Below are 144,179 nucleotides of genomic sequence, written 5' to 3' on the forward strand. Positions count from 1 at the left end.
CTATTTAAAACTTTGCTGGCGGTGCACTTAGCAGTCCTGTGTTGTTCACGTGGAAACAAATCTTCATTCACTAGGTCCACTTCAACAATAGACAAGAGATAATAGGTGCAGGAGTAGGCCATTCGGCCCTTCGAGCCAGCACCGCCATTCACTGTGATCATGGCTGATCATCCACAATCAGTATCCAGTTCCTGCCTTATCCCCATAACCTTTGATTCCGCTATCTTTAAGAGCTCTATCCATCTCTTTTTTGAAAGCATCCAGAGACTTGGCCTCCACTGCCTTCTGGGGCAGAGCATTCCATATATCCACCACTCTCTGGGTGAAAAAGTTTTTCCTCAACTCTGTTCTAAATGGCCTACCCCTAATTCTTAAACTGTGGCCTCTGGTTCTGGACTCACCCATCAGCGGGAATATGCTTCCTACCTGCAGCGTGTCCAATCCCTTAATAATCTTATATGTTTCAATAAGATCCCCTCTCAGCCTTCTAAATTCCAGAGTATACAGGCCCAGTCGCTCCAATCTTTCCACATACGACAGTCCCGCCATCCCGGAAATTAACCTTGTGAACCTACGCTGCACTCCCTCAATAGCAAGAATGTCCTTCCTCAAATCTGGAGACCAAAACTGCACACAGTACTCTAGGTGTGGTCTTACCAGGGCCCTGTACAGCTGCAGAAGGACCTCTTTGCTCTTATACTCAATTCCCCTTGTTATGAAGGCCAGCATGCCATTAGCTTTCTTCACTGCCTGCTGTACTTGCATGCTTGCTTTCAGTGACTGATGTACAAGAACACCTAGATCTCGTTGTGCTTCCCCTTTTCCTAACTTGACTCCACTTAGATAATAATCTGCCTTCCCGTTCTTACCATCAAAGTGGACAACCTCACATTTATCCACATTAAACTGCATCTGCCCACTCACCCAGCCTGTCCAAGTCACCCTGCATTCTCATAACATCCTCCTCACATTTCACACTGCCACCCAGCTTTGTGTAATTGGCAACTCTGCTAATGTTACTTTTAATTCCCCCATCTAAATCATTAATATATATTATAAACAGCTGTGGTCCCAGCACTGAACCCTGCAGTACCCCACTGGTCACCGCCTGCCATTCCGAAAGGGACCCGTTAATCGCAACTCTTTGTTTTCTGTCAGCCAGCCAATTTTCAATCCATGTCAGTATTCTCAAGCACCCATTTACTTGAATCCTGTGCTATTCCTATGTTTTATTTTGCACAGATTCCACTTGAGTAGAGGATGCAAAAACTTGTAAACGTGCACTAACAGGCTGAAGCTCAGCGTCTATCCATTGTTAAAACATTTGACTGGAGCTCATGAGGTCCATTCAAATGTTTTGACAGTGGAAAGATGAGCTCTTGACCTTACAATATTCCTGGTTATGGCCTTGCATTGTTTGCCTCCACTGCACTTTCTCAGTTACTGTAAATATAACACTATATCCTGCATTCTGTTATTGTTGAGCAGCTTCAACTTCCTGGGTGTCAACATCTCAGAGAATCTATCCTGAGCCCAACACATTGATAAAGTTCACTGTGGAAGATACATACAGTATGGTGGAAGTTTGAGGTGTCAAGGGTCATGACGTGTGTGAAGTTACCATTGCTAGAGAAAAGGTTCTCGGGAAACTGGCAGGTCTGAAGTTAGATAAGTCACCTAAACCAGATGGTGTACACCCCAGGCTCCTGAAAGAGGTAATGATCTTTCAAGAATCACTAGATTCTGGAATCGTTCCGTAAGATTGGAAAATTGCAAATGTCACTCCACTCTTCAAGAAAGGAGAGAGGCAGAAGAAAGGAAACTATAGGCCAGTTAGTCTGACCTCAGTGGTTGGGAAGAGGTTGAAGTCGATTATTAAGAGTACTTGGAGGCATATGATAAAATAAGCCTTAATCATTATGGTTTCTTCAGGGGAGAATCTTGCTTGAACAAATCTGTTGGAATTCTTTGAAAAAGTGACAAGCAGGAAAGACAAAGGAGAATCCATTGATGTTGTATTCTTGGATTTTCAGAAGGCCTTTGACAAGGTGCCACACAGGAGGCTGCTTGACAAAATATGAGTCCATGGTATTACAGGAAAGGTTCTAGCAGGTATAAAGCAGTGGCTGATTAGCAGGAGGTAAAGAGTGGGAATAAGGGGAGTCTTTTCTGACTGGCTGCCGGTGACTAGTGGTGTTCACAGGGGTCTGTGTTGGGACCGGTTCTTTTTACATTATATGTCAATGATTTGGATGATGGAATGGATGGCTTTTTTGCAAAGTTTGTAGATATATGAAGATAACTGGAGGGGCAGGTAGTTTTGAGGAAATAGAGAGGCTACTGAAGGACTTAAACAGATTAGGACAATGGGCAAAGAAATGGCAGATGAAATACAATGTCAGAAAGTGTTTGGCTGTGCACATTGGTTCGAGAAATGGAATGGTTGACTATTTTATAAATAGAGAGAAAATACAAAAACCTGAGGCACAAAGAGACTTGGAAGTCCCTGTGCAGGATTCCCTCAAGGTTCATTTGCATTTGGAGTCCGTGGTGAGGAAGGCAAATGTGATATTAATTTCAAGAAGACTAGAATATAAAAACAAGGATGTAATGTTGAGACTTTATAAAGCACTGGTGAGCACTTGTGAGGAGTTTTGAGCCCCTGATCTTGGAAAGGATGTGCTGAAACTGGAGAGGGTTCAAAGAAGGTTCACAAAAATGATTCCAGGACTAAATGGCTCGTCATATGAAAAACGTTTGATAGCTCTGGGCCTGTATTCACTAGAATTCAGAAGACTGAGGGGTGTGACATCATTGAAACCTATCAGATTGTGAAAGGCGTTGATATAGTTGATGTAGAGACGATGTTTCCTATGATGGGAGAGTTGAAGACCAGAGGACACAGCCTCAGAATAGAGGAGCATCTTTTTAAGAATGTAGATGAGGAGGAATTTTTTTAGCCAAAGAGTGGTGAATCTGTGGAATCCTTTACTATAGGCAGCTGTGGAGGCCAAGTCTTTACATATTTTTCAAGTCAAGTCAAGTCGCTTTTATTGTCATTTCAACCATAACTGCTGGTATAGTACACAGTAAAAATGAAACAACTATCTTCCAGGACCATGGTGCTACATGAAACAACACAAAACCACATTAGACTTCAGGCCTACACGGGACTACATAAAGTGCACAAAACAGTGCAGGACAGTACAATAATTAATAAACAGGACAATAGGTACAGTAAAGGACAAGTTACAGTATAATAATAAATGATGTAAATGTAAATGTAAACAATGTAAACAATGTTTTAGCAGGAATTGAGAAAGAAATGAGCAGAAGGCAGAGGCTGATAGATTCTTTATTCGTCAGGACGTGAAGAGATACAGGGGGAAGGCAGGAGATTGGGGCTGAGAGGAAAATTGGATCAACCATGATGAAGTGGTGGAACAAACTCAATGGGCCAAATGGCCTAATTCTGCTCCTATATCTTATGGTCTTATAAAATCATGAAGAAGGCACATCATTGGTTTTAGTTCCTTCAGTATTTGATGAAATTTGGTACGTCATCAAATATTCTTACACGTTTCTGTAGGTGTATGGTGGAGAATATTCCGATGGAGAGGCAGCAAAGGATTTTGGACTCAGTTAGCTCCATCACAGGCACAATCCTCCCTCACATCAAGGGCATCTGCAGGATGTGATGCTTCTAAATGGCTGCATTCATCACCAAGGACCCTTGCTATTAACGTCAGGGAGGAGGTAAAGGAGACTCAAGAACCCCAATTAATGATTTATGAACAGCTTCTTTCCCTAAGCATCATATTTCTGAATAGTCCATGAACCCATGAACATTACCTCATTATATCTTTTTCGATTTATTTATTTATTTATTTTTGTACTTTTATAATTTTTTATGCCTTTGCACAAAACTACTGCTGCAAAACAACAAATTTTGCACCATAATAAATCTGATTTCCCTTATACTACCTCAGCTTTCTTATCTTTTCAAATTATCTATATAGAGGGCTTGCCAAACTAAGCTTTTTCACTGTACCAAGGTGTTGTGACTATGATCAAAATCACTGGAGAGACACTAAAGCTGGTGATATAGAAGTCTTTATTCAGCACAACAAGCAGCTGTTTTTATGAAGACACTCTTGGTAGAGACTCACAATCTCAAAGTAAAACCACAATGTTATGCCTTTAAGGTCAATGGTGACAGCAGATGATTCAAGACAGTGTAATAGTTACATTGACATCATTTACCTCAGTGTTTCCCTTGAATTACATATCTACAGTGGGAGGCACCTCTGAATGTTCAAATACCTCATCTGGGACACTTCCCTGGATTTATTTACATTTATAATGATGCAAATTCCTTAAACCCATAGTTGATGCATGACAATTAACACAACCCCATTTTCTTTAAATTTGGCTAATGCATATGCAAATATCTCCATTTTGCACATCGTACCTCTTAGCCTATGTGCTTTGAATTTCAATTTACTGCTTGCAACTTACTATGCAAACTGGAGGTTGCTTCTTGCTTGAATTAATAGCTGCTATATTCACGTAACTTCAGAATACATGGTACATGTGACAATAATAATAACAACTCCTCCCAGATATTAAACGTCATCCATCATGGCTGATTTATTATCCCTCTCAATTTCATTCTCCTGCCTTCTCCCCATAACTTTTGACACACTAAATCAAGAACCTATCTACCTCTGCTTACTTAGCCTCCACAGCGATCTGTAATAAAGATTTCCATATATTCACCACATTCTGATGAGAGAAATGCCTCCTCAACTCTGTTCTAAAGGGACGTCCTTCTTTTCTGTGGCTGTGCCTCTGGTCCTAGACTCTCCTACTACAGGAAACATCTCTCCACATCCACTCTATCTAGGCTATTCAATGTTCGATAGGTTTCGATGAGAAACACATGCACTCAAAGCGAGAACGTGCAAACTCCATGCAGACTGCACTGGTGATTAGATAGAATCCAGCTTGCTGGAATTTTGAGGCAGCAATTTCCCGATCCGTGCTATTGCACCTTTCGCTTCAAACTCTGCAACACCTCGGTTTGCTCCTCTCTAAACTGTAGCTGACTCAGCCTTAAAAATTTGCCTGAGTAATCAAAGTTCAAAGTGAATTTATTATCCAGCTACATATATATCACCATATACAACCCAGAGAATGATTTTTGTGGACATACTCATTATTCCATAATAGAATCATTGAAAGACTGTACCAACTTGGGCATTCAGCCAGTCTGCAAAAGACAACAAACTGTGTAAATAACAAAAGAAAGATATAGTAATAATAATAATAATAATAATAATAATAAATAAATAAGCAATAAGTTTTGAGAACATGAGAGGAAGAGTCCTTGAAAATGAGTCTATAGGTTGTGGGAGCATTTCAGTGATGGGTCAAGTGAAATTGAATGAAATTATTCCTTTCCGTTCAAGAGCCTGATGGTTGGGGGGTAGTAATTGTTCCCAAACCTGATGGTGTGAGTCCTGAGGCTCCTGTACCTCCTTCCTGATGGTAGCAGTGAGAAAAGAGCATGTCCTGGATGGAGGGGCTCTATGTTGAAGGATGCTGTTTTCCTGCAAAAATGTTCCTTATAGATATGCTCAATGGAGGGGAGAGCTTTACCCCTGATGGCCTAGGCCGTATCTACTACTTTTTGCAGTGTTTTCCGTTCAAGGGCATTGGCGTTTCTATACCAAGCTGTGATGCAATATATTGTTCCACCACTCACCTATAGAAGTTTGTTGAAGTTTTAGATGTCATGCTGAACCTTTGCAAACTCCCAAGGAAGTAAAGGCACTGCCATGATTTCTTTGGAATTGCACTTGTGTGCTGGGCCCTGGAAAGGTCCTCCAAAATAATAACACTGAGGAATTTAAAGTTGTTGACCCTCTCCACTTCTGATCTTCCAATGAGGCTTGGCTGATGTACCTCAGGCTTCATCCTCCTGAAGTCAACAATCAGCTCCTTGGATTTGCTGACGTTGAGTAAGAGGTTGTTGTTATGATCAATCAGCCAGATCTTCAGTCTCCCTCCTAAATGCTGATTCGTCACCACCTTTGATTCAGCCAATGACAGTGGTGTCATCAGCAAACTTGAATGTGGCATTGGAGCTGTGCTGAGCCACCCTGTCATAAGTGTAAAGCAATTAGAGCAGGGAACTAAGCGCATGGCCTTGTCAATTCTGAGTGAATATCTCCAATATCTACTGTACTTAAAATGGCTGTATCTTCAGTTGCCAAGGCCAAAACTCAAAAAACGCCTTCTCAAATCTCCCCAACTCTCACTCCTCTAAGGATCTCATAAAACTGTCCTCTTTGAACAAGGCTTCTCTTTGTGTCTCCTGTGATTTATATGAGCTTGTTATTAAGAAGCATATGATGACAATCTGAGGTTCTGTACGGCAGAATATAAAAATGTAAGTCTTTTAAAAGGGAAGTACTTTCAGCTTCATGTGCTTCATGTAAAATCAATTTAGACCAGGTCAGCTTTGGAGGAGCTGTACTTGAAGGTGTATTATGAAGTAAAGCCATTCAATATTTACCCCTGATGCCAAATATATTCAAAGGGATGAGATTGAAGATTTAAAATCTTGTATTTTATTGCATGACTTTGGCTGTTGTGCCTTAGAATTTTCATGGTTCTTTAAATCAACCACACCTGGCACAGGGTACAGAAAGCTTTGGAATCCTACCCATTATTCATCCTCTTTAACTTCTTTGGAAAGTAAAATCATACCTGGAATTAATGTAACATTGCACCAGTCCTGGTCCATTTCCAACATACAAGACCATAAGACATAGCAGCAGAATTAGGTCATTCCGCCCATCAAGTCTGTCCTGCCACTCCATACAGCAATAATACAGCAATAATACTTGCTGTATTATTCCTCTCAATCCCATTCTCCTGCCTCCACCACATAGCTTTTGATGCCTGGGCTAATCTAGAACCTATTAATATCTGCTTTAAATATATTCAATAATTTAGCCTCCACGGCCATCTGTAGCAACAAATTCCACAGGTTCACTACCCACAGGCTGAAGAAACTCCTCCTCATATCTGTTCTCAATGGATGACCCTCTATTCTGAGGCTGTGCCCTTTGGTCCGAGATTCACCCACTATAGTAAACATTCTCCCCACATTCACTCTATCTAGGTCATTCATTATTCAATAGGCTTCAATGAGATCCCCACCCATTCATCTAAACTTCAGTGAGTACAGGCCAAGAGCCATCAAACGCTCCTCAGATGTTAACCTTTCATTCCGGGAATCATTCTCGTGAACCTCCTCTGAAACTCTCTAATGCCAGCACATCCTTTTTGAGATAAGGAGCCTAAAACTGCTCACAATACTCCAAGTGCAGTCTGACCAATGCCTTACAAAGGTTCAGTATTACATCCTTGCTTTTTTATTCAAGGCCTCTCAAAATGGATGGTAATATTGCATTTGCTTTTCTTACCATCAACTCAACCTGCAAGTTAACTTTTAAGGAATCTTGTACAGGACTCTCAGGTCCCTTTGCACCTCTGATTTTTAAATTTTCTCTCCATTTAGAAAATAGTCCATGACTTTATTACTTCTTCCAAAGTGCAAGACCACACACTTCCCTACATTGTACGACATCTGGCACTTCTTTGTTCACTATCCCAATCTGCCTAAGTCCTTCTGCAGACTCCCAGTTTATTTAACACTACTTGATCATCCCCAATCTTTGTATCATCTGCAAACTTGGCCAGAGAGCCACCTATTCCATCATCCAAAGCACTGACTTATAATGTGAAAAGAAGCAATCCCAAAACTGACCCCCTGTGGAAAACCACTGGTCACTGGCAGACAAACAGGATAGGCTCCCTTTATTCCCACTCTTTGCCTCCTGTCAATCAATGAATCTACTAAGCATATTAGTACTTTTCCTGTAATACCATGGGCTCTTATCTTGTTAAGTTGCCTTATGTATGGCACCTTAGACTTTCTGACTAACAGACCCCAATCAGTTAAGTTAGACAACCTCTTCTCCTCCACTCTCACCCTGCACACCGGCGTGCCTCAAGGCTGTGTGCTGAGCCCTCTTCTGTACTCCCTTTTCACTTATGACTGCGTTCCTGTACATGGTTCTAACTCCATAATCAAGTTCGCAGACGACACCACTGTGGTTGGTCTGATCAGAGGGGATGATGAGACGGCCTACAGGGACGAGGTCCAGCACCTGGCCACGTGGTGTGCGGACAACAATCTGGCTCTTAACACCCAGAAGACCAAAGAGATCATTGTGGACTTTAGGCACGACAGGAGTCACACTCACGTCCCCATCAACATCAACAGAACTGTAGTGGAGCGTGTATCAGCTTCAAATTCCTTGGTGTCCACGTTTCTGAGGACCTCACCTGTTTCTGAACTCCTCCGTCCTGATCAAAAAGACGCAACAGCACCTTTATTTCCTTTTGGAGCATGAAGAAAGCTCACCTCTGTCCCAGGATACTGACGGACTTTTACCGCTGTACCATTGAGAGCATACTCACCAACTGCATCTCAGTGTGGTATGGCAATTGCTCCGTATCAGACCACAAAGCACTCCAGCATGTGGTGAAAATTGCCCAGCGGATTATCGGCACCCAATTGCCCACCATGGAGAACATCTACCATAAACGCTGCCTGGGCAGGGTGAAAAGCATTATCAGGGATGCAGCTCATCCTAACCATGGACTTTTTACTCTCCTCCCATCTGGTAGGCGCTACAGGAGCCTCCGCTCCTGCACCAGCAGGCACAGGAAGAGCTTCTTCCCTGAGGCTGTGACACTGTTAAACCTCTCATCACAGCGCTAAGCAGTATTGCTTCCGTATTGTACTGTCTCAGTACTTTTATATTTGTGTGCTGTAGCACTTTTTTTATTTGCAGTTATTTTGTAAATAACACCATTCTTTGCATTTCTGGTCAGATGCTAAATGCATTTCATTGGCTTTGTATCTGTACTCGGCATAATGACAATAAAGTTGAATCTAATCTAATTTAATCTAACTAACCATGTCAAAGGCCTTCTGAAAATCCGAGTAACAACACCCATTGACTCTCTTTTGTCTAATCTGCCTGTTATTTCTTCAAAGAATTCCAACAGATTAGTCAGGCAAGACTTCCCCTTGAGGAAATCATGATGACTTCCAAGTACCTCGAAATCTCATCTTTAATAATGAACTCCAACATCTTCTCAACCATTGAAGTCGGGCCAACTGGCTTATAATTTCCTTTCTTCTACCTCCCTCCCTTCTTAAAGCATGAAGTGACATTTGCAATTTTCCAGTCCTCAGAGACTATTCCAGAATCTAGTGATTCTTAAAAGATCATTACTCTCTCAGAAACCTGGGGTGTAGTCCATCTGGTCCAGATGATTTATTTACCTTCAGACATTTCAACTTCCCAAGCACTTTCTCCTTAGTAATAGCAACTACACTCACTTCTGCCCTTGACACCCTTGAATTTCTGGCATATTTCTATGGTCTTCCACAGAGAAGATTGATGCAAAAATAATTATTAAGTTCACCTGCAATTTCTTTGTCCCCCCCAATACTGCCTCTCCAGTGTCATTCTCCAGCAGTCCGATATCCACCCTCACTCTTTATATATCTGAAAAAGCTTTTTGTATCCTCTTTTATATTATTGACCAGCTTACATTAATATTTCATCTTTTCTTTCCTTATGTCTTTTTTAGCTGACTTCTGTTGGTTTTTAAAAGCTTTCCAATCCTCTAACGTCCCACTAATTTTTGCTCTATGATATGCCCTCTCTTTTGCTTTATGCTGCATTTGACTTCCTGTATCAGCAACGGTTGCCTCATCCTCCTTTTAGAACACTGCTTCATCTTTGGGAAGCATCTATCCAGTGCCATCCAAATTGCCCCCAAAATCTCCAGCCATTGCTGTTTTGCCATCATCCCTGCTGGTGTCCTTCCAATCAATTTTGGCCTGTTCCTCTCTCATGCCTCTGTAATTCACTTTACGTGTTACATGTGACTTTATCTTCTTCTTCCCAAACTACAAGGTGAATTCTATCATATTATGATCACTGTCTCCTAAGGGTTTCTTTACCTCAAGCTCCCTAATCAATCCGACTCATTACACAAGCAGTCCAGAAATGTCTTTCCTCTAATGGGCTCAACTGCTCAACCACATGCTTCCCTAAAATGCCATCTTATAAGCATTCTACAAATTCTCTCTCTTGGTATCCAGCACCAGTCTGTACATTCACTGTCTTGCCTTTTTCACAGCTGCATCGATATGTTGGGACCAGGTTAGGTCCTCAGAGATCTTGACACCCAGGAACTTGAAACTGCTCGCTTTCTCCACTTCTGATCCTTCAGTGAAGATTGGTATGTGAAAAAAACTTAACAAAAAAGAATAACATACGATAATGAAAAAAAAATTTTTTATAAAAAAAAGAAGGAAAAAAGAGAACCCCAACTAACTAAAAGAAAAAAAACACTAACTACAAGAGAAAGAAAAATAAAAAAGAAGAAAAAAGAAAAAAACATTAGGAACCAACTCCCAGAGAGCAATCTTACAGTCTTACAATTATACATATATATATAAAGAAGAAAAATCATCAACCGCCAATTCACGTTTATATAAAATAAGATTGGAAGGAAACCATATAAATTAATTCAAATTAAATGATAATATTTGGCAAAAGAGCCCAATCTTCTCTCAAAATTGAATTGAGGATCAAAAGTTCTACTTCTAATTTTTTCCAAGCTAAGACATAACATTACTTGAGAAAACCATTGAATTAATGAAGGGACAGAGGTATCTTTCCATTTCAATAAAATAGCCCTTCTTGCCAACAATGTAATAAATACAATTACATGTTGGTCTAAAGACGAAACATGTTAGGAAATATTTTGGGTAGTCTCTTCTTTGTTAAATAATAACGGAGAATAATTTTAAATTGAATTAAACAGTGATTGGCACATATTGAAGAAGAATTGACCATTTTCAAAACTCGCAACCAATCTGCATTAACAAAGGTCATATTAAGTTCTCTCTCCCAATCTTGTTTAACCCTTAGTGAGAGGTTATCTTTCTGTAGTAAAAATAAATTATAAATTCTACCAATGGAACCTCTCACTAAAGGATTTACATTCAAAATAGTATCCAACAAATCAGATTCTTGCATACATGGAAACTTAGACAAGTATTTTTGTAAAAAATATCTAACCTGAAAATATTGCAGAAAGTGTGTCTGAGAGAGAGAATATTTGCTAATTAACTCTTCAAAAGTCATCAATCGACCATCACAAGATAAATCTGCAAAAGAACGGATCCTGTTATTTCTCCATAAGAGAAAAATGGGATCGGTTATTGAAGGTTTAAATAGAAAATTTCGATGTAAAGAACTAGACAATTTAAATTGTTCAAAATTAAAAGAGTTGCGAAACTGAAACCAAATCCGTGAGGACTGTTTAATAACAAGGTAGAAATTTAAATTTGGAATTTTAGCAAGTTGCAAAGGTAATGGAGCTCCTAATAATGAGGTTAAATGAAATTGTTTGATAGCTTTTAATTCCAAATCAATCCAAGCTGGTTTTTGGCTCTTATCGAGCCAATATAGCCAAAAACATAATTGTCGAATATTAACAGCCCAATAATACAATCTTAAATTAAGTAGTGCAAGTCTACCGTCTTTTTTAGATTTTTGTAAATGATACTTATTAATTCTTGGTTTTTTATTATTCCAAATAAAGGACGAAATAATAGAATACATTTGATCAAAAAAATTTTTAGTTAAAAAGATAGGTATATTTTGAAAACTATATAAAAATCTAGGTAAAATCATCATTTTCACAGCATGAATACAACCTATTAAAGAAAGTGTAAGTGGGTTCCATCCAGAAAATAATTGTTTCATAGAGTCCATTAAAGGAACTACAATAGCTTTATAAAGATCTTTATATTTTTTAGTAATGATAATACCTAAATATTTAAAAGAATTCACAATTCTAAATGGAATATCGTTATATATAAAAACAGGAGCATTTAATGGGAACAATTCACTTTTATTTAAGTTAAGTTTATATCCTGAAAATTTTCCAGAATCATTTAATATTTCCAAAAGATTAGGAATAGATTCTTCAGGGTTCGAAATATAAACCAAAAGATCATCTGCGTAAAGAGAAATCTTATGTGTGGTCCAGTTTAGAGATACCATGAATATTTGAGCTTCATGGAGTGTTATAGCCAAAGGCTGCAGTACAAGATTAAATATTAAAGGACTTAATGGACATCCCTGTCTAGTACCTCGTGAGAGTGAAAAAAAAGGAGACCTGAAATTATTAGTAGCAATAGGATTTTTATAGATCATTTGAATCCACCTAACTAAAATTATTACCAAAACCAAATTTTTCTAATACATTAAACAGATCTGTCTATTCAACTCTATCAAATGCCTTTTCTGCGTCAAGAGAAATAACACATTGGAGTATCTTGGATAGTGTTGAGTATATAATGTTCATCGATCTCCAAACATTGGAGAAAGAGTAACGGCCTTTAATAAAGCCTGTTTGATCCGTAGAGATGATTTTAGTTAAAATGTTTTCCAAATGATTAGCCATTATCTTAGAAAGAATTTTTGTGTCCGCACTTAATAACGAAATAGGTCTATATGATGAACATTCAGTAGGATCTTTATCTTTCTTAAGAATTAAGGAAACAAAAGCTTCATAAAAAAGGAGGTAAATTACCCTTCTCAAAAGATTCTCCTGGACTTGATGGTTATTCGCTAGGATTTTACAAAAAAGTTAAAAATTTACTTTCTCCACATCTGAGATTCTACCAACAATGGTTGTATCATCAGCAAATTTACAGGTGCCTAGCCACTCAGTCGTGGGTATATAGAGAGTAGAGCAGTGGGCTAAGCACACACCCCTGAGCTGCCCCAGTGTTGATCGTCAACGAGGAAAAGATATTATCACCAATCCGCACAGATTGTGATTTTCCGGTTGAGAAGTCGAGGATCCAATTGCAGAGGGAGGTACTGAGGCCTAGGTTCTGCAACTTCTCAATCAGGATTGTGAGAATGATGGTGTTAAATGCTGAGCTATAGTCGAAGAACAGCATCCTGACATAGGTGTTTGTGTTGTCCAGGTGGTCTAAGGTCATGTGAAGAGCCACTTAGATTGCATCTGCCATTGACCTATTGTGGCTATAGGCACATTGCAGTGAGTCGAAATCCTTGCTGAAGCAGGAGTTCGGTCTAGTCATGACCAACCTCTCAAGGCATTTCATCACTGTAGATGTGAGTGCTACATTAAGGCAGCCCACATGATTCTTTTTAGACACTGATATAATTGTCGCTTTATTGAAGCAAGTGGGAACTTCCGCCCATAGCAGTGAGAGATTGAAAATGTGCCTGAATACTCTCGCCGGTTGGTTGGCCCAAGTTTTTAGAGCCTTACCAGGTACGCAGTTGGGGCCTTCCACCTTGCAAGGGTTCACCACCTTTAAAGACAGCCTAACATTGGCCTCCAAGACAGAGATCACCAGGTCACCGGGTGCAGAGGGATCTTCACAGCTGCAGTTATATTCTCCCTTTCAAAGCGGGCATAGAAGGCTTTGAGTTCATCTGGTCGTGAAGCATCACTGCCACTCGTGCTGTTGGGTTTCGCTTTGTAGGAAGTAATGTCCTGCAAACCCTGCCAGAGATGTCGTAATGGAATAAGTAGTTGAGGCAGGTACAATAACAACCTTTATAAGGCTGTTGGACAGGTACATTGATAGGAATAGTTTAGAAGCATATGGGCCAACTGCCGGCAAATCAGAATCAGATTTAATATCACAGGCATATGCTGTGAAATTTCTTAACTTTATGGCAGCAGTATAATGAAACACATGATAAATAAATATAGACAAAAACTGAGTTACATTAAGTATACATATGACTATTAAATAAAATCTGAGTTACATTAAGTTCGTACAGTCTACTAAATAGTTAAGTTAAAATAAGTAGGTGCAAAATAACAGACATAAAAAGTGAGGTAGCGTTCATGGGTTCAATGTCTATGCAGAAATTGGATGGCAGAAGGGAAGAGGTTCTTCCTGACTCACTGAGTGTGTGCCTTCAGGCTTCTATACCTGTAGCTTGGATAGGTATCTTAGTCTGCATGGATCAGTTGGGCTGCAGGGCCTATTTCTGTTCTATACAACCCCGTTTCTCTATCAAACCACCCAATTTCAATCAATGATAATTTTGAGTTGGAAAGTACATCACCATTTCAATAGCACATACTGTCCAATGTTCTCCTCTTGCCCAAGAAATAAATCAGGTAGTCCATCCTCTCATTGCTGCTTGTTACGTTCTGCTGTGTGCAAAACTCACATCATAGCCGTTACTACAAAGAAGCTCACTGAATGTGTAACACCTTTTCCATGCTTTTAATTATGATAGAGCAATATATAGCTTCATTTTACTTTTTGTGGTGGCTAGACAAGGGTGCCAGTGCAACATGGTTGGCTTGCTCTCTTGGCAGCAGAAGCTGCTTGGTTTGGAGGAAATTTTAATGGGGAAAAGGAAATGGTATGTACACAGCAGGAAGAGAGTTAACACCGCAGAAGCTAATTTCAGCTAGGTAACTTACAGACTGTGCAGAGAGTGGAAATTTCATCGCATCAATTGGTTGTAGATTTCAAATATTTTCAATTTATTAGCCTCCTTTGAAACCTTCAACCCCAATGCAGTAATATCTTATCCCTCTCCCCCTTTCATGATGTCTGTTAATGTTGTGTCAGTATGCTGTTTAAAATGTGAACTATATGAAAGCACATCAATTATATATTGGAAAGAAAACACAAAGCTCATGCAAAAAGAATTGGATCTTGGCAGATCTGCTCAGAGACCAAACAGTTTCTCCTGGCAACACTTGATGTTGGTTTTGGAAGGAAAAGAGCCTCCGTTTTCATTTCACTGAATAATTGCTAAGCAACAAAACCATGTAGTTGTCAGGAGTGTTCCATTTGTGGAGTGTGAATTGGTTCTATATGCTTTGGTTTATGAACAAGCCTCTCACTGATTCAGGACTGTCAGGTTGTTTGTCTTCTTTGTTTTATTCATTGTAGGATCTTGACTGTATCTCTTCCCACCCTGTCTCCTGTAAAAACGCAGTTCCCTTTTCTCAGTTCCTTCATCTTTGCTGCATCTGTTCCTATGATGTGGCTTTTAATTCCTGGACATCAGATGCACCCTTCTTCTTCAAAGAACAAGGTTTCTCTTCCTCCTCCATTGAAACTTCCCTCACTTGCATCTCCACCATTTCCTGAATATCCCCAGAACCATCCCATTTTTCCACCGCCGTCACAGTGATAGAGTTCCCCTTGTCCTTACCTACCACCCCGTGAGCCTCCACATCCAACACATCGTTCTACGCATTTTTTGCCATCTCCAAAGGTATCCCACCACCAAACATAAGTTTGCCTTCCCTCTCTCTCTGCTTTCTTTAGGGATCACTCCCTTCATGATTCTCTTGTCCATTCATCCCTCCCAGCACTTCACCCTGCAAGTGGCCAAAGTGCTACACCTGCCCTTTCACCTCTTCCCTCATCTCCTTTCAGGGCACTAAGCAGTCCTTCCAGGTAAGGCAACACTTCACCTGCAAATCTGTTAGGGTCACCTATTGTGTCCTGTGCTCCTGATACGGCCTCCTCTACGCTGGTGAGACCTATTGTAAATTAGAGGACCACTTCATCGAGCATCTCTGCTGCATCCGCCAAAAGTGGAACTTCCCAATGGCCAAACATTTTAATTCTGATTTCCATTCCTGTTCCAACATGTCAGTCCATAACCTCCTCTTGTGCTACGATGAGGCCAATCTCAGGCCAATACTCTATCTGGGTAGTCTCTAACCTGGTGGCATGACTATCAAATTTTCTTTCTGGTAAAAACATTTTTCCCCCTCCACTCTGGCCTCCTACCTCTTCTCACCAGCCTATCAACTCCCTTGGCCCCCCCTTCTCCTGTGGTCCACTCTTCTGTCCTATCAGACTCATTCCTCTCCAGCCCTTTACCTTTCCTACTCACCTGGCTTCACCTATCACCCTCTGGCTATCCTCTTTCCCCTCCCCCCACCATTCTATTCTGGCGTCTTCCCCCTTCCTTTTCAGTCCTGAAGAAGGGTCTTAATCCAAAACATTAAGTGTTCATTCATTTCCCTTGATGCCTGACCTGCTGAGTTCCTCTAGGATTGAATGAATTGGTTAACATGCCACAGACTGAGCAATGATAATTTTACTGAGTTATTTTAGTCTCATTTCTTTTGTGAATTTCCTACCTGGTGATTTTTGCTCGATGCTGAAATACTATGTTGTCAGATCTTATGACTTCAGATATTCTTAACAAGTAGAGACTCAACTCTGAATTGTGGGATAGCATGAATTAGCATGGAATAGCATGGATTAGCATGTATTTTTGGAAGGTGACGTGCTCATCTCAAAGTATTGCTTGTGGGATCTTATTAGCTTCTCTAATGACAATTACAGTCGCTGGGATAGTTTTTAGACTGCTCTATCATAGGCACTAGAACATAAAACATAGAATAGTACAGCACATTACAGTCCCTTTGGCCCACAATGTTGTGCCAACCGTCAAAACCTGCCTCCCATATAACCCCCCATCTTAAATTCCTCCATATACCTGTCTAGTAGTCTCTTAAACTTCACTAGTGTATCTGCCTCCACCACTAACACAGGCAGTGCATTCCATGCACTAACCACTCTCTGAGTAAAAAACCTTCCTCTAATATCCCCCTTGAACTTCCCACCCCTTACCTTAAAGTTATGTCCTCTTGTATTGAGCAGTGGTGCCCTGGGGAAGAGGCGCTGGCTATCCACTCTATCCATTCCTCTTATTATCTTGTACACCTCTATCATGTCTCCTCTCATCCTCCTTCTCTCCAAAGAGTAAAGCCCTAGCTCCCTTAATCTCTGATCATAATGCATACTTTCTAAACCAGGCAGCTTCCTGGTAAATCTCCTCTGTACCCTTTCCAATGCTTCCACATACTTTCTATAGTGAGGTGACCAGAACTGGACACAGTACTCCAATTGTGGCCTAACCAGAGTTTTATAGAGCTGCATCATTACATCGCGACTCTTAAACTCTATCCCTCGACTTATGAAAGCTAACACCCCATAAGCTTTCTTAACTACCCTATCCACCTGTGTGGCAACTTTCAGGGATCTGTGGACATGTACCCCCAGATCCCTCTGCTCCTCCACACTACCAAGTATCTTGCCACTTACTTTGTACTCTGCCTTGGAGTTTGTCCTTCCAAAGTGTACCACTTCACACTTCTCCGGGTTGAACTCCATCTGCCACTTCTCAGCCCACTTCTGCATCCTATCAATGTCTCCCTGCAATCTTTGACAATCCTCTACACTATCTACAACACCACCAACCTATGTGTCGTCTGCAAACTTGCCAACCCACCCCTCTACCCCCACATCCAGGTTGTTAATAAAAATCACGAAAAGTAGAGATCCCAAAACAGATCCTTGTGGGACACCACTAGTCACAATCCTCCAATCTGAAGGTTCTCCCTCCACCACGACCCTCTGCTTTCTGCAGGCAAGCCAATTCTGAATCCACCTGGCCAAACTTCCCTGGATCCATGCCTTCTGACTTTCTGAATAAGCCTACCATGTGGAACCTTGTCAAATGCCTTACTAAGATCCATATAGATCACATCCACTGCACTATCCTCATCTATGTGCCTGGTCACCTTCTCAAAGAGCCCTATCAAGCTTGTTAGACACGATCTTCCCTTCACAAAGCCATGCTGACTGTCCCTGATCAGACCATGATTCTCTAAATGCCCATAGATCCTATCTCTAAGAATCTTTTCCAACAGCTTTCCCACTACAGACGTAAGGCTCACTGGTCTATAATTACCTGGACTATCCCTATTACCTTTTTTGAACAAAGGGACAACATTCGCCTCCCTCCAATCCTCCGGTACCATTCCCGTGGACAACTAGGACATAACGATCCAAGCCAGAGGCTCAGCAATCTCTTCCCTCGCCTCATGGAGCAGCCTGGGGAATATTCCCGTCAGGCCCCGGGGACCTATCTGTCCTAATGTATTTTAACAACTCCAACACCACTTCTCCCTTAATATCAACATGCTCCAAAACATCAACCTCACTCATATTGTCCTCACCATCATCAAGTTCCCTCTCATTGGTGAATACCGAAGAGAAGTATTCATTGAGGACCTCGCTCACTTCCACAGCCTCCAAGCACATCTTCCCACCTTTATCTCTAATCGGTCCTACCTTCACTCCTGTCATCCTTCCATTCTTCACATAATTGAAGAATGCCTTGGGGTTTTCCTTTACCCTACTCACCAAGGCTTTCTCATGCCCCCTCCTTGCTCTTCTCAGCCCCCACTTAAGCTCCTTTCTTGCTTCCCTATATTCCTCAATAGACCCATCTGATCCTTGCTTCCTAAACCTCATGTATGCTGCCTTCTTCCACCTGACTAGGTTTTCCACCTCACTTGTCACCCATGGTTCCTTCACCCTACCATTCTTTATCTTCCTCACCTGGACAAATTTATCCCTGACATCCTGCAAGAGATCTCTAAACATCGACCACATATCCATAGTACATTTCCCTGCAAAAGCATCATCCCAATTCACACCCACAAGTTCTAGTCTTATAGCCTCATAATTTGTCCTTCCCCAATTAAAAATTTTCCTGTCCTCTTTGATTCTATCCTTTTCCATGATAATGCTAAAGGCCAGGGAGCGGTGGTCACTGTCCCCCAGATGCTCACCACTGAGAGATCTGAGACCTGACCCGGTTCATTACCTAGTACTAGATCTAGTATGGCATTCCCCCTAGTCGGCCTGTCCACATACTGTGACAGGAATCCGTCCTGGACACACTTAACAAACTCTGCCCCATCTAAATCCTTAGAACTAATCAAGTGCCAATCAATATTAGGGAAGTTAAAGTCACCCATGATAACAACCCTGTTATTTTTGCACCTTTCCAAAATCTGCCTCCCAATCTGCTCCTCTGTATCTCTGCTGCTACCAGGTGGCCTATAGAATAACCCCAGTAGAGTAACTGCTCCCTTTCTGTTCCCGACTTCCACCCATACTGACTCAAAAGAGGATCCTGCTACATTACCCACCCTTTCTGTAGCTGTAATAGTATCCCTGACCAGTAATGTCACCCCTCCTCCCCCTTTCCCGCCCCCCCCCTCCCTTTCAGAGCACTGAAATCCAGAAATATTGAGAATCCATTCCTGCCCTGGTGCCAGCCAAGTCTCTGTAATGGCCACTACATCATAATTCCATGTATGTATCCAAGCTCTCAGTTCATCACCTTTGTTCCTGATGCTTCTTGCATTGAGGTACACACACTTCAGCCCTTCTGCCTTACTGTCTTTACACCCTTTATTCTGCTTCTCTTTCCTCAAAGCCTCTCTATATGTTAGATCTGGCTTTACTCCATGCACTTCTTTCACTGTTCTATCGCTCCAGGTCCCAACCCCCTTGCAAATTAGTTTAAATCTTCCCGAACCATGCTAGCAAACCTACCTGCAAGGATATTGCTCCCCCTCGGGTTCAGGTGCAACCCATCCAATCTGTATAGGTCCCATCTTCCCCAAAAGAGATCCCAATGATCCAAAAATCTGAAACCCTGCTCCCTGCACCAACTCCTCAGCCACACATTGAACTGCCATCTCCTCCAATTCTTACCATCACTGTCACGTAGCACTGGCAGCAATCCTGAGAACGCCACCCTTGAGGTCCTGTTCTTCAGTCTTCTGCCTAGTTCCCGAAACTCACACTTCAGGACCTCATCCCTCTTCCTGCCTATGTTGTTGGTACCAATATGTATCACGACTTCTGGCTGCTTTCCCTCTTGTACCAGGATGTCGTGCACCCGGTCAGAGACATCCCAGACCCTGGCACCCGGGAGGCAACAAACCATGCGGGTGTCCTTCTCATGTCCACAAAATCTCCTGTCTTCTCCCCTGACTATAGAGTCTCCAATGACGACAGCTCTCCTCTTCTCTGTCCCACCCTTCTGCACCACCGGGTCAGACTCAGTGCCGGAGGCCCTGCCACCGTGGCTCACACCTGGTCGGTCGTCCACACCAACGGTATCCAGGATGGTAAACTTATTATTCAGGGAAATGGTTACAGGGGTGCTCTGCACTACCTGTCTGCTCAACTTCGCTTTCCCCCCTCTGACTGTCACCCAACGAACTGCTTCCGACAGCCTAGGTGTGACTACCTCCCTGTAGCTCTCATCTCTGACTGCCTCATTCTCCCTTATGAGTTGAAGGTCATCCAGCTGCTGCTCTAGATTCCTTACATGGTCTTCCAGATTGCCCAGTCTCAATACTACTGATACTACTCGTCTCAGTAGTATCCAGGACATCTTCAAGGAGCGGTGCTTCAAAAAGTCATTAAGGACCTCTATCACCCAGATCATGCCTTCTTCTCATTGCTACCATTGGGACGGAGGTACAGAAGCCTGAAGGCACTCACTCATTGATTCAGGAACTGCTTCTTCCCCTCAGCCATTGGATTTCTGAATGGACATTGAACCCATGAACACTACCTCACTCCTTTTTTATTTCTATTTTTAGCACTACTTATTTCATTACCTATTTAATATATATATACTTACTGTAATTCAGTTTTTTTCTCTATTATCAAAGGTTCAAAGGTTAATTTATTATCAAAGTACACAACTCTGAAATTTTTCTTCTCCAGTTAGCCATGAAACCAAGAAAGAAAAGAATGGCAGCATTATCAGCTCCGAAAACCCCTCTCCCTGCATAAAAGAACCCAACAGTGGAACAGGCACATCAACCCCCAAATCCCCCTTCCCCACACACAAAAAACGAGAAAGATCGGGTGAAGAACACAAAATATAAAAAGCTATAGGACTGAAAAAAGTCCATAATCCAAAATGCAGAAAACCTGGGTAACCTTCTCCAGGGACAGCGGCAGTCCTCTCTCCTCTTTGATAACAGAGTGATCCCCCAGCGATCAAAAGGCAGTCTCCTCCCTCTGTAGAAGAGTGATCCCACCAGTGATCAAAATTCAGGCAGTTGGCACTCATCGTCTGCATTTGCCTTGATGTTTCGAACTCCCTCGTCACTTTAGTCAGCAAACAATGGAAGCTTTAATCAGTGAAATGCAGTCGAACATTGACTTGTGACCCATTCTACAGCCGTATTGCCATGAGGTTCACACACGCTGTCTTTGCCTCTTGGAATCCCCTTGGAGACTGCAGAGCACCGAAATACTAAAGCGATCTCCGAACTGCAAATCACAGGCTCCAACAGTTCCAGAATCACGTTCAGCAAGAAAAACAAATGTAAAAGACATTAAAAAAAAGTGTCCAGAAGATGTCAACAGAACGAGTGTTGTATGCAGGTACCATCCTGACCATTATAATGTATTACATTGTACTGCTGCCACGAAGTTATCACATCAAAATCTGACACAAAATGCTGGTGGAACGCAGCAGGCCAGGCAGCATCCATAGGAAGAAGCACAGTCGACGTTTCAGTCGACTCAAAGTCCTGACGAAGATGGCCTGAAACGTCCACTGTGCTTCTTCCTATAGATGCTGCCTGGCCTGCTGCGTTCCACCAGCATTTTGTGTGTGTTGCTTGAACTTCCAGCATCTTCAGATTTCCTCGTGTTTGCGACATCAAAATCCGATTCAGAATCAGGTGTACTACCACCGGCATGTGCCGTGAAATTTGTTAACTTAGCAGCAGGAGTTCAATGCGATACATAATCTAGAAGAAGAAGAAAAAACATAATAATAAATAAATAAGCAAATCAATTACTGTATATGCATATTGAATAGATTAAAAACCATGCAAAAACAAAAATAATATATATTAAAAAAGTGAAGTAGTGTTCATAATTTCAATGTCCATTTAGGAATTGGATGGCAGAGGGGAAGAAGCTGTTCCTGAATTGCTGAGTGTGTGCCTTCAGGCTTCTGTACCTCCTACCTGATGGTAACTGTGAGAAAAGGGCATGCCCTGGGTGCTGGAGGTCCTTAATAATGGACACTGCCTTTCTGAGACACCACTCCCTGAGGATGTCCTGGGTACTCTGCAGGCTGGTACCCAAGACATGACATATGTCAGTGATACTAAACCTGATTCTGAAATACTTGAAGACTAACTGCAATAAATCTGACTCGGTGCTGGGTGTTTGGGTAATTTTAATATTCTGCTGCAAACCTATTAAAATACTTTAAAGAATATGTAGATCTGTGATTCACCTTATTGAAAATGATTATTAAAACTGCAATATGCTAGAGTGCATAAATTTGTAGTCATCAATCAGAATCAACATGCAATGAGTGATATGAGTGATGTGTAGTATTTAAAATGTGTTGGTCTAATATCAATTGGTGTTACTAAGTAAGTGCTATTGCTTGAAGATAGAACTGCAAGTTATGATGGAAAGTTCTGATCAGTTGCATGGACAGATAGTTTTAATGTAATATTGAAAAGAAAATGGGAAAAGAAACTAAATTGGAGGGCTTGAAACTAACTCACATAACCGCAGAAGCAGGGGAAGGCCAGGGATGGGGAAGTGGGTCTTTGTACCGATCTATTAATATGGAATGTTTGCACACTCATTAATAACAAAGATTGGAGAGCATTTACAAGCATGTACTGATTTAGTTGTACACTCATCTCACAGAGAAGTGAGTATCTGCATTAAGATACATGGTTGTTAATAACCTAGATCAGTGGTCCCCAACCTCCGGGCCGCGAAGAATGCAGGGATGCAGTGGTAGCCGGGACGCACCCAGCACACCTTTAAGAAAAAAGCCAAAATAAACAAGCTGATTAATTAGGTGCCGCCTGGCACGTAAATGTTGGCCCAGATCAGAGGCGATTGCCGATTTCACTTGCTGGAGTGAATTTCTGGAGTGGTGCTGTTTGTATAGGATATGGTTGCAACTGTATTCTATGATGAAAATAAATCAGCTCAGATGCAGAAAACTGAAAAAATGTGATCCCAGATTTCTATGCATTGTTTTCTCGCCCCACCTTTATGTTTTTGCATGACCTAACTATTTATTTGGTAGTTAAAAGTTATAATTAATTAAATTAGCCAATTATCATCTAAAAACACTCACCAAAACAAGTACTGTGAGGAAAACAAGTATTTTTTTAAAATATTGTGGTGAAAACCAGATTTGAAGTAAATTTTCAGTTACAAAGGTCAAAATAGATGATATCTTGATCATTACACCTCAGAATGGAAAAGTCCAGTTTCTGAAAATGATAACAATCTTTTGATCAGTTAAGATAAATGCTTCATCGTCTGACAGAAGTGTAAGTTGAAGTTGCAGTCAGCTTTCAAACCAGTAGACCACAAAGCCATCATGAAGTCTGAGAAATGAACAGTTCAGTTTTTAAAATACCTGTGGTTCACATGACACTGTGAGTGAACATTGTTTATAACATGTACTAATTTCTGTCTGGGTTGTGGCAACTTTTTATAGAAGGCCCCCACAGATGTCTGTTAAGAACCCTCATGTCTCATTTATAGCTCTTCTCTTTCTGTAGCTGACTGCATTAGAGCTTAAGAACCAAATGAAAACTTAAAATGACAAAAATGAGTTATGAAGCTGCTGCAAAATATTAACTACAAATGAAAAAGGCGGTTTGAAATCAGGGAAGATTGTCAGTGGCGTGCCTCACGCTCAGTGTGGATGAGCAGTTTGAAACCTGTTGATTTGATTTGTCGAAGAGTTTGCATCTGAGGGCACAGTCTCACAATAAAGGGATGTCGCTTTAAAACTGAGGTGAGGAAGAATTTCTTCAGCAAGGAGGTGGTGAATCATTCAGAGAAGGCAGTGAAAGTCAAGTAATTTGGTGTATTTAAGGCAGAAATTGATATGTTCTTGATTGGTAAGGAGATTAATGATTACGGGGAGAAGGTGGAAGAATGGGGTTAAAAAGAATCATCCATGATTGAAGGATGCAGCTGACCGGATGGGTCGAATGGCCCAATTCTGCTCCTATATCGTATTGTCTAATAGAATCAGGAAGAAGCCAAACACCATCTCATAACCGTTCAATGAGGTCATCCTGTAACTTGTCAATATACAACTTGCAACTGATTCTTATGTCCCAAGAAGCCATCATTTTCAGCTTTCAACACACTGTATCTAAGAGTATCTACAGCCTTTTCCCCAAAATTAGTAAAAGGATACTTTTCTGAGAAATTGAGTAGTTATGTACCATTGAGAGCATCCTGACAAGTTGCATCTCCATCTGCTATGGGAGCAGTCGAGCTTCAGACCAGAAGTCTCTACCAAGGACTGTGAGAACAGCCGAGAGGATTATAGGGATATTCCTACCATCCATCAGGGATGTGAAATTTGTTGTTTTAAAGCAGCAGCACTTTGCAATACATAATAATTACAATAAAAGTATATATATTACACACACACACACACACACACACACACACACACACACAAACATTGAAGCAAAAAGAAAGAAGCTTTTCCTGAAATGTTGAGTGCATGTCTTCAGGTTCCTGTACCTCCTCCTCGGTGGTAGCAATGAGATAGTGATGGGGGTCCTTAATGATCGAAGGCACCTTTTGAGGTATTGCCTTTTGAAGGTGCCCTGGATGCTGGGGTGGTTAGTGTCCATAATGGAGCCTGCTGAATTTACAACCTTCTTCAACTTTTTCCAAACCTGTGCAGTGGGCCCTCCATACTAGATGGCGATGCAGCCAGTTAGAAAGCTCTCCTGAGTACATCTGTAAAAATTTGAGTATCTTTAGTGACATACCACTTCACCTCAAACTCCTAACGAAATTAGTTGCTATTGTGCCTTCTTTGTAATTGCATCAATATGTTGGGTGCTGGATAGACCTTCAGAGATGTTGACACCTAGAAACTTGAATTGCTCACTTTGGATCCCTTGTTGAGGACCAGTCTGTGTTCCCTTGACTTCACCTTCCTGACTCCACAATCAAATCCTTGCTCTTATTGATGTTGAGTGCAAGCTGTTGGTGCAACATCACTCAACCAGCTGATCTATTCTGCCCCTGTATGCCTCCTCATCACCATCTAAAGTTCTGCCCACAATAGAATTGTCATCAGCAAGCTTATAGATGGTGTTTGATAACACTCTCATCTCTTAATCAGTGGTTAAAATCCAGACTTGAACTCAAAAATCCAGGCTGTCTCTTCAGTGTAATATTTGGGGATAGTTTTTTAAATGGAGGTACAGTCTTTTGGATCCAATGTTAAAAAGAAGACAAAAGAGTCTTTAGATGCTGGAACTTGCAATAAAGAAAAAGAATACTGGAAGTCTAAGGCAGATTAAGCAGCATCCGTGGAGACAAAAATTGTAATTCAACATTTTGGGTTGAGGTTCTACTTTAGGACTGAATGTTAAATTCTATTCACTCTCTTAGGTGGATTTAAAAGAATTGCATAATCCTGCAGAAGAAAACACTTCTTACAAGAATATTAAACAAATTAATTTCAACAAAGAAATCTCTCATTAATTCCCTTACCCCACATGGTTCCACTTTCTGACAGAACTTTTATCTATTTTTCATGCTTTATATTTCGTAGTTTGGGCTTGGTGGCAGAACTGAAACTTGACTCTAGATTGGTGAATAAGATGGGAGCATTGTTGGCAACTGTCACCAATGTGCACAGAAAGCGCCTTCCTTTGAGAACAATATCTAAGCCAATGAGGCCTTTGCCTCAACCCTCCTCATGGGTATTCCCACACTTTCTGAAAGTAAGTTGAAGCATTCAGATGCAGAACTCAAGGAATGATTTCCCACCATCCAGGCCATGCTCTGTTCTCATTGCTGTCATCAGGAAGAAGGTACGTTAGGCCTTAGGTCCCACACCACCAAGTTCCGGAATAGTTATTACACTTCAATCATCAGGCTGCTGACCAGAGGGAATAACTTCACTCTCCTCAACACTGAACTGATTCTACAACTTACAGTCCCATTGACAAGGGCTCTACAACTCATGTTCTTAGCATTATTTATTTACTTTTTTTTTATTTGCACAGTTTGTCTTCTTTTGTACATTGGTTGGTTATCAGTTTTTGCATGCAGTTTTTCATGGATTACCTTGTATTTCTTTGTTCTACTGTGAATGCCTGCAAGAACATGAATCTCAGGGAAGTATAGGATGACATATACATACTTCGATAATAAACTTACTTTGAACTTTGAAATTTGAAATGATTTATCAAACTTTTGTTATTTGCTGAATGGCGTGGATCTACAGAGTAACAGGTAAAATAAAATATCACTGTGATTCAAATAAATGATGGCTATTACCTCAGCAGAACTTTGTACTTTTATGACCTTTCTGGCTTACTCTTTATTCTTGCTTCTGTTTTCTGTTCCTGAGACAAGCGGCTTTTGTCTCCACAATTTTGCTGGATATCTTCATTTTTAGTCCCGTGTATCCACGCATATTTCTTGATGATAGATATATTAACAAAACCAGTTGCAAATTGCCTTCATTTAGGTGTAGGGTTAAAAAACACATCCCTTCCTTTCTCAAAACACACTAGGATTTCCTTGTTCTTAACAGATGAGATAGTCCAACAATCTCTGGTTGCATCAGTTCGAAAGAGATGCAAGCTGTTCCAACAGCAGATTTGCTCAGTTTTAATCCACAATTTCATTCTTAACAAGATATATGCAGATGCACATTTGTTTTAGTTCAAAATGTCTGCAACATAGCTAAGTAGTTTCTTTGAGGAGGATAATGAATAAACTAAAAATGTCATAGAGTCATAGGAAAGTACAGCACACAAAAGACCCTTTGGCCCATCTAGTCCATGCTGAACAATTTAAACTGCTACTCCCATCGACTTGTACCTGCCCTCCATACCCTACCATCTATATGCCTATCCAAATTTCTCTTAAATGTTGAAATCGAACTCGCATGCATCACTTGTGCTGGCAGCTTGTTCTTCACCCTCATGACCCTCTGAGTGAAGAAGTTTCTGTAAAGGGTAAAGCTGGTGTGAAATATTTTGCACAAGTTAGACTTTTTTAGACAGTGCTGCAGCAGTTACTGAAGTTGCCACATAATTTCAGTGATCTCAGCTTGACACTGACATCAGGTTCTGTCACTGCTGGGTCTGCATATGTGTCCCTCGCTTGGGCGCAATGTTTTCCTCTCAAAATACCACAAATTGCTGGAGGAATTTAACAAGTCAGGCACCATCTATGGAGGTGTAGAAAGAGTCAATGTTTCTCGCCGTGATCCTTCATTAGGGCTGCCCCATTTTCCAAGAACATGCTGTTAAGTAAACTGGCTACTGTCAATGGTCCCTAGTGGTGGGAAGGTCAGGAAGTGCGATAGAATGGGTTGCATGGTGATAAATGGGGAAATAGGATCGATGGAAGTACTCTGACTGCTGCTGCACAACTGATATGTCAAATGAGTCCGGCATTGTATGGAAATATATGATAATAATATGTGGAACAGTTGATAAAATGACACTGTTTAGCATTAGAATAAACCTAACGTATTGCATACTTCCTTAACAAGGATTCCAAAAACAGGCTCTACTCAGTACTGTATAATTGTTTGTTTTTATTTCTCTTGAGAAATATTAAAACACTACATTTTGTATGGCAAATTACTTGTTAGGTTCTTTCATATTGGTTTCATTGCTTATGCTCCGTGGATGCCACTCTCCAGTAAAAGTACTAGATTGAAGAACCATCTCTTTAGTTTCAAATATTGAAAATTGTAAGATATTAAAAGCAATGGAAGAGCTAAAGAATGTTGTTGTGCAGATAAGTATGTCACTTAATTGGAAGTATAAATTTTAACAATGCAAATAAAAGCAGAGAATATAATGTCAGAATGTAATATTGAAATTGGAATGGAATTCAAGAAGGTACATTAAGGTACAGTTTCAGGTTATGCATTATTAGCAAGAAGTCAAAACAATAGGAAAAGATATTTTAACTATGAATAAAAGTTTAGTGATTTGGCTTACTTTAACAGGCTAAGTGAACTGTTCAAGATCTTGAAGAGTTGCACTCGAGAAAACAAAGACTGGTTGGCTTATGAAATTATGATCATACGGACTAGAAGGGCCGAGATGGCCTATTTCTGTGCTGTAATTGTTGTTATATGGTTAAAAGACTGAAGGCCTTTCCTGGAGGTGTGTGTGTGTGTGTGTGTGTACGTCAGAGAGGGGGCAGGTAACTGGGAGGATGGGAAGGAGGTTTGCTTTGCGGTTGTTGTCTTGTTATGTTCTGTTTGTGTTGGTCTAGTGTTGAACATTGTGGAGATGCTATGTTGACGCTGGAATGTTTGGGGACATGTGCGAGCTGCCCCCAACACATCCTGGGGTGTGTTGGTTGTAAATGCAAATGACGTATTCCCCTATATAGTATATTTTGATGTACATGTGATAAATAATTCTGAATCTGAAAGTACTAGATAGTGTGAGGAAGAATTCCTTACAAGCATATTAGATGGAAAATGGAGCAACAGAAAAAGTTGGAGGAACCCTTTTGGTCAGGCAGCATCTGTGGAGGGAAGTGAAAGTTGATTGACTGTAAGTCTTTTTAATATAAGGATTGGATGGTTTTATTCAAGGAGAATAATTAATTGTTATGGGGAATGAAGAGGAAATTCAGTCATTCAAGAAGAATGACTTCCATTTATGCAGCAGCCTTCATTGCCTCACAGTAACCCAAATCATTATCAGCAATAAACTTCTTCTGAAGTACAGTAATGCAAAAAATATGCCCACACTATTGCAAGGCAAGACACCACAAACAAAATATGGTCACCAGATGGAAATACTTTGGTGATATGTTAGGAATAATTATCATCTTGGGCCATGGGTCTAACTCCTCTGCTCGTCAATAAACTTTGCTACTCATTGATCCATGTCTCAACTAATATCTAATAAGATCTTGCAACACACATAAAAATTGCTGGTGAACGCAGCAGGCCAGGCAGCATCTCTAGGAAGAGGTGCAGTCGACGTTTCAGGCCGAGACTCTTCGTCAGGACTAACTGAAGGAAGAGCTAGTAAGAGATTTGAAAGTGGGAGGGAGGGGGGAGATCCAAAATGATAGGAGAAGACAGGGGGGGGGAGGGATGGAGCCAAGAGCTGGACAGGTGATTGGCGAAAGGGATACGAGAGGATCATGGGACAGGAGGCCTAGGAAGAAAGAAAGGGGGAGGGGGGAAGCCCAGAAGAAGGATAAGGAGTCGAGTGAGAGGGACAGAGGGATAAAAAGGAGAGAGAGAGAAAAATTAAAAATAATAATAATAATGAAAAATAAATAAATAAATAAATAAATAAATAAACAAATAAATAAACAGATAATGGATGGGGTACGAAGGGGAAGTGGGGCATTAACGGAAGTTAGAGAAGTCAATGTTCATGCCATCAGGTTGGGGGCTACCCAGACGGAATATAAGGTGTTGTTCCTCCAACCTGAGTGTGGCTTCACCTTGACAATAGAGGAGGTCATGGATAGACACCATTCCCATTCTGACATGTCTGTCCACGGCCTCCTCTACTGTCAAGATGAAGCCACACTCAGGTTGAAGGAACAACACCTTATATTCCATCTGAGTAGCCTCCAACCTGAGGACATGAACATTGACTTCTCTAACTTCCATTAATGCCCCCCTTCCCCTTCGTACCCCATGCATTATTTATTTATTTATTATTATTTTAAATTTTTTTTCTCTCTCTCTCTCTCTCCTTTTTCTCCCTCTGTCCCTCCCACTATACCCCTTGCCCATCCTTTGGGCCTCCCTCCTCCCCCTTTCTTTCTCCCTAGGCCTCCTGTCCCATGATCCTCTCATATGCCTTTTGCCAATCACCTGTCCAGCTCTTGGCTCCATCCCTCCCCCTCCTGTCTTCTCCTATCATTTCGGATCTCCCCCTCCCCCTCCCACTTTCAAATCTCTCACTAGCTCTTCTTTCAGTTAGTCCTGACGAAGGGTCTTGGCCCGAAATGTCGACTGTAACTCTTCCTAGAGATGCTGCCTGGCCTGCTGCGTTCACTAGCAATTTTTATGTGTGTTGCATGAAATTCCAGCATCTGCAGATTTCCTTGTGTTTGTGGCTAATAAGATCTTTGTCATTGTCTTCTTAGTCTGTAAGAGCTGAAATGTTTCTCTGCAGGCTGGATGGGATAGAAGAAATGGAAAATAACTTTTTTGTAGCATGTGTATTTCTCATGGCCGCTTTGAAAATAGCAAATGCCATGGAAACATTTAACAAGAAGTGACAGAGGATCAGAAGATTGTGTGGGTAGAAAATGCAAGGGTAAAGAGACCCTGATGGGAGTTCCTACTGGCCTCCAAGTAGCAGCCAGGATGTGAGTTTCAAATTGCAAAAGGAAATGGAAAAGGTATGTAAGAAAAACATTGTTTCATGAGGGATTTAAATATGCAGGTAGATTGGGAAAACAGGTTGGTGCTGGATCTCAAGAGAAGGAATATGTAGAATGCCAATGAAATAACTTTTTTAGAGCAGCTTGTAGTCAAAACCACTAAGGAAAGGACAGTTCTGGATTTAGTGTTGTGTAATGAACCAGATTTAATCAGTGAACTCAAGGTAAAGAAACTCTTAGGTGACAGTGGACATAACAGAAACATAGAAACATAGAAAACCTACAGCACGATACAGGCCCTGTGGCCCACAACGCTGTGCCGAACATGTACTTACTTTAGAAATTACCTTGGGTTACACATAGCCCTCTATTTTTCTAAGCTCCCTCTACCTATCCAGGAGTCTCTTAAAAGACCCTATCATATCCACCTCCATCACCGTCGCCGGCAGCCCATTCCACACACTCACCACTCTCTGCGTGAAAAACTTACCCCTGACATTTCCTCTCTACCTGCTTCCAAGCACCTTAAAACTGTGCCCTCTTGTGTTAGCCATTTCAGCCCTGAGAAAAAGCCTCTGACTATCCACACAATCAATGACTCTCATCGTCTTATACACCTCTGTCAGGTCACCTCTCATCCTCTGCCATTACAAGGAGAAAAGGCCGAGTTCAACTTATTCTCATATGGCATGCTCCCCAATCCAGGCAACATCCTTTTAAATGTCCTCTGTGTCCTTTCTATAGTTTCCACATCTTTCCTGTAGGTAACCAGAACTGAGCACAGTACTCCAAGTGAGGTCTGACCAGGGTCCTATAGAGCTGTAACGTTACGTCTCGGCGCTTAAACTCAATCCCATGGTTGATGAAGGCCAATGCACCATGTGCCTTCTTAACCACAGAGTCAACCTGTGCAGCAGCTTTGAGTGTCCAATGGACTCAGACCCCAAGATCCCTCTGATCCTCCACACTGCCAAGAATCTTACCATTAATACTATATTCTGCCATCATAGTTGACCTAGCAAAATGAACCACCTCACACTTCTCAGCCCAGTTTTGCATCCTATTGATGCCCCGCTGTAACCTCTGACAGCCCTCCACATTATCCACAACACCCCCAACCTTTGGGTCATCAGCAAATTTACTAACCCATCCCTCCACTTCCTCATCTAGGTCATTTATAAAAATCACAAAGAGTAGGGGTCCCTGATGGAACTACTCTGCAGTTTGAGAGGGTGAAGTTAAAATTAGCTGTATCGGCAATACAGTTGAGCAAATGTAATTACAGAGGCAAGAGGGCTGGTCTTAGTTCATTGGCAGGGATCCTAGCAGAACAACGATGGCAGGAGTTTCTGGGATTAATCCAGAAGGTACTGTATCATTTCTTCCCAAACAAGAGGAAGAGAGAATGAAGTAACTGTGGCTGACAAGGGAAGCCAAAGAAAGCTTAAAAGCAGAAGAGGATATGCAATATTGCAAAAATTAGTGGGAAGGTAGAAGATTGGGAAACTTTTAAAAAATAGAAAGGGAGAAGCAGTCAGAAAATATGAAATGTGAAGGTGTGCTAGTCAATAATATGAGGATATCAAAAGATTTTTTTCAGAGATATAACGAGTAATAGAGAGGCAAAACTGGACATTAGACCACTGGAAAATGGTGAAGTAGTAATAAGGAATAAAGAAATGGCTGAAGAATTGACTAAGAGTTTTGTATCAATCTTAATGCAACATGCCAGAGAGAGTCGGAGGTGGGGTGGGTCGGAAGTAAATGTAGTTGTTATCACCAAGAAGAACATGCTTGGGAAGCTGAAAGGTCTGAAGATGGATTAATCACTTGGACCAGACAGAATACATCACGGTGTTTTGAAAGAGGCGGCTGAAGAGCTTGTGGAGGCATTAGTGGTGGTCTTTCAAGAATCACTGGAATCAGGACTGATTCCAGAGGAGTTGAAAGTTGATCCACTCATTAAGAAGGAAGAAAGACTTTAGTGGTTGGTAGGATTTTAGAGTCCATTATTAAGGATGAGCTTTCTGGGTACTTGGAAGCACATGATAAAAAGCACCAAAGTCAGGATTGTGTCCTTGAAGGGAGATTTTGCCTGACAAATCTGTTGGAATTATTTGAGGAAACAACAAGCAGGATCAACAAAGGAGTGGCAGAGTATGTTTTTTTAATTGAATTTTAGAGCGACTTTTGAGAAGGTGCTGCACGTGAGGCTTTTAAACAATACAGAGTCTGTGGTATTGCAGGAAAGGTACTGAACAGAAGATTGGCTGACTAGCTGAAGACTAAGAGTGGGAATAAAGGGAGCCTTTTCTAGATGGCTACCAGTGACAAGTGGTGATCCACAGGGGTCGGTGTTGGATCGAGTCCTGTTCAGGTTAGATATTAATTATATAGATCATGGAATTGATGTTTTTGGGACCAACTTTGTGGATGGTAACAAGATAGGTGTGGGGAAGGTAGCGTTGAGGAAGCAGGGAGTCTGCAGAAGCACTTGGATAGATTGGGAGAATGGGCAAAGAAGTGGCAGATGGAATATAGCACCTGGAATTGATATGGCCACGCTCTTCGGTAGAAGGAATCAAGGCATAAGCTATTTTTTTAAATTGGAAGAGAGGTGTATAGGGACTTGAGTGTCCGAGAGCAGTATTCCCGAAATGTTAACTTGTATGTTGAGTTGCTAGTAAGGAAGGCAAATGCAATTTTAGCATTTATTTTAAGATGACTAGCATAGGGTGTCATGCTGAGCCTTTATAAGGCCTTTGTCAGACCACATTTGGAGTACCGTGCACAGTTCTGAGCCCCATATGTACTGGTGTTGGAAAGGCTGCAGAGAAGTTTTACAAGAGTGACCCTATGAATCAAAGGCTTAACATATGAGGAGTGTTTGATGGCTCTGGCCTGTACTTGCTGGGATTTAGGATGATGATGGGGTGGCGGGGGGGGGGGGGAATCACATTGAAAACTACTGAATATCAAAAGGCATACACTGAATGTACATGGAGAGGTTGTTTCCAGTAGTGAGAGGGTATAGAACCAGAAGTAACAGCCTCCGAATAAAAGGATGTCCCTTTAGCACAAAAGTGAGAAGTTTCATTTGCCAGAGGTTGGTGAATCTGTGGAATTCATTACCGTAGTCAGTTGTGGAGGCTAAAAGTTATTGGGCATACAGTAGATTCCATTAATTGGGGCAGCCGCTTATTTAGGGCAACTCCTAAAGAACTAAAACTAATTGAGAAAATAGCCAGGATTCCTTTTGTTAATTTGGGACGCTATGCAGCTTAATTGGGACAGGAGACTGTTGCCAGCCAATTTCTAACTAGTGTCAGTCTTGTGCACTTGTGTGTCTGTTGGACAATACAGTATACTTAGAGCAAATTCTTCTTAAATAGCACTGCGTGTGTGTGTGTGTGTGTGTGTGTGTGTGTGTGTTGTGCGTGTTCAAGTCAGTGATTTTTGTCACTGATAGTTGGTGAGGAATAAGCAGTAAAACAATTCAGAACTGATTTGCTCACTACGGTTTCAAACATTCAGGCTTGGAGATGCCAAAAATGGCTGGGAGTGAAAGTGAGATGATTTCACTATTTCAATAAGTAAGGGATTACAAAGAATTTGAAGATATTCCAACCACCTTGAATGTTACAATGAAAATGAAGATAAGGAGGATGTAATTGTTGATAGCATTGTACAAAGACAATCCATTATCTGCAGTAGGTGTCTGTGCTGATTTTATTTATTTACAGTCAATCGTAAGAACATGGATGAATTCTTCCGTAGATAACTAATAAGAACTAAAACACAGTTTTATAGTACTGTAGAGGCATTGGTAATGTTCTAATTTGTTCTGCATTTCTTTTAAATACATAATTTGTTACTCAGTTAAATGACAGTTGGTCCTTTTGTACTTTTTAAACTATTTCTATGAAACTCTGGCTAACTGGGGCAGTTGCTTAATTGGGCCAAAATGTACAGGTACCAATGTGTCCCAATTAATCGGAATACACTGTATTTAAATCTGAGGTTAATAGGTTCTTGATTAGTAAGGGGATCAAAGGTTACGGGGAAAAGGCAGGAAAGAGAGATAATAAATCAGCCCTAATGGAATGGTGGAGCAGACTCGATGGGCCAAATGCTCCTTTTGTTATGTATGGTCATCTTATAGGATTTGGAACATTAAGAAGAGGGGAAAATTTTAAAAATATCTGTCTGAAAATCTGTTTAACCACAAGCTAGTCTGCAAAGTTTTTGTTATTGTGTGGTTGACCTGTACCCACAATACCACAAAGCAGAATCATTAACTGTCAATCATGTATACGTTGCACAGATATATGAATTTTTATATTCTCCCTTCAGTAAAGCTGAATTTAACAACAAATTTGTCAAAATTGTAAGCAAAGGAATAGGTGTCTTAACATTTTGCTCTTCATGATAGCTTTCCATGGAGAGACACTGAACGTAGCTTTGGTGCTATCACTGCAGAACCACTCCCTAGTTTGTAGGAGTCTTGTTGGTCTTTAACCATGTTACCCTACATTGACCCTACAATCTTTATAGCATAGGGTTTTCAGAAAATCAATTGTACAGATTCTGGGTACCATTGCCTTCTTATCTATTTATTGTTTTTTTAATTTAGAGATACAGTGTGGAACAGGCCCTTCCAGCCAGGCAAGCCACCAATTTAACCCTACCCTAATCTCAGGACAACTTGTAATGACTAACCTGTAAGTCTTTGGGCCGTGATAGGAAGCCGGCGCACTTGGAGGAAACCCACGGGGTCATGGAGAGAACGTGAAAACTCCTCACAGATGACACTGGAATTGAACTCTGAACTACGAATGCCCCAGGCTGTAATAATGTCGCGCTAACTGTTCTTGGGCTAAAATCAGGCCACGTCACTGATGTAGTCCAAGGGAAGGGCAAGAGCCAATACAGTGTCGTCGCAGAGGTTGCCAGAGTGAAATTGTAAACAACATCAAACAGCTCTGGATCTCTTCCTCAGGGTTTACTCCCGAAGCCTCTCCCGTGGGTATGGTTGCAAGGTAGTGGAAGTTTAAAACCAGAGTTTTCCTTCTCCTAGGCGGGCTGCTGTCTAAGACTGATGAGCTCCATCTGCCTGATCAGTCCTTGTGAAGTATCATATATCTACCTATCGTAATCCCAATTTGCAGGACTTGGCCCAGAGCCCTCTATGCTAAGTCATTTCAAGTGCTAATCTGACACTTTGAGGACACCTACCTTCATTATTGGGAAAAAGTCTCTGGCTCTGTCTATCTTTCATATTATCTTATACACCTCCATCAAGGTACTTCTCATCCTCCTTAGCTCAAAAGATAAAAGTCCTAACTTCCTCAACTTCTCCTCATAAGGCATACTCTGTGATCCAGGCAACATCCTGGTAAATCTCCTCTGCATCTTCTCTAAAGCTTACACATCCTTCCTATAATGTGGCGACCAGAACTGAACATAATACTCCAAGTGTGGTCTAAGCAGAGTTTTATAGACCTGCAAAGTGGCTCTTCAACTCAATACCCCAAATAATGAAGGTCAATATACCATATGCCTTCTTAACCACTTGTGTGGCAAGTTTGAGGGATCTATGTACGTGAACCCCAAATTCCTTTTATTCCTCCAAACTGTTAAAAAAAAACAAGCCGTCCTTGAACCTGGTGGTATGTGCTTTCAGGTTTTTGTATCTACTGCCTGATGGGAGAAGGGAGAGGACAGAATGCCCAGGGTGGGTGAAGTCTTTGATTATGCTGACTACTTTACTGAGGCAGCAGAAAGTACAGACAGAGTCCAATGCTCAAAAATGCAAGGCAGGGCGCAGCTTCAGAAAAGAAAGACATCCCTTTAGAAGAGTGATGAGGAAGAATTTCTTTAGCCAGTGGGTGGTGAATTTGAGGAATTCATTGCCACAGTCGGCTGTGGGGCCAAGTCATTGAGTACATTTTAAATAGATTCGTGATTAGAAAGGGCATCAAAGGGTACAGCGAGAAGGCATGAGAATGAGGTTGAGAGGGATAATACGTCAGCCAGGATGGATTTCAGAGCAGAATTGATGGGCCAAATTACGTAGTTCTGCATCTACGTCTTATGGTGTTATGTTGTTACCCTTCTGGAGGTATCTACAGAACAACTGCATAAATTTGTATCAAGTATGAAAGGGAAAATATGGGACTGGGAACACAATAATCTCCATTAGGTCTTGGCAATCTCCACATGACTGTCTGCCTTGATTGAATAACATACCATGAGTGGAGCCCACACTGACGTGAGGTATTGGGTAGTTAAGGAATTTGCTTAAGGAATTACAAAGTGATTGTTGCATGTAGCATAGACTTGCTTTGTACAAAAAAGATGCAGACAGTGAAAGGATCTCTTACTGATACCTTTGAAGACTGAGATTGGTGGAAGCTGTGTACAAAATATCTTTCTGCCACTGCGTAGACCTTTAATCTATGTCTTATGATCAATTCTCACATGGTGAGCTCCAAGCTCCTAGTCCCTTTTTGTGTGTGAAGAGCAAAAGTCCCAGGTTGCACCCAAATGCTACAATTTATACTGGCAGTGGTGGAAGTGTGTAGTGTGTGACCCGTGACTGACGCTGGATAAACATCAGTGGTGCCAAGGTACATCGGGCACAGAAATGCCATCAGCCCAGGGTAAAATGTGTGAGTTGTGGATAAATGTATGCTCAAATGGATCCATTTCATTTGTTCCTGTATCCGGTTTCCTTTAAATGCCAAGGGAACAGCTTTTCTCTAATACCAGCAAATTTCCTTTGCAAAGAACACTTTCCATGCATGGATTACCTCAAGGTTTAAACTGCAGCAGATGGAAGTCATCTTATGCATAAATTTATTTATGGTCTAAGGGCCAAAAACCCCTTCACACTGCTAAAAACAATATTGTGAAGCTGGAAATAAGTTTTGTCAAGAGAAGACTAATTTTGTGTACATTTCTATGTTTTTTTAACATCAATTAGAAATCAGATTCCTCCTTTTTCAGCATAATTTTCATTATTCCTGAAACTTAATTTTCTGGCATAAACTTTCCCTTATTTTTAACAGAGGAGCATCATGGAACATGCGTCTGCAATGTGATTTTCAAATATACTGAAAAACAAATCTAAATCTGTGATTTCTACAACTTCAAATACAGTATTACATGTGCACTTTGCTACTTTGCCTGAAGTAGTCAGGGTCTAGGATGCTCTCAGACTTTTAATCTCGGCGCCATTCCTAGCTGTTGTTGATCTCTGTGCATTAAAGTTGTCATCCACACTCTATGGCAAATAAGAGAAATGTTTTTCGACTATTCCTTTGACCTACATGAGCAGGTAAAGTGGGCAGAGACATTTTGCTTCTCCAAAGTGCAGGAATTCATAGGAATATACAATGAGTCCTCTCAAACATGCCCCTGGTGACCTTCTCCAAGGAAAAGCTGGAGGGTCTCTGCTATGTTCTTGCCCCATCTGGTCCTGATGAAGGGTCTTGCCTGAAATGTAGACCTTTTATTCCTCTCCACAGATGCGGCCTGACCTGCAGAGTTCCTCCAGCATTTTGGGTTTGTCCTCCTGGCACTGTTCTTGGTGCAATCCCCTCACCTCCCTCTAAACAATTGGGAGCACTCACCCATTGCCTCGCCTTGCCGTCACTGCAGCATCCATTCACTCACAGGATCAACAGCCGAGTAGCTTGGACAGTTTTGGTTGTACAGTGATATGTCCTTTCAAGAGTTGGCTGCATTAGACCCTTTCACCTGCTGCATTACATGCTGCTGACTACAAGAACTTTCAACACATTCATCTGTACCCAAACCAGACATTTCCTTCTCAGTGCTGCCTCTTACAGGTAAATACAACAATATTGTTCTGTGAGACTCACTTCTGATGTTCACGTCCTTCAAGCAACTTCGGCAAATGGGATGCGATGACCCATATTGCTGTCTTAATACTAGAAAAAGATGCAGATGAATTCTAATACTACTGTTAGTAGTCCTTTCCTTCTCTGAGGATTGTCGTCTTGTCGTGGTGGAGAGGATTGTGTGTTCCTGAGATCGTGAGAGTGGTGCCTTCTGGATCTTAGCTCCTGGTAAGGTCATCCTTGGCTGTAAGGTCAAGGGAGAGGTTCCAGACAATGAGTGATTCCATCAAGACATCAACGGCAGAAGATGATGGCATATAACAACAGCAGTGGAGGAAGGCTCAGCAGTGAAGGTGGAGGAAGCCTGTAGCAGTGAAGGATCCCCAGTCATCTTGGATGCCATGCCAGTAGGCTCTGACCCTGATCTGTCAAGTACTGTGTGTTGGCTGCCCATGCATCAGCCTCCCCACATTAAACGAGGTCATGCTTCGGCATTCTCCATTAAGGGAATAACTCCTTGGCAGCACATCATACCAAACTCAAGTGATCACCCTACTACTCATAGTCCCTTTCCATTTGTCCTGAAGTGATTTTTTTTTTCTTGACCCAAGAAGGTTTAAGAATTTACTGTCCAGAAATGTTGGGCCATACAAGCCCAGAAGAAACGGAAAAAAGTATGGTATTGTCAGTGCTGTTAGTGCCACATAATGTTGGTGCAAAATGGAGAATAAAAGTCTGTCTTTCGTGATTATATATATATATATATATTTCCATGGAAGAAGCCTTGAAAGTTTTTACCATGATCAACATTTTCTCTGTTACAATAAAGAAAGTTCTTTCTAACAGTAAAATGGCTTTGCTTGCATTATGTTAGCCCAAATCAAAATGTATATATTTATCATGTGCTTCCCCCTTTGTTCATAAGGGAAATTTCTACAGAAATGTGTTAAAACTAGACTGAAATGATAAATGGAACATTTGTGTGCAGAAGTTCCTCAAAATCTGTGCACTCATGGTTTTTTTGTGAGTGCAGCATGGCTGCATGGCTCTTTATGGTTGGTCAGACGCAAACTGATTGCGCAATTTCTAAACGTAGATGAATGTAACAAGGGAACTGCCAGTGTCCGAAGGCAGAGAAGTTGTGTCATATTGAAGATCTGGAAAATATTCTGCAATGTTGGTGACATCTGGCACTGAGTAGGCTTTTAATTTGGAATCTCCATTTAATAGCGCCATGTTCAAGAAAGAAATGTAGAACGAAAACCCAGTACCATTCTGCAAAGGTGACTCAACCACTGCTCCCCTTGTGCTGTATATCGTTAAGTTTTGCAGTGGATACACATTTGCCGTTGGATTTGTCACACTGAGTTCTTTCAGGCCAAAGATGACAAGGTATTCAGTCAATACGGCATCAGGGTTGCACAACGAAAGTGTGAGGCTTGGGACCGACGAGTAGTTTAGCAGCAGCCCCACTGTAGTGGTGTCTGACACCCACACGACTAACTTGCTGCTGTGACTAAAGGTTGGGCTGGCTTTATCAATATCCTTAGACAAGACGGTCCGACAGTTGCACCCAAGGTTGGCACGGGCGACCACACAGTCTGGGATGCTGGAGATACAGCTGCAGTTCCGAAAGTTGCTCTCCTTTTGGAAGATTAGTGTGTGGTTGCTGCTCCTTAACACAGAGAAGCAGGCACAGCAGCACAGAGCCAAGAGCACCAGCTGGTTTGATGCTGCAGTGGTCGTCACCATCTTCTCAGCAAAGTGGTAGGCAGCCTAACAAAAGTTCTTCATTTTTCACAGGGTCTGAAACAAATAAAGAAGGAAACAGCTTGTAACATTTATCATATTTGGAAGGTAATTTAAAAACATGGTAAAATCTTTTGTTGAAGTTGTTCAGATGTTTTACATAAAGGGTGGTTAAATTGCTAAACCACTAAAGTACATCTTTACATTAATTATGGAACCGGAAATTCAGCTTCCTGCTCATATAAAGAACTAGAAAGTTTCATCAGCACTTCTGCCAATTTCTACCTTGTTTTCACTTTCACTTGATCCAGCTGTGACTTTTCCCTACTCTTTCTTGATTTCTGTGTCTCCATTTCATCGGATAGGTTAGCCACCATTATCTATGTGGAGCCCTTTGGATTTCACTTTCACAAAATTCAAAGTTCGAAGTATATTTATTATCAAAGTATGTATACATTATACAACCTTGAGATTCATCTCCTAACAGGCAGTCATAAAACAGAAATCCAAAGGAACCCATAAAAAATACAGTTGAACACCCTGTGTAGAGGGAAAAAAAAACAATAATATCCTTAAAAAAGAACTCATAAAAAAATAAAAGAACCCATTAAAAAAAGAAGACCGTCAACCACCCAATGTGCAGACAGGAAAAAAACACATCATGCAAACAAGAACCACAAGCAAATAACCACTAAAGTCCACAAGGAGAGTCCCATAGTTCAACGTAGAGCCGAGACGTGGAGCAGTGATCTGAACTGGCCCGTCCCCCACCTTTGGCTCCGCCACCCTAAGCTTTTCAATCTAAATCGACGTTCAAACATCGGGTTCAATTGCCTCACTACGCTCTGGGGCCAAGACCATGCTACCTCGATTCGGCCTGTACCTGGCCCTTCCGATTCAGCCCAGTGTTTAAGTTTCCATCCAAGCGTCAAAGTTAGTCGCTCCAATCTGCTCTGGTGCATGGGCCCCGATTTCTCATTTGACCTGAAATCAGCTTTTCGATTCAGCCCTTTATAAATGTACCGTGGAGAGCATTCTGACAGGCTGCATCACTATCCGGTATGGGGGGGTGGGGGGAGGGTGGCTACTGCACAGTACTGAAAGAAGTTGCAGAGGGTTGTAAATCTAGTCGGCTCCATCTTGGGTACTAGCCTACAAAGTACCCAGGAGCGATGTCTCAGAATGGCAGCGTCCATTATTAAGGACCTCCAGCACCCAGTGTCACAATGGGGTGCTGGGAACGGACCCAAATACAAGACACAGACACTGAAGTACAAGGAACAGGACGACTAGAGTAGGGATGTGACAAGATACAGACAAGGAGCAGGGACAAGAATCAGACTAGGGCTTGGACCCCGAGCCAGAGACTGGACAAGGATCCAGAATCTGGGTCTTGCCTTGGGCTCGGGCCCCGGAACCAGGCATGGACATGACATGACTGCAGGAGTGGAGGCTGGGGTCTTGAGGTTTGAGGCTTGGAGACAGGCTTGGGGTCTTGAGGCTTGAGGCTGGGGTCTAGGTCTTGAGGCTTGAGGCTGGGGTCTAGGGCTTGAGGCTTGAGGCTTGAGGCTGGGATCTAGGGCTTGAGGCTTGAGGCTGGGGTTTAGGGCTTGAGGCTTGAGGATGGGGTCTAGGGCTTGAGGCTGGGGACAGGCTGGGGTCTTGGTCTTGAGGCTTGAGCTTGGAGGCAGGTTGGGGTCTTGGTCTTGAGGCTTGAGCCTGGAGACAGGCTAGGGTCTTGGTCTTGAGGCCTGCAGGCTGGGGTCTTGGTCTTGATGCTAGGGTACTTCGAGGCTTGGGTATGGACTCCGAGCCAGAGACTGGGCAAGGACCCAAAACCTGGGACCTGACTCGGGCTCAGACTCCAGAACTAGGCGAGGACAAGACGAGGCTACAGGACTGGACATGGTTTGGGTGAGGAACTCCTGGGTAGGGTGAGACGCAAGGACAGGTAAAGGCACATGTACAGGACTGGACTAGACACGGACTGGACAAGAGCCTTCAGGAGCACGGAGCCTTGGACTAGAAGTGACAGGAGCATGGAACACAGAGCCGGGACCCCTCCTTGGGAACAGGACGTAGGGCCGGGACTCACACACATAACACAGAGCCGGGACCCCTCCTTGGGAACAGGATGTAGGGCCGGGACTCATACACAGAACACTGAACATGAAGAGACAGATCCCAACACATGGTGGCAGTAAATGGCTGGACCCACCTAGCGAAGGCATGAACACAGAGCCAGATCCCAACACTAGGTAGCGGCAAACAGCCGGACCTACCTAGCGAAGGCATGGACACAGAGATACACACAACAAAAGACAGTTCCTTATCTTGACCTAACAAGGCTGCAGTCTTGCTCCAGTGGTAAAACTTCAGTGATACAAGCAGGGGTATCCAGGCTAGGTGAGCAGGCAGAGAGTCAGGCGAGGTATCCAGGCAGAGAGTCAGGCAAGGGGGAAAAAGACAGGGAGGGGAACAGGGCAGTCCAGCAGGGAATCCATGGTTTGCAGAGGTATTTATTTCTCAGCCCCAAAACGAGAAACATGTGCCCACAACAGAAACTGGGGAAATCCAGAAACCCCGGAACAAAGAACCATAGACTGGACCGTGAACTGGAACACGGACTTCATGGACCGGACTGTGACACCTAAGGCAAGCCCTTTTCTCACTATTACCATCAGGTAGGAGGTACAGAAGCCTGAAGGCACACACTCAGCGATGCAGAAACAACTTCTTCCCCTCTGCCATCCGATTCCTAAATGGACATTAAACCCTTGGACACTACCTCACTTCTTTTAATATTCAGTATTTCTGTTTTTTGCATGTTTTTTTAATCTATTCAATAAACATATACTGTAATTGATTTTCTTATTTATTATTATTATTTTTATTTTATTTATTATTGTTATTTTTTCTCGTCTATATTATGTATTGCAGTGAACTGCTGCTGCTATGTTATCACGTCACATGCCGGTGATAGTAAACCAGATTCTAAGTCTCTATCCAAACATTGACTTCAGTCTAATTGATATGCCCAGACCTCGCCATCTCTATTCGGCCTTCAGCACAGCGCTTAAAATGATCAAACCTCAGGTCTTCCTTGCTCTTAGCGATGGGACAGTTGGCTTGTCTTGCCTCAGTTCTGCCACATTGAATTGCCTCCAAGTCCAAAGGGAAGTTATGAACTATTACTTGTGATGGTCGTTTGCCAGTAAAAGTAAGATTTAAAAAGTATTTAGTTGTTTTTCTTGTTTCGTTAGCCACCAGCCAGTGCCTTCATAAATGTGTCTGACATTGAAGCCATGTAAAGTATCTATTCTCCCAATTCTCCCATCTCTGTCACATCTGTTTTAGTTCGGACATCTCCCAAACCTCTGCTTCCATTGGAATAATGGAATCATAAAATTGTACAGCACTGAAACACTCTGTCCATGCTGACCATGGTTCCTGATCTCATTTGCCTGCTTTAGGTCCACATCCTTGTATCTGTCCCAATTCCTTTTAAATGCTGTAATTATATCTGATCCCACCACCTCCTTTAGCAATGCTTCTCTGACAAGAACTGTTGTCTGTAAAAAAACTTACTTCTCAGATCTCTTTTAAAAAGCCTGTATTTCACCTTATGCCTTTATGTTTTTGACTCCCCCCCACCCCACCACAATGGGAAAATGTTTTTGATTATCTACCCTATATATGCCTCTCAGAATCTCATGTAGTTGGAGCCTTAGAGCAATCCAGCATGGAAGCTGGCCCTTCTGCCCATCTTGTCCAGGATGCCTATCTAAGCCAGTTCAATTTGCCCATTTGTGGCTCCTATACCTCTAAGCCTACCCTGTCTACATGCCCATGAAAGTGTCTAAATATTGTTATTGAACCCGTCTCAACCACTTCCCCCAGCAGCTCATTCCCCATGTGCACCACCCTCTGCATGAAGGGGGTTACCCCTCAGGTCCATTTTAAATCTTTCTCCTCATACCTTAAACCTATGCACTTTGGTTTTGGAACTACTTTCCCCGAGGAGAAAGACACCTTATCGTAACTCCCGTGATGTTACACATCTCTGTAAGATCACCCTCAGTCTCCTGCTCACCAAGAAAGAAAGTTCTAGCCAGCCCAGCCTCTAAGATCCCCAAGCTCGGGGAACATTCTCATAATTTTTCTTTGCATTCCGTCCAGCTAAATGATGTCTTTCTGAAAACAAGGTAAGCAAAACTGTATACTGCAATGTAATGTCCCATTTCCTATATTCAATGCCCTGACTGTGGCAGGCCAGAGTACTAAGTACCTTCTAGCTGCGACACTATTTTCAGGGAACTATCTACTTGAACTCCCAGACCATAACCAACCCCCTCCCCATCACCCCCGGAACCTATTGTTCAGTGAAATTCCTACCCTGATTTGACCTCCCAAAATGCAACACTTTGCACTTATCTAGATCTAACACTATTTGCCATTTCTTTAGCCTTGTACATTTTGAGATCCCCTTGTACTTTTTGATAACCTCACCTCTATCATTTCTGCTGTCATATTTTTAATTTCATGATAACATGGGGCAATCCCCTCAAGCCCATACCTCTGCTTAGCTTCCTGTGACAAGCTCACTCTCAGGTGCCCGTTAGCATTCCCCAATTCTTCCATCAGTTACCAATGCCATGGGTAATTTGCTGTTACCTGTTAACCTGACAACCAACTGGAAACCAGAGCACCTGGCAGAAGCCATATGCTAATATGGCAGATATACAGAGACAGCAGTCGAGGTCAGACTTGAACCCAGGTTGCCGGAGCTATGAGAAAGCTGCATTACCTGCAGCACCACCCAGAAGATAGATGAAATGGTCCATGACCTCACCTTCTACCACACCAGTCTCTACATTAAACGAATCATCCATCATTATTTCCATGATATCACCACCAAACACCTCTTCCATCTTGCTCACCCTTTCACATTCCATTCATTCTAAGACACCCCGGTCTCATTGTGAGAAGTTTTTGGTGCTATATCTAAGAAAGGATGCACTGGTGCTGAAGAGGGTCCAGAAGAGTTTACAAGAATGATTTCAGAAATGAAAGGGTTAATGTATGAAGAGCATTTGATGGCTCTGGGACAGTAATCGCTTGAGTTTATAAGATTGGGTGGGGGGGGAATCTCATTTTAACCTGTCGAATATCGAAAGACCTAGATAAAGTGGATGTGGAGAAGAAGTTTCCAATAGTGGGTGAGTCTAAGACCAAAAGGCACAGCCTCAGACCAGAAGGATATCCCTTTAGAACAGAGATGAGGAGGAATTTCTTTAGCCAGAGATTGGTGAATCTGTGTAATTTACTTCCACAGGTGGCTATGGAAGCCAAGTCATTGAGTATATTTAAAGCAGCGGTTGATAAGTTCTTGAATAGTAAGGGCATCAAAGGCTACCGGGAGAAGGCAGGAGAATAGATAGATAGATAGATAGATAGATATACTTTATTGATCCCGAGGGAAATTGGGCTTCGTTACAGCCGCACCAACCAAGAATAGAGCATAAATATAGCAATACAAAAACCACAAACAATCAAACAACAAAATGCAAACTATGCCAGATGGAAAATAAGTCCAGGACCAGCCTATTGGCTCAGGGTTTCTGACCCTCCATGGGAGGAGCTGCAAAGTTCGATGGCCACAGGCAGGAACAACTTCCCGTGACGCCCAGTGTTGTATCTCGGTGGAATATGGCCGAAGTCCAACAGTAAAAAGTTCAATATCCGGTCTACAGACACATTCCTCGATCGTAATATGACCCAGATTGCACCATCTGTTGTTAACCAGAACAGAAAGCACCCAACTCCTTTACGCTTACCGCTCTCAGTGCACTTCCGGTCAGCCCGAACGGTCTGGAAGCCGTCTATGGAAAAGTTTTGATCGGGTATGTCCTCGTGCAGCCCCATTCCAGTGAAACACATAACATTGAACTCCCGAATAGAGTTGAGAGCAAAAATAAATTAGCCATGATAGAATAGCAAAGCAGATACAATGGGCCAAGTGGCTTAAATCTGTTCCTGTTCTTATGCTCTTATGGTCTTATTCATTTCCACCAATATGTGTTCTTCACCTATGGCTCATTCCTGTCCTATTTACACTTTCTTAACACAAACCTTTACCTTAGCTCAGCTAGCATTATCTACTTTTGTATCATTCAATCTGTCTTGTCCTCTCTCTATCATAGACCTTCTCATGAGTTTTGATTCAAGATCATTGACCTGGAGTACGAAATCTGTTTCTCTCTTCACAGATGCTGCCTTACCCTGCTGACTATTTCCAGCATTTTGTTCGTATTACACTAACATGACTGGTTAACAGGACATTGTCATGTCACTTGTGGAAACTTGCTGTGGGCTATGAGAAGGAATGCAGGAGTGAGATAATTCAGAAAGTTGAGTGATGTCATAAGAATAACCTTGCACTCAATATCAGTAAGACCAAGGAATTGATGGTGGACTTCAGGAAGAGGAAGTCGGAGAACATACACCTGTCCTCTTTGAGAGGTCAGAACTAGAAAGGCCGAGCAGCTCCAAGTTGCTGGATGCCACCACCTCCGAGGATCTGTCCTGGGTCCAATATGTTGATACAATCATAAAGTCATGCCAGTGGCTCTATTGGGAGTTTGAGTAGATTTGCTGTATCACCTGTGACAAGAGACCTAGGTGAGGATGGTTAGGACCCAAGTACTGGAGTATTCAAGACGAGAATCAAGACAGGAAATGAGCTTGAGATGAGAACAAGGTTCCAAACTAGACGCTAGATGAAAATCCAAAGTAGAGCTGCCAATTGAGCACTGAAACTCAGTTCAGGTGCTCTTTAAATATTAAAATCCTGGCACCAAAACATGGCCGCCAATTGGCAGGGTGGGCCGGATTCTTTAAAAGGGCTGTGCTAGCCGTCCATGTTCTGGCAAGTCGGAGTGTATAAACCCTGAAAGCTGGTGCGCTCGAGTGCACATCGTAACATCAACAAAGACTTCTGCAAATTTCTACCATGGTTGCTACATTCTGATTGGTTGCATTACAGCCTCGTATGGGGCCTCCAGTACACCTGCAGTCTGTGATGCAACCTCTTGTTGGTGACTTAGATAGCTCCATCATGGGCACAACCTTCCCCAACATTGAGGACAGCATCATGTGCTGAGGCCTCGAGGAGGCAGCATCCATCACCATCTGGGACATGCCCTCTTCTAGTTACTACCACCAGGGTGGAGATTCAGGAGCCTCAAGACCCACACTCAATAATTTAGGAGCAACTTCTGCCTGTTCACCATCAAGATATCTTAATCCTTGATCCTTGGATACTACGTTATTCCTTTGTTTGCACTATTTATTTAATTTGTAACATAGATTTTTAGAGAAAAAATGAAGAGTTATGTGGTAAGGGAGGGTTAGATTGATCTTGGAGAGGTTGAGGAGCTTTTCTGTGCTGTAGTATATTCTATGTCCTGTCTTTGAATTGTACTGCTGCTGCAAAACAACAAATTTTATAACATATATCAAAATCAGAATCAGGTTTATTTTCACCTGCATATGTCGTGAAATTTGTTAACTCTCAATGGATACAATTGAATATTTTCGTTTCAGCCTGGTATATATATCTCAGTGATTCTTATGCAAAGTAGCTTCATTGATTGCTACATTGCTAAATACATTACATATAGACCTAAACAGTAACAACCTTCACATGGCAATATTCCATGAGCTACTATTTAAAATTTTACAGGGTTTTCAGTATTCCTTAATCTATGCACAAGTAGAACCAGTGTTAGGGAAATCCAGAACGTAGAAAGTGTTAGTAAGTACAAAGAATAGAATTATGATACCAGTTCTGAGTTACAAACATATTAGTTGATAAACCAAGATTTTATCATTTTAACCTAGTGCAATAGCTTTGCTACTTAATTAGACCCGGAGAGATTAGGGTAGTATAGTGCAGCATGGCATTTGATATGACTGCCACACTGTTCCAGCAACCAGGCTGGTTTCAGTCCCGGCCTTGAGTGCCGTGTGGAGTTTGCACACTCACTCTGTGACCACCCGAGTTTCCCCCCACATCCCAATGATGTGCAGATAAGTCAACTGGATATTAGTAACTGGCTATTATAAATTGTCCCTTATGCAACTAAGATGCAGGGAATTCAGTGGGGATTTGAAAATAGTCTACACTGGGAAATAAGTAAGGGAAGACGACTGATGGGAATTCTGACTGCAGGTGTCAAATGACCTCCTTCTATGTCATAAGCAAATACAAGAAAAATGTGAAAATACAAGTCTGTTTCACCATCACACATACCACACCTTTATGCAAAGTTGATATCTATTGCAGTAAATCTATACTTTTCCACGTATCTTTGATTTTTTTAAACAGGAAAGAACACTGTTGAATGTGATCATAATTTATAGTTAACAGATTGTCTTGTTAATCTGGATAGTAGGAGGGTGTAACTTTGACATTCCCTGTCTGGCAGAAAGCTGATATAATCAGAAGAACCCCTTAACCCGATATCCATTCCATTGATGTGATCAGAAACTGTCACTTTTTTGACAGGCAGATGGAATTGCTCACTATTTTCACTGATGAAACCTCACCTCCGAAGCTTTGATTTATCTGAAGGATATGGAGATCTCCGGCAAGACAAAACTTGCAGTTTAGAAGTGATATTGCTTCCTAGTGCATTTCAGTATCTGTAATCTATTTCAATTTTCTTATCTCTCACAACTTTGTCACAGCAACATTAATCATTTTATAGTAGTAAATCATAATGAAGCTCTCACATTTAAAATTTTATATAGACTTTTGTTTACTTACTGAGATGAAACCACAGACCCAGTGTGTGAGTGTTACTTTTTTTTAAAGAGGAAATATTTGAATGTACTTACATGTTTGTTGCTTTGCTCAAACTAAATTTTCTCTTCCCTTTGTTTCCCTTGATTGGAACTGGGGCATGCATACCATCGCAACAAGTTAACAGTTGAGAATTATCAACCGTGAAAGTGCAGTTTGCTACAACTTGACTGACTGAAAATTTACCTCTGCCTTGAATTATTCATGAGCTCAGTTGCATCTAGACCAAGAGCTGAGATATCTTTATTCAATCTCAACTCCAATAAAATCAATCCACTGCATTTCCTCTTCAAGTTTGGTTTCCAAACAGCTTCGTGGTATACAGTAAGTCTGAATTTTAAGCCAAGAAGTGATTCCAGGCTGTTTATTTATGAACGATCCACATTCATCAAAAATGGTATGATGGCTTCAACGATCATGGGGCAGAGTTAAAAAAGTTGTGTGATCAGGTTACATAAGCTGCATTTTTATTTATTAAGGTCAGTGGAAAAAAATCATTGCAATATTTCTTTGGAAGAACCTAAATGAATTATGTAGCCCATTTATTATAAATATATTGTAACTTATATTGCAAGATATTTTGTGAAGAAATCTCAAAGTATGATCTCCTTTTTTAAACTCTTCTAGTACCAGACATACCCTGAGGGAAGATGACAGTTAAGGTTTGTTTTTCAAATGATTTCTTGCACTATAATAGCATTCTTGACCAAACTTCAATTGTGCACCACATGCCATCTTGAAGAACTTGGAGAAAAGCATTGGAGCACAGTTGTTCAAAGATGCAGGACTAAATACATGAACAATTTTGACATAACCTACTGATGTTATGATCATAAGGGGCTGCTTGTTTGGCTTCACATGGTGAGGTTGGCAGTGGAATAATCCAGAAGGGGTCATAATTTTAGTTTTCTCAGCATCAGTGATGAATTCCTAATTTGTAACATTTCTTTCCCCTGCTCTTGTTGAAAGCAACAGCTTCTGTCAGCTTCTGGCTCTGCAGGCACCAGCTGCCCTATGGTATCTGGGCCAAGTGGCCACTGCTGATGTGTCTATGATATGTGAATGATGTGTCATAAAAACTGAGCCCAACCTTATCCTCACCCAGAATTAATATGCATAATTACACACATTGATTGTGCCCTGACAGCCTTGAAGATCTTCTCTTAATGAGTCCAACTGTGAAACTCCAGCTAATTTTTTAGGCTGAAATCGCCAATTCAGCACAGAACCTGGCATTTCCTGATCACTAGTGGCATATGCGATCGAGGGGTCAATATGGACAAAGGCCTCCTGCTATAACCATCAAGGAAGCACAAATCTACATTTGTGTTTATGAATATATGGACAAAAACAGTCATTTTTCAATTCCTGACTGAGTCCGTGTTCAGTGGTATGGCCTAATGCCCCACCTTCTGGGTTGTTCACCCATTGAGCTACTGAGGCAGATCAAGTGTAATTTAGATGCTATTACCAAATTTATAAGTCACTTCAGATAAAGGTGTTCTATTTGATAATCTACAGAAAGACAAGCTTTATTTTGATGGAGAATCGGGCATGTGGAAATGAATGTGAAGCTGAATGTCAATTTGTCAAACAGATTAACATCAATCAAAGTTAATTAGCTGGAAGAAGGAAGGGTGTGCTGTTACTGAAGTCTGAACCAACGCACGCATCAGGCAGTGAGATCCACAGACAACACACACGTAAAAGAGAAAAATCGTGTGACTTACATTACGCAGATGGAACACTGTTAAATTCGGAATCAATTATCATCACCATAGTTCAATAATGCTCAGGTAAACGAACTTCACCAAGCCATGAGATGGAAGAATAATTTTCTCCAATTTCATCTGCTTCTTACTGCAAGCATATCACTGCTTTCATAGCAACCTGCTGGCAGTTGGTTTTAGTGTCTACTGTGAAAACATAGGGATGGTTCCAATTATACTGTTACTGCCGTTAATCCAGAAACCAGACTACTGTACTGAACCTATCGTCTCTAATAGCGATTGCAATTTTTTTTTAAGAGGCTACATATTTTGAGCCAGAGAAAGCTATTTGTTTCTCCTTTGTGAAGTTTTCTGGCAATAGGTTGCAACAGTAAGATTTTGGCAGAGGGGCTAAAGATTCTGCAGGCACAGTTTGTGTACTCCTGCTGTTGATCACCATTCTCTTGCTGCTCGAGTTTTGGCAATCACTGGGCTATGACACAGGGGAAGAGCAGAAGTCAGCAGCATATGCGCACAAACTGGAACAGATCCACACTGCAGAATAAAAAGTGGATAACTTGAAATGGATCAAGTTAGGAAAAACACTCAAGTTTCAGTCAAGTTTTCTATAGTTCCTGCTAGGTTTTTATAATGGGGTAACTTCAGGCTTTGGAGTTTGGAAAACCCTATAAATTCACATGGTTGTAAAGAAAAGAATGGGCATTTAGCCCAGCATGCCTGCACCAACTCTTTGAAAGAATTATCCAATTATTCCACACTCCTGGATTTTTCCCTCTGGCTAAACTATTTTCCTCTTTATTAACTATAAGGCAATGTCATTTTGAAAGTTACTATTGATGCCACTTTCGCCACACTTTTTGACCAGTTATTGCATTTCTTAATAACTCAGTTCAGGAAAAAAGAGAATCCCTTCAATATTCTCCGTGGTTCTTTTTGCAAATTTTCTTAAATCAGGCTCCTTTAGACACTGCCAGGTTTTTCTTTTCAATGCAATAAAAAAAAATGTTCCTGCTACCTTTGTACGGTGTGAATTCATGTCAGTCAATGCTGCCTTTCCAGAGGCATGGTACATTTAGAACATCGAACATAGAACATATCTCAGACTCTTCACCCCAGAATGCTGTGTCAACTCTTTAACCTGCTCCATGCTCAATCTAACCCTTCCTCCCACATAGCTGTCCGTTTTTCTATCACCCATGTACCTGTCTACGAGTCTGTTAAATACCTCTAAGGTATCTGCCTCTATCACCACCCCTGGCAGTGCTTTCCACGCGTTCCCCACCCTGTGTAAAAAAACTTTCACTGACATTCGTACAGAGAAATAGAGTGTTACTATTGGCCACAGCCATCGAGAGAGCCTATCACAAGTTGGGCCATGATTAAGAAGTTGCACCAGACTTGTCATTGTGGTTGACGGTGAGAAAGGAGAACAGGAAGGTCTGATGAGGGTGGTCACAAAAGTAGCAAATGGAATTCATTGGAAGTATGAGGATTTTCTTTTGGGGAAAGAGAGCAAGGTAAGGGTGTGCGTGATTAGAAAGTGCAGAAGAATGGAAAATGTGGAGAGCAGGTCTGCAATTCTCAGAAGGCAAACGACCTTCTTGATCTCCCGGTAGCCACCCACTTCAACTCTGCTTCCCACTCCCATTCAGATATGTCCATACATGGCCTCCTCTACTGCCAAGATGAGGCTAAACTCAGGTTGGAGGAGCAACACCTCATATACCGTCTCGGTAGTCTCCAGCTCCTTGGTATGAACATAAAATTCTCCAACTTCCAGTAATTCCCTCCCTCTCCCTTCGTCTACCCCTATTTCACTCTGCCCCCTCCCCCAGCTGCCTATCACCTCCCTCATGGTTCCACCTCCTTCTACTGCCCAGTGTTTTCCTGCCTATCACTTCCCTGCTTCACCCCCCCACCCCTTTGTCTTTCAAATTACTGGTTTTTCAACTAAAGCTACCAGCCTTCTCCTTCCAACCCTCCCCCACCTTCTTTCTTTAGTCCTGATGAAGGGTTCCAGCCTGAAACGTCAACTCATCGTTTCCACTGATGCTGCCCGACCTGCTGAGTTTCTCCAGCGTGTTGTGAGTGTTGCTTTGATCCCAGCATCTGCAGATTGTTTTGTGTTGACCTTCTTGAATTGCTACAGTTCTTTTGCTGAAGAGATCCTTGCCTTGCAATCATAGAGTCATGGTGTTGTATAGAGTTCCAGATCTGACAGAGGATAAAGGGACATAAATAGTGCCCAACTCAGTGCCCTTCCAAAATGTTCAATTTGGAGAGGAGTCTGCAAGTGATGGTATTCCCATATTGAACTCGTCCTTCATGGTAGCAGAGGCTGCATAAGTGGGACATACTCTCAGAGTAGTCTTTACAATTACAATGTGTTTTGTAGTTAGCACACACTGTGGCCACAGTGCTCCTGTGGTGAAAATAATGAATATTTAGGATGAATGGCATTGAGCTGCTGTCATCTGAGAAAGTAGAGAATTCCCAGCCTACAACATCAGCAAGTCCTGAGAAAGAGTCTTGGTCCAAAATCTCGGCTCTTCATTCCTCTCTATAGATGCTGCATGAGCTGCTGAGTTCCTCCAGCATTTTGTGTGCATTACTCTGGATTTCCAGCATCTGTAGAGTCTCTCATGTTTATATTCTGTCATTTTCCTGATTTTGTACCTTGCGGATGGTGGAAAATCTTTGAGACAGCAGAAATAAAGTCTTTTTTTAAGACTTTAGAGCCTATTGACACTTTTTACTTTTGAGTTATTTATTAATCACATGTAGATTGAAGCATAAGTGGAATGTGTTGTTGGCATTAACAATCAACACTATCTGAGGATGTGCTGGGGGGGGGGGCGGGCAGCCGACAAGTGTCGCCACACAGTCTGATGCCAACATATCATGCTCACAATATTCAGCGGAACAACAGGCAGCCAACTTACAAGCAGCAGCAGCAAAATAAACCCCTTTCCCCCCACCCACACACACAGATGGGCCTGTAACCTCAGGACAGGCTGCCTCTGGGCTTCGGCCTTCAGGTCGTTGCCCAAGGCCTGCAGACTTCAGGCTTTTGACCTCCGGACTCACAGACCAAGGGGCTTTGATCTTTGGGCTTCGAACCCCAGACTTGCCAACCTCAGTCTTTGACCTCCAGATTCACTGACCTTACTGTGCTTAATGCAGAATACCAGTCTTGGATATGGCTAGGACCAGTTGAGTTTATTCTGGTCACCCCTCAGAATGGTGTTTGAATAGATGGTTCGACACTCCCATATTGAGAAGGTCATTGCCTGCCACTTGCATGAGTTGAATTTTAATGCTAGTTTACAGCCTGAGCCAGAATGTGTCTATATTTTGCTATGTACATTCTACAATTTAGGTAAATTGATTTCTCAGCCTGTATCATCCATTCACCTGTAATATGAACTCAGCTTGTTTTCTTTTCCCCTACCCTTTTTTATGGCTCTCTGGGAGAGGAGGACCGAACCAAATGAACATGGCCGGCTTGTCCTCCTGCCCTGCGTTTGTTTGTCTATGTTCCCACACTCTAACTGCTTCCATTCACTTATTAACTTGATAAACTTATTTACAGTCTATCCTGTGGATCCCCCAGTTTAACCATTTCAGAGGCAATACTGTCTCTTACCCTCTTTGCAGCTCTACAAGATTCCCTTCTTCTTTTCTGTTCTGATGAAGAGTCTCCAACCCTAAACCTTTTCCCATAGATGCTGCTTGACCTGCTGACTATCTCCAGCATTTTAAATTTCCAGCATCTATAGTTTTTTTTATATCTACCTACATAATGTTATTTACTGTTTCATTCTCTGAAAATCGTGAATGGAATTGAACAATATGCTAATGTCAGCATACATCTGCATTTCCTTCATTACTTTAGAAGGAGGGTTTATAGGTGAAGCAACTGAAGAGGAATGGGGGTAGAGTACTGCCCTGAGAAGCTCCTGCAATGATGTCCTGGGTTCCGGCAACTACAACCATCTTACTTGACGCCAGATGTTACTCCAGCCATTGGAGCGCTTTCTCCACTGGTGTCCATTGGCTTCATTCCTACCAGGGCTCTCTAGTGCCAGACAAAACACACAACATGCTGGAGGAACTCAGCAGGTCAGGCAGCATGTACGGAGATGAATAGGTAGTCAATGTTTCAGGATGAAACTCTTCTTCAGGGCTAAGAAGGAAAGGGGGAAGATGCCAGAATAAAAAGGTGGTGGTGGGGCGGGGGGGAGTGGAGGAGGCTAGCTAGAAGGTGATAGGTAAAGCCAAGTGGGTGGGAGAAGTCAAGAGCTGGAGAAGAAAGAATCTTATAGGAATGGACTAGAGGATAAAGGGAAGGAAGAGGGGACACAGGGGGAAGTAAGAGTCAGGTGAGAAGAGGTAAAAGGTCAGAGTGGGGATTAGAGAAAGGGAAGAGGGGAAGATTTGTTTACTAAAAGGAGAACTTGATATTCATGCCATCAAGTTGGAGGCCACCCAGACGAAATACAAGGTGTTGCTCATTCACCCTGAGTGTGGCCTCATCTTGGCACAAGAGGAGGCCTTGGGCTGACATGTCGGAACAGGAACAGGAAATGGAATGAAAGTGTTTGGCCACCTGGAACCCCGGCTTGTGGTGGATGGAGAGGAGGTGCTTGATGAAGCAGTCCCCCAATTTCCAACGGGTCTCACTAATGTAGAGGAAGCCACATCAGGAGCACGGGACACAATGGGTGACCCCAGCAGATTCGCAGGTGTAGTGGCATTTCACCTGGAAGGACTGCCTGGAGCCCTGAGTGGAGGTGAGGGAGGAGGTGTATGGGCAAGTGTAGCACTTAGGCCACTTGCTGGGAGGAGTGCTGGGAGGGAGATTAGTGGGGAGGGACAAAGCATCAAGGCCAAGATAAAATAGGTTATAAAAACACTGATCAAGTCTCTATTAAAACTAGTAAGCATTCGAACATGTGTCCAAATGAACTATTAAACAATATTAAAAAAAAGCTGCTGGAGGAACTCAGTGGTGAAGCAACAGCCCTGATGCAGGATCTCGACCCAAAACATCACAGAAAATTATTTTCTGACCACAGATGTTGTGCGACCTGCAGAGTTTGTCCAGCTGTTTGTTTTTTTTCCTGTTTCAGATTCCAGCATCTGCAGTCTCTTGTGTATCGTGTGTCTCTATTAAGCAATGTAGTACAACTTCTAAGTGTTCTGGAGCAAAATTTATTTATATTATTGTGAACACCCAATGCAGTGATGTTATCTGAATGGCATACAGTCAAAATTATAAAGACAGACCCAAAATGAATATATAAAAACAATTGTAGGTGTGAACTGAAGAAAATTTTATTCCTCAAGTCTTTAATGTATCTGCACATTTCCACTTACTGCCCTTGTCTAACCAAATCTATCGATACCAGTATAGAAAATTTCAATTGATTCAACATCCACTGCCTTTTGGGAGAGCTAGTGCAGATTCCCATTATCTCATACAAAAAGAAAATTACTTGTAATTTCAATTTGAACGACTTTAAATTTAAGTTTTAGAATTATGCTTGTTCTAGCTTCTCCTATACCTAACAATAACTGTCCCGCCCCTATGTCAAATAGTCTTACAGCCAGTCTTTACTGTGTTAACTGTGGCTTAGTAGTTAGTACTTCAGTTGAGAGTCTCAAGGTTATGGTCTGGGTCCTTCCCCAGAGAAATGGGAATATGGATTAGTCAAAATAAATCTATGGTTGAACAATTAAATTAGGGTCTTCTTTGTTACTTACATGAAAATAAATGATCCTTTTTTGAGAGAGAAGTTCTCTGGTAGGATTTTGACGACACTTATCCCACAAACAATAATGTTAAAAATGAGGTTATGTCACCATAATATTTAGGGACTTTTATTGTATATTTCCTACCATGAGTATTTTTCAAATTGACTATATTTTGTTCTGTTGGGCACAGATTCATAAATTATTCTTCTATTAAACTGGGTACGGAAAATTAAGGGGTAATGTCATTATTTCAAAACCAAAGATAATGTGCCACAAGTTATCACATTGCTATACAGCGCCAGCAACTAACTGTAACGAGTTTGTTCTTTCTCCCCATGACTGCCTGGGTTTCTCCCACCTGATCTGGTCTCCTCCCATAATCCAAATAAGTACAGGTTAATAGGTTAATTGGTCAGATGGGTGTAATTGGGCACTATGGGCTGGTAGGGCCAGAATGGCCTGTTACTATGCTGTACCTCTAAATAAATCACTCAACAGAATTTAGACAGAATGTTATTAACAGGCCTTTCCAGCCCAATGAACCCGCATCACACAATTACAGCCATATGACTAAAGAACCTATTAACCTGAAACCGGTACACCTGGAGGAATCCCACATAGTCGCGGGAGAATGTACAGACTCCTTACAGTGGCAGAATTGAACCGGGAGTCACTGGCGGCGCAACAGCATTATACTAACCCACTACCCTACTCTGCCATCTTCAAAATCCTAATTCTCATCCTTATGCTGTCTCATAACTTTGCAGTCACATCACTGTTACACCTCATCCTTGAAATCCTGCCCTTTTCTGTATCTTCCTGTTCATGGGGTGAGATTACCAGGCAGGTAGATGAAAATATTCAAGAATGTGCTCAAAGCCTCCTTGAGAAAAGGCAGTATTCTCACTGACTCCCAGAAATGAAAGAGGAATATTTAGGGCATCTGCTCACACCTGTACCAGGTGCTTGGGAACACAACAATGCTTCTCCCAGGTTGCACTCATTCCTGACTTGGAAATATTGTATGTCACCTACTCTTCATTTCCGCAGGTCTAAAACTTCTTATCCAAAAGTATAGTGGGAATACCTTCAACAGAAGGACCACATTGGTTGTTTGTCAGTCTTTATTTACGCTTTTCCATAAATCCTATTGTATTTCTCTCTTTATTTTCCTGTAAATGCTTGCAAGAAAATGAATCTCAAGGTGATATATGGTGACATATAGTATATGTACGTTGATATACATTTACTTTGAACTTCGAACTACAGTTCAAGGCAGTGCCAACACCTTCTCAAAGGCAACTAGGAATGGGCACTATATGCTGGCTTTGCCAGCAATCCTCATATCTTGAAAACGGAAGAAGAAAGATAAATCAAGGGCGTGGACTTAATTAGAGACGATTGAATCCAAAGCAAATGGATTTACCATTTAGAATAACTGAGTACAAACTACTCTTGTTCAGGCCCTGAGATCTGATTCACGGTTTTAACCTGAACGTCAATAATTAACTACTCCCCCCCTCAAGATGCTTTGACCCGTTGAGTTTCCTTGAGCAGACTGTTTGTTACTTCAGATACTTCAGATTCCTGCATCTGTAAACTCTTGTGTCTCCACTCAGTCATTTGTTCAAAAACCAATCTCAGCTTTTGCTGGTTCAGTTCATACGGCCTTTCTGGTCTGTTTTTTCTCGGTCAATAAAATTTGTTGTTTGTGGAATACTGTTATTACCATGGTGATTTTTTTTGCCTCTGGATCTACTTAATTTCCCTTCTTGAATGGAAATTTTTAAAGCAATGTGTTTTGGTTCCCATACATTAAAACAATTGCATGATCACAGCTGATCTCTCATGAGGTTGCTTGGGGCTGAAATGGAACACCCTTGTGATGTTTAGCCCATCCCGTCCATGACAGGGATATTAACAACGCTGTTGGAAGAAGGAACGTAAACTAGTGGGGGGCGGGGAGGGACAGGCAAGTGGAGAAGACACTGGGGAACAAAATGGAAACAGTCAGGGATATTCAGATGGAGAAGTGCTGGCCGCTGAGTGCCTTAAGAATTGAATGTATTTGGGTGGGAGGCATCTAATGTGGAGGTCAGGGCTGGAGCTCATCTAGAAATAAGAACTGGGTACGTGGTCGAAAGGATAAGAGAGAGATGAAAGGACGAAAGGAACAAAGGCATGTTGACGGGAAAACTGCACTTGAAAGAAGTGTAAACCTACCTATTCAAGCCAATACTTTATAGTTCCCGGAATGAGTAACAATTTTTTTTATAGAGTCTGGAACAGGAAGAAGTAGTCTCACAACATTCAGAGATTCCCTTTTAAATCTTGACCCATGCAAAGGAAAGCTATTGAAAATAAAACCTCAGGGAACTATTTGTAGGAATAAGCAGAATTTTGTAATGGCATAAGAACAGGTTAAAATATGAACTCCAGCACTTTCTGAGGCAAACTTGAAAGGAAGTGCTCAGTATAAAATGACACCCTGCAATTTTAATCAACAAGCACAGAATGAAAGCTAAATCTACAAACAGTGAGGCAGTAAGTCTAAAGGTGGTCTGCTTCCTCAACTGAAATCTTACATACTTTTTCTCACTGTGCATCTGGGGCTATCAAAGTTCCTATAATTATAATTTCCACCAACCTTTTTAAACTCTGCCTAAAAACTAAATCCCAGCAGAGATCAAAATATTGCTCATGAGCATTTCAGAAATTTAAAAAAATCACTGACATTTGTTGGACAACTTAACAGATTTTGATTGAAAGTAATATTGACAATTTTGGAATAACATTGTAGTTGATATCTGACCAACATTTTAAAGGCTAATTTAAAGCAGCACTCAGAGTAGTTGAGTTGGTGAGATTGCACCATCTGAGATTGATGAGTAGGCAAGAGTGATTGAAGTACAAAAATTACATCCTTTAAAAACCCAGCCCATAATATTATTGAAAAGGTCTCTTTACAACCAATGGCAGAATGAGATTTACAGGGAGAAAATTTTTTTGTAAAATTCTGTTGTATTTCTTTTTTCCCTGTAAATGCCTTTAAATCTTATTCCACCTTTGGCTGTGAAGAGACTACATAATATTATGGGCTAGATTTTAAATAATACCATTTTGTAATTCAATTCATTTGCTTGCAGGCATTTACAGGAATTTTTTGTTGTGAAATCCTGTTTGTAATTCTTTTTTCCTGTAAATTCCTGCAAGAAAATAAATTTCATGGTAACATACAGTTTATTTGCTTTGATGCTAAATTTACTTTGAAATTTAAGATTGTCGTTGATAGATATCATGGTAAAGTTTCAGCCCTGGCTAAGTCATAAGCAATGCTTGACTTTTTAAAATTGAAACATAAAGATATTGTCTTATTTTGAAACAGGCATAATTACATTTGTAGGAATTCGTAACTCATTTATATTAATTGAAAGCAAAAGTTGAAAAATTGTTGGTTCCTCTGATTTCAGCAATGTTCTGGTATAAAAAAATAGAAATTGACGTACCTCTTTATGTCTCATGACATGATGTATTCTATTTTGAGTGCATCAATTGCAAAGATCAAAACATTATTAAGGACATTTTCACTTGGATGGGAGTTTCCATGATCCATTCATTAGAGGTAGAGGTAGAAGTCATTTTAACCTGCACTCAGAACCATACTTCCCTCACCACATCTCCCACTTTCGAAAGATTTAAAATCACAATTTTCAACTCTGTCTGCAGTTACTCCCCGAGCCTCCATGAATGAAGGGTCTCGGCCTGTAACGGCGACTGTTTATTCTTTTCCATAGACACTGCCTGGCCTGCTGAGTTCCTCCAGCATGTTGTGGGTGTTGCTTTGGATTTCCAGCATCTGCAGATTTGTTTTGTGTTTGTGGCCCCAGACTTCCATAATTTTTTGATTGATAATTCACAAAGTACTTCGCCATCCCTTGTTTAAAGCCCATGGAATATTTCATGATACCATGATAGAAAAGAGTGAGGTTGATAAGCAGAGCAGCGGGTACTGAGCTGTCAGATAACAGACTGGAAATGGATCTTCATTTGTAAATATAAATCCCACTTGTTCATGCAAAACCGCAACAATGTGAGAAACTTTTGCATTGTGTTCATCAAAACCACATCATTGAAGACCTCAATTTCAAGAGTTGGTCAATGTTATTTGCATTCTCTCCTGCTTACAGAGGAGAGTATAGAAACTTTGTACAGGCTACGTCTGTCATACATAAATATCACTTTAAGCATTTCTCCCTTGGACTGTGGAGGGGAACTTTGAAAATAAATTCTTACAATGCCCACTGTGCAACTGTGTGCATCCTACAGAGTTTGATTAAAATTACACAAAAGTTGAAGCATCAGTGATTTTATCTATCAACACTTTATTCACTGACTTGTCTATTCTTGTGGATGACTTCACTTTAGGATTTCACAGCTGCTCTTCTTGCACCCTCGGATCAGAAGAGACAGTGCTTTCAAACTTGAACAGCAAAAAATGGAAATAGACAAAACTGAACCCTGTTTACCTGAGGTAATATTCATAACAAAGGAGGGTAATTAATAACACAGGTTGGCACGGTTAGCACAACACTTTACAGTACAGGTGACCTGGGTTCAATCCCTGACACTGCCTTTGTATGCACTCCCTGTGACTGCACGGGTTCCTCAGGGTGCTCTGGTTTCCCACTACTGTCCAAAGACCGTACCGGTCAGTAAGTCATTCTAAGTTGTCCTGAGACTAGGCTGGGATTAAATCGGGGGTTGCTGGGTGGTGTGGCTTGAAGGCCAGGAAGGGCCTATTCAGTGCTGTATCTCCATAAATAAATAAAAATAAACATAAGTCGATAGTTAATGTAGAAGTGATGCAAAATACTTGAATTTGGGAACATAGGACAGTGAACAGTCAGTGTAGGAACACACCCCTCAGTCTATATGTCTGTGCTAAACACAAAGCCAAATTAAACTAAATCTATTCTGCCTACACATGATCAATATCCAACCATTACCTGCACATTTTTGTGCCTACGTTCACAAGTTAAGTTCCATGATATGCATGGCAAATTGGCCGTTTAGATTCAGAATTGAGTTGCCTGTAAACGACAGAGAGTAGTGGTCAATTGGTCTTACTTGCTGGAGGTCTGTGAAAGTGATATTCCGCAGGGATCCATACTGGGACCTCTACTGTTGTGCCATAAATGAATTGGATACAATGTGAAAGAGCGAGTTAGTAAGTTTGCAGATAACACAGAAATTGGTGATGCTGTGGATGGCATAGAAGATTGCGAAAGGATACATTGAGATATTGCAGATGTAGGCAGAGGAACCAGAGATTGCATCTAATCTGGGCAGTTGTGAGCTGTTGCAATTAGGAAATCAAATGTAAAGGGGAAGTACACAGTTAATGGCAGGGGTTGTTAACAGCTTTGATATATTCTGGGGATTTTGGAGTCTAAGTCCAAAGCTCTCTGAAAATAACCACACAGGTTAATATGGTGGTAAGGAATGCATTTGTTAGGCATGCCTTTGTTAGTTTAAGACATTGAGTTCAGGAGTCAGGAAGTTATGTCTATCACTGAGGTCAAAGAAATTTCTCCCACAAGGCAGTGAATCTTCGGAATTCTCTGACTAAGAAGAGAGTGGAAGTTCAGTATCTGAACATATTTAAGCAAGAGTTCAATGGAAGTTTAGGTAATAAGAGAACAATGGACACTGGACAGATTACGGAAAGTGGCAATTTCATAAAAATCAGCCATATTCTTACTGAATGGCAGAGCGGTCACAGGAAACTTAATGTCTTGTGTTTTTATATAGTTTTCAGTCAGGGTTAGTCTGAAAAGCTGGACAATTGATTGTACTTTGAGATGATATCAATCATGCCAAGTCTTGATTCAATATACGTATATATACACCAAATTTTCTTCATTGGCAAACGGATGAAGAATAGATTTATAGACCGTCAAGATTACCTGTTGTGAGCTGACTGTTGTGTGAACGTCATTCAAAGTTATAATTTTTAAATTTGTGGTCATCAGTTTTACGTCCGTCACAGCTCAACTGCAGCTGGGCAGAACTACCGGCCTGCTTCTGCTGTGTTATATTTAATAATTCTGTTATTAACCATTGTTTCTTTCATTTCCCTCTGTATGTTCCATGTAGTCTACTGCCAGAGCATTCCTCTACAGTTTAACTATTGAAAGACTATGGCTTTGTGTAAACCAACCTTTGGAATCAATGAAAAACAGAATTAACTCAAAATATCATGAGGCCTTTGTCAAATATATTGATTTTTATTAGTGGTGAAAATAAATGCAAACTTTTCCAACATTACTAGCATTTTTTAAATGGAGTTTTTAAAAAAGTGAATGAGCCCTTTGTATTGCTATTCAATTTGGAAAATGATTTTCAGAAGTCATAAACTAATTGAATAATGATTAGAAAGAGTTAATATTAATCTTTGTAAATACTGTGTGCCTTCAAGTCAATGATTCCCCACTATCTATTTGAATGATGTCACTCATAGTTATTAATTTCAAATTGGCCTGAAAGCTGATCATCTGACTGCTTTGACGGATATAAGTTTCCGAGATAAGAGAATCAAGAAAAAAACAACAAAATCTCGAAAGTCAGCTTGATCCTGAGAGATCAGACATTGAAATGTAGCTCCACAGACGTACATACTTAGTGCAGTTCCACAATTGTCCCAAGGCTAATGGTTTCCCCCATTATAACCTTTAGAATGTTTTCCCACCACACTCTTGGCAGTGGTGTGCTAAAAGCAGAGAAAGAAAACTGCTATAGCACAACATGAAAAAGGAAAGTTGAGGGCAGAAGTTTTGGAATATAAGAATGATTCAGATGATGAGCTGTATGGTAATTTTTGTCCAACCAGTATATGGATATAGGGAGCTCCTAATTCTTCGTGGACAAAGCACGATTGTCAGGCTGAATTAGAAAGAATAGTGGCTGTGCGCCTCAGTCATAGTTTTATTGCTCATTTTGGCTTTGAGCAGCATCATGTGCCTACTCACTTTGAAAAAAAGGAACACAAAAGTAACTACAGTGCAAAACAGCAGAAAGTACTTCCTATTTTCTTCAAAGCTGCCCATGTTGTGAGTTGGCTGGTATTTCTCTTGGCCTTTTCCATTTCCTTTTGTTACATCTGCACATTTTTCACAATGCATGTTAATGGGTTTTTCATGCCACCTGCCAACAAGGAGAGGCTTACCCCGATAAGCCATGCTATGCTATAGCACCGACATGATAAGTAGTGGCTTTTCAAAATGTACCGAGAAGAAGCCTCATTCTGATGAATATTCCAAACAGGAAATATTTCTTTCCATGCGGGCAGACAACACTTTGTGGGACCAACTTTTACACTGCCTAGATATTAAATGCAGTTGCTCTTTATGCCATTAGCACTCCAGTTCTGGACAACATTTGTGATGTTCCAGTTTCTCTTCCAATGTTACTCTCTAATCTCATCTTGACCATTAAACTCCTGATGTTTCAGCCCTATTCCCACTGAACTAGAGACCATCAAACATTCCTTGTCTTTCTCAGACTGTCAGCACTTTTGTCTCTGTAAGCACAGAGACAACCTTCAACTATGTCATTAAAACCTCTCCCTGTAAACTACTGCACCATTTTCAACCTCCATATTCCTCAACTGGGCCGAAGACTCCTTGATTCCCTTCCATCAAACAGAACTCCTTCAGAGTCAGAATCACAATCAGGTTTATTATCGCTGGCATACTGTATGTCATGAAATCTGTTGCTTTGTGGCAGCATTAGAGTGCACTAGATAAAAATTACTATAAGTTACAATAAAAAAATCAACAAATAAATAATGCAGAAGATTAAATCGTGAGGCAGTGTTCATAGGTTCATGGACCCATCCAGAAATCTGATGTTGGAGGAGAAGAATCTGTTCCTAAAAATATTGAACGTGGGTCTTTGCAATTAGGTTCTCATTTCTGCCACAGTATCAAAGCAGCCTTGATCAAGGTCATTCATTGTATCTTGTGCAGTTGTGACAAAGGTAAACTGAACCATGCTGACCCTCTCAACCAGTCTTCCACTTTGGCAGAATTAACCACATCATTATCCAGTATTGCTCACCTGCCATCCAGCTTAGAGGGTCTGCACTCACCTCCTTCTGTTCTGAACCCTATACATATATCTACCTACCATGCAATTACCTCTGATGTCCTCCAGGGATATCCCTCACTGACCTTATCTCTTTTCTACATGTTGTCTCTCAACTTCATATGAAGACATGTAGCCTCAGGTTCACATTGTACCCTCATGACATCTCACTTCACCTCACCATCGTGTTCCTTGTTGACTCTCTCCAAATGCCCCAACTATTTGTCCAATATTCATGACAAGATGAGCTGAAATTTCCTCAAATTAAATGTAGGGAAGACCTTGTTCTTTGCTCCACAACCATCTCTGTTCCCAAGCCTTTACTCCACATCTCTGCCTGATGAGTCATACCTGACCTTGAACTCAGCTTTACACCTAAGGTGGCATCACTATTATGACTTAGTTCCGTGAGATTACTGGAATCTCGCGCCACCTCAGCTCCTCTGTTATTTCAACTATTGCTCATGCTTTTGTTTCCTCTAAAAAGCATGAGCAATACAGGGCTGAAGGCTTGTATTGTGCTGTAGGTTTTCTATGTAAACTGGATACTTCAGTTATCTGGCCTCACACATGCTTGTATTTTCTAACAAAATTATTGAAAATTTCTACCAGAGCATCTTAAATTCCATTCATGAAACACTCCTGTATTTGTTGATCTATGCTTGCTCCTGCTTAGGCAATCCTTGATTTTTGTTTAGAAATTTCCCTGTAAGCTTGCTCTTTTCTGTTTCTGATATCCTTTCCTTTGCTCTGATTCTCTGATATTTGCTCTCCTCCAACTCTGATAATCAGTCCACCCATAATAACCATACATTCGGCTGCTAAAGCCCAAGCTCCAGAATGCCTCTCCACAGATATTTTTGCTTCTATCATAGAGTCATAGACCACTACAACACAGAAACAGAGCCCCTGGACTAATCAATCCACGCTGAACTACTATTCTGCCTGGTTCCATCAGCCAGCTGCAGGATCATAAACCTCCATACACCTTTCTCGCATGTACTTATCCAAACTTCGCTCAAGTGTTGAAATTGAACTCTCATCCACCACTTCTTTTGGCAGCTCATTGCAACCTCTGACTGAAGAAGTTCCCCCTCAGGTTCCCCTTAACTGTTTCAACTTTCACCCTCATCCTATGATCTCTAGTCCTAGTTTCACCCAATGTCAGTGGAAAACACCTGCTTGCATTTACCCCATGAATACCCCTCATAATTTTGTATACCTCTATCAAATCTTCCCTCATTCTTCCTTGCTCCTGGAAATAAAGTTCCAAACTATTAATGACACTCTTTAAAGTCTACCTTCAACTCTAAGATTTTGGACATTTGAAACCTTATGTGGGTTAGCGTCAGTTTAATTACGGACACTCACTACAAGGTACTTTGGGATCTCTTTTATTGGCAGGAAATTAACTTTAAGCACAGACTTTGAATTTCTTGTATGTGGATACCACTGACAAAGCCAAATTTATAACCCACTCCTTATTGACTGCATTGTATTTTCCATGATCTTTTTAAATCAAATACTTTACTGACACATTAAGAAGACACTAAATACGCAACCCACATATTACAAAAATTATCAATTCAGTTTCATTATTTGTCATAGTGAGATTCCTGTTCTGTGCTTCTAGGCTGGTCCTCTGCCACCCTGCTAAATAGCTTTAATTGTACATAGTAACACCTATAGACAACAGAAATATGAAAAGACACAACTATTAATGACATATAACATTAAAATATGATGATATCTCCCAGGGCTGTGTACTGGGCCCACTACTGTATACTCCACTCACACATGACTGCATGGCCAAGCACATGAGTAATCACATTGTCAAGTCTGCCAATGACAAGACGGTGGTGGGGCTCATCACCAGCAAAGAAGAAACGACCTACAGGTGGAAGAGCTTGAGGCCTGATGCGGGGCAAATAACCTCTTCCTCAATGTCAACAAGACAAAAGAGATGGTTATTGACTTCAGGAGAACTCACACCACTTACACCCTTCTTTGCATCGGCGACATAGCAGTGCAGTCTCAAACTCCTGAGAGTGTACATCTTGTACACACTTTCATAGTTCCAGAACACATCTTACACATTCAAGAGAGCTTATCAACACCTCGACTTTCTGAGGAAGCTCAGGAGAGCTGGAGTATGCACAATATTTAAGTCCTTCTACTGTTGTGCAGTAGAGAACATCCTAATATACCACATCATTGCATGGTATGGAAAGTGCACTGCGGCAGGCAGGAAAGCTCTACAGCAGGTAGTCAAAACCACCTGCACATCACCAACACCAGCTTACCAGCCATTAAGGATATATAGACAGAAAAGTGTTGGAAAAGGCCAACAACACAATGAAGGATCCCACCCACCCTGCAAGATTTTGGTGAATGATGTTTGCCACCTGATTGTGCCTGTGTAAGTAATCAGATTGAGCTAAACTGCTGCAGGATCCTGTAATGTGTTGGATTGTTTCTAGTTTCTTTTGGCATTTTCTGCATTATCTTCCTGAATTTGTTGGCCTTTTATTATGTATTTTTGATCATTTTTGTGTTAATCACCTGATTCAGTATCGCCAAAAGGAAAGCCTTTGCTTCTTGGAAGAGGTCTCCAATTCTGGGCCAGGCGTTTGATCCTTCTTTGTGACATCTAGTCTGCTCAGATTGTGGGGATGTCTTCCATGAATGGTTATGCATTTCCATTGGCTGACGTGTTATCCTATAGTGAAAATGTCTTCATTTTTCTGGGTTGTGCTTTCATTTAAGTTTAGTGGTATGTACTTTTCAGAATTGTATATGCTCCCATGGAGTGCTGAATCCTGTCTTTGATGATGAAAATATATCCTTTGACGTCTTATCTGATTGTTGTGTAAATTTTTACATCTGTTATTTTGCTTCCCCCCTTCTGTCCCAGGTAGTGTTAATCTAAGTGAATTCGAGAGTACATAGTATTTTCTAAAATTTGTTATTTCAGTTCTTATTTTTCTTTGTAAGTTTTCCAGATCAATTTCAGACCAAGATATTATGCCAAAAGAATACGTTAATATGGGTATAGTGAAAGTGTTTATTACCTTTGTTATATTCTTACTATTGAGCTCTGTTTGGCAGATTTTCTTAAACCCTGGAGTAAGTTCTGATGAAAGCTTTCCCTTTATCGCACTATGATCTATTTTCTTTGCTTGTTAATATCTCAGATATTTATATGTTTGATATTCATCCATCAGTTGTATTGTACGCTGTTGCTCTGTTTTATATTCTACTAGCTCTATTGCACCTTTCTCTATGTTTAATGTCCTGCATTTATCTAGCTCAAGGTTCATGTTTATACCTTTTGAAAATGGTTCTACAGTTTGAATTAATTGCTTTAGCTTTACTGATGAAGAAGCATACAATTTCAAATTGCCCCAGGCATAGAAGGTGTATCAAGGTCTAATTCGTTTGCTTGTTTCTGATTTGATACCCAATTTGCATCCGATTCAGTAAGTTAGAGAGAGGGTATAAAGCTCGACTAAGCTATAGCGGGGTTAAAGATTTGCCCTGGAAAATGCCTCAGTTTATCCTGTTGACAATAATTGTTCTTTTTTGGTTGTTAATAGATAAGGTGAATATAGAACACCAATGCTTCATCAGATCTTATAGGAATTTCACAAATATTGGGTTTAGATTCTGGGCTTGATTTAGAATTACAGAATCTATTATCAGTTGTTCTTTATATCCTTTCATACCCGTACAGCAAACTTTCTGCTCTTCTGTAAGTATATTATGGTTATCTAAGTGAGTGGTGATTAGCTGTGGGATGCATGATGTTACAATTTTATATATCATTTGTAAGCAAGTAATAGGACGATGTTTTGATGGGTCATTTGTGATTTCTCCTTTAAGTCAGAGATATGTTTTACTTCTGACAAAAATTCAGGCATGTTTTCAGGATTTTTAAGAAAATTTTTGATATGTATTATTTGGTACGGATGAAGGCAAGTAATTTTGATAGCAATATGAATTAATCACTTATCAGTTGTGGGTATTTGTTATAATCACTTTCAACACATCCATTGTAACTTCAGGTTTTTGCATTTCTTCAATTGCGTGTGTGCATTCTTTAACTTCCATATTGAACTTGATTCTTGATTGAGTGTCACCTATTTTGACTAGATAATAAACCAAAAATACATTATCTCTGGGTTTGTTGGTAATTCTGTGCTAGGGTTGGTGACACTTTGGTGCGTTTAGTTTAGTTTCAATGAATTGTATAAACCTTTTTCATTGTTTCTGAACTGATAATTCTGTTTTCTTCATGTGGTGCATTTCATGTACCTGTTTAGTCTGGCTTTGTATTCACCAAGCTTTTGTTTTGGTGTATCTATAGAATTTACAATGCTTTAGTTAGGTTGATCATATCTTGTATGGACCTTGTATTTCCTTAGCTTTTCTCTTATCTTTCTTGCTCAGGCTAACCATACTCCATGAGGTGGACTATTTCTGCTCTTAAGGTTTTAATTTTGGATCGCGCTTTTCAAACTTGGAAGACTAAGGGTATTTTACGGTTTTTGGATTTATTTTTAGATGGTTCCCTTATGTCTTTTGAACAATTATCTAATAAATATAACTTATCAAGAATACATTTTTTTAGATATTTACAAGTTAGAAATTTCCTAAGTACTATACTTTCTTCCTTTCCAATGCTTCCTCCTACATATATTTTAGATTCGATAATTAACCTTAATCCATGCCAGAAAGGTGCATCGGCTATGATTTATAATATTATTATGAAACTTAGGAAAGCTCCATTTGATAAGATTAGGGTAGATTGGGAACAGGAATTGGGGCTTACCATTTCTGTGGATGATTGGGGGCAGATTTTACAATTAGTTAATACTTCCTCTATTTGTGCTAAACATTCCCTAATTCAATTTAAAGTGGTTCATAGAGCACATATGTCCAAAGATAAGTTAGCGCGTTTTTACTCGCATATTAATCCTTTCTGTGATAGATGTTTGGGGCAGATAGCCTCTTTAACTCATATGTTTTGGTCTTGCCCTACTTTGGAAACTTTTTGGAGAGATATTTTCAATATTATTTCTAAGGTATTAAATATAGATATCTCTCCTCACCCTATTACTGCTATCTTTGGACTACCTAAAATTTCTAGTAATCTTTCCCCTTCAGCCCGTAGAATGATTGCATTTCTTACTTTAATGGCGAAAAGATGTATTTTACAACATTGGAAAGAGCTTAATGCTCCAACTACCTTTTTTTGGTTTTCTCAGACGATTTTATGTTTGAATTTGGAGAAAATTAGAAGTAACCTTTATGATTCTTCATTTAAATTTGAACAGATTTGGGGACCTTTTATTCGATATTTTCATTTAATGTAATATTTACCCTTCTTGTTTTTTTTTCACTGTTTTTAATGGAGGTCGGGATTGAGGACGTGATTTTAAGTTTAACTCTGTTTGGTTTCAAGTTAGCCCATTGCTTTGCCTTGCTTTTAGTTAGCTGCACGGTGGGTTTTTTTTTTGGGGTTTTTTTTTCTTTTTTTTTCCATTGATATATATAAAATTTAGTATACTATTATGTTATCTTGGTTTCTTATGTTTAAATTACATTGTTTGTAGTATTTTTTTTGGTATTGATAGCTTTTGGAATTTTATTATACTTTAACATTGTATTAATGTTTATATGGCTTACCTTTTTTGTATACTTACTTAATAAAAAGATTTAAAAAGAAAGAAAGAAAGGTTTTAATTTTGCTTCTTAATCACTTCTGCCATTTCTCTGTTCTCATTTCATTACTCAGTTTCGAGCTTCTGTTGATGAACATCTCTATTTTGGAGCCATTGTACTGCACTACTGTTAATGCTATGTAGTATGTTATCTGTGTGTAGTTCTTCAAACATTTCAAGTTTTCCTAAATACTCATGAGATTAGTAACAATGTTTGCACATTTTGATGATGTGTTTTGTTTGGTATGTAAGGTCTTTTTGTTGGATCAGTGTCCATGTATTCTGTTAGTTTGGTGTTAAATGTTAAGATAATTTTGTCTGTAAACTCAGCTTCATCATCAGCAGTCTGCAGAGGCTCTACGTCTATGTAGTTGCTGTTACTGTCAGATTATGGAGCAGTTGTTGAAATAATTCTATTCTCAACAGCACTTCAGAGGTGGCATCCTCATTATTTTCTTATGGTCTTTATGTGGTTTCTTTCCATCTCTTGTGTAACCTCATACTTTATTTGGTTTAACACGTCTATAGGGATTAAGTATTTCTTTATAATCACTTTACATTGATATGCTATTTTTGTACATTTACTTGGATGAAGGAAGGAAGGGATATTGTGCTATAAATTGTTGATAAAGTTTGTCCTTGTATGCTGTCATGTCAGTCTCAAGTTCTGTTACTCGATATATGCATGCATTATGAATGTGTTTACTCCTAATAACCATTTCATGCATGTCTTTCTGCTCATTATAATTATTGTTTCTTTTTTTCTTTGCACAGTTCATTGTCTTTTGTGTACTGGTTGTCTATCCTGCTGGTGCGGTCTTTCATTGATTCTATTATGGTTATTGGATTTATTGAGTATGCCAGCAAGAAAACTAATTTCAGGGGTGTAACCGGTGACATATATGTACTTTGACAATAAATTTACTTTGAACTTTGAGGAGGATGCAAGGATCCTTGTCTCTGTTCACCCACAGCAGCTACGTTACAGAGGACTCTCTGATCTAGAGTCCCCTGATCACAGGGCACACACCGAGACAGACATCAATGGCTGATGAAAGGTCATGAACTCAGTGAAAGGTGCTCTTTCGTCTGCCCGAAAACTGTCGGTCTTCTATCACAGTGCAAGATAATATGCTGCTGACTGGCACCTGGGCACCTGCCAGGACGCAGGAGTATGTACTGAGGGATGAACTAAATCTTGGTGCAGACAATGCAGTGGCTCCTTCCACTGCTGCACATGGAGTGGCCAAGTCGAGTGGGAATCCCCTCAAAGAATCAAAAGGTTTAGCACCCTGGGTGCGGGGTGGGGGGCTACATGAGTGGCAATGGTGCCATGGCCTTTTAAAGAGAAATAAGTTAACACCACAGTATATAATGACCATGAATGTAAAAGTTTTGAAATAAAAAATGAATCAAGTACTTGCATGGGTTTTGACTCTGATTTTCATGTCTGCCTGTGACTGCTTGTAGGACAGCAAAAGCCCTGACTGAAAATGGCCTTGTTCTTTGCTTTTCTCATCTCTTCTTATTGTACTTAGTGAGGGGCCCACTATTGTTTAGAACAGAAAGGTATAGAATACAGTATACAATATATAATCTGTGTAGCTGGATCAGACTGTTTCTCAATTAGACATTACCGTTATGGTTTTAATGTTTTCTTTGAAGGATTAAGCACACAACTAGCATTCATAAGTAAAAGTACAAACTTCAGAGAGCAGTTTTCCTTTTAGAACTGATTTGCATTGAATTAAAGCTCTCATTTTTTGAGATGGATTGGGATTTGGAAAATGATATGATAGCCAGGTTGAGTACAAGAGTGGAAACTTGAACTCAGGATTTACTATTTATTAATTGTTGGCAAAACCAATTTTGTAATACAAGCGAAAGGACTGTGAAGAGAAATGAAATGAGTTCGGTGGTGGAAGTGCCGTTTGGGGAACGATTTAGAGACAATGACCACAATTTTGTAAGTTTTGGAGTAATTATGTAAAAGGATCATGCCTGTCCACACATTTCAGTGCTAAGTTGGGTGAACTCTGATTTCAATGGTCTGATAATGCAAGATAGCATCTGTCAAAAGTAGATTGGGAGTAGGTAAATCAACGTCTGACAAATAGAAACTGTTTTAAAGAGTTCAGGACCAGTATGTTCCAGTAATGGTGAAAGGCAAAGAAGGGAAGATTAAGAAACCTTGGAAGACAAAGGGTATTGCTGGTTAGATCAGGAGATAAAAGGAAACATGTGACAGGTTTATACAACTGCAGTCCCTTGAGGAATGTAGAGGATTCAGGAGAATAAATAAGAAAGAAGCTAAGTGGGGAAAAAGGAAGCCAAGTGAAAATAAAGAGAATCCGATGTCATTCTCCCAATATATTAGGATAAAGAGGGGAGTGAGAGACCATAGGGGAGTGGTGGTGAATCTGTGGCACGTGCCCAAGGTGGCATGCACACAAATATAGTGGCGCATTGCTGCCCCTCGATTTTTTTATTACTCACCCACAATGAAAAAGGTGTAATTTGGAACCGCAAACACGAGGAATTCTGCAGATACTGGAAATTCAAGCAACACACATCAAAGTTGCTGGTGAACACAGCAGGCCAGGCAGCATCTCTAGGAAGACGTACAGTCGATGTCTCAGGCTGAGACCCTTCTCGGCCTGAAACGTCAACTGTACCTCTTCCTAGAGATGCTGCCTGGCCTGCTGCGTTCACCAGCAACTTTGATGTGTGTTGGTTGTGTAATTTGGAAATTATGTTATATTCCAATTATTTTTTTCAAAGATTAATACTAATAATTTTGAACAGCTTTTCTAAACAACTTCATTTATGCAAATATGTCTCTGTTATACTTTTATGAATAGTAGAATAATGAATATACAGTATGTAAATAAGCAACAGGACATTCTTTTTCCTTCAAAACACCCATAATCATTATTACTTATTCATTAGTTAATAATAATCTCCATTCATCTGATAGAATTTTCTGGAAGATTATTGCTAATTCAGGTACAAACTGTCAAAAAGGTTTGCCACCCCTTCCATAAGGGTAATCTATGTGCAAAGAAGATGGGGGAGGGAGGGATAACTAATTTTGTTCCTTTAATTAAGGGTAACAACAGATCAGCGAAACTTACTTTAATGGTAAGGAAATTATTGGAGAAAATTCTATGGGATGGGGTTTATGTATATTTGGAGAGGCAGATGCTGATCAAAGGGATAGTCATTTAAGCTTTCTGTAGGGGAAATCCTGCCTCACTAGTGTGATTTAGTTTATCAAGGAGGTAACAAAGGAGACTGATGAAGTCATTGTGTTAGATTTTGTCTCTTTGGACTTCAATAATGCATTTGACAAGATCCTATGTGGTAGGTTGGCTCAGGCAGTTAAGGCATATGTGACTCAGGATGAACTTGTCAGGCTTTCACAGGCAGACATCTCCCAGTCTCCAGCCAGGTAACAGGAGTGACCTGCCACTCATTTCCAACTCCCCACCTGCAGCCTATTTAAACCCCAGCTCTCATCCACAGTGCTCGTTCACCAATCAAACCAACCAGCCTCAACCAATTGCTCCTAGCCTTTAGTTACCTTGTTGCCTGTGGTGTTTAGTATCTGTTCTCTCTTGTTTTGTGGCCCCACATGGCTTGTTATTTTTGCAGTCCATTATTAAAGTTATTGTTCATCACTGAATTCTCTCCACTGCCTTGCTTTTGGGTCAAACCTCCTCTACATTTCCTGATAGAACTAGCCAAATGGGTCCAAAGCTAGGTTAACGATTGGAGCAAGTAGTGGTAGAATGATGTTTGTTTTCTGATTGGGAGTCCGTGGCCAGTGGTGCAATGCAGGAACTAATGCTAGGACTCTTGGATGTGATAAATGTTAACAGCTTCAAAGTCCAAAGTAAATTTATTATCAAAGCACATATGTGTCACCATATACAACCGTGAGATTTATTTTCCTGTGGACATCCTCAATAAATTCACAATAGAATCAATGAAAGACCACACCAACTTGGGCATTCAGCCATTGTGCAAAAAAACAACAAACTGTGCAATTACTAAAATAAAATAATAATAATAAATAAGCAATAAGCAATAAGATGAAGGATCCCTGAAAGTGAGTCTATATGTTGGGAGACCATATCTGTGATGGGGCGTTCAGTTGACTGAAGTTATCTCTTCTGGTTCAAAAGCTTGATGGTTGAGGGGTAATAACTGCTCCTGAACCTGGTAATGTGAGTCCTGAGGCTCCTGTACCTTCTTCCTGATGGCAGCAGCGTGAAGAGAGCATGATCTTGGGTGGTTGGGGTCCCTGATAATGGATGCTGTTTTCCTGTAGATGTGCTGAATGATGAGGAGGGCTTTAATCGTGATGGACTGAGATTTATCAACTACTGCTTGTAGGATTTTCTGTTCAAGGACATTGGTGTTTCTATACCAGGCTGCGACTCTCCACACAACTATAGAAGTTTGAAAAGTTTTATGTATTAAGCTGAATATTTGCAAGCTCCTGAAGTACAGCCACTGTTGTCCTTTCTTCATAAATGCTGGGCCCAGGACATGCCCTCTGAAATGATATCACCGAGAATTTAAAATTGCTGACCCTTTCCACCTCTGATCTTTCGATGAGAACTGGCTCACTGACCTCTGTTTTCCTCCTCTTGAAGTCAATAATCAGTTTCTTGGAAACCAGCAGCTTGGATGGGAATGTAGGAGATGCATTCAGTAAGTTTGTCGATGACTTAAAAATTGGTAGTATTGTGGATAGTGAAGAAGGTTGTCAAAGGGTAGAGAAGAATACAGATTAGATGAAAGATTGAGTAGAGCATTGGCAGATTTAATTTAATCATAATAAGTATAATGTGTTGCATTTTGGGAAGTCATGAAGTGATAGGATATATGGTAGTTCAGTAAACAATGATGATTAACAGAGAGAATTTGGTGTTCTAATTCACAGTTCCTTGAAAGTGGAAATGTGGGTAGATAGGATGGTGAAGAGGCGTATAACATGCTTCCCTTCACAGGACTGGGCATGGAACATAGAAGTCAGAAAAGGGGTCTGATGGACCTGCTTTTTTAAACATTGAGGCTAGATGATATTTGGAACTTGCTGACAGAGGAGACAATGGAATCATATATAATCACTACATTTAAGATATATTTAGAAAGGCACATAAATAGGCTGTGCATGGAAAGATATGGTTCTAATTAAGATAAATGGGATTAGCATAGTTGGACGAAGAGGAAGGCATGAGTATTATGGGCTGTAGGGTCATTTTTCTGTTCTGTGTGAGTCTACAATTCTAATTTCCATATTTCTATTATGTAGAAAGCCATCTGTTTCCTGTCAGAGAGGTAGGATTGAGTGTATGTAGCTCCAGGGTAAAAGGTTGATGCAACAACTTGTTTCCTGGTCTTACTGGTATTGTTAGCTCACTTCAACAATGGGCCAGAAGTTATTGTTAGTCATGAACCAGCTGTGGTTATCTGTAATACACACAAAGTACTGGAGGAACTTGGCAGGCCAGGCAATATCTATGGAAAAGAGTAAAAAGTTGATGTTTTGAGCTGAGACCCTTTATCAGGACTGGAAAAAAGAGATGAGAAGGGAGCATCTACGGAAAAAAGTAAACAGTTGAACCCGAAGGCAGAGACCCTTCATCAGGACGGGACTTCTTGAATCTTTTTACCAGTGCTGATGAAGGATCTTGGCCCAAAATGTCGACAGTTTATTCTTTTGCATAGATGCTTTTGAGTTCCTCCAGCATTTTGTGTGTACTACTTGTAATTTCCAGCATCTGCGGATTTTCTCTTGTTTCCGGTTACCTGTTGCTGATTCCCTTCACCCCACTTCACTTGCAAGTAAAAGGCAATGCCCTGCATGGTTAAAATACTTTGTAAGACACACCCCAGTTTTGCCAGCTGTCAAACCTGTCAAAAGCTTTGAATATTTCTGAATGTCTCAGTTCGGAAGCACTCAAAAAGTACTAAAACCAATTAAGCAATTCAAAATCTTATTGAATACTTAAAACAATATAAAGTAAAAACAGTTAAAAATATAAGGTACCTTACACCTTCTCTTCTCCGGCAAAGCAAGTTAAGTGGAGAGATTCTTCAGTATAACTGCAGACAGGATAGAATGCTTGGGCGGTGTTGCTATGATGGTTCCAAACAGCAGGGTGTGAGTGGAAATACTGGAGTTTTGGCTAGAACTGCCAGAGTTTCCCGACAAGGTCTGTTCACCACAAGCCTTAAAATTGCTAACTCTGTACATGTAGTGAAGTTTGTAACTTTCTAAACCTTTACTCTACTCCAGCTTCCCTAGATTGATTGCAAATTTAAATTTAAATTCTGATGTGATGTACTTGCAGCACGATCTGGACTAGCTGGAAAAATGGCGGATGGAATTTAATACAGACAAGTATGAGGTGTTGCACTTTGTCAGAACAAACCAGGGTCGTCCAGGATCAGCACTGAGGTGGAACAGAGGGATCTTGGAATACAGATCCATAATTCTTTGAAAGTGGCGTCATGGATGGAAAGACAGCTTTTTGGCACATTAGTCTTCATTATAGGAGTTGGATTGCTACGCTGTAGTTGTCTAAGATGTTGAGTGGAGTTGAATTTGGAGTATTGTGTACAGTTCTGGTCGCCTACCTCCAGGAGAAATGTCAATAGATTTAAAGAATACAGAGGAAAATTTACAAGGATGTTGCCAGGATTTTAGGACCTGAGTTATAGGGAAAGGTTGAAGAATGAGGAGAAATAGGAGAATGAGGGGAGATTTGATAGAGGTACACAAAATTATGTGGAGTATAGACAGGGTAAATGCAAACAAGCAATTTCCACTGAAGTAGAGTAAGACTAGAACTAAGGTCACAGGTTAATGGTAAAAGGTAAAATGTTTCAAGTAAACCTGAAGGGAAACTTCTTCATTCAGCGGGTGGTGTGAGTGTGGAATGAAATGCTAGTGGAAGTGACGGATGCGAGTTTACAATTAAGGGAAATTTAGATAAGTACACAAATGAAAGGGACATGGGACTAGATGAGCTGAAGGGCCTGTTTCTATGCTGACTCTAGTGCATAAAGCATATAAGTAAATATACAATACTTACATGAATGTCAAAATCAAGGTTGAGGTATTTCGGTTTGAAAGAGATTATTAGACAATCCATCGCAATTTCCTTCAAAGTCCCCCCACATTACAAAAACTAGCCAATTTAATTCAAGTCCCTGTGATTATAACAGCAATGGAAATGGCAAAGAACAGTGGGCAGAACAATATATAACCTATAGGGCTGAAGGTCCGTTCTCCAAAACTAGCTGCTAAAATACAGTTACATCAACACCAATGTGAAAAACGTCCAGGTATATCCAGACTACAAAAAGTAGAACAAACTTACTAATTATCACCTATGCAGTCACCTCCCGGTCATCTAGTGGCTCCTATTTAGTAAGCACTAGCTCATTAACATCCTGCGTATGTTTTGCTGGGAATATGCTAGGTCCCATTATTCTCCAGTCTTAATTTGAATCTAACAGGTGAACTGAAAGATACGGCCCTTGACATTAGGACAACATATGATTAAACATGGCATGAAGGAATTCAAGTAAAGGAGCATCAGTCTCAATGAGAACCAAAAAGAAACAGTTCGCTGGTTAACAATCAGGTATTGTCTCCTGAATAGCAAGTATATTTGTGATGTACAGTACAGTGCAATAGTCTTAGGCACATTTATGTCGTTAAGGTGCCCAACACCTTTGCACAGTACTGTATTTGTCAATGTGGAGTGGAGAGCAGGTTTGTAAATCTGGCAGGAGCAAAGGATCTTGGGAGTGGTGAGGGTGGAGCACTGTGGGAAGGGGGTAGGACAGGTGGCAGAGAAGGAGTACCAGGGGTGGGGGGTGGCGCAGGTGCTGCCACTCCCAGCCCTGAGACACCAGGCAAGGTCAATTTGAATTCAAACAATTGATTTGTTGATCATTACAGAATATCTCTCTGGTGCTTCTTGCTTCCTCCCCTCTCCCTTCCACTTTTTCCAAACATGATTCCCCTCTCCCTGTCTCCTCCCACTCTCAGTCCACAACAGAGACCCATATCAGAATCAGGTTTATCATTACTCTTATATGTCATGAAATTTGTTTCTTTTGCAGCAACAGTACAGTGCAATACATAAACTACTACAGTACTGTGCAAAAGTCTTAGGAACCCAACAGTAAATATGTGCCTAAGCCTTTGTACAGTACTGTATGTTTGCAAAGCTCGAGTCATATCCAATTGGAGTGGCTATAACCAACTATATTCAAGAGTATTGCTGTCCCTGCATCTCTTTCCACCAGCTATATTGGAGTTACAATTGACCAGAATTGCAACTAAACTACCTGCAGAAATAGAGCAGCTAAGTACAGTAAATCAGAGACTGAGTATTGATACTGGCTCCCAAAGCCATTTACAAGTAACAAATCAAGGAATGCAATGGAGTTGTCTCAACTTGCCTGATGACTGCAACTCCAATAACATGAAACACCATCCAGGACAAAGCAGTTTATTTGATTGACACCCCATGCACCGACTAAACAGACATACCTTTGGTGCACAGTGGTTGCAGTGTACACCATCTACAAAATGCCCTTATTATCTGCTAAGTTGTTCCAAAATCAATGATGAAATTTACCATTGCTTTCAACTGTATGGGTTACAGTCTTTGGTCACTGAAGAAAACAGTTTTGGAGGATCAAAAGCTCAAACTGGACACAAAACTCATAGTTCACTCGGTAGCAGTGATCCCTGCCCATCTGTAATAGTCACAGTCATAGTCATACTTCATTAATCCCGGGGGAAACTGGTTTTTGTTACAGTTGCTCCATAAATAATAAATAGTAATAGAACCATAAATAGTTAAATAGTAATATGTAAATTATTCCAGTAAATTATGAAATATGTCCAGGACCAGCCTATTGGCTCAGGATGTCTGACCCTCCAAGGGAGGAGTTGTAAAGTTTGATGGCCACCGGCAGGAATGACTTCCTATGACGCTCAGTGCTGCATCTCGGAGGAATGAGTCTCTGGCTGAATGTACTCCTGTGCCCAACCAGTACATTATGTAGTGGATGGGAGACATTGACCAAGATGGCGTGCAACTTAGACAGCATCCTCTTTTCAGACACCACCGTGAGAAAGTCCAGTTCCATCCCCACAACATCACTGGCCTTACGAATGAGGTTGTTGATTCTGTTGGTGTCTGCCATGAAGTGAACCATGGCATACACCTTGAAAAGATGGAGAGGCAACACCTCCATCTAATGTCTTTACAAAATCCTCCCAAGTGACTGCATGATAAACAAACCAATATTGGCCTGGGAAAAGATGCCAACATTCTCAGCAGTGAAGCCTTAACTGCACTCACCCATCTATATTAGGTAGGCTGTATCATTGTGGTTCTTGGCACAGGACTCGTAAAACATTATTCCAAGCTTTGCCATACCAAGAGATGGATCTGGATAGGGTGGACTTGGTTAGGATGTTTCAAGTTAATGTGTGAATCTAGAACCAAAGCACACAGCCTTAGAACAGAAGGACATCCCTTTAGAATAGGGATGAGGAAAAATTTCTTCAGCCGGGGGTGGTGAATCTGTGGAATTCACTGCACAGACATCCGTGAAGGCCAAATCATTAGGTATATTAAAACAAAGGCTGATAGGTTCTTGATTTGTAAGGGTGTCAAAGATTACTGGTGGAAGGCAGGAGAATGGGGTTGAAAGGGAAAATAAATAAATAAATAAGCCCAGATTGAATGGTGGAGCAGATTCAATGGGCCGAATGCCTTAATTCTATTCCGATACCTTATGGCCTTATAGATTATCAGGTGAATAATCAGGATGTTTCAAAGCCTCCTTAAAAAGGAGTAATATCTCTAGTGAATCCTGGGACACCCTATTACAAGACAACTCAAAATGGAGCAGTGTTCATGATGGTAGTGAGAACCTAAAGTCTACATATCAGAAGAACACAGACGTCCAGTATACAAAGTTGAAAGAAGGACACCACCACTGAAGCAAGTCACCCAGCTCCGTGAGGGTCTGCCCAGCTGGAAGAAGAAAGCATTCCAATATCAACCCCCAAATCCACAAACTGTAATACCAAAGACAAGGGCTATAGGAGTTTGTATGTTTCCCCTAGGATGCACATTGCCCTAAATTGAAAATTCACATGCTTCATCATTGCTAGGTCTAAACACAAGAAAATGAAGGGAGAAAGCAGCAGGGTTAGGTCATCTGTCCCTCAAGCTTGCTCCACTATTTCATATGATTATGGCCGATATGTCCCAAGTTTCAACTGTTCTTCTGTTCCAGTTCCTAGAGTCTCCATTGATCCTGTCTTTTAAAAATACATGTACTTCCACTTTAAATACTTCTAATGATCTGGCCTCCAAATACCTTCGAATTCCAGTTATTAGTCACCTTCTAAGAGTAGAAATATCTATACAGTTCTATTTTAAATGACCACACATTATCTTGTAGTTATGTCCCCCACTTTGCAAATATCCCACTTGTGAAAATGTTCAACATATGTTCTACTATGCCCTTGTTCTTGTAAATGCCAAGGAATCTATAGCCAGCATCTCTAGCCCTTATTGATAAGACTATCCTCTCTCCGTTAAGATAATAATGTGCCTTTTGATTCCTCACACTTTCCCAAATTAAACTTCATTTATCTATTGCAGAGTCACATTAATTTAATCACAACCACCTAATTTAATTCCACCTAATTTTGTGGCACTGACAAACCTGGATACTTTAAACTTTGCCCTAGCCTCCAGATTATTAATATAAATACTGTAATATATAATATGTGGGTAAAGAACTGATCCCTGGGGCACTACACCTGTTACTGATTTATTCAACATGAAAAGCAAATCCTGGGACACTGTCTCCAACAGTGTTGTAGGAGTATCTTCACTGGAAGGTCTGCCATTGTTCTAAGAAAACTCATCTCCACCTTCTCAAGGGCAGTTAGATAAGAGCAAAAAATTCTGGCCTTGACGGTGATACCAGCGTTCCATTAGTGAAATAAAAAATCTACTCACCCGTAAAAATACCAAAATCTTTAAAGGACTTATATGCTGAATATCAAAACTTTTCAAATTCAAAAAACCTTCATTTCTTTAAACAAATGTCTTTCTTGTAAGAATCTTAAAAACAGGAAAGGTAGAGCTCAGATAAGTGCAGAATATAAATTAGGTTATTTTTATGCCTTTTAATTTAGAGAAAAAACTCTGTTGAAAAGTATGTTATGGGCACGAAATGCCATCATTGCTGTAGTGACGGAAATGAATAACCTAGTTTTCGGAGATGTGAGATTGGTTAATAATTCTCTACCACAGAGTAAGTGATATTTGAGAGGAGTTCCTGTTGGGATTCGACTGATTATTTAGTAATGTATTAAATGTTTGAGCAGAGTATGTAAAGAAAAATGTTTATGATCCAAAACTATTGAGCATTGGGCTTGAGTCCATCTTTTAAAATGGCAGAAATATATCAAATCCATTTTGTATTCATAACTAATGAAATGTTTGTCATGTATTCCTTCAGATCTCCTTGAGTGGTGATAATGATTAAAGGTGTTAAAATAAAGTAATTGCCATGATTGATGTTAGTAGTGGGGTGTTCGTAAAGGGTAAAATGAAGGCAGCAAGTTACAAGGAATGAACATCAAACTTCTGGTAATTGCTCCCCTCTTCATCATTCCCAGTCCTGTTTCTCTCTCTCACTTTATCTCCTTACCTGCCCATCATCTCCCTCTCCTGCTCATCCCCTTTTCCTTTCTTCCATCGTCTTCTACCCTCTCCTGTCAGATTCCCCCTTCTCCAGCCCTTTATCTCTTTCACCTATCAGCTTTCCAGCTCTTTACCTCACCACCTCCCCACTTCTGCTTTCACCCATCGCCTACCACCGTGCACTTCTTCCTCCCCTCCCCCCACTTTCTTGCACTGACTTCTCGTCTTTTTTTACCAGTCCCGTTGATGGGTCTTGGCCTGAAACGTCGACTGTTTACTCTTTTCCATAGGTGCTGCCTGGCCTGCTGAGTTCCTCCGGCATTTTGTGTGCGATGCTTGGATTTCCAGCATCTGCAGATTTTCTCCTCTGATAAAGTGACCACTGAGAGAATATGAACTTAAATTTCCAGCTAAAGCTATTGAATTGAAATATATTGGCCTTTTCACACTTGGAGTGGGAAATGTTTTTCTTCTCTGAGGATAGAGGAAAGGGAAAAGGACTAGCTCCTTTAAAATGAACATCAGTTTTTAAGTATACTTTCTGAGAGACTAGGATGATTGCCTTGAAGGTTCATGGCTCAGTGTGGTAGCATGCACTTTAAATTACCACAAAAAAATGAGCAGCTGTCAGTAAAAGATATCAACAAATCTATTATTATAATTTCTTTTCCTTACTTTACATTGAATGTCAACCCTCTCTCAAAAGATGGTAAACGCTTTTATTTTTCACATTTTGCTTTCATAATTATGTAATGTTGGCAGTAGAACACAAGTGCAAATAAACCTCAGCAAATGTTTAGAGGTACAAGAAGACTAAAACAATTAACTGTATTGTGGAGCATATTGCTTTAGCTTAATCGCTTGCGGTTATTCATTAGTCTGAAAGCAATTTTACAGATTGTGTACTCGAAGTACTAGAAATGGGATCAGGTTGTCATCTGAGGCTGTGAACTCCAGATGTAAGTAGCTGAATCCATCCAGATCCAAATGTTAACCACAATCAGATACAAGGAACACCACTGTAATGGAAGTTAATAAATAAAATGATTGAATGACGACATCATATTGCTCGTTTGAAACCAACATTTTTATGTTGCTAAGGCTACTCAAGCCCGTGCAGCTCAATATATTTTGGCAGAAGGCATGGAAAGAACTGTTAGCTTTACATAGAACACTAACCACAGTATAAAATAGTTCCATTCATAGGAATGAAGGGTAACTCATTGTATTTTCACGATGAGCCATACCATCGATGCTACACTGTGATGTTGAAAAAAACAGGAAGAAAAATGCTTCCAAAATCTGGAACACAAGTGAGCCAAGAAGGAACCTGCTTGTCCTTAGTTTAGGCTAATTTTTATATTATTCCAGAAGGATTTCCCCCTAAGAATTTGTGATGACAGCAACACTTTCTTTTATATGTTAGAGGAGCTATTAATAATACGCTCAAGATTTTTAATCTTTCAATGTTGTTCCTACTTTGGTTGTAAATTCCTCTACCTTCTCCTCCCACAAAAGACAATTTTGATTTTAACACTGAAATGCTGATCTTAAAGTTATGGCAATGAATAAACAGATGATAAAGCTAATAAATCATAAAACTTTAGAGATTAAATTTGGATAAATTTGGTGCTTTGCTTACCTCCTGTTATTTGTAGTCCTCTTCAGTCAGTCTAAATCAGTTTCTTGTGCAGTATGACCTCATGCCTCACACCAACCATTCTCTTTGACAGTGTTATAAATCTGGAAGTGAATGGAATGTACTTTGTGATCTTGGACTTGCTTTACTCAATGCTCAGTGGAGGCCATAACCCACAGCTGTTACCACAGCAACAGATTTAAGATAAAGGGTGGCCCAAGACCCATGACTTAATTATTAACACTGCAGGATGACAAGTATCCTTAATTTATTCGAACTGCTCCAAACTTCCAAATGTACACTGTCACAGACTTTGAATGTTGTGAAATTTATTCAGAGCTTACAGCCTCATGACAATTTTACTAACCAATCTAAGTTAAAAAATCATGACCAAAAGAATGAAAGAGAACTAAAATAACAAATTATGTCAGCATGTCTGAAATTAATTAACATTGTCAGTAGGAAGATTTTGTTCAAGCAATGTTTCCAGGAAAAAATGGGAACTGCTCTTTTAGATAGTTTTATGATTTCACCGGGAATATATTTGAGAGGAAATCTTCCCACTATATTCAAGGTATCTATAACACATCATGGTTAGAGAAGTGCTCCAAGTCCTATGTTATGTCCACAAAAACAGGACAACCCCAGCCTGAACATAAACTATCCAATCAATTCATTTAATCATCAGTAGAATGATGCAAGAATTTATCAAGAGTTTTTTTTTATATATACCCACAAGTTTCCCGCTTAGTGTTCCTCCATTTGGGGTCTGAAAAGACCATTTGGTTCCTGACCCTAACACAGCCACAGTGCAAACATGGAGCTGAACTCTGGATTAACTGACTTTGACATCTCTGAAGTAATCAAACAAATGTGAAACCAGTGAACCTTCATAAAATAGGGATAGAAATGTGTGGGGAGAAATGGCAGAGTATGAGAGTAATCTCAAAGTTCAAAGTAAATTTATTATCAAAGTACATCTATGTCACCATACATAGCCCTGAGATTCAATTTCTTGTGGGCATACTCAGGAAATCCATAATAGAATAATAACCATAATAGAATCAATGAAAAAATCACACCAATTGGGCATTCAGCCAGTGTGCAAAAGACAACAAACTGTGCAAATATGAAAAGAAAGAAATAATAATAATAAATAAGCAATAAGTATCGAGAGCATGAGATGAAGAGTCTTTGAAAGTGAGTTCATAGGTTGTGGAAACATTTTGATGATTGGCACGTGAAGTTGAATGCAGTTATCTCCTTTGTTTCACGAGCCTGATGGTTGAGGTGTAATAACTGCTCCTCCACCTGGTGGTGGGAGTCCTGAGGCTCCTGTACCTTCTTCCTGATTGCAGAAACAAAAGAGAGCGTGTCCTTGGTGGTTGGATCCCTGATGATGGATGTTGCTTTCCTGTGACAGTGTTCCATGTAGTTGTGCTCAACCGTTGGGAGGACTTTACCTGCGATGGACTGGACCATATCGACCACTGTTGGTAGGGTTTTTTGTACAAGTGCACTGGTGTTTCCATGCCAGGCTCTGATGCAGCCGGTCAATCCACTCTCCACTACACATCTATAGAAGTTTGTCAATATTTTAGATGTCTTCACAAACTCCTAATGAAGTAAAGGAACTGCTGAGCGTCCTTCATAATTGTACTTTCGTGCTGGGCCAGGACAAGTCCTCTAAAATAACAACACCCAGAAATTTAATGTTACTAACCCTCTCCACCTCTGATCTTCCAATGAGGACTGGTCTATGGACCCTCTAGTTTTCTTCTCCTGAGGTCAATAATCAGCTCCTTGGTCTTGCCGATAATGAATAAGAGGTTGTTGCTGTGGCACCACTCAGCCAGATTTTCAATCTGCTTCCTATATGCTCATTCATCACTACCTGTGACTCGGTCTACGACAGTGGTGTTGTCAGAAAACATGAATATGATATTGGAGCTGTGCTTGGCCACACGGTCATAAATGTAAAGTGAGTAGAGGGAGGGGCTAAACACACAGCCTTGGAAATAGTGGAGGAGGTGTTATTACTGATCTGTACTGACTGGAGTCTGCAAGTGAGGAAATCAAGAACCCAATTGCACAAGCAGGTATTGAAGCCAAAGTTGTGGAGCTTATTGATTAGCTTTGAGGAGATGATGGGATTGAATATTGGGCTGTAGTTGATAAAGAGCATCCTGATGTATGCACCTTTGCTGTCCAGATGTTCCGGGGTTGAGTGAAGAGCCGAAGAGATGGCATCTGCTGTGGACTCGTTGCTCCATTAAGCAAATTGGAGAGGATCTAAGTCACTTCTCAGCCAGGAGCTGACATGTTTCATTACCAACCTCTCAAGATACTTCATCACTGTGAGTGTAAGTGCGACTGGACGATAGTCATTGAGGCAGAATATCACGTTCTTCTTCGACACCAGTATTACTCAAGCCTGCTTGAAGCTGGTGGGTAACTCAGATTGCCGAAGTGAGAAGTTAAATACCTCAGTGAACACTCCAGCCAGCTGATCAGCACAGGTCTTTAGAATTTGGCCAGGTACCCCATCTGAGTTGGATTCATTTTGTGGGTTCACACTCCTGAAGGCTGATCGCATGTCGGCCTCAAAAAATGAAAGCACAAGATCTTTGAACACTCTGGGAGCTCATAGAGGTTCCTCCATGTATTGACGGTCAAAGCGAGTCTAGAAGTCATTGAGGTCATCTGGAAGTGAAGCCCTGTTGTCATCCAGGTTGCTTGATTTAAATTTATCAGAGGTGATAGGATTCAAGTCCTACCACAACTGTCGAGGATCCTTCATTAATTCAAATTTAGCCTGGAATTACTGCTTTGCCTGTGAGATGGCTTTCCAAAGATTGTAACTGTTTCTGCTCAACAGACCTGAATGCCTCTGATCTGGCGCTCAGCAGATTGTGGATCTCATGGTTCATCCAGGGCTTCTGATTGCGGAAGACGCTGAATGATTTTGTGGAGACACACTTACCTGCAACTGTCTTAATAAAGTCATAATGACCGTGGTGTACTCATTCAGATCCACAGATGAGTCCTTTCTTAAGGTTGGAATTATACCTAGAACTACAGAAAGTGGTCTATCTGTTGAAGTGCGATTACCACATTATGTAGATTTATTGTACAGGAGGGTGCTATTTCACCCACTGAGTCTTTGCCAGATGCTGCAGCTCCAGACCAGTGTAATAAGAGTTGCTTTAGGTAATTTTCTAGATATCCACAATCTTCAACTAGCTAAGCTGCCAGCACTAAACACATTATACTTTCAGGAAGATAGAAAACACACAGATAAAGGAAACCATAGATTCTTGGCAGGACCTTAAACTGGAGAGTGACCATGGAGAATAGATAGGTAGATAGATAGATGGACATACTTTATTGATCCCGAGGGAAATTGGGTTTCGTTACAGTTGCACCAACCAAGGACAGAGTACAAACATAGCAATACAAAACCACAAACAATCAAATACTAATATGTAAACCATGCCAGACGGAAATAAGTCCAGGACCAGCCCATTGGCCCAGCGTGTCCGACCCTCTAAGGGAGGAGATGCAAAGGTTGATGGCCTCAGGCAGGTTTAGTTCTGTTACGTTCAGATGCTGGAAATCCAGAGCAACCACACAAAATGCTGGAGGTCCTCATCAGGTCAGGCAGCATGGAGAGAATTAAACAGTTGACATTTAGGGTAGAAACCTTCATCAGGACTGGAAAGGAAGTGAGGGGTGGGAACAAGAAGCCAGAATAGGAATGTGGGGGGAGGGGGAGGAATTCAAGCTGCGTACATGGTCATGGAGTTTTAGAGTAGCAGCGACCACAGAGGGGGAGCAGTGAAAGAGAGTCTCTCATTATTTATTCCTCTCCATAGATGCTGCCTGACTTGCTGAGTTCCTCCAGCATCTTGTGTATGCTGTGTGTGTAGTCCCATATTCAACCTAGCAGTTACGAATTAAGATTAGAGAAACTTTACCTATCAATGTCTCAAAAAACTGAAGGAAAATAGGTGTCAGATCTGCTTTCCAATCACCCTTACTATAAATAATAGTCTTTTTAGTAACGGTAGATATGCCAGCCTTCTGACTTTCAGTATGCACATTCTGTGATAAGGCTGAGGAAGTAGATACCAAAAGGTGAAATAGCAGTGACCATGTCATCAGAGAAGACTGTCTGTTCTGAATTTCTTTCAAGGAAGAAAATGTCTCTTCATTACTTGATCTGGTCTACATGTGGCTTCATAGCAGACTTATTGCAGCACAGCTGATTCTCAAGTGCCTTTCGAAGTGGCTTAACTAGGCATTAATTATACCAACCACAAGTAAAGATGTAGCAATTAAGCAGAATGAATCACTCGTCATTGACCTAGGCAAAGTGTTCAAATCTGAAAAACTTCTCTTGGCCAGTCAACCCTGCAAGTGCTGTACATGATCTGCGAACTTAGCTAAAAGTGAGAAGTCTAGTTCATGGAATAGCGATAGCATAATCAGACACCGTAAACTTACTTTCCATCAGGGTCCCATGGTCTACTATTATGATCCGCATAATCAGGTCAAACTTGCCAGGACTGAGATTTAAAACTCAATGACTTTTGAAGCCTTTAATATTGGCATCAGGTTAAACAGATACAAAGAAACAACCTGCTTATTGTCAACTATTGTCTTCCTCAATGGAGGGCTTAAGACATCGCCACGTTGAAGCACTGAAAGAAGCGAGAGCACCAAACCAGACTAGGGCATCATTGAACAGTTCTACAAGATCATGTAACCCTTCGTTGCCCCACACTACAACATTGGTAATTGGTTTATTATTATCACATGCACCAACATACAGCGAAAAAATTATTTGCATATCATCTAGGCAGATCATACGATACATAACTACACGAATGTAATGAAAAGAAAACTGACTGCAGGATACATGATACAGTGTAGCAGCTACAAAGAAAGTGAAATGCAGGTAAATAACTGAAGTTCAAAGGGATGACGAGGTAGACTGGGACATCAAGAATTCATCTTTAGCATATGAGAGGTTCATTTAAGAACCTGATAACAACTGGATAGATGCTCTCCTTGAGTCTGGTGATATGTGCTTTCAAACTTTCGTATCAGGAGAGGGGAGAAGAGAGAAGGATAGAGCGGGAGGGGTTCTTGATTTTGCTGGCTGCTTTCCAAAGGCAGCTGGAAATGTTGGCCAAATCAATGGAAGAGAGTCTAGTTTGTGTGATGTACCAAGCTGCATTCACAACTCTCTGTAATATCTTGTCAAGAGCACCACTACTGTCATCTTCCTGTTCTTTCCATATGGATAGAAAGCCTTGGGGTTTTCCTTAATCCTACTCGCCAAGGCCTTCTCATGACCCCTTCTAGCTCTCCTAAGTCAATTCTTAAGCTCTTTCCTGACAACCTTGTAGCTCTTTAGAGCCCTGTCTGAGCCTTGCTTTCTAAACCTAAAGAGAAAGATTTCTTGACTAGTTGTTCCAGATCTCTTGTCAACCATGGTTTCGTCCCCTTCCATCCTTTCTCTGCCCTAGTAGGACAAACCTATCCAGAAGCCCATGAAGATGCTCCCTATACAACCTCTGCATTTCTGTTTTGCCTTTCCCTGAGTACATCTGTTCCTAATTTACACTCCTAAGTTCTGCCTCACAGCAATATAGTGCAACCTCCCCCAATTAATTACTTTCCCATGCCTATCGAATATTAAAAGACTTGGACAGAGTGGATGTGGAGAGGATGAATCTAGACCAAAGCCTCAGAATAGAGTGATGTCCATTTAGAACGGAGATGAGGAAGAATTTCTTTAGCCAGAGGGTGCTGAAGCTGTGGAATACATTGTCACCCATGGCTGCAGAGGCCACGTTATTGAGTATATTTTAAGCAGAGGTTGATAGGCTCTTGATTAGTCAGGTGTCAAAGATTACAGGGAAAAGATAGGATAATAAATCAGCCATGATAGAATGGCAGTGCAGACTCAATGGGCTGAATAGCCTAATTATGCTCTTTTGTCTTATGTCTTATATTGTCTGCTCCTGTACCAGTCCAAGGCTATGGTAAAGGTCAGGGAGTTGTGGTCACTGTCTCTGAATTGGGAAGAGTTGTTTTCAGGCAAATCCATATCTGATATGGGCAAGTTGTTCAGGATGGGTTTGTTCCAGTAACTGGGAAGGACAAGGATGGCAAGGTACGGGAAACCCAGCAGAAGTAGAAAAAGGAATCATATGTCAGGGTCTTCAGATGCCTTCTCTCCTCATCTGTGATCAGCATGCTGGTACAACTAGTGTTGCTGCTGCTCTTGTAATCATCCGTGGCACCAAAAACATTCTTAAAATATCAGATCTTGCAGGCCTCCAAAGTGCAGATCAGATATCCCAGTCTTCAAACTGTGTCACGTAATGTCTCTAGACAATCTTCAGAGCAATCCGTCTCCCACAAGAAAGCAGCTGTGAACAATGAGAATGATTTGGTGCAATTCCTGCTGTTGCCTCCCCTATGGTCACTGAGCTCTTGTTTTCACACAGGCAGGCTTTTCAGAAATCCATTGGGTTGAAAGTTAATCTGAAATTACCTTGCTCCACTGAAAATAGGATAAAGTGGCAGCCTGTCTCTCTATGGTAGCTTCCCCCAAAGTGGTTACATTCACCAGCTTTAATCTTGCACATCTGGTTTCAACCTTTGCACTCCTGTTTATTATAATCCATCCCTATGCTACCACAGCTTGATTCACACTCTCGTCTCAACTTGAGAACAATTTTTTCCATTTTCCCATATACTCTTCTGTACTCTGGGGAAGCAGAGTGCATGCCAGATTATTTCATCAATGAAGAATTCTACTCTGCCCATTGTTGTGAATCTGAGGTTCAGGAAATCACCATTTTAATACCTCCTCCTTTGCCATCCATTTCTCATTCCGACTACCTCATCATAGCTTCCCTATGGTATTCTAATGAACCACAAAGCAAGTTTAAAGGTAGGCCTTTACCCTATAAGCCCATCCTTGCTACGTTGTTGGTGATCTTCATTTTCTTCATAACATTCAAAGTTCCATCCCATAGAATCATATTTTATAAGGGGATTCCAAATACAGCATAACTACAGTATTAGAAAAGCATTAAAGTTCAAAGTTCAAAGTCAATTTATTATCAACGTATATACATGTCATCATATACAACACTGAGATTCATTTTCTAGTGGGTATACGCAATAAATCCATAATAGAATAATAACTACAATAGAATCAATGAAAGACCACATCAACTAGGTGTTCTACCTGTGCGCAATTGACAAAAAACTGTGCAAATACAAAAATAAAGAAATAATAGTAAATAAATAATAAATATCGAGAACGTGAGATGAAGATTCCTTGAAAGTAAGTCCCTTAGGTTGTGCAAACAACAGGAATTCTGCAGATGCTGGAAATTCAAGCAACATACATCAAAGTTGCTTGTGAACGCAGCAGGCCAAGCAGCATCTATAGGAAGAGGTGCAGTCGACGTTTCAGGCCGAGATGAAGGGTCTCGGCCTGAAACGTCGACTGCACCTCTTCCTATAGATGCTGCTTGGCCTGCTGCGTTCACCAGCAACTTTGATGTATGTCCCTGAGGTTGTGGTAGCATTTCAGTGATGGGGCAAGTGAAACTGAGTGAAGTTATCCCCTGTGGTTCAAAAGCCTGATGGTTGACGGGTAATGCCTGTTTCTGAACCTGGTGGAACTTACAGATGGAAAAACAGGAAAAACAAGATAAGCGGCAGTTGTAGAAAGAGAAACAGTTAATGTTTCAGATCTTCCACCATAAACAGTCCTCAGAAGAGCTGTAAAACATTGACTATTTCTCTTACCACAAATAGTACCTGACTTGCTGAGTTTTCCTGCTTTTTGTTTTAATTTACCAACATCTGCAGTGCTGTCAGAACAGGGAAAGATGAAAAAGGCAGTTTTAAACTGCAGAAAAGGATAAAATGGACAAATGGAATACCTCTGTTAGGGTAAGGTCAGGTTAAATAGATTATTGGAGGAAGTGAGAAGAGGATTATAATTGTCTGTATTGCGTGTTCATAGCAGGGCTGTGAGACAATGCTCAGTGTCACACTGTACTAACAACAGAGGAAAACTGAGCTCTTGTCGTAGAAGAATGATTTGCAAAAGAAATGGCCAGTACTGATAGGTGCAAAGATTAGATTAGATTATGAGAATACTCAGTCCTATTTTAATGTCATTCAGAAAGGCATACATGCATTAAGAAATGATACAATGTTTCTCCGGAGTGATATCACAGAAAACAGGACAAACTCAAAGACTAACACTGATAGAACCACATAATTATAACATATAGTTACAGCAGTGCAAAGCAATACCATAATTTGATGAAGAACAAACCATGGGCACGGTAAAAATAGTCTCAAAGTCCCCGAGTCGATTGACTCCCGAGTCCCCGATAGCAGGCGGCAAAAGGGAGAAACTCCCTGCCATAAACCTCCAGGCACCGTCAACTTGCCGATGCCTTGGAAGCAGCCGACCACAGCCGACACTGAGTCCGTCTGTCCGCAAACTTCGAGCCTCCGACCAGCCCCTCTGATACAGCCTCCCGAGTGCCATCCTCTGCCGAGTTCTTTCGATCTAGCCCCGGCCGCTGAAACAAGCAAAGCCGAGGATTCGGGGCCTTCTGCTCCGGAGATTCTGGTTACCACACAGTAGCAGCGGCAGCGAAGCGGGTATTTCAGAAGTTTTCCAGATGTTCCCCTGTACTCTCACGTCCACCTCCATCAAATCAGAATTGTGCGTGGTTCCCTGCTTGACAGATTACAAATATCATTCACCGGAGAGGCCGCGCGCGCTGCCGTCACACCGCCATCTCAGCGTTTGCTGAGGAGAAGTTACCAAGTCTCTTCCTCACAAGACAATTAGATATAGAAGCAGAGTTAGGCCATTTAGCCCATTGAGTCTGCACTGTCGTACAATCATGGCTCATTCTCCTACCTTTCCTCATCACCTTTGGTGCCCCTACAAATCAACCTCTGCTTTAAGTCTATGCAAGCTGTCTGTGGCAATGAATTTCACAGGTTTATTGCCCTCTGGCTAAATCAATTCCTCTTCATCTCTGTTCTAAAGGGACATTCTTCTATTCTGAGGGTTTGCCCTCTAGTCCTAGACACTCCTAATATTGGAAGCATCTTCTCCAGGTCCACTTTATATATGCCTTTCAATATTTGGCAAGTCTCACCTCCTCATTCTTCTAAACTCCAGTGAGTACATGCCCAAAACCATCAAATGCTCCTTATATGTTAACCCTATCCTTCTGACAATCTTCCTTGTAAATCTCCTCTAAACCCTCTCCAATGCAAGCACATTATTTCATGAAAACAGATTACAAGACTACTCACAATACTCCAAATGCAGCCTGACCCATGCCTTATAAAGCCTCAGAATAACATCCCTGCTTTTATAATTGAGTTCTCTTGAAACAAATGCTAATACTGCATTTGCCTTCCTTAATACTGACTCAGCTTGCAAGATAACCATTAGGGAATCTGGTACTAGGACCTCCAAGTACCTCTGCACCTCCAGTTTCTGATCCGTATTTATTCATCATCACTCCACATTGCTCTCCACCCATTTGTGCCCTGCTTATTTTATTTTATTTTAATGAGATAGGGCATGAAATAGGCCCTTTTGTCCCTTCAAGCCGCACGACCCAGCAGTTCCCTGATTTAATCCTAGCCTAATTACAGGACGATTTACCATGATCGATATACCCGCCAACTGGTACATCTTTGGACTGTGGGAGGAAACCGGAGCACCCAGAGAAACTCGACGTGGTCACAGAGAGAATGTACAAACGCCTTACAGGCAGTGGCAGGAACTGTACCTGCATCACTTGTACTGTAAAGCATTGTGCTAACCACTGTTCTGTGCAGCATTCACAGCGTCTCTTTTTAGACAGTGTTCCCACTTTGATAAGACTTTCATTATAACACCCCTATTTCTTTTGCCTTTATTCAAGTAGAATAGTTAGTACAAAAAAGATTATAACTTTTAGACAAAGCACAATGCAGATGAATTGAGCTTAAGGTTTTCTCTGCCTCACATTTTTTTCCACCTGCATGATTCCTTTGGCTGCACTAATCTTTAACATGAGTTAAACTGAAAATGGACTGAAAATGGTAGATGTAACTTAATGCAGACAAATGCAAGGTGTTACACTTTGGTAGGACCAGCAGGTCTTACATAGTGAACGGTAGGGCACTGAAGAGTGTGGTAGACAAAGGGACCTGGGAATACAGGTCCATAATTCATTGAAAGTGGTGTCACTGGTGGATAGGGTCATAAAGAAAGCTTTTGGCAGATTGGCCTTTATAAATCAATGTATTGAGTACAGGAGACAGGATGTTATGTTGAAGTTCTATAGGATTTGATGAGGCCCAATTTGGAGGACTGTGTGCAATTTTGGTCACCATCCTACAGGAAAGATATTAATAAGGTTGAAAGAATACAGAGAAAAATTGCAAGGATGTTGCTGGGACTGGAGGTCATGAGTAATAAGGAAAGACTGAATTGATTAGGACTTCATTTCTTAGAACGCTGAAGATTGAGTGGAGATTTGATAAAGGTACACAAAATTTGGAGGGTTACAGCACAGAAACAGGCCTTTTGGCCCTTCTTGGCTGTGCTGAACCATTTTTCTGCCTAGTCCCACTGGCCTGCACCTGGACTATATCCCTCCATACACCTCTCATCCATGTACCAGTCCAAGTTTTTCTTAAATGTTAAAAGTGAGCCCGCATTTACCACTTCATCTGGCAGCTCATTCCACACTCCCACCACTCTGTGTGTGAAGAAGCCCCCTCCAATGTTCCTTTTAAACTTTTCCCCCTTCACCCTTAACCTATGTCCTCTGGTTTTTTTCTCCCCTAGCCTCAGTGGAAAAAGCCATCATAATTTTATATACCTCTATCAAATCTCCCCTCATTCTTCTATGCTCCAGGGAATAAAGTCCTAACCTATTCAACCTTTCTCTGTAGCTCAGTTTCTCAAGTCCCGGCAACATCCTTGTAAACCTTCTCTGCACTCTTTCAACCTTAATTATATCCTTCCTGTAATTTGGTGACCAAAACTGTACACAATACTCCAAATTCAGCCTCACCAATGCCTTATACAACCTCACCATAACATTCCAACTCTTATACTCAGTGCTTTGATTTATAAAGGCCAATGTGCCAGAAGCTCTCTTTACAACCCTATCTACCTGTGACGCCACTTTTAGGGAATTTTGTATCTGTATTCCCAGATCCCTCTGTTCTACTGCACTCCTCAGTGCCCTACCATTTACCTTGTATGTTCTACCTTGGTTTGTCCTTCCAAAGTGCAATACCTTATACTTGTCTGAATTAAACTCCATCTGCCATTTTTTTCAGCCCATTTTTCCAGCTGGTCTAAATCCCTCTGCAAGCTTTGAAAACCTTCTTCACTGTCCACTACACCTCCAATCTTTGTATCATCAGCAAATTTGCTGATCCAATTAACCACATTATCATCCAGATCATTGATATAGATGACAAATAACAATGGACCCAGCACTGATCCCTGTGGCACACCACTAGTCACAGGCCTCCACTCAGAGAAGCAATTCTCTACCACCACTCTCTGGCTTCTTCCATCGAGCCAATGTCTAATCCAATTTACCACCTCCCCATGTATACCTAGCGACTGAATCTTCCTAACTAACCTCCCATGCGGGACCTTGTCAAAGGCCTTACTGAAGTCCATGTAGACTACATCCACCACCTTCCTTTCATCCACTTTCCTGGTAATCTCCTCGAAAAACTCTAATAGATTGGTTAAACATGACCTACCACGCACAAAGCCATGTTGACTCTCCCTAATAAGTCCCTGTCTATCTAAATACTTGTAGATCCTATCTCTCAGTACTCCTTCCAATAATTTACCTACTACCGACGTCAAACTTACCGGCCTGTAATTTCCTGGATTACTTTTAGAGCCTTTTTAAAATAACAGACCAACATGAGCTGTCCTCCAGTCCTCCAGCACCTCACCCGTAGGTACCGACATTTAAAATATATCTGCCAGGGCCCCTGCAATTTCAACACTAGTCTCTTTCAAGGTCCGAGGGAATACCCTGTCAGGTCCTGGGGATTTATCTACTCTGATTTGCCTCAAGATAGCAAGCACCTCCTCCTCCTCAATCTGTATAGGTTCCATGACCTCACTACTTGTTTCCCTTAATTCCATAGAGTTCATGCCAGTTTCCTTAGTAAATACAGACACAAAATACTCGTTTAAGATCTCCCCCATTTCTTTTGGTTCCATACAAAGCCCACCACTCTGATCTTCAAGAGCACCAATTTTATCCCTTACTATCCTTTTGCTCTTGATATACCGATAGAAGCTCTTTGGATTATCCTTCACCTTGACTGCCAAAGCAACCTTATGTCTTCTTTTAGCCCTCCTGATTTCTTTCTTAAGTATTTTCTTGCACTTCTTATACTCCTCAAGCACCTTATTTGCTCCCTGATTCCTATATATGTCATACATCTCTCTCTTATTCTTTATCAGAGTTCCAATATCCCTTGAGAACCAAGGTTCCTTATTCTCATTCACTTTGCCTTTAATCCTGACAGGAACATACAAACTCTGCACTGTCAAAATTTCTCCTTTGAGGGCTTCCCACTTACCAATCACATCCTTGCCAGAGAACAACCTGTCCCAATCCACGCTTTTTAGATCCTTTCTCATTTCTTCAAATTTGGCCTTTTTCCAGTTTAGAACCTCAACCCGAGGACCAGATCTATCTTTATCCATGATCAAGTTGAAACTAATGGTGTTATGATCACTGGAACCAAAGTGCTCCCCTACACACACGTCCGTCACTTGTCCTAACTCGTTTCCTAATAGGACATCCAATATTGCATCCTCTCTAGTCGGTACCTCTATATATTGACCTAGAAAACTTTCCTGAACACATGTTACGAACTCTAACCTGTCTAGACCTTTAATAGTATAGGAATCCCAATCAATATGTGGAAAATTAAAATCCCCGACTATCACAGTTTATGTTTCCTGCAGTTGTCTGCTATGTCTCTGCAGATTTGCTCCTCCATTTCTCACTGACTATTGGATGGTCTATAATACAACCCCATTAATGTGGTCATACCTTTCCTGTTTCTCAGCTCTACCCATATGGCCTCGGTAGACAAGCCTTCTAATCTGTCCTGCCTGAGTACTGCTGTAACATTTTCCCTGACTAGCAATGCCAGCCCCCCACCCTTCATTCCTCTGCCTCTTATCACATCTGAAACATCGGAACCCTGGAACATTAAGCTACCAGTCCTGCCCATCCTGCAGCCAAGTTTCACTAATGACTCCACTTCCTCATCCAGATCATTTAAAAAAATCACAAAAGTTAGGGGTCCCAGAACAGATCCCTGAAGCACACCACTGGTCACCAACCTCCATGCAGAATATGACCCGTCTACAACCACTCTTTGCCTTCCGTGGGCAAGCCAGTTCTGGATCCACAAAGCAATGTCTCCTTGGATCCCATGCCTCCTTACTTTCTCAATAAGCCTTACATGGGATACCTTTGCAAATGCCTTGCTGAAATCCATATACACTACATATACTGCTCTAACTTCATCAATGTGTTTAGACACATCCTCAAAAAATTCAATCAGGATCGTAAGGCACGACTTGCCTTTCACAAAACAATGCTGACTATTCTTAATCATATTATGCTTCTCCAAATGCTCATAAATCCTGCCTCTCAGGATCTTCTCCATCAACTTACCAACCACTAAAATAAGACTCACTGGTTTATAATTTCCTGGGCCATCTCTACTCCCTTTCTTGAATAAGAGAACAACATCCACAACCCTCCAATCCTCCGGAACCTCTCCTGTCCCCATTGATGATGCAAAGATCATCGCCAGAGGCTCAGCAATCTCCTCCCTCGCCTCCCACAGTAGCCTGGGTTACATCTTGTCCGGTCCCGGTGACTTATCCAACCTGATGCTTTCCAAAATCTCCAGCACATCCTCTTTCTTAATATCTACATGCTCAAGCTTTTCAGACCGCTCTAAGTCATCCCTACAATTGCCAAGATCCTTTTCCATGGTGAATACTGAAGCAAAGTACTCATTAAGTACCTCCGCTATCTCCTTCAGTTCCATACACACTTTTCTACTGTCACACTTGATTGGTCCAATTGTCTCATGTCTTATCCTCTTGCTCTTCACACACTTGTAGAATGCCTTGGGGTTTTCATTAATCCTGTCTGCCAAGGCCTTCTCATGGCCCCTTCTGACTCTCCTAATTTCTTTCTTAAGCTCCTTCCTGCTAGTCTTATAATCTTCTAGATCTCTATCATTACCTAGTTTTTTGAATGTTTCGTAAGTTCTTCTTTACTTCTTGACTAGATTTACAACAGCCTTTGTACACCACAGTTCCTGTACCCTTCCATCCTTTCCCTGTCTCACTGGAACATACCCATGCAGTACTCCACGCAAATATCCCCTGAACATTTGCCACTTTTCTTCCATACATTTCCCTGAGAACATCCGTTCCCAATTTATGCTTCCAAGTTCCTGCCTGATAGCGTCATATTTCCCCTTAGTCCAATTAAATGCTTTCCTAACTTGTCTGTTCCTATTCCTCTGCAATGCTACAGTAAAGGAGATAGAATTGTGATCACTATCTCCAAAATGCTCCCCCAATGAGAGATCTGACACCTGACCAGTTTAATTTTTCAATACCAGATCAAGTACAGCCTCTCCTTTTGTAGGCTTATCTATATTTTGTGTCAAGAAACCTTCTTGAACACACCTAACAAACTCCACCCAATCTAAACCCCTCACTCTAGGGACATGCCAATCAATATTTGGGAAATTAAAATCTCCCACCACGACAACCCTGTGATTATTAGACCTTTCTAATACCCTGATCAACAGTGCCATGCCCCCACCTCTTTTGCCTCCCTCCCTGTCCTTTCTGAAACATCTAAAGCCTGGCACTCGATGTAACCATTCCTGTCCCTGAGCCATCCAAGTCTCTGTAATGGCCACAACATCATAGCTCCAAGCACTGATCCATGCTTAAACCTCATCCGCTTTGTTCATAGTACTCCTTGCATTAGAATAGACACATCTCAAAGCATTGGTCTGAACGCGTCCCTTCTCTATCACCTGCCTATCCTCCCTCTCACACTGTCTCCAAACTTACTATATTTGTGAGCCAACCGCCTCTTTTGTTTAGTTCCCACCCCCCAGCAATTCTAGTTTAAACTCTCCCCAATAACTTTAGCAAACCTCCCCACCAGGAATATTAGTCCCCCTAGGATTCAAATGCGACCTGTCCTTCTTGTACAGGCATTCCTGCCCCAAAAGAGGTCCCAATGATCCAGAAATCTGAATCCCTGCCCCCTGCTCCAATCCCTCAACCACACATTTATCCTCCACCTCACTCTATTCCTATACTCACTGTCACATGGCACAGGCAGTAATCCCAAGATGACTATCTTTGTGGTCCTGCTTCTCAACTTCCTTCCTAACTCCCTGTAGTCTGCTTTCAGGACCTCCTCCCTTTCCCTGCCTACGTTGTTGGTACCAATATGTACCACGACCTCTGGCTGTTTTCCTTCCCACTTCAGGATATTGTGGACACGATCAGAAACATCCTGGACCCTGGCCCCTGGGAGGCAAACTACCATCTGTGCTTCTTTCCTGCATCCACAGAATCACCTGATTGACTCCCTAACTATAGAGTCCCCTATCACGTATGTAGAATACAGGACAGTGCAATACAGCTACAGACCCTTCAGCCTCTGATGTCTGTCGAACATGATGGCAAATGTATTAAATCTCTTCTGCCTGTACATTATCTATATCTGTCCCTTCCCTGCATATTCATGCGTCTGACGAGCATCCACCTAAATGGCGACTATTGTAACTATCTTGCCAGTTCCTTAAACCATCATTTTTAAGGTCATAGGCAAGGCCAGAATGCAAACCAATCAAACATATTGACATAACTTCAGAAAGGAAAGGTGAAAAGGAAATAATGTCTATTTTACCATGGGGATAAAATGCATATCATATATATATATATGCTTTTCCCAGAGAGTGGTGAATCTGTGGAATTCTCTGCTCAATGAAGCAGTGCAGGTTACCTCAGTAAATATATTTAAGATAGATTTTTGCATTTTAGGGGAATTAAGGGTTATGGCGAAAAGGCAGGTAGGTGGAGATGAGTCCATGGCCAGATCAGCCATATTGAATGGTGGAGCAGGCTTGACAGGCCAGATGGCCTACTCCTGCTCCTATTTCTTATGTTCTTATGTTCACGTTGATCACAGTAAAATATTCTTCTTTATGGTTAAACTATAACTCATTTAATTAACCCCCATGAGAGCATTTGATTAACGTAAGTGAGGAAGCTGTGGTGGTTTAGCTTCTGGATCCTATATCAAGTTATTATCTTGTCATACTTCTTCCAGTGACCTTAGTCATTGCAACAACCTATAGAATTGCATATTATTTGACTCAGAGCGGGTAAAATTCATTTAGAGCAACACGCACAAAATGCTGGACAGACACAACAGGTCAGGCAGCATCTACGGAAAAAGTGCAGTCGACGTTTTGGGCCGAAACCCTTCGGCAGCACTGTCCATAGATGCTGCCTGGCCTGCTGAGTTCCTCCAGCACATTGTGTGTGTTGCTCGAATTTCCAGCATCGGCAGACTTTCTCTTGTTTAAAATCCATTTAGAGTCAGCTGATTTTGATCGAAAATCAAGTGCTCCGTTAGCTTTAGATATGGATTCATAAACTAACAGAATAGAATGTGAACAAAGCAGAGATCTTGTCCAGCCTCCACTAGGGTTATTTCATTAAGACTCAATAGTCAATGGCCACTTTATTAGGTACACTTATACACCTGCTTATTACAGCAAATACCGCATCAGCCAATCATGTGGCAGCAACTTAAATCCATAAAAGCATGCTGACGTGGTCAGGAGGTTCAGTTGCTGTTCAGTTCAGAATGGGTAAGAAATGTGATCTAAGCGACTGTAATTGTGAAATAATCTTTGGTGCCAGACTGGGTGGTTTGAGTATCTTAGAAACTGCTGATCTCCTGGGATTTTCATGCACAATAGTCCTAAAGTTTGCAGAGAATGGTGCAAAACAACAACAGAAGCATTCATTGAGCATCATTTCCCAGAATCAGGTTTAATATCATCGGCATATGTCATGAAATTTGTTGTTTTGTGGGAGTAGTACATTACAATGCAGGGGAAGAAGCTGTTCGTGAAACATTGAAACATTGAATGTGTATATTCGGCTCCTGTATCTCCTTGATGGTAGCCATGAGAAGAGGGCACGTCCTGGGAGATGGGTGTCCTTAATGATGGACGCCACTTTTTGAGGCATTGCGTTTTGAAGGTGTCCTGGATCCTGAGAAGGTTGTGCCCATGAGCCCACTAGGGGATCGGCTGTACTGGATTGGGTATTGTGCAATGTTCCGGAGGTGATTAGAGAGATTGAGGTGAAGGAACCCTTTGGGGGCAGTGATCATAACCAGATTGAGTTCACTGTAAAATTTGAAAAAGAGAAGCCGAAATCCGATGTGTCGGTATTTCAGTGGAGTAAAGGAAATTACAGTGGCATGAGAGAGGAACTGGCCAAAGTTGACTGGAAAGGGACACTGGCGGGAAGGACGGCAGAGCAGCAGTGGCTGGAGTTTATGTGAGAAGTGAGGAAAGTGCAAGACAGGTATATTCCAAAAAAGAAGAAATTTTCGAATGGATAAAGGATGCAACCGTGGCTGACGAGAGAAGTCAAAGCCAAAGTTAACGCAAAGGAGAGGGCATACAAGGAAGCAAAAATTAGTGGGAAGACAGAGGATTGGGAAGTTTTCAAAAGCTTAAAAAAGGAAAATAAGAAGGTCATTAAGAGGGAAAAGATGAACTATGAAAGGAAGCTAGCAAATAATATCAAAGAGGATACTAAAAGCTTTTTCAAGCATATAAAGAGTAAAAGACAGGTGAGAGTAGATATAGGACCGATAGAAAATGATGCTGGAGAAATTGCAATGGGAGATAAGGAGATGGTGGAGGAACTGAACGAGTATTTTGCATCAGTTTTTACTGAGGAAGACATCAGCAGTATACCGGACACTCAAGGGTGGCAGGGAAGAGAAGTGTGCACAGTCACAATTACGACAGAGAAAGTACTCAGGAAGCTGAATAGTCTAAAGGTAGATAAATCTCCCGGATCAGATGGAATGCACCCTCGTGTTCTGAAGGAAGTAGCTGTGGAGATTGCAGAGGCATTAGCGATGATCTTTCAAAAGTCAATAGATTCTGACATGGTTCCGGAGGACTGGAAGATTGCAAACGTCACTCCACAATTTAAGAAGGGGGCAAGGAAGCAAAAAGGAAATTATAGATCTGTTAGCTTGACATCGGGAAGTTCTTGGAGTCGATTATCAAGGATGAGGTTAGATTATGAGTACACTCAGTCCTCTTTTATTGTCATTTAGAAATGCATACATGCATTAAGAAATGATACAGTGTTTCTCCGGAGTGATATCACAGAAAACAGGACAGACCAAAGACTAACACTGACAGAACCACATAATTATAACATATAATTACAGCACTGCAAAACAATACCATAATTTGATGAAGAACAGACCATGGGCACAGTAAAAAAAAGTCTCAAAGTCCTGAGTCAATCGATTCCCGAGTCCCCGATAGCAGGCAGCAAAAGGGAGAAACTCCCTGCCATAAACCTCCAGGCACCGTCAACTTGCCGATACCTTGGAAGCAGCCGACCACAGCCAGCACTGAGTCCATCCGTCCGAAAACTTCAAGCTTCTGACCAGCCCCTCCGATACGGCCTCCTGAGCACCATCCTCTGCCGAGCGCCTTCGACCTCTCCCCGGCCGCTGAAACACGCAAAGCTGAGGATTTCGGGGCCTTCAGCTCCGGAGATTCCAGTTACCACACAGTAGCAGCGGCAGCGAAGCGGGCATTTCAGAAGTTTTCCAGATGTTCCTCCGTGCTCTCATGTCTGTCTCCATCAAATCAAAATTGTGCACGGTCCCCTACTTGACAGATAACGGATATTCATCACCAAAGTGGTTGTGCGCGCTGCCGTTGCGCCACCATCGCCTCCCCCCTCCCAGGAGGAGAACCTGGAGTCATATGACAAGATAGGCAGAACTCAGCATGGTTTCCTTAAAGGAAAATCCTGCCTGAAAAACCTATTACAATTTTTTAAGGAAATTACAAGTAGGCTAGTCAAGGGAGATGCAGTGGATGTTGTATATTTGGATTTTCAGAAGGCCTTTGACAAGGTGCCACACATGAGGCTACTTAACAAGATAAGAGCCCATGAAGTTACGGGAAAGTTACATACATGGATAGGGCATTGGCTGATTGGCAAGAAACAGAGAGTGGGAATAAAGGGATCCTATTTTGGTTGGCTGTCAGTTACCAGTGGTGTTCCACAGGGGTCCGTGTAGGGGCTGCTTCTTTTTACGTTGTACATCAACGATTTGGATTATGGAATAGATGGCTTTGTGGCTAAGTTTGCTGATGATACGAAGATAGGTGGAGGGGCCGGTAGTGCTGAGGAAACAGAGAGTCAGCAGAGAGACTTGGATAGATTGGAAGAATGGGCAAAGAAGTGGCAAATGAAATACAATGTTGGAAAGTGTATGGTTATGCACTTTGCTAGAAGAAATAAATGGGCAGACTATTATTTAAATGGGGAGAGAATTCAAAGTTCTGAGATGCAACGGGACTTGGGAGTCCTCATGAAGGATACCTTTAAGGTTAACCTCCAGGTTGAGTTAGTGGTGAAGAAGGCGAATGCAACGTTAGCATTCACTTCTAGAGGAATAGAGTATAGGAGCAGGGATATGATGTTGAGGCTCTATAAGGTGCTGGTGAGACCTCACTTGGAGTACTGTGGGCAGTTTTGGTCTCCTTATTTAAGAAGGGATGTACTGATGTTGGAGAGGGTACAGAGAAGATTCACTAGAATGATTCCAGGAATGAGAGGGTTGACATATGAGGAACGTTTGTCCGCTCTTGGACTGTATTCCTTGGAGTTTAGAAGAATGAGGGGAGACCTCATAGGAACATTTTGAATGTTGAAAGGCATGGACAGAGTGGATGTGGCAAAGTTGTTTCCCATGATGGGGGAGTCTAGTATGAGAGGGTATGACTTAAGGATTGAAGGGCACCCATTCAGAACAGAGATGTGAAGAAATTTTTTTAGCCAGAGGGTGGTGAATCTATGGAATTTGTTGCCATGGATGGCAGTGGAGGCCAAGTCATTGGGTGTATTTAAGGCAGAGATTGATAGATATCTGAGTAGCCAGGGCATCAAAGGTTATGGTGAGAAGGCGGGGGAGTGGGACTAAATGGGAAAATGGATCAGCTCATGATAAAATGGCGGAGCAGACTCGATGGACCGAATGGCTGACTTCTGCTCCTTTGTCTTATGGTCTTATGGTCTTATGATGGAACTGCCTGACTTTACAACATTTTGCAGCTTTTTCCTTCCATACCAGATGGTGTTGCAGCAATTAGAGTGCTCGCCACAGTACATCTGTAGAAATATTTGAGTCTTCAGTGAAGTACTAAGTATGTAAAGTCTAACCACTGTTGTGCCTTATTTGTACTTTGTAATATGTTGAGTCCAGGATAAACCTTCAGAGATGTTGATACCCAGGAACTTGAAACTGTTCACCTTTTCCACTACTGATCGCTCAATGAGGACTGGTGTGTGTTCCCTTGACTTCACCTTCCTGAAGTCCACAATCAATTCCTTGGTCTTACTGACATTGAGTGCAAGATTGTTGTTGCAACGCCACTCAACCAGCTGATTTATCTCGCTCCTGTACGGCTCATCATCATCATTAATTCGGCAAACCACAGTTGTGTCTTCAACAAATTCCTAGATGGTACTTGAGCTGTGCATAGCCACACAATTGTGGATGTAAAGAAAGTAGAGCAGTGGATTAAACATGCTTCCTTGAGGTGTGCCAGGTGTTAATCATCAGTGAGGAGGAGATGAAAACACCTTGTTAATGAGAGAGATCAGAGGAGAAGTGAGTACCTGACTGGTTCAAGCTGACAGGAAGGTGACAATGACTCAAATAACCATGTGTTACAACCGTAGTGTGCAGAAGAGCATCTCTGAATGCACAACACATCAAACCTGGAAGTGAATGGGCTAGTGCAGCATAAAACCACAACTGTGCACTCAATGGCCACTTTACTGGGTTCAAGAGAAAATCTTGAGATGCTGGAAATCAAAGCAACACATACAAAATGCTGGAAGAACTCAGCAGGCCAGGCAGCATCAATGGAAAAGTGAAAACTCTCAACATTTCAGGCTGAGATCTTTCATCAAGATTCTTTCATCAGCTACCGAGAGTATTTGTAACAATAACAGATAGTTACGATTAAGGTTGCTTTTCTTTACTGAACTACCAGATGGAGCCAATAGACCATCAATCACTGGAAATAGCTCCACTTATTTATGCCTTTTAAAGAATGTTTGTGCTTTCCACGTTGTTTCTAGTTCTTTATAGTATAATGGTCTAAATGAGTTCAATTTTCCTCTATAAGTGGCATAAACATGAAAGCATATTTGCATCAAAAAGTATCATTCTACTCACGAAAGCTCAGTGACCACAATACAATCAGTTGAAAGAAAACCTGATACATAAATGATCTTGTCTAAGTAGAAAGTCCTGCCGAATTTGGTGACTGGAATTCATTCACTAATCAACACAATACATGCGTACATATTCCAACATAGCAGAGAGCATATCCAATCGCTTCACATAATTAACTACATTAGGTTTTGCCAATACTGCCTTTAAGTTGGACAACAAGATGGAACCTAGAGCTGTTTTCAGCTTTCCATGTCTGTCCATGAGGAAGTGGCTTGAGTCCACAGAGAAACTTCCAAGTAAAATTTACCTACTTTGCTTATAGTTACATCACAAAATTTATTCCACCATTTTATGGCCTGGCGCATGCCGCAATGAATTGTTCTTTTCCAAAATTGTAGCATTAACATGTAATATTTTTCCAGAAGATGGGTGGAGTTAAAATTACATTTCCTAGAACAAGAACAGGCTGGAATAATTTGCATTCCTGGCTGCTTGATCAATTTGTGTGTGTTGCCAAGCGAGCACAAAAAAATACAAATAACATATGGGGATGTGATGATCTCTTCCAATGATATAACATTAGGTTTGTATTGAGATCTTTTCTTATAACTCCAAACCATCATGAATATATCCTATTTGGAATGGAAAGGGTTGGACTTGTAGTAAATAGGATACAGCTAATAAAATAACCTTCAGATAACACTCCTTATGTAGCTAATAATGTCTCTGCAGGCAATTAGTTGCCTTGCCACATGCCAGGTAGAATGCGAATAAGAAGAGAAACAGTAATCTGTCTGTTCAATAAATTGAAGCATCTTGAAATGCTTTCTCCAGAACGAAGACAAATTGTATCTATTTTATACAGCAGGCCAGGCAGCATCTCTAGGAAGAGGTACAGTCCACGTTTCGGGCCGAGACCCTTCATCAGATGAAGGGTCTTGGCCCAAAACGTCGACTGTACCTCTTCATAGAGATGCTGCCTGGCCTGCTGCGTTCACCAGCAACTTTTATGTGTGTTACTTGAAATTCCAGCATCTGCAGATTTCCTCGTGTTTGTATCTATTTTATATGCACTTTAAGGGGAAATTGAATGTACTGTGAAATCACTGTTTTCACTATAGACATTTTCAGTTGAAGTCAACATTTTTTTAGTGAGACTAGAACTGATAGAACATAGAATTCTGCATGTTTGACATTAATGAAAAGAAATGAGTTCAGAGACAGAATTGGGCTTACAATTACAATTGTAATTAAAGTCACCATTACAATTAAAGTTTAAAGCTGTGAATGGTCATTACGGTACAAAGGCCATATTAATGAAATGCGTATCATGTAGTCTTTGTCAGTTTGTTTATGATATATTACCTACAGTGCTTCATTTTTTTGGCCCCGCACATTCAGTCATAATAAATTTATGAAGGAATTTCATGTTATGCTCCTCTGTGAGATCTGACTAGTTTCATCCCACTCAGGGAACGAGATGCAAGGGATAATTGTCTGCAATAAGTAAGGAGTAATTGATCTGAAGGATTCAGAAGGTGACATGAATAGGTGCCATAAAACTAAATAATTACATCTGAACAATAAGATGTAGTTGCATATTTGTCAACAATGTAACACTTTTCCTTCATATTTAAACTGATAATATCAGCTAATGTGAAGATCATAGGAGCAGAATGTCACATGAAGCTGAAATGTAGAATCATATTAAGATTCTGATTTATTTATCACAGGTTTAAGGTGCTGGGGAGTAGGTACAGAGGAGATGGCAGGGATAAGTTTTTCACTCAGAGAGTGGTGAGTGTGTGGAATGGGCTGTCGGCAACGGTGGTGGAGGCGGATATGATACGGTCTTTTAAGAGACTTTTGGATAGGTACATGGAGCTTAGAAAAATAGAGGGCTATGGGGAAGTCTAGTAATTTCTAAGGTAGGGACATGTTCGGCACAACTTTGTGGGCCGAAGGGCCTGTATTGTGCTGTAGGTTTTCTATGTTTCTATGTACATCGAAACATGGAGTGAAATGTGTCATTTGTGTTAACAACAAACACACGAAAGGATGTTCTGGGAGCAGCCGACAAGTGTCGCCACACGTTCCCCTGCCAACATAGCATGCCCACAATACTTGGCAGAGCAACTCAGAACACAACATAACACAACATAGCATGTAACAAAGCAACAGGAGGGGAACAAGTCCCATTCACCCTTACCTGCATACACCGTCCTCTAATGCCAGGACATTTCAGCCTTAGCCTCATGGATTCGCTGACAATCCACGATGAAGTGACAAGTATATTGAAGAAATAATAATTGACATACTGGGTTAGCTATCAAGGGCTCACAACTGTAAATCTGGGCAGGATTTGGAACTCAGGCTAGGTTTAGGGGCGGAGGGAGTGGTGTGAAAGATCTACCACTGGAAGTCTATTTGGAGCCATAATGCTAGTTAATGCTATTGGCATTGGAATTGGTGTATTATTGTCAAATGTATCGAAGTACAGTGAAAAGCTTATCTTGCACACTATTCATACACATCAAATCATTACACAGTGCATTGAGGTAGAACAAAGTAAAATAATAACAGAATACAGTAAACGCAAGTGGTTCTGCAGATGCTGGAAATTCAAAGCAACACACACAAAATGCTGGAGGAACTCAGCAGGTCAGGTATCATCCATGGAAATGAACAAACAGTCGACGCTTCAGGCTGAGACCCTGAAGAAGGTCTCACACATTTCCATAGATGCTGCCTGACCTGCTGAGTTCCTCCAGCATTTTGTTTGTGTTGCAACAGAATACAGTGTTACACTGTTACAGCTTCAGGGAAAGTGCAGTATAGGTAAGCAGCTAGGTACAAATTCATAACCAAGTAGACTGTGAGATCAAGAGTGCATCTTATCGTACTAGGAAATCATTCAATAGTCTTTGGGCAGTGGAGTAGAAGTTGCCCTTGAGCCTGGTGGCATATGCCCCCAGTCTTTAATAACTTCTGCTTGATGGAAGAGGTGAGAAGAGAGAATGCTGGGGGTGAATGGGGTCTTTGATTAACCTGAGCATGAGAGAGTCAGGGTCTGTGGTGGAGGAAGAGGAGAAGTGGCTGGGGATTGATGCTTAGAACATCACAAAATTGGAGAACAGGGGAGGATGGGATCATTGAATGAGTGGATGCAGAGTTGATTTGGGGATCAGAGCCGAGGACTGTTTGCTGGTTTGGGTAGGTTGATTCCTTTATGGGTGGAAGGTAAGCATTGGCTCCAATTTGCTGTGACCTTATATAAGCACAGTTGTTCAGGGTGGGAGCAACAACGATAAAGCAACAAACTGAGGGATGTACAACTGGTGATTCCGGCTGAGGGACTGTAATGCCTACTAGGCACTCAGTTATGATTCATGCATGCATTGAATCCCAGAGTGAAATGAACATTGTTGCATTTCACCTTGCCCAAGGTGAATTTTTAATCACAGAGTGCTGAAATAAACAACATTATACAATGACTTCCAAGACCATTGCTACTACAACTATAGCACACTGAGTAGCAACTAAAGACTTACATTGAGCAAATACATTCAAAATATTTGCCTTAGCCTTGGATAATTATTAATTAATACAAGAAAGATTTCAGCATTCATTAACAAATTGAATTTACATATAGGCTATTTTGAGTGCAAATAACTTCACTCAAGCCATATGAACAATAAAGCTTTTGGAAGGTTTATTTTCAAACAGAGAACTTGGTTCAGTTTCTTTTTGATTTGAATGAAGTTACATGGAAACTCCCTAGTACAGATGATTTCTCTAATGGGAGGATACAGCAGGGAAACATTTCTTTCAACTGTGCAGCTGTGACAGCTGTGGAAAAGATCACTTCTGTAATTTAGATAAATCAGATTTTTCAAAATGATACAATTATAGAGTGGGCACAACTAATAATCACAGATTGATGAATGTGATTGAATAGACCTTTAACTGTTAGCATTCTGGAATTTGATTAAGTTGCGGTGGTGAAATTGGACCCCAATATCCCTGTCAGTTCATGAGAGAGCAGATGGATCTCTTGTGCTTTGATGTACAAACCGTATTTGCATAGGCATGAAAATAATTCATTCAGGCCACTGAAGCAGATCTGGGAGGCACAAGAAAACATAAGAGCAAATAGTTTCAAAGTTATTCTTTCACAGAATGGTAAAAGTGGAAAGAAGACTGGAAAATAATGTTAGAGCTAAAGTATTTGAAGTAGCAGATTCATGCAAAACAAATGTAAAAAGAAGAAACATGATTATTTCAAAATAAATATTCTGAGGCAAGGAACTTACATTTATTTAGTGCCTTTCCTAACCTCTGGATGGTCAAAAGTTTGTTACACCCAATCATGTGCATTTGAAATGCTGTAAATGTGCAGTCAACTCACACCCAGTAAGGCCCTCAAAAATAATGACCAGATAATCTTATTTTTTTATGATATCTGGGTGGCCAGAGAACTCTGTTCTTAGTTGACTAGTGTCATTTGAAACAAGAGATTCCGCAGATGCCGGAAATCCAGAATGACAAGCAACAATGCTGGATGAACTCAGCAGGTCAGGCAGCATCCATGGAGTGGAGTGAATAGTTTCCATTTTGGGCCATGACTGGAAACGAAGGGGGAAGAAGCTAGAATAAGTGGTGTGTGAGGGGAAGGAGTACAAGCTGGCAAGCGATAGGTGAAGCCAGGTGAGGGGGAAGGCGGGTGGGTTGGGAGGGGAATGGAGTGAGAAGCTGGGCGGTGACAGGAGGAAGAAGTAAAGGACTGAAGAAGGTGGAATCTGATAGAAGACAGCAGAGGACCATAGACAAACGGGGAGGAGGAGGGGTGCCAACCAGAGTGAGGCGATGGGCAGTTGAGGAGAAGAGAAAGGGTATGAAGGGAGCCAGAATGGAGAACAGAAAAAGAGAAAAGAGGTGGGGGAAGATATTACCAGAAGCTTGAGAAATCAATGCTCATGCCATCAGGTTGGGGGCTACCCAGACAGAATATGAGTTATTGCTCCTCCAACCTGAGAGTGGCTTCGTCGCGACAGTAGAGGAGGCGGTGTACTGAGATGTTGGAATGGGAATCGGAAGTGGAATATTTTTCAAAGAATTGAGCATTATTCATAAAATATATGGTTAAAGTGCACTGTCATCACTCACTAGTGTAATGGAATACTTAAGACCAGCTTTCACATGTACTTACATTTCATAATAATCGTCGTCGTGGCTATCCCTCAAGGTCGAGGATGATGGTCCTCCTTCTGAAGAAGTGGCCCACAGAGCGAAGACACCTCTGCGTGTATTTGTTTAATGTGTACTTGATGTTGCACTCCAAGAAGCACACGATACTTCACAAATCGACCAACTGATTCCAATGGAATGGAAACCACGACAATTGGAACTGATGGATTTGTTGCAGCCTTCACCCGCCTTCACAACCACTGAGTTCGAAGTAACTTCATCCGCCTGTTCCACCGTTGAGGTCTTGGTTGGATTGTTCTTTGTCAGGGACCTCACCCTTGACCTTACCGCCATGGGCGACCCTACCAGGAGCATAGCTCCAGACGGCATTGCTCTCGAGATCTCAGGTCCACACAAGCTTCTCCACCACGACAAGGTGACAATCCACAGAGAAGCATATATTATCCATAATAATAATAATATCTATTTATATAGCACCTTTCATACATTAAGATGCAGGCTCAAAGTGCTTTACATAGATTGTAAAGATAAGTCATAAAAATATGAGACAAAATAAAAAAAAAATCATAAGCAAAGACAAACATTATATGGAATAAAGTATAATGAATATACCAACATATAAATATAATCAATATCATTAGGCAATAAGTAATGCTATAAGTCAGCCAAATTAAAAGAGTAGGTTTTTGGAAGTGTTTTGAAGTGTTCCACAGTACTAGCAGAGTGTATCTCTGTCGGTAGAGTATTCCAGATTTTTGGTGCATAAGAGCAAAAGGCCACATCAACAATTCTTATATGCTTGGTTCTAGGAACACTAAGCAAACCAGTATTTTCAGATCTAAGGTTAAGATTAGGGATGTAAGGCGATAGACACTCCAAAAATGGAGGAATCAGAATATTCAGAGCTATATATACAATTAAGAATATTTTAAAATCGTTCCTAAAAGACACAGGCAGCCAGTCTAATAGTGCCAAAACCCAAGAAATGTGCTCAGATTTTCTTTTTTTTGGTTAATATTCTTGCTGCTTCATCTTGAACAAGCTGCAGCTGGTTTATATCATTCTCAGGCAGTCCTGAGAAGAGTGCACTACCGTAGTGTGAGGGGATCACCTAAATCAGCTAAAAACAAAAACGTGCATCATTTTTTCTGCATCTTGAGATGTTATAAGAAATTGAACTCTTGCAATCTTGCAATATTCCTTAAATGAAAAAAACATAGACTTAATAATTTGGTTAATATGTGATTTGAAATTTAACTCAGAGTCAATAATAACACTGAAATTCTTTACTTCTGGCCTAAGGTCAGATGATCAAGTTTATTTCTAAGATCCACACTTTATTTATTGCTAACAATAACCAAAATTTCTGCTTTTACTTGAAGGGAATTCAAGCCCATCCATTCTTGAATGCTAATAAGACACCAGACCAGAGGGTTTAGAGCCTTAAGGCCATCTGGCATAATAGACAAATACAGTTGTGTGTCATCTGCAAAGCTGTGGTAATTCACCTTGTGTTGATGACATGTTCAATGCCACACCCCTCCTTGTACTGCACTTAAGTATTAGCCTAGATTACTTTGGGTAACTTATTTCTATTCATATTAAAGAAGCAGTTTTTTTGTTATTTAGTGTCTGAGCCATTAACTTATGGTGAACTAAGGTGGGAAAAGATCACTTCAAAGCTTGGGTTTAATCTGCATAGTACTGGCAAGCAAAGTAGCCTAATTGCCAGACGTTTAGACAGCAAGGCCTGATAAAGGGTCTCGGCCCTAAATGTCAACTGTTTATTTCTCTTCATAGATCATGCCTGACCTGCTGATTTCCTCCACCACTTTGTGTGTGTTATAAGGCCATAAGATGTAGGAGCAGAATTAGGCCATTTGACCCATCAAGTCTGCTCTGCCATTTCATCATGGCTGATCCACTTTTACTCTCAGCCCCAATCTCCTGCCTTCTCTCTGTATCCCTTCATTCACTGACCAATCAAGAATCTATCAACCTCTGCCTTAAATATACCCAATGACTTGTCCTCCACAACTGCCTGTGGTGAAGAATTCCACAGATTCACCACTCTCTGGCTGAAGAAATTCCTCCTCATCTCCATTCTAAAAGGAAGCCCCTCTATTCTGAGGCTGTGCCCTGTGGTTTTAGACTCTCCCACCACAGGAAACATCCTCTCCACATCCACTCCATCAAGACCTTTCACCATTCAATAGGTTTCAATGAGGTCACCCCTCAATCTTCTGAATTCTAGTGAATACAGGCCCAGAGTTATTTAGTCAAAGAATCATTGTGCACGTTCTGACCAATTGTATTGAATTTCATTTCATTTGTTTTAATCTGGGGAAACTGAGCGAAAACAGTCTGCTTTTTTTTACAATAATGCAGAAGTTTTCATAGCCACCCTACACATGACAATGTGTATGAGTCAGTAATCTTTGAGCCCTTTGTTGAGTATATTCAACTGAAAGTCTATGGGGAGAATGAAATACTAGAGGAAGCAAAGAATCAGAGGTATGTTATTCATGCAACAACACTCTTTATATAGTTGTTTCCCAAAATTTCAACCCCTGTTTGGCAATATATAAGGAGACTTCAAATAAATGGTGTAGTTTGGAACTCCATTGAAACAGATTAGCTGCTTGCACCATAAGTTAAAGCCAAGAGTAAGGTTTCCATGGAGACTTCTCTTATTTGCTTCACTGAGTACCAAATATGTAGTAAATAAAACTGGAAATCTAGAACCAAATTTAAGATTGTTTATAAAAGACAAAGAATGAAGGAACTTTCACTTCCAGGATGAATGAATTACTTTCAAAGTGTAGTCGCCGTGGGTTTGTGGCTCAATAAATTAGCAACAGTTCTGACATGAGATGATAAATGAGGCCATTTAGCCAACTGACAGCAATCCAGCAATTCCACTTCCAGTCTCCTTTTCTGTGCTCTGAAACTCTTTTTGCCCTGTGATAGGGCTCCCTGTCCACAAAACCCTAAACTAAAAAGGAGATTTGAAGTCTTATCCGATACAGGTATCTAAGGGTAGCTTACTATAAAGAGGTTATACTGTATCCACTTAATCTTCGAGGAGTAGCTTACTTCCCTGTCTAGTCTCTGCCAATACCCACTGCTTGAGTGCTGAATCCCACCTCCCTACCAAGGAGGAGATACTTCTAACTAATGAAGTAGTTTAAACACAGTTTGCTTTATTTTTCATAATACCTGTTTACTTTTAGCTCTTAACACACACTTAACGCTTTCAGAGGATTTCTGATTTATAAAAAAAATTCTGAATTACAAAAAGATTTACAAACTGTAAAAGATTTCCAAACACAGGTACAATGCTTACGAACAAAAAGAACATAGTCATCTGTTGCAAAAACCAAAAGCTGGGGAATGAGTTCTAGTTCCTTCTTTTTTATCACCCTGTCTTTTTGTCATTCTTCTTGTTGACATTATTTGCTTGTGATATTTTCCAGGTATCTTTGCTAGGACAAACTAATCCACCCACTAGTCTAAAAGCTTCTGGGGACAGAGATTCCAGACACCCACAAATAATGTGACGACGGCATAAATATCCCAACCATTGATGGATTATACCTGTGACCATGTTTGATGTGCTAAGTGACATAACCCCATAGTCTGTGTTTGGCTAATGCAGACAAGATGTCTTCTGGTCACTTCACTTTGCAAACCACACCTCTTAGCGAACCATTTCTCCAGCCAGCCCCAACTCTGCACCCCACCCCCTGCTATGGGCCAGAAGCCTGTGTTCTGTAACTCTGTCTGCAAAGCTGTGCTTTTAACTGCAGATTATTGCTTGCAATATACATTAAGAACTATAAACCAGTTCTTGTTTACAACAAAAGGCCGAGCAAGGAATATTTGCTAGATGTTTAACTTTGTCACAAACAACTTTGACCCTTTGGAAAGGTCATGCTGCCGTACTAGAAAGCTGAGGTTGGTAATAAGCCTTGCAGGTCTTGGAAAGCGAATATCCTTTAAGTACTTTATCAAAGCCATACCTCGTTGCAAACAAATCATGTAAAGCTTAGTGTCAGGACCCAAACTTGCTTCAGACTTGGTAAGGCTTTCAGGATGGGATAGGTTCATATAGGAGTCAAATGGACACTGAACGTAGTGTGATTTCACCAAACTGCGGCATCAGATCTTAGCACTTAACTTCAATGAGAAGTCTTATCTTCCCATTTCCCAAGCATCATCCTCAGCCAAGTTGAAAGGAGGTTTAATGGAAATGTTCAAAATCAGGGTGGGTCTTGACAGTGAATAGTGTTGATGAAAGAGTCAAAATCCAGCAGAAGAAGGTTTGATCTGACTGGCAAAGGAACAAATGGAATATTTTTTTACTGTCTGCAGTGAGTATTTATAATCTGAAATCCACTGCCTGAAAGGATGGTGGAAACAGAATTGACTGGGGTTTTGAGGAAGAAGTTGAGTAAGTGCTTGGAGGAGAAAAGAATTTCAAGACGCAAGGTAAAGAACCTGATGGTGGAGTAGTTAGGGAGCTTTCACTGAGCACCAGCACGGCCCAAGTCTACTTCATCAGTACAATAAAGCTTTCTGATTCCATCCTATCTACATCTGGTGCCATAGTGCTCTGTCTGTACCAAATTACAGGGATTATCTAGGAGCTCCCTGTATTGTTTCCATTCTAGCCGGGCAATGTTAACACTGTCCTGCCTGACTGAAGCTCCAGCTGTTGATACCAGACTGGGAGATGGATCCCAAAACTTAATTACCCTCTCATGATTTCATCCGAATCAAAGAGGAATCTATTGAATAACACAGTAAATATTTTTTTTCTCACAGTTTCCCACTACTTATGGACAATAAAACAGCCTGACGAGTGGTAATATGAGACACCCTGAACAATAAAATCCTCTATCCACTATCCAGGCCAGGTTCTGTGTCCTTGCTGCCTTCAGAATTATTGAACAGAGAGGAATTTTGATTCATCATCCGAGGAAGGCAGTGGTGATATTCAAGTGGTGACAGCCTTAACCGCATTTGAGCTGATGGCATGAAATTCCTTGGGATCTGTTGAGAATTCCCAGCATCTTCCTTCATAACCCCCTCTCTCATTCCCCATTAGCTAATGCTTAAAGACTGAAATGCATCAAGTGGTGTTGAGCAGCTGTGTTTGTGTTGTGGCAACTAAATTTGACATAAAAAGTGAACTTTTGTTTTTTTTAAGTCTAAGGTTCTGGAAATCAATGCCTCCCTCTGTAACTGGATCTTTGATTTCCTGACCAATAGACAGCAATCAGTAGGGATAGGCAGCAATGCCTCTGCCACAATGAGTTTGTGGCCTCAGCCCCCTACCCTACCCCCTGAATGCACGTAAGTGCACGGCCAGATTCTGCTCTAACTCCTCCTGCAGGTTTGCAGATAGTAACTGTAGTGGGCCGCATCTCCAATAACAATGGTTCAGATGACAGGAAGGAGGTAGAGAGCTGAGTAACATGGTGTCATGACAACAACCTTCCCCTCAACGTCAGCAAATCAAACGAGCTGGTCATTGACTTCAGGAAAGGGGACAAGCTGCTGCCTATATCAACGGTGTTGAGGTGGAGAGGTTTGAGAGCCTCAGGTTTCTAGGAGCGAACATCACTAATGGCCCATCTTGGTCCTGGTCTAATCAGATAGAAGCCACAGGCAAGAAAGCCCACCGGTGCCTCTACTCCCTCAGGAGCCGAAAGAAATATGGTTTGCCCCCATCAACCCTCACTAATTTTTCTCAAATTCACTACAGAAAACATCCTATCTGGATGCATCAAGGCTTGGTTTGGCAACTGCTTCGTGGGTGACCAACAGAAACTGCAGGGAGCTGTGGCATCACAGAAAACCAGCTTCTCCTCCATGGACTCTGTCTATACTTCTCCCTGCATCAGTAAAGTAGCCAGCATAATCAACAACCCCACCCACCCTGGATATATCCCTTCTCCCCTCTCCCATCAGGCAGGAGGTACAAAAAACACACAGACACACACACACACACACACACACACACACACACACACACACACACACACACAATGCCGGAGGAACTCAGCAGGTCAAGCAGCACCAATGGAAATGAATCAACAGCCGACGTTTCTGGCTGAGACGCGTTTCCAGGACTGAAAATGAAGGGGGAAGATGCCAGAATAAAGAAGGGGAGAGAACGGAAGGAGGCTAGCTGGAAGGTGACAGGTGAAGCCAGGTGGGTGGGAAAGGTCAAGAGCTGAGAAGAAGGAAGGAGTAATAAAAGACTCAATTCCTTAGCGTGTAGGAGAAAGGGGAGAGCTTTGATAGAGGTATATAAAATTATGAGGGGTATAGATAGGGTAAACGCAAGTATGCTGCTTTTTCCACTGTGATTGGGTGAGATTAGAAGAACAAGTCATGAGTTAAGGGTGAAAGGTTAAGGGTTTAAAGGGAACATGCGGGGGGGGGGGAGCGTTTTTACTCAGAGGGTGGAGAGTGTGTGGAACGAACTGCCAGTGGAGGTTTTGAATGCCGGTTCGATTTCAACATTTAAGAGAAATTTGGATGGGTAAATGAATGGGAAAGGTATGGATGGCTATGGTCCAGGTGCAGGTTGATGGGACTAGGAAGAATTATAGTTCAGCAGAGGATGAAGGGCTTGTTTCTGTGCTGTAGTGTCCTATAACTATGACTGAAAGCATGTGCAATCAGGCTCAAAGACAGCTTCCACCCTGGTTTGTAAGATTATTAAATAGTTCCCCAGTACAAAAAAAAAGGACTCAACCTCCCAATCTACCTTGTTATAATCTTCCACTTTATTATTCACCTGCACTTTCTCTGTAGCTGTTACATTTTATTCTGCATTCCGTTATTGTTTTACCTTGTTCTACCTCAACGCAGTGTGTATGAACAATGTGCAAGGCAAGCTTTTCCCTGTTTCTCAATACACGTGACAATAATAAACCAATTCCAATTCCAATTCTAAAAGTTCTCATTAGTAAAAAGTGCTAATTACTCACAACCAACATCTCTGACACTAAAAATTAATTGTTGAAACTATTATTTTTATTTATTTAGGTGTTAATTGTCAGAGATTTTTAAATCTTTTCTTGTCTTTTTTTCTCTCCTGTTCCTGAGCTGACATTAAGTTCACATTCTCTATATTTCCCCCTTAATCCTTGAAGAGGTTATATAATGACATAAAATAATTTCAAGACCCATGGTGTTCAAGGGCATGTCTGACTATGGCAGATATCATTACATGGTCTATCACTATATCATTTGGGGTGTATGGGGCATCAGGGAGGGGTAGCACCTCTGGTGGGGGAACATGACCCTCGGTCCCCTACTAACAGCACATTTGGAAAGCGGTGAAATCATCGGACAAAGTCAGCATGGATTTGTGAAAGGAAAGTCATGTCTGACGAATCTCATAGAATTTTTTGTGGATGTAACCAGTAGAGTGGATAGGGGAGAACCAGTGGATGTGGTATATTTGGATTTTCAAAAGGTTTTTGACAAGGTCCCACACAGGAGATTAGTGTGCAAGCTTAAAGCACACGGTATTGGGGGTATGGTATTGATGTGGATGGAGAATTGGTTAGCAGACAGGAAGCAAAGAGTGGGAATAAACGGGACCTTTTCAGAATGGCAGGTGATGACTAGTGGGGTACCGCAAGGCTCAGTGCTGGGACCCCAGTTGTTTACAATATATATTAATGACTTGGATGAGGGAATTAAATGCAGCATCTCCAAGTTTGCGGATGACACGAAGCTGGGTGGCAGTGTTAGCTGTGAGGAGGATGCTAAGAGGATGCAGAGTGACTTGGATAGGTTGGGTGAGTGGGCAAACTCATGGCAGATGCAATTTAATGTGGATAAATGTGAAGTTATCCACTTTGGTGGCAAAAATAGGAAAACAGATTATTATCTGAATGGTGGCCGATTAGGAAAAGGGGAGGTGCAACGAGACCTGGGTGTCATTATACACCAGTCATTGAAAGTGGGCATGCAGGTACAGTAGGCAGTGAAAAAGGCGAATGGTATGCTGGCATTTATAGCGAGAGGATTCGAGTACAGGAGCAGGGAGGTACTACTGCAGTTGTACAAGGCCTTGGTGAGACCACACCTGGAGTATTGTGTGCAGTTTTGGTCCCCTAATCTGAGGAAAGACATCCTTGCCATAGAGGGAGTACAAAGAAGGTTCACCAGATTGATTCCTGGGATGGCAGGACTTTCATATGAAGAAAGACTGGATGAACTGGACTTGTATTCGTTGGAATTTAGAAGATTGAGGGGGGACCTGATTGAAATGTATAAAATCCTAAAGGGATTGGACAGGCTAGATGTAGGAAGATTGTTCCCGATGTTGGGGAAGTCCAGAACAAGGGGTCACAGTTTGAGGATAAAGGGGAAGCCTTTTAGGACCGAGATTAGGAAAAACTTCTTCACACAGAGAGTGGTGAATCTGTGGAATTCTCTGCCACAGGAAACAGTTGAGCCCAGTTCATTGGCTATATTTAAGAGGGAGTTAGATATGGCCCTTGTGGCTACGGGGATCAGGGGGTATGGAGGGAAGGCAGGTACAGGGTTCTGAGTTGGATGATCAGCCATGATCATACTGAATGGCGGTGCAGGCTCGAAGGGCCGAATGGCCTACTCCTGCACCTATTTTCTATGTTTCTATGTTTGTATGTCGTGTCCTTTTTAGGGCGGTTAGTCCACCTTTGGTCCTCACCTGGCACTCAGCTCTCACCTGTGGCTCCTCTTAGCTGTTTGCATGTGACAGCGGACACACCCCAGGAAATGGCTTCGACAAGCCGGCTAAACCAGGTGAGGGTAGCCGACGGGTCTCAAACCCTCGGTGAGATAGGGAGTTGTCTATCCCAGCACGTGAAGACAGACTCCGGCAGATTGAGCGGACAAGACCAATGGAAGGTCCAACGGTCAAGAAGGCAGTCTCTGCAAGTGTCGTGGAACGTGTAGAGCAGGACAAGACCCAGAAGACGTCCCGGTCATCCACTGCGCCTGGTCCCATCTCCAGCCATCTAGACTCTGTCTTGCCACTGGATCCAGATGGGAATTGGGAAGAGAGAGTGAGGCTGACACTGCACAACTCTCCCTCACTTAAATCCAAATCACGCACTAGTCTCGACACCATCGTAATGGTGTTGAGGTCCTCATCGACGTCAACGATGGACGACCACTATATCATTTGGCCATTTTTTTTGGATGATATTGCTGAAGGGAAGCTTGTGGTTTGAAAGAGGAAGGTGGCAAGCATAGAGTCCAGGGAGTTTCCAGAAACAGTTACGCAAGTCAGGAAATTCTTTGACTTTGATTGTAGAATCTGGAAAGAACAATCTAACCCAGTCATCTCAACACTCAAAGGAAATGTATTATTAAAGAACATATATGTCACTATGTACAACCATGAGAATCATTCTCTTGTGGGCATACTCAATAAATCCACAATAGAATAATAACCATATAGAATCAATGAAAGACTGTACCAACTTGGCCTTCATCCAGCGTACAAAAGACAACAAACTATGCAAATACAAAAAGAAAGAAATAATAATGATAAATAATAAGAAATAAATATTGAGAACATGAGACCAAGAGTCCTTGAAAGTGAGTCCATAGGTTGTGAGAACATTTCAATGATGGGGCAAGTAAAGTTGAATCAAGTTATCCCGTTTGGTTCAAGAGCCTGATGGTTGAGGGGTAATAACTGTTCCTCAACCTGGTGGTGTGAGTCCTGAAGCTTCTTTACCTTCTTCCTGATGGCAGCAGTGAGAAGAGAGCATGGCCTGAGTAGTAGAGGACTCTGATAATGGATGCTGCTTTCCTGCAACAATGTGCTGAACGAGGTAAGTAGGATTTTCCCCGTGATGGACTGTGCAAGGATTTGCAATGTCATTCAAGCTTGAAATAAACACAAAGAACATAAAACTCAATGCTTTGACAACAGTGTTGTTATCCATTATGTTGGCTCTTCACAATTTTATTGCCTTCTTGGAGGAAATGAGGTAACCAAGCTGAGAAGTACTTTGCCTGCAGTGCAACTGCGTACTGTCAGCTGGTGACTAAACCTTCATGTCTATTTGCCTCCCTCTAGTGTTGGAATGGAAGAATGACAGGTCTTCAGCCTGGGTTGTGTTTGTTGACCACCCCACAGGATATTTGTACCTCTGGAGTGCTGAACCTGTGGGCAGCTGGAAGTGATTACTCTATAGGTGGCAGTAAGACACTGAGAAAATGGCACAGCTGTACATCAATGCACGAACAATATACTGCCAAAATGTGAAGTATGGAGACTCGAGAGTTGAGCCTTCTGCTTGGAGCCATTTCATCTGAACATCCTTACCTCAGGTCATCAGCCTGAAACTCATTCTCCCTTCACAGATACTCCACCTGATGAAAGCTTTTAGCGCTATCACACACAGTGAGTAATTGCATCACATCACAATACACAAAAATCATTCATGTCTCTTGTGGGTCATTCAGAGGAAATACATTCAAGATTCAAGATTGTTTTATGTCATTTCCAGTACACAAGTGTAAAAGAGAATGAAATAATTGTTACTCCTGATCCAATACAGCACAAAAAAACAAAATAAGATAAAGAACATAATAATCAAAAACATAATAAATATAAGTACCTAAGAGAGCTTATATACATAGATTGATTGTATGTCTATAAAGAGACACTGGGTGCAGGAGTGACTACATAAAATGACCCAAACAACAACAGGAATTCTGCAGATGCTGGAAATTCAAGCAACACACATCAAAGTTGCTGGTGAACGCAGCAGGCCAGGCAGCATCTCTAGGAAGAGGTACAGTCGACGTTTCAGGCCGAGACCCTTCGTCAGGACTAACTGAAGGAAGAGTTAGTAAGAGATTTGAAAGTGGGAGGGGGAGGAGGAGATCCAAAATGATAGGAGAAGACAGGAGGGGGAGGGATGGAGCCAAGAGCTGGACAGGTGATTGGCAAAAGGGATACGAGAGGATCATGGGACAGGAGGTCCGGGAAGAAAGACAAGTGGGAGGGGGAACCCAGAGGATGGGCAAGGGGTATAGTCAGAGGGACAGAGGGAGAAAAAGGGGAGTGAGAGAAAGAATGTGTGTATAAAAATAAATAACTGCTGGGGTACGAGGGGGAAGTGGGGCATTAGCGGAAGTTAGAGAAGTCGATGTTCATGCCATCATGAACATCGACTTCTCTAACTTCCGCTAATGCCCCATTTCCCCCTCGTACCCCATCCATTATTTATTTTTATACACACATTCTTTCTCTCACTCCCCCTTTTCTCCCTCTGTCCCTCTGACTATACCCCTTGCCCATCCTCTGGGTTCCCCCCCCCCCGCACTTGCCTTTCTTCCCGGACCTCCTGTCCCATGATCCTCTCGTATCCCTTTTGCCAATCACCTGTCCAGCTCTTGGCTCCATCCCTACCCCTTCTGTCTTCTCCTATCATTTTGCATCTCCCCCTCCCCCTCCCACTTTCAAATCTCTTACTAACTCTTCCTTCAGTTAGTCCTGACGAAGGGTCTCGGCCTGAAATGTCGACTGTCCCTCTTCCTAGAGATGCTGCCTGGCCTGCTGCGTTCACCAGCAACTTTGATGTGTGTTGATAATATGACCCAATACTTGTTATTTGTTACATACACCTGTTGGGGTTCATTCTCCAGATACCTTTTTAGGTAACCGTAGCCTTCAGTCAGGAGCAGATGTCATCAGGTGGTTCCCAACCTTCACAGAGTGTTTCGACCCTTAACCGCGACACTCTCCAGTTGGTAGGTCGACAGTGGTGGCCAAATCACTGCCCATCTGCTCCTGGCTTCCCGCTTCCCCTCCTCTCGCCCACTCCAAATCCAACAAGAGGCTCTTTCTCTTCCCCCATCCTACGAGCTGCTTGTTTTTTGCTCCTTTCATCCAGGCCCAGATCTGACAACAACCGCCATGCTGATTTGTCTGGGAAACCTCTGCAGTCAATCTCCACAGGGAAAATCCGAGCCTGCCATCCCTTGTCTTTACACTCCTGCACTAAGGGCTGGTACTTCAAGGCCTTCCTGTAGTGGGACTTTTTTTATCCCTCCTCCCACGGCACAGTCAGCACAACCAGAATTATTTGAGCTGACTGTGAACAAATGAGTTGCCACACTGATAATCGTGAGTTTATTTTCATCAAGCACTTTAGAAGATCTGTAAAACATAATAAAGCGTAAAAGTATGGTAGACAAGATAATAATGAAGTCATAATTTTTGCTTTTAATTCTTAACTTAAACTGCAGTCACTCTGGAAATAACATCTTCCTATATCTTTCTAAGGAAAGAACTGAAAAGGCACTTTTATTCTCTTATCCAATAGCTTTATAATTTCAATTCTGCTGGCAAGTCTCATGAGAAACTGCAAGGCTACATTGTCCTAAGTATGTTGCTATTCTGAACATCATTCAAGTTTTAAAAAGCTGTTGGACATCCTTCTCCAGCAGGAAGCCTGTTGGAGATGAGGTGCAACAAAGCAACAAGAAAGTTGGAAGGGAAGAGTTGGGGCCTGTGGACCCACTGGTTAAGATCATGGCTTCTAATCCATCGTGAAGCAACCATAATAAGTAACACAGGGATCATAGCTGCCCAGTAGACCATGAATTTTGTATCGGGGACTCAACCTTCAAATGCCTTTCTCCTCAGTTAGCCAGGGGAACCGAAGATGATTGCATTTATTATTATTATTTAATTATTATTATTATTGAGATACAGCATGGAATAGACTCTTCTGGCCCTTTAAGCCGAGCTGCCCCGAAAACACTGATTTAGTCCTTGCTTAATCAAGGGAAAATTTACAGTGATCAATTAACCTACTTGGGAATTAACCTAAATGTGTTTGGCATATGGGAGGAAACTGAAGCATCCAGAAGAAATCCACAGGGACACAGGAAGAATGTACAATCTCCTTGCAGAACTAATTGTTTTCTTTTACACTAAATGAGATAGTTGGAGCTGTGTTTGCCTCCTTCCCTTAATTCCATGGGCCACTGTCCTTTCCTATTAGATTCCTTCTTCTTCAGCCCTTTATCTTCTCACCTACCCCCTCCCAGATGCTTACTTCATATTTCTTCCTCACCCACCCACCTTCCCCTCACCTGATCTCACTTATTACCTGCCAGCTGATACTCCTTCCTCTCCCTCCTCCACCCACCCCCACCATATTCTGGCCTCTTCCCTCTTCCTTTCTAGTCCTGATGAAGGGGCTCAGCCTGAAACGTCGACTGTTTATTCCCCTCCATAGTTGCTGCCTGACTTGCAGAGTTCCTCCAGTATTTTGTGTGTGTTGCTCATAACGAACACTGTATGTGTTCTGAACATGATTTCTCTCCTTGATTCATTGCAGCATTGTGACGCTGCTTAGCTTTCCAGTAGCTATTGTCATCGATTTTTGCAAGATATTATCTCAGACTCACAGAGTAAGACAAGACAGAAGTAGGTCCTTTGGCCCAATTTATCCATGCCAATCAAGATGCCTTATCTAAGCTAGTTCCATTTTCCGGTGTTTTTCCCATATTCCTCCAACCTTTTCTATCTATTAACTAGTCAAAATGTCTTTTAAATTTATTGTACCTACCTCAACCACTTCCTCTGACATCTCATTCCATGTTTGCACTGCCCTTTGTGTGAAGAAGTTTCCCTTCAGGTCCCTTTTAAATCTTACCCACCTCAGTCTAAACCTCTGCTTTGGGGGTTTAGACTTCACTTTCCTCGGAAAAACGCCAAGTGTATTCACCATATCTATGTCCCTCACGATTTTATACACCTCTTTCCCTCAAAAAACTGGCCTTACTCAAATGTAAAGCTTTACTCCTGATCTATCTGAGTCCTTTTCCATAATGATGCTGATTTAAACTGAATTGTAATCTCTTCTAATGGAACACTTTCCCAAAGTTATCCTCTCTACCAGCCGAGATTCACTCCTTGAAAACCAGCACTATCATGTACTTTGTTGGGTTGCAGTTTACTGACTTAAAACCTTTTCTTAAATCTCTCTGAAGAGTTCTATACCCCTACATCGATCTGTCCCTGGAAATAACGATAGCCCAATCCTCCATTATTACTCAAGGTACATTTATTATCAAGCTATGTATGTAGCATACAGCCCTGAGATTTGTCTTCCCACAGACAGCGACAAAAGAAAGAAAACCATGGTACCTATTCAAAGAAAAATATCAATCAACGTGCAAAAAAAAGAACAAATCATGCCAATGGCAAAAAAAGAGCAAAAAAAAACAGAATATAAAACAGCAAACCACAAATCATCAAACCAGTCCAGGCATACTTAGCGCTGCTCCAATCAAAATTGCACAAAGTGTCAACAAATTAATGACCAGAAACCAGAAACACTTCATAATGTGAACTGCAGAGTCCAACTCTATTAACCACGTTGATCAAACCTTGCCCAAGACCCAGGACTCTGGCATCATCCTTCGGCAGCATTGAGCGAGAGGGAAAGAGACCATTCGAATGCAGGGACCTTCCTCCGACCGCGGCGGAAAAGAGGGAGAGAGAGACTATCACACCTCCCTCCAGCAGCAACGAGCAAGAGGCTGGTAGACGGTGCTGTACACCTGCCCGTCTTCTGCTCTCATTCTGATGATTTCAGTCTTCTTCAATGATTTAATCGGTGAGATCAGCGAGAGCTGGAATCGATCCTGGGCTCACGCCCTGTCTCCTGGCCTTACTCTGCGCTTGAAACTTCCACAGAGACAGAAGAGTGCCAGAGTGGTCAATTGGCGTGAAAACACACCGTCAGAATTTGGATCACAGGTTCCAACAGTAGCAGAATCACATTTGAAAAAAAAAGAAGTGAAAGAAGTAGTTTTGAGTCTAAACCAGAGAGTTACTCACATATTTATTCTTCGATCTTCCTTTGGCTCCTTCATTGTGCCAAATATGACTGGTTTTGTATATTCACACCAATAAGATAATCCTCCTTATATTCCTGTGTTAAACCCATCTGACTTCATTAATTAGACTTTCCAGATAATCATCACTCCTCACAATAGTAACTTAAGCTAGTAATGAGACTCCCAGAAGAAGTGGTTGAGGCCAGTATTTTAACAACATTTAAAAGGTACTTGGATAGATAGATGGAGAGGAAAGAATTGGAAAAATATGGGCCACATAGGACGAGCTTACATGGGAATCTTGGTCAGAATGGCTCTGCTGGGCTGAAGGGCCTGTTTCTGAGTCGTATACCTCTATGAATCTATTTGAAAACCTCATAGCTTGGGACTTCATAAAGCCATGTTCCAGCAATAACTCTAATTCCGTACTTCCACAAGTGTATCATTGGCTTCAGCTTACATAGACAGACTGCTGATACCTATTCGATCAGATGGTACTAAACTCTTTTATTGTCCTCTTTTCAAACTTTTCCTCTGCTTCAGCTCCCCTGCCTTCCATGTCCAAATTTGCATACCTCTGTTCTTTCTGAAACTTTCTTCCAAGTCACATCCTCTGCCAAACTAACTGCAAGGATGGAAAGTCAGACATTTGGAAAGGAGATGTATCCAAAACCAAACTGATGATGGGAAGCTTAGCAACACATCTCAGCCAAGTGAAGAGGAAGTGACTGATGGTATTTAGTGAAGAAATTAGTTGATATAAAGCCGATTCCTTATCAGTATTCTGGATGTTTTATGCTTGTGCAAAGAAATCACTTTATTTCACCAGCTTACTTCACAAGATGCTTTATGTGAGGGATTGGTTTTGCAAATTAGAGAATAGTTAGTACCATCTTTTCACTTCCAGGGACTAGCATTGCTTGTTCAGAATGGTAGATGAAGGAATAATATGTATCTTAAACAAAACACATTTAGATATGCAGTCAGTTAAATTCTGGGCCAATATTATTCACAGCCATTTCAAGAAATCTGAGAACTGATATTTCCAACTGTATTGGAAATATCAGTGCCCTCAGAGATTAGTTTGGGAGACCAAGCATCATTTTTGTTTTCTTGATTTACATGTACAAAAATGCTATTACTTGGGATGAATTTTTCAGGTTCAGAAATCATTGTGAGTATGGTCTACTGCTGTGGTCGAGACAGATCAGTAACTTACCAATTCTAATAACCACAGAGAAAGAAAATAATTAAATCTATTACACTATCTTCCTGTTATCTGAATGGTGGCCGATTAGGAAAAGGGGAGGTGCAACGAGACCTGGGTGTCATTATACACCAGTCATTGAAAGTGGGCATGCAGGTACAGCAGGCGGTGAAAAAGGCGAATGGTATGCTGGCATTTATAGTGAGAGGATTCGAGTACAGGAGCAGGGAGGTACTACTGCAGTTGTACAAGGCCTTGGTGAGACCACACCTGGAGTATTGTGTGCAGTTTTGGTCCCCTAATCTGAAGAAAGACATCCTTGCCATAGAGGGAGTACAAAGAAGGTTCACCAGATTGATTCCTGGGATGGCAGGACTTTCATATGAAGAAAGACTGGATGAACTGGGCTTGTACTCGTTGGAATTTAGAAGATTGAGGGGGGATCTGATTGAAACGTATAAGATCCTAAAGGGATTGGACAAGCTAGATGCAGGAAGATTGTTCCCGATGTTGGGGAAGTCCAGAACGAGGGGCCACAGTTTGAGGATAGAGGGGAAGCCTTTTAGGACCGAGATTAGGAAAAACTTCTTCACACAGAGAGTGGTGAATATGTGGAATTCTCTGTCACAGGAAACAGTTGAGGCCAGTTCATTGGCTATATTTAAGAGGGAGTTAGATATGGCCCTTGTGGCTACGGGGGTCAGGGGGTATGGAGGGAAGGCTGGGGCAGGGTTCTGAGTTGGAGGATCAGCCATGATCATAATAAATGGCGGTGCAGGCTCAAAGGGCCGAATGGCCTACTCCTGCACCTATTTTCTATGTTTCTATGTTTCTAAACCAGTCCTCAGCCCAACTTGTTCATGTCAACCAAAGTGCCTTCCAGAGGTGGTGTCACTTGCCTAAATTTGGCCATATCCCTCTAAATCTTTCCTATCCATGTACCTGTCTAAATGTATTTTAAATGTAATTGTACCTATCTTCACCACTTCCTCTGGTATCCACAGTAATTCCATATACCCAGCATCCAACACTTCATATATCCATATACCCAGTACTATTGCATCTATGGTAGTTCCACATACCTAGCACCTGGCACATAAGATATCCAGCACTGTGGCATCCGCTGTAGTTTCAAACACCCAGCACCCGCCACTTCATATACCCATCTACCCAGTGCCCTGGCATCAGTGGTACTTCCATTTACCCAGCATCTGGCACTTCTGGTAAGATGTTGGTGGGCACAATTGCAGCAGCTCCTATGGGGTCAACCATGGGTGTTATTGTCTTTTTAAACAGATATTTATGATAGCCTGCTGTATATTAAGAATTTAAGGTACTGCAGGTCTACCAAATCAGTGGGTTGATTGTTGGCGAAGAAATTGAAGGAGTTGGACTTGGTGTTGCCTGTGTTGGAGAGGAGCTGTAGGAGTTGGTGTGAGAAGGCAGTATGCAGTCTAACAGTGATTGGTCACTTACCCTGTGATCAGAAGACCCCGTTAGACATTGTCAATGTGGAGTGCTGCAAGTCCCATTCACTGATTTATTGGCGGATGACAGAGGAGTTGCATGGCCTCAAGCCACAATATCGCCTGTTTTCAGCTGCCCAGGAGAAAGGCATTGGAACCAGTGTGCGCCACCGAAGGTGTGTGGTGTGGCATCCAAGGGGAATAGAATATAAAAGTAAGGACATAATGCTGAACCTTTATAAGAAACTAGTCAGGCCACACTTAGAGTATTGTCAACAGTTTTGGGCTCCATATCTCAGAAGGGATGTGTTGTCATTGGAGAGGGTCCAGGGGTCGTTTATGAGGATGATTTCAGGAATGAGGGAGTTAACGTACGAGGAGTGTTTGGCAGCTTTGGGCCTGTACTCACTGGAATTTAGAAGAGTGCGGGGGGACATCATTGAAACCTACCAAATGCTGAAAGGACTAGATAGGATGGATGTGCTGAGGATGTTTCCTATGGTGGGACATCTAGAACTAGAGGGCACAGCCTCAAAATTGAGGGGTGACCCTTTAGAACAGAGGTAAGGAAGAATTTTTTTAGCCAGAGTGTAGTAAGTCCGTGGAATGCTCTGCCACAGACTGCAGTGGAGCCCAAGTCCACGCATATATTTAAGGCAGAAGTTGATCGTTTCCTGATCGGTCAGGGCATCAAAGGATATGGTGAGAAGACAGCTGTATGGAGTTGAGTGGAATCCAGGATCAGTCATGATGGAGCAGACTCGATGGGCTGAATGGCTTAATTCTGCTCCTGTGTCTTATGGTCTTATCAATGTGATAATGCATCTCTATATTATAAAATCAGCTGCAAATTAAATATATTTAAATTGACCTTTCTCTTGAGTGTCTTAATAATGGGAGTAACCCTAGCTTTTCCTGTAGTTTAAAAGTAAAACCTCAGGTAGATTTCTCCCTTCTCTTCAAATTTACTGAGATTTCCAGCAGTCATTTCAGCAGCCAAAGGAATTCAGCTAATGCTTCCCAGAGGGCTTCCACTGCTCTATTTCTGCCTCTGTCAGATTTTGCTGCACACCTCATTAAATCAATGAGTTCGACACAAAACATCCTGATGCACAATCGTCACTATTCAAACAGAAATCAAAGTATCATTAAGCTGGGGACTTTCTAACTCAAAATCCAAGAAAAGAATTTACTACATGTAAAGTTGGAAAGCGATGTACCATGCATGGTGTTTATTAATAAATTCCACATTGTGTTGTGGGATTGTTCAGGCTCTTAGAATATTAAGGCAAACATGTAAATAAAAAATAGTTTATTTTAAACTATGAGTTTCCACGAATGCATGATTAGTCAGCGTTTGCTTGGCCTCATTATTTTCCACATTAGCACCTGTTTTAGATGCAATTCTTTGTTCAGTAGCTATGCTTGAGCATTATTCAGAAATAATATTATTAGACTACCCAGTAATGCCTGATTCCTCTTACTATGACAGATTTTTTAAAAATCCACTATCGCTTGTAGCTCGACAATATTAAAATCATACTGCTGTTGTTAAATGCTAAAAATATCAACAAATCATCTCAGTGTTGAGTGGCACCAAGCATGACAATTGTTGTTCGGTATCGTTTGAAATATTTTCCTCCAGTTTTCTGCTTAAGGCATACTGGTGTAAGACTGTACATTTTACCTTGACTGAAGAACTCATCCATCTGTGAGGCTTAGTAAGTTAATTCTGGGAGACTCTACCACTCTGTTGAATCATGTCCGTGACATGGACTGAATGAATTAAATGGTTTCCTGTTGGGTTGCTTTTTTCTATGATGCTAGGTTTACAAGTGTGCATCTTGTGGTTCAAATCCTTCTTGAACATATATCAATACAGTTATTACTAACTGAACCTTGTGGGGTTGAAAATCTCCCTCGATTCCTTTGCTCCATAAACAATTTCTGGAGTTTTCTGGATTTGTATGTGGCCGGGTCACAGGGTAGCAATAACATTGGATAACAAAGATTTTGCTTCCTGAATACTTTTGAGTGTATCTTATGGACTTTTGGCTGTTGATCATGAAAAGCACCTTTAAATTCCCTAGCATGCACAATTTTTTTTGAAATTGCCTGAATTTGTTATTTCAATTCATAATTCAAGTCAGAATAACTGATGCCAAGATTAAGGGAAGCATTTTTGTTGGCCCACAAATCAAGCAGGTCATCAATGACTGGCAAATTGAAGAACTTCTAGTAGGACTGGAGAAAATCACATGGAAGGCATTCAAGGAGGTTGTTGAAAATTTTCTTGACAACTACAGAGCACCAAACTACGTGCAGCTGGTTGACAACATGCATCAAGCAAACAAAACCATGAAGTGCAACTTGTCACTAAAGATTAATTTTCTGCATTCCCATTTAAATCCTTCCCTGTAAATCTTAGCCCTGTCAGTGACGAATATGGTGAAAGTTTTCACCAGAACATTACAGTCATGGAGAAATGGACGCTGATTATTGTTGGACACTTAAGTGAGAAGCCTCAGACACCGAGTGCAAATGAAAATCTCCAAGGAAACATTTTTAACTTAGTTGAACTATTGTAAAACATCAGCACTATTGTGTATTATATTCAATAAAAGTTAATTCTTTGTTTCTCCAATTTTCTATGGGCTACAGGTAGTCTGAAATCATACTTGTGTTCAACTTCAAATGGTCTGTCATAAAATTTCTGAGGAAACAGCACAAAAGGAAAAGCTAAACATAAGAGACTCAGCAATGCTGGAAATCCACAACAACACAGACAAAGTGCTGGAGGAACTCACCAGGTCAGGCAGCATCTAAGGAGAGGCTTAAATGTTTTAGGCTGAGACTTTTCATTATGACAGAGAGTAAAAGATAGCCAGATTTGAGCGGTCAGGTTCAGGGTGATTTGGGAGTGGGGTAAGATGCTGCGGGGAATCCTGATGTCGTCGGAATATTTTGCAACGGGCAGAAAGACTGAAGCAGGTACGGAAAGGTGGAATTTGCAACCACAGAGAACTGTGAAGGCCAAGTCACTAAATCTATTATGCAGGAGGTAACTAGATTTCTAGAAACAAAGGGCATCAAGGAATATGAAATATGCTATTGATATAGAGCACTGGTATGATTGTAGTGAACAGTAGGCAGACTTGAATGCAGAAATGCCAGTACTCTTGCTCTTACTTTTCTGCCAAGCACAATGAAGAGTTTGGAGACACAAGCCGCTGAGGATGCTGGAATCTGGAGCAAGAGCAATTGCTGGAGGAATCCTTGTCCTGATACAAGGTTGCAGCTAAAACATCGACCAAGTCCGACACAGGGTTTTGACTGGAAACGTCGACAATTTCCTCTCCTTTCCCGGGCTGCTGCTCGACTTGCTGAGTTCCGTCTAGCAGATTGCCTATTGACGATGAAAAGCTTGGCGTGTTATCAGGTCTGTCAGAAGCTTGCATTCAATATGAAAAGACATGGAGTAAACAACTACTTATCTTGTACTGTGTTCCACAGAATTTGGGAAAGATTCCTTCCAGCCTGGAAGTGACAGGAATCTGACTAACACAGGAGCAGATGTGCCCTTGTAGCAGCTTCCAACAGACAATCTTAAGTCTCTGTGGAACACACACAAATAACCCAACATGCAACGAGCAGCATCAAAGTTCAGATTGATGAACTGCAAACTTAACTTGCTACATTGCAAGTTTAACCTGATGCCAAATGTAGTGTATCTGAAGAAATTCAACATGTTTGTCAGCTCTTACCAACTTTTATCAATGCATTTTAGAGGGCATTCTGTCTGGATACACAATCGCTTGGTATGGCAACTGCTTTCATTGAGACTACAAGGAAGTGCAGAGAGTTGTGGACACAGCTCAGCACATCATGGGAACCAACTTCGCCTCCATGGACTCTGTCTATACTTCTTGCTGCCTCAGTAATTCTGCCTGCATAATTAAAGACCCCACACAACCTGGACGTTCTCTCTTCTCCCCTCTCCCATTGAACAGAAGATACAAAAGTTTGAAAGCACATACAGCCATGCTCAAATACAGCTCCTATCCCTCACTTGAACAGACCTCCTGTCCAATAAGATGGACTCTTGGCCTCACAATCTACCTCGTTATAATTATGTACTTCAATGCTTAGCTGCACTGTACTTTTTCAGTAACTTTTATGCTTTATTCTGCATTGTTATTGTTTTACTTATTCTAGCTCAATGCACTATGTAATGATTTGATCTGTAGTGGTTAGCAAGATGTAGTGGCCCACCAGCGCCTTTACTTCCTGAGAAAGCTAAAGAAATTTGGCCTGTCCCCTAAAACCTTCACTAATTTTTATAGATGCACTACAGGTGTCCCCTGCTTTACGAAACCTCACTGTTATGAAAGACCTACATTAGTACCCTGTTTTTGCTTTCAGAAGGTGATTTCACTGTTACAAAAAAAAAATTCAGCGCGCCCCAAGCAGTCGCTCTCCCCCGGATTCGGAACTGCTTTGCTTTAACATGTGCCCCTGTGAGCAGCCGTTTGCAAGATGAGTTCTATGGTATCGGAAAAGCCTGAAAGAGCTCGTAAGGGCGTTCACTTACGGTAAAACTAGACATAATTAAGTGTTTTGATCGTGGTGAACGAAATAAGGACAACGTGAGTTTGGCTTGTGGAAGCTGACGAACATGATGTTGAAGAGGTTTTGGCATCCCATCTCCAAGAACTGACAGATGAAGAGCTGATGCAATTGCAAGAAAAAAGGATGACAATCAAAACCGAATGAGTCATGATAAAGTATGACTTTAATTTTGAAAGGGTTCGTCGGTTTAGGGGATATTTGCAGGATAGTTTGAATCCTTATTGAAGAACTGCGTGATAGAAAAATGCGCGAGGCTCAACAGTCAAGCAAGTCTTCCACATCAGCCACAGCAGACGATGAACCTCGACCTTCGACATCGAGGCGGGCAGAGATAGAAGATGAGCTGCCTGCTCTAATGGAAACAGATGACGAGATGACACCCCAGTGTCCCACCACCCCAACCCCCAGGCCACGGACAGATACCGATTCGCGGAGAATGCAAAGGTAGCCGGGAGGCACACAGCACATCTTTAAGAAAAAAGCCGAAATAAAAATGCTAATTAATTAGGTGCCGCTGACATGTAATTGTCGGCCCAGATCAGAGATGACACAATCGGAAATCGGCACTGATCTGGGCCGACAATTACGGGTGGCACCTAATTAATTAGCATGTTTTTTTCGGCTTTTTTCTTAAAGATGTGCTGTGTACCTCCCGGCTACCGCTGGACCCCTGCGTTCTTCGCGGCAATGTATCGCTCAGCGGCCCGAAGGGTGGGGGCCACTGCACCACCCAAACTCCGACGAGTCTAACACACCATCGTGTGCTCGGCGCTGTCCTCCCGATTCCCGTAAGTGATACTACACTGTACATACATTATTTCTACTTTATATAGGCTGTGTGTTTTTACGTGTTATTTGGTATGATTTGGCAGCTTCATAGCTTCAAGATTACTGGAGAGCGCTTGCACCTGTTTCTGCCGAAAGCGCTTATGTGAGATTTTCTGCCGATGGCGCTTGCGTGTGATTTTCACTACAGAGAGCAGTGCAGTAATGAGTGTGGAAAAGTATTTCTACTTTATATAGCAACACACACAAAAGTTGCTGGTGAATGCAGCAGGCCAGGCAGCATCTCTAGGAAGAGGTACAGTCGACGTTTCAGGCCGAGACCCTTCGTCAGGACTAACTGAAGGAAGAGTGAGTAAGGGATTTGAAAGTTGGAGGGGGAGATCCAAAATGATAGGAGAAGACAGGAGGGGGAGGGATGGAGCCAAGAGCTGGACAGGTGATAGGCAAAAGGGATAAGAGAGGATCATGGGACAGGAGGTCCGGGAAGAAAGACAAGGGGGGGGACCCAGAGGATGGGCAAGCGGTATATTCAGAGGGACAGAGGGAGAAAAAGGAGAGTGAGAGAAAGAATGTGTGTATAAAAATAAGTAACAGATGGGGTACGAGGGGGAGGTGGGGCATTAGCGGAAGTTAGAGAAGTCGATGTTCATGCCATCAGGTTGGAGGCTACCCAGACGGAATATAAGGTGTTGTTCTTCCAACCTGAGTGTGGCTTCATCTTTACAGTAGAGGAGGCCGTGGATAGACATGTCAGAATGGGAATGGGATGTGGAATTAAAATGTGTGGCCACTGGGAGATCCTGCTTTCTCTGGCGGACAGAGCGTAGGTGTTCAGCAAAGCGGTCTCCCAGTCTGCGTCGGGTCTCACCAATATATAAAAGGCCACATCGGGAGCATCGGACGCAGTATATCACCCCAGGTGAGGCAACACTTCACCCTTAGATTAGCCACTGATGGGACCCTGAACTCCAGGCTCGTACTCTGAGCTCACTGACAGACCAGCCTTCATGCCTTCTGCTCACACAACACCTGTTCCTGGGACAGTCCAACATCCACAGATGTCTTTGGTCACCTGTCGGCATTGCTGTCTTTCAAGTGCGGAGCAGAGACCTGGATTTGATTTAGCATGACTGCACTGATGGGTTATGTTGGGAGAGCTGGCACACATGAACAAGATGGAGCATCATTCAGCTATAGCATTGAATGAGGTAACTGGTACATTAAAGTGAACAATATCCCAGAGGGTGAAGAAGATGGTTATGTTGAGTTGTAATGTGTAAGTGTATAGAAGCAAATCTTTGGACAAAATGGGCTAGAAGGGTATGGATGTAATAGCCTCTGCTCTCCACTTTGTCCTGTCCCACCTGGAAAATGGGTCTCATAGACCAGGCTGCTGTCGGTGTTTAACACCATCATACCCAGAAACTGGTGGGGAAACAGTCCTCGCTGGGTCTCAACACCTCCCTCTGCAACTGGATACTGGACTTCTTCATAGAAAGGCCACAATCAGTTCACGTGAGCAGCAATCTCTCTAGTCCCATTATGCTGAGCACTGGCGCTCCCCAACGCTGTGTGCTCAGCCTGCTGCTGTTCCCGATGCTGACACAGGACAGTGTCGCAGGATTGAGCTCAAAGTGTGTCATCAAGTTTGCAGATGACACGTCAGTGGTTGGCCTTATCAAGAATGATGACAAGACGGAGTATAGAGAGGAAGAGGAGCAGCAGGTGGATTGGTGTGAGAAGAACAACCTAAGCCTGAACATGGAGAAGAATAACAAAGTCATTGTGGACTTCAGGAAGGTGCAGATGAACTATCCCCCTCTGTGAACACATGGCTCCTCCACAGAGAGAGTTAAGAGCCCCAGGTTCCTGGGAGTTCACATCACAGATGACCTCACCTGGTCCGTTAACATCACCTCCCTGAACTAGAAGGCACAGCAGCACCTCCACTTCTGAGGGAAATGGAGGCAAGCAAGGCTTCTTCTCCACCATCCTAGCTTAACTGAATTTTACAGGAGCACTATTGAGAGCATCCTAACAAGCTGCATTTTCACCTGGTACATGAGCAGCTGAGCATCGGACTTGAAGTCCCTACAAAGGACTGTGAGAATGGTTGAGAGGATCATAGGGGTCTCCCTGCCATCCACTGGGGCCATCCATCGGGGACGTTCATCAGGAGCACTGCGTACACAGGGCCCTTAGTATTATTAAGGACCCCACCCGTCCATCCAGCATCCTCTTTGACTTTCTACAATCAGGCAAGAAACTCCAATACATAGAAACAAGAACAGCCATTAGGCTTCTGGATTGCTTGCTGCATCGTATTCAAAGTGTCACTGGTTAATCTGCTCTGCACCTTACGATATTTGCTTTATGCACGATTCATCTGTAGATGTTATCCTTACTTTCATAAGTTATTGTGTGTTATGTGTACTACTGTGCTTTACACCCTGGTTCGAAGAAATGTTGTCTCGTATGATGATATACATGACTTGACAAATCTCATATAATGATGTGCAGAAACTGCAAAATCAGGTTTATTATCACTAATATACGTCGTGAAATTTGTTGTTTTGCACAGCAATACAGTGCAGTACATAAAATATGCCATAAATTACAATAAGAAATACTGTATGTACTGTGTGTGTATATATATAAATAACAAAAATAAATAATGCAAAGAGAGCAAAAATTACTTTGCTCCAAAACAATTTGAAATAACTGTTAAGTTATAATTTTGGGACAAAGCTCTTAGTAAGATCAATGTTTCATGAAAGAACTTAAACATGATCTGCAATTTTAATGCATTTTTAGATCGTTCCTCTTGCTCAACAGATTATGGTGGACCGATGAGGAAACACATGCAAGCAAAAATATTGAGCATTCAAATTTGACACTCAAACTTAGCAGTGCCAATGGAGGTGGCACGCACAATGCTGAAATCTTTCACCTACAATACATGGATGTAGCAGCAGTTAAAGAGGCATAGCAAAATCCAAAACACAAGGGATGCTGGAAATCCAGGACAGCACAGACAAAATGCTGGAGGAACTCAGCAGGTCAGGCAGCATCAATGGAAAGGAATAAACAGTCGACATTTCATGCCAAGACTCTTCTTCAGGACTGGAATGGAAGGGGGAAGATGACAGAGTAAGCTGGTTTCCATGTTGGAGTCCAAAGTTAGAAACTGAGACTAATTCAGTAAGTTGCTATCATTGCGATGGCTGACACTTACCTCAGTCTTGTCAATATAGAGCACCCAAGTTGTTTTAGTTGTGAAAAGCAACATCACATTCCCACAATCTGGTGAAAGCAAGGTTAAGACAACCAATGAAAGGGAAATTATTTCAGAGATGACTTGATATAAAACTGAAAAGTGTTTTTTATAATTTGGAAGATCATTCAGATGAATGAGGAACCTCAATGTTTGTGCTACAAGCATTAATAACAACAAAAAGGTTTTTCCAGTGATGATGTTGATTAACAACTGATGCACTGAAAAAATGAATTGATATTTCTGCATACTTTTCAGCATTTAGTCACGACCACTGCCACAGCAAGATTAACTAGTTCACAGAAAACTCCATTGCACCGAACATCTACTCTGATGAAATTCTGCGCGCAGTACGGCATATGGAAATCAATGGGCAGTGAACGCAGCTACCTACCACTGCAGCAAATAATGATTAGAAGCCAACATTAATAGGGAAGAACTGGGTGAGACTAAATAAGCTAAAGTGGAAGAATGTTTTCAGCACTAATACTTCAAATTTGCTCTTTCACACATTGTTGGAAAGATGAGATTACATGTTTGGGGAAAACTTTATTGCCGTGGGAGGGCACCATTCAAGTTTCTAAGGAGATCTATTGGAAGGCAAAACTAATTCTCTAAATGTCAAAAAGGATCCTAATAGGCCAAACACAATGGTTTTAGAAGGTCACATCAATATTAGTTGAACCTACATCAGACAAAACTACCCATTTGTGTGGAGAGTGTGATGTCACACAACTAAGCCATAGATGATAAATGCTATTCTCTATACACTTTGTAAAACTTGGTAAACTTTGATATCAGTGCAGTAATAAGCCATGAGGTGGATGATGACCAGAATTAAGCCAATATTTATTCTTCTCACACACTCATAAGAAGCAAGTGTAATTGTGCACAATTCAAAAAAAGAGCATTTGGAATAACGCTTGGAATGAAGAAACTCCTGTAACATTTTGCCAAGCAGATCTTTTACTTGGTAACACACCATGAGGGGGAGGAGAAGATGGCAGTGCGCGTGGCCGCTCCGAATGATATCGTATTTGTAAGTAGGTACCGTGCACAATCCTGATTTGATGGGGGTGGACATGAGAAGCACGGAGGAACATCTGAAGAAACTTCTGAAATGCCCACTTCGCTGCCGCTGCTACTGTGCAATCGAGAATCTCCGGAGGGGAAGGCCCCAAATCCTCGGCTTTGCCTATTGCCTGTTGCCGGGGTCAGGGTCGAAGCACTCGGCAGAGATGGTGCTCGGCGCTCGGTGTGGGAGGGCTGGTCGGAGGCTCAGAGTTTTCGGATGGACTCGGAATCAGACTGTGGTTGGGTGCTTCCTGGATGCTGCATCGGCAAGTTTGCCGTGCTGGAAGCTCATGGCAGGGAGAGTTTTCTTCATTCAACCATCTGCATGAGATGTTGGGACTTTCGAGAGACTTTGAGACTTTTTTTTACCGTGCCCGTGGTCTGTTCTTCTATCAAATTACGGTTTTGCTTGCACTGTTGTAAATATATGTTATAATTATGTGGTTTTTGTCAGTTTTTTTTAGTCTTGGTTTGTCTTGTGTTTCTGTGATATCATTCTGGAGGAACATTGTATCATTTCTTAATGCATGCATTACTAAACGACAATAAAAGAGGACTGCATGTTCTCATAATCTAATCTAATAATCTCATGAGCCACTACTAATAATACTAATTTTCAAATCAAGAATTCCCACTGAGGTGGCATTCTGAATGTAAAGATGGACAGTCCTTCTCTGGTGCTATAGTAATACATTTTATTCCAGAAGGACATCATTTTAGTAAGAAGAACATCATTGGTGACTGCACGAGAGCTGTGGTATTGAAAGTGGAAAATGTGACCCATAGGGTAAGTGAGATCAATAAGGGCTTTCTTGTGGCTGCACTATAGTTGCATACAAGACTCAGAGAGACATGGTGTTGAAAAGTGTTTATGATTAGACATCAAAGGAAAAGACAGAATTTACCAATTAACAAATAAATATAGTTTGTATAAAACATAAAAGAAAGCCTTTAACGGCAACCAGTGAAGATACATCAACAAAACAATTCTGCTGGAAATCCTGAAATGAGAAAAATTATTCTTTTTAGAACTTTGAGATGGATCTTCATTAATACTACTTGTGGAAATGGAACTGCTGGCATTTAATCATTTCAACAACAGGAAATCCAAGACTTTGGCACATATGTTGCCAAATACAGAAGTAATTATTGGGCCCTTTCGCCTATGATTCTCAAAGGTTGTATACAGGATCCAAAATCCCATTGATTTAGTGGAGGTTGTTGGACTTTGTATAAAACAGGAATGATAAATTATTTTAAATTAGTTTGTACCAATTTAATATTTTAATTTAAATTATTAACCATGCCTTTTGATGGTTTTAGTTAATATTATTTAACCAGATTTAATATTTAAAATTATTTACTTCAATTTAAATGGATTTAAGTGTCGCAAATCTCCAATGGGACTTTGCTGTCTGTCCAAGCTGCAATATACATTTTGGAGTGGGGTCCTCCCTACTGTATCATTAGGGGTTATGTAGCCACTTGGGTCATGCTGGTGGAGTTCAGGCAGCTTTGGGCCAGCAAGATTAGCCCTTTTCATTTAGACAAGCTAGGTACAAGCGGCTGGTGATTTCGAGGCAAGATGACTGGGCCAGCAGAGGATGGAAGAAGAAAATGAAACTGCAAGTTAAAAAAAAATTGCAGTGGGGTGGAGATATGTCTCTACCAAAGGCAGTGTAAGACGTTCCTTCCCTCTGCTAGCCTGAAAGTGACCCTTGGGCAGGGTGTAGCACCTACTTAACCACCCCTCCCAACCCCGATCAGCATCATATGAAGGCATGGGAGCAGGTTGTATGTGCAACTAGTGCATAACACAAGTTCTGGTTATGCGACCACTGATGCCAGGCAGACAATCTCTGAAGAGTATTGATAATGGTTGGGGTTACCCGTCTTGTAAAGACACTGCCCAGAAGAAGGCAATGGCAAACCACTTCTGTAGAAAAATTTGCCAAGAACAATCATGGTCATTGGACCATGATCACCCATGTCATACTACATGGCATATAGTAATGATGATGAGTTTAAAATAATTCTTTAAATGTTAGTTATTTCAAATTGCAGTGAGTTCTGTGAATATTACCTGCAATAAATTATGTAAAATGCATTGAAAAAAGAAGATGGAAAGGTCTGCATTAATATAGCAAGTTTCATATCTTGAGGAATTTACAGAGGGGCCTATAGTCATGGAGGTACTTTTGAAGCGTAGTGTGTGTTGGACTATAGGAAAAAATGTACACAGCAAAGTTGTATCTTCAGCTATGTAATAATGACTGATGATAGGTAGGTTTGTCCTTGTTTGTATGTGTTAAACTATATATGGTGTCTTGAAATTTTATTCTGAAATTTGGTCTATTGACTTGTCTGATTATTTAGGGCTTTCAAATGAGGACACATTTGTACCCTGAAATCTTTTTCGTGGTGCTGTTTACAAGTGGAAGTATAAAAAGACTGACAGTGAGGTGTTTTCACAACAAGAAGGGCTCACATACACATTTGGTTAAACCGTTGGTGATCTTGCTTCAATGCATGTAGAACGTCTATAATTTACAGCCAGTGTGAGTTCTGTTCCACAATATCTCACAGTGTGGAAAGAAACTTAACAGTTCTGTTGAATAATCTTCTCATTTCAAACATCACTCAGCAGGAACACAAACAGCATTGCTGATGACAAACTGGTTAACCATAAAATGGCAAGAAAAGGTTTAAAGTTTAGCTTGACTGGTTTTAGAAAAATATGTCCAATGATTTAATAGGCCTTTCATCATCTCGTGTATCCTGTGGAAAACAGCACTTTATCTGAGGGCTTATGCACAATGACATTTTAAAGAAGGTTGCTTAGTAATGCCGTTTTCTCAGGCATGGAGTTGCCAGGCACCTTCTCTGGACTGTTTTATCTCAATGACACTTCTGAAGGTAATCTTATCTTGAGTACATTGAGGTAGCTTATTCTTATGAGGGTCAACAAAGGGGCTGGATGTGTCAAATGGAATCAAGATTAGAGAGGCTGGAGGAGTTGCCTATTGTCTACAGCTCGTGCTCCTAAACATGGGATTAAAGAGGAAACAACCCCCAGGCTGAGGCGACCCATTCATGTGGAGCTTGTCCCAAAAATCTGACAGGGGCCTTATTCTATTCAGCCGCTCCACTGACATCATCAGCCGCACAAAGAGACTTCAGGAGGTTAATTAAAACCAGGTAATGGAGGGAATCAAGTACCAGCACTTCAGAATGCCAGCGCGGTCCCAGAGCAAATGAAAGGCATATGGTAGGAAGAGCTGCCTCCTTGCTGCAGGGCTCTCTTCTCATTTTCAAAGACTGATTGACACTTGCTTGCTTTCTTTTGAGACAGGAATAACTAGACGGCACCTTCTCTGTAAAAACAAGGTAGTGTTAGGGACTATGCTCTGCATTGATAAAATGAATTTTGCCAATCCTTTTATTTTGTTTTTCGGTGACAAGGAGAAGCAGGAAAAATCCCAAGCAGCAGTTGTGTTATAGGACTGTCACATGGAAGTGAGCTACAAAGGTATCTTAGCTGAACTCGCATCATTTGCTTGTGATCAAAAGAAACACAAAGTTGCTGCTTTATCAATATCCCTATTAAAAAATTCACTCTCACACCTGCAATAACCATTTTTCACATCTTGTTATTCAAAATTCAAGATTGCTTCTTGTCATTCTTCAGTACACGAGCATAAAGAACAAAATCATTGTTACTTCGGTTCCAATACTGCTTCAAAAAGCACAGGAAACATAAAGAATACAATAAAAAACCAAAAAAAAAATTAATATAAATGCAATCCTATAAAATACAACATACATAATGCATTAACATCCTTTCAAAGTGTATTTGTTGCATTTTTAAACATAATTTCTTTTTAATCCCCTGTTGCTGGTGCCTAACGATGGAGCTCAATCGCGGAATGGAGCAGCTGGGTTAACGATCATGAATGAATTAAAATTTATAAGCTTTTTTTAATAGCTGTTGATTTGTTTGGCTGGGCAAATAATCTCGGACCACTTGCTCTGGCCCTGTCAAAACTTAATTCCATCGTTATTAACACATCCAAGGTCACTCATCTAAAATGGCAGAGAAGTAAAACTCAAAGATCCCAGGTAGAGTGGCAAAATGGATCCAAAATGGCTTAAGGGCAGGAAGCATTTCTGTTGCAAGAAGGCTTGATATCAGTGGGGTTCTAAAGTGTTTGGTATGAGCCCACGTGGTTTGTTATATAGTGGATTCCAGTTAATTGGGACACATCAGGACCAGAACGTTTTGGCCCAGTTAAGCTGTTGTCCCAATTAGTTGAACTTTCATGGAAATAGTTGAAAAGATATAAACAAAAAGCTATCATTTAACTGAGCAACAAATTATGTATACAGAACAAATTAAACCACTACCAATTCTACTATGGTACTAAAAAACTGCGCATTAGTTATTGACAGAGGAATTCATCCAGCCTACACTGCCGTGTTCTTTTGATTGACTGTAAATAAACAAAATTTGTGCAGGCACCTAGTGCAGATACAGGACTACATCCAGAAAATGCTTTTGATGATTGCATCCTCCATATCTTCATTTTTGTTGTAAGATTCAAGATGACTGTTGATATCTTCAAATCCTTTGTAGTTTCATTCTCACTCCTGCTGTATCTGGCATCTCCAAGCTGAATGCTTGAAACCGCGGTAAACAAAACAGTTCTGAACTGTCTTACTGCTTATTTCTCACCAACTATCAGTGACAAAAATCTCTTCTCTTTGAACACAAACACACACAATTGTTGCTATCTAAAAACTGTTCGCTCTTACACCGTGTAGTGTCTAACGGCCACACAACTGAAGCCAGTTATAAACTGTTTTTGCTTTCTCTTGAAACAGGAATAACTAGACAGCACCTTCTCTGTAAAAACAAGGTAGTGTTAGTGACAATGCTCAGCATCAATAAAACATATTTTGCCAATCCTTTCATTTTGTTTCTGTGACAAGAAGATGCAGGAAAGATATCAAGCAGCTATTATATTATAGGACTGCCAATGTTCATTTACAGTCTCCTGTCCCAATTAAACAGCAGCCAATTAACCAGAATACACTGTATATATCAATCAACTGACTTAAATATAGAAGCATAATAGAAAAATGACATAAAATTAACAGTGAGGGGGAAAGCTTTTGTCTGCAGGAAGAAATGAATGGAAGGTTGGGTAGTAGATGGATTAGTGGGGAGATAAAGGGGAAAGAAAAATCAACCATAGGTAAAAAAAAGGAGTTACAAGCAAACGCCCTTTGTCTAGGGAGTACCTGAGTGTGTTAATGAAAAGCTCTGATCTGCAGAACTATGTGTCAAATGCTTGAAGGTGGGTTTAGGCCAGGTAACTCCTTTTTTGACTTTTGTGAATATGATGGACCAAATTACATCCTCCCCAACTCTGAAATAAAATTCTATGATTTTTGTTCCTTTGATCTCTACTATTGATTTAATCACATTAGAACAGGGAGTTCCCAACCTCTTTTTATGTCATGGACCAATACCTTTATGCAAGGGGTCCATGGACGGGAACCACTGCATAAAGACTATAAGAAATAGGAGCAGGATTAGGCCTTTTGGCTTATGGAGTCTGCTCCACAGAAAGAACAATAGCCAGGAAAACTAGTTTAAAACATTGGTGCTTTATAATTTTTATCCAAAAAGAACAAGTGGTGTTTGCTTTAAATCAATGCATTCAATGAAGTGATGCATAAAAAGGAAGACATCAGTAAACAAGGTGACAGGGTAACCATTAATGGATTTTAAACCTACCAAATTTCTTGTGGCTCCGTTCAGTGCATTGTTTCCATTGCTGTCCCACATACTTCTTTCAATAAATATATGACAACACTCCCTTTTTTATCCTTTTTCCTCATGCTTTCATCACTCATTCCCGCTTCTTCATCTTTAAGTTCTACTCCTTTTATTATATCACCCCTGAAGCTCAGGCAAAGTCTAATTTTACCTTTCTTTTATATCAACTTGAAGTTCAAGTGAAATTCTACTCTTTCACGTATAATCTTGAAATTTACCACATTGCCTGTGGTATTAAATCCCAGCACTGACACTAAACTTTCCAAACCAGAGTCCACTAAGACCCAGGCATTCACATTTTGTCATGTAACATTGTCAAATCCAAGGTCTCCTCTTTTGTTCTTCAGATAATCTAAATGCATTGATTCTACTTTCTTTAAAGT

General features: G+C 41.3%; 1 protein-coding gene across 3 annotated transcripts; it reads right to left on the minus strand.

The window, feature by feature from the left end:
* Nucleotides 1-21,686: 21,686 nt before the first annotated feature.
* On the minus strand, nucleotides 21,687-83,838 carry LOC134347888 (polycystin-1-interacting protein 1-like). 3 transcript variants are annotated; one of them, XR_010018288.1, is made up of 3 exons: nucleotides 83,718-83,838; nucleotides 37,637-40,140; nucleotides 21,687-21,849 (listed from the first exon to the last, which is right to left on the minus strand). XR_010018288.1 is itself a non-coding variant. In XM_063050466.1 (2 exons), exon 2 carries the CDS (start codon nucleotides 40,084-40,086, stop codon nucleotides 39,421-39,423), a length of 666 nt encoding a protein of 221 aa, XP_062906536.1. In that variant the 5' UTR covers nucleotides 40,087-40,140; nucleotides 83,718-83,838; the 3' UTR covers nucleotides 30,129-39,420. The 3 variants fall into 3 exon arrangements, 2 of the variants coding, with proteins under 2 accessions (XP_062906536.1, XP_062906537.1); XM_063050466.1 differs by lacking the exon at nucleotides 21,687-21,849 and having other exon boundaries at nucleotides 30,129-40,140; XM_063050467.1 differs by lacking the exons at nucleotides 21,687-21,849; nucleotides 83,718-83,838 and adding an exon at nucleotides 50,680-50,896 and having other exon boundaries at nucleotides 30,129-40,140.
* Nucleotides 83,839-144,179: the final 60,341 nt, after the last annotated feature.

Source organism: Mobula hypostoma, chromosome 6 (assembly GCF_963921235.1).
Source record: "Mobula hypostoma chromosome 6, sMobHyp1.1, whole genome shotgun sequence".
Classification (NCBI taxonomy): Eukaryota; Metazoa; Chordata; class Chondrichthyes; order Myliobatiformes; family Myliobatidae; genus Mobula; species Mobula hypostoma.

Excerpts from the sequence above, each read along its gene's own strand:
- LOC134347888 (XM_063050466.1), bottom strand. The coding sequence starts at position 40,086 with ATGGTGACGACCACTGCAGCATCAAACCAGCTGGTGCTCTTGGCTCTG.